The following is a 144,179-nucleotide window of genomic DNA, read 5'->3' as shown; positions in this document are numbered from 1 at the left end:
CTTCCATAGTAGGAAGAGTGCAGTGTGGCACTTTTTTGAACAAAATCCTAATGATCAGGCAAAGGTTATCTGTAAGAAGTGCGCAAAGACCTTTAGCCGAGGGAAAAATCAACAAAAATTTGAATACCAGTTGCATGCTAAGACATTTAACCAGCATGCACTTGCAAGCGTGGATGGACTGCCAAAACTCACGTACCACATGTGCTACTGCTCCCAAAGAAGGTAGTCAGCAATGCTACATTGTTTCCCCCACTGTAAGTCCACCGGTTAGCACACCACCAGCAGCAAATGTTGAGTTGTCGTCGCAAGGGCAAATCAGTCAGGGAATCACACTGTTATTGCAACGAAAGACTGAATCTAGGCCATCAGAAAGAACACCAACTCCATCACCATCATCAACCCTCTCTCAGTCCGCCATGTCCACCACTAGTTCCACCATATTCAGCTCCCAAGTCCAGCTCACTCTACCAGAGACTATGAGTAGAACAAGAAAGTACTCATCCTCTCATCCGCGTACACTGGGTTTGAACGCCCACATTGCCAAACTAATCTCGTTAGAGATGATGCCCTATCAGTTGGTTGAAAGCGCTGCTTTCCGCGAACTCATGGCCTACGCAGTACCACGCTATGACCTACCCAGTCACGACTTCTTTTCTCGCAAAGCCATCCCAGCCCTCCACCTTTATGTGAAAGACCACATTGTCCATGCACTCAAGCAATCAGTGAGTGGAAAGGTGCACCTCACAACTGATGCATAGTCCAGTAGGCATGGCCAGGGCCGTTACGTGTCCATCACTGCGCACTGGGTTAATGTGGTGGATGCAGGGTCCACAGGGGACAGCTGTGATGGCACAGTGCTGCCTAGCCCATGGTATAGGAAACAGTTGGCTGTAGGCGTTCGACCCTCCTCCTCCTCCTCCAGAAGCGAAAGCTTGTCCACAGAGCACAGCTGCAAGAGCACTGCATCTGCAGCTGACAGTGGTACACACGATGTGTCCCACTATTGATCAGCTAGTGAAAAGCGTCAGCAGGCTGTGTTGCAGATGATGTGTTTGGGCGACAGACACACGGCGGAGGTACTGGCCGACTACTTTCAGCGACAAACTGAGTCATGGCTGGGCAGTCTACATCTTGAGGCAGGCAAGGTAGTTAGTGATAACGGCCGGAATTTTGTGGCAGCCATAGCCCTTTCAAATCTCAGACACATACCTTGCTTGGCTCACACCTTGAACCTGGTGGTGCAGTGCTTCCTCACTAATTATCCGGAGTTAACAGGCCTGCTCCATAAGGTTCAAAGACTGTGCTCGCACATCCACCGGTCGCCGGTACACTCCAGTTGTATGCAGAGGCTGCAGCAATTGCTCCACCTTCCCAGGCACTGCCTAATTATCGACGTTGCAACAAGGTGGAACTCCACCCTGCACATGGTTGAGCGGCTGTGCGAACAGAGGCAGGCCGTAATGCATTTGTGGGAGGATACACGGGCAGGCACTTTGAGGGCAGACATGGAGTTGACAAGTGTGCAGTGGTCGAAGATGAAAGACCTCTGTAAAGTCCTTCAATGTTTTGAGGAATGCACACGGCTGGTAAGCGCAGACAACGCCATCATAAGCATGAGCATCCCACTTATGCGTCTGCTCATGCAAACTTTGGCGCACATCAAGGAGCAGGTGTCTGCAGCCGAGGATGATGAGGAAGAGGAGGAGGGAAGCCTTGATGACAGCCATTGTCTGTTCAGGGAATTGTCGTGGACGAGGTGGAGGAAGAAGAGGAGGAGGATGATGATGAGGATGATTATTTAGGGGAGGATGCTTCTCGTGGGGCAACAGAAAATGTTGGCATGGCAAGGTCTGGTACTGGGTTTGTGCGTGACTGGAGGGATGTGGATTTGCCTGAAAGTGCTCCTCCACCCAGCACTCCCAGTGCATCATTGACACTGGGAACATTGGCCCACATGTCAGATTATGCTTTGCAGATCCTAAAAAGGGACCCCCGCATTGCCAAATTGATGAACGATGAAGACTACTGGTTGGCCAGCATCCTGGATCCACGCTATAAAGGCAAATTACAAAACATCATGCCACAGGAGAACCTTGACCTAATATTGGCTAACAAACAAGCAACTCTGGTAAAGTGGTTGTTTGAGGCATTCCCAGCACACAGCAGCGGTGATGGTTGTCACACGAGCCGTAGGGGCCGGGGGCAACTTGGAAGAGGTGTTGGTGGTGCACACATCAGAAGTGGCATTGGAGACAGGGGTTTCATGACCATGTTGTGGACTGATTTTTCAAGTCCCGCTCACACGACTGGTAATACTGCATCAATTGAAAGTGACAGGAGACAGCACTTGTCAACTATGGTTACAAACTTCTTTTCCTCCCATATCGATGTTCTTCCTCATAGGTCATTCCCATTTGACTATTGGGCAGCTAAACTGGACACCTGGCCTGAATTGGCACAATATGCCTTACAGGAGCTCGCTTGCCCAGCTGCAAGTGTGCTATCGGAAAGAGTCTTCAGTGCTGCTGGATCAATCCTGACAGAAAAAAGGACCTGTCTGTCGACCCAAAATGTGGATGATCTAACCTTCATTAAAATGAACCATGCATGGGTTTCCAAGGATTTTGTCACACCTTACCCTGATGACACATAGGTTGACAGAAAAATGGCTTTCTAGGAGGAAACCACTATGGCTAAATAGAGCTGTAAGGGGTGCAATAAGAGATAAAAATAAAGCATTTAAAGAATTAAAGCAAGTAGGTAGTGATGAGGCATTAACTAAATACAGAAGATTAAATAAATTCTGTAAAAAGCAAATCAAAACAGCAAAGATTGAGACAGAGAGACTCATTGCCAGAGAAAGTAAAAATAATCTCAAAATATTATTTAACTACATAAATAGTAAGAAGCTAAAAAATGATAATGTTGGCCCCCTTAAAAATAGTCTGGGTGAAATGGTGGAGGAGGATGAGGAAAAAGCCAATATGCTAAATGACTTTTTTTCGACAGTGTTTACACAAGAAAATCCCATGACAGATAACATGATCAGGGATAAAAATTGTCCATTAAATGTCACCTGCTTAACCCAGCAGGAAGTACGGCGGCGTCTAAAAATCACTAAAATTGACAAATCCCCGGGCCCGGATGGGATACACCCCCGAGTACTGCAGGAATTAAGCACAGTCATAGATAGACCATTATTTTTAATCTTTAAAGATTCCATAATAACAGGGTCTGTACCACAGGACTGGCGTATAGCAAATGTGGTGCCAATATTCAAAAAGGGGACAAAAACTGAACTTGGAAATTATAGGCCAGTGAGTTTAACTTCAACTGTGGGTAAAATCCTGGAGGGTTTTCTAAGAGATACTATACTGGAGTATCTGGAGAAGAATAAACTTATGACCCAATATCAACATGGGTTTACAAGGGACCATTCCTGTCAGACTAATCTGATAAGCTTATATGAAGAGGTAAGTTCCGGACTGGACCAAGGGAATGCAGTGGACGTGGTGTACATGGACTTTTCAAAAGCTTTTGATACGGTGCCACACAAAAGGTTGATACATAAAATGAGAACAATGGGGATAGGGGAAAATATGTGTAGGTGGGTTAAGAGCTGGCTCAGGGATAGGAAACAAAGGGTGGTTATTAATGGAGCACACTCGGACTGGGTCACAGTTAGCAGTGGGGTACCACAGGGGTCAGTTTTGGGCCCGATTCTTTTTAACATATTTATTAATGACCTTGTAAGGGGCATAGAGAGTAGAATTTCAATATTTGCAGATGACACTAAACTCTGCAGGGTAATCAATACAGAGGAGGAGAATTTTATATTACAGGAGGATTTATGTAAACTAGAAGCTTGTGCTGATAAATGGCAAATGAGCTTTAATGGGGATAAATGTAAGGTCATGCACTTGGGTAGAACGAACAAGATGTATAATTATGTGCTTAATTGTAAAACACTGGGCAAAACAGTCACTGAAAAAGACCTGGGTGTATGGGTGGACGACAAACTCACATTTAGTGGCCAGTGTCAGGCAGCTGCTGCAAAGGCAAATAAAATAATGGGATGCATTAAAAGAGGCATAGATGCTCATGAGGAGAACATAATTTTACCTCTAAATAAGTCACTAGTGCGACCACACTTAGAATACTGTGTACAGTTCTGGTCTCCGGTGTATAAGAAAGACATAGCTGAACTGGAGCGGGTGCAGAGAAGAGCGACCAAGGTTATTAGGGAACTGGGTGGTCTGGAATACCAAGACAGGTTATTACACTTGGGGTTATTTAGTTTGGAGAATCGAAGGCTTAGGGGTGATCTTATTACAATGTATAAATATATGCGGGGACAATACCAAGACCTTTCTAATGATCTTTTTACTCTTAGACCTGTGACGGGGACAAGGGGGCATCCTCTACGTCTGGAGGAAAGAAGGTTTAAGCATAATCACAGACGCGGATTCTTTACTGTACGAGCAGTGAGACTATGGAACTCTCTGCCATATGATGTTGTAATGAGTGATTCCCTACTAAAATTTAAGAGGGGACTGGATGCCTTTCTTGAAAAGTATAATATTACAGGGTATATACACTAGTTTCCTTAGTGTTGCGTTGATCCAGGGAGCTAGTCTGATTGCCATATGTGGAGTCGGGAAGGAATTTTTTTCCCCAATGTGAAGCATACTGTTTGCCACATGGGTTTTTTTTGCCTTCCTCTGGATCAACATGTTAGGGCAAGTTAGGATAGGATATGGGTTGAACTAGATGGACTTAAAGTCCCCCTTCAACCTTAATTACTATGTTACTATGTTTGGTCCGCCTCTTCCTGGGACTTGACCAATTTCGCCTTTAGCAGCAGATGAATGTCCTACATCAACATATGCCATTTTGTAAACCTCCCTAACTGGGCTGCCTCCTCCCCCCATGGCCGGGGTCACCACCTAGCGCACGCAACCGTGCGAGTGCTGTTGCCCTGGACAGGTGGGTGGGCCGGCTCTTGGGCGCGGGCACTGGCACAGGGTCCCTCATAGTGCAATCAAGTATCTCTGATGGTGGGGGTGCACACCCGCTGTCAGACACACCGCCGTACTATGAAGGGCCCAGTGCCAGTACCGACGCCCACGAGTGGGCCCCCCTTGCTTGGGCAGGGCCCCAGCATCTGCAATGTTTACCTCTCCCTGCTCCTCCACTGTGTAGTCTGGGCTGTCAATTCCTTCACTGGGACTGCCACTACAAATTTGGTGAACTGATAGAAGATGATGGTTAAGACGTAGCTATGCCCTGTCCCTCTGGCCGGGATGTAGCTCCAGATGATCAATGGCTTCCATTTCTTATGGACGTCGACTCACAATGAGATGCAGTGGTGGTTTCTCATCAGCTTTCACAGTTTTCCTACCCACAGACGTGTGACATTCCAGCGCACATTTTTAAATGTGTCCTCTCATGCCAATCCAAATGTATCGCCTACGGCCTGTGGCTTCTGTCTTTTGCACTCCAAAGTTACGTGACAGAGCAAGATAGGCAGTGAGCACCATGTTTACATCTCTCCCTGTGATCAAAATTATATGGATATGAGTAATGGTGATGGGATCAATGGTACTGCGATACAGCAACACTTTCTTCACAAAGAAAGGTTTTCACTGTCTCCACACACTAATTAATTGAGGGTCTGCATCGCCTCTGAGAATTGTGATGGAAGTTTATCCCATGAATAGGAATTCCTAGATTTCTGCAATCACTAGAATTTATGTCAGTAATTGTATGCATCTCATTTCCTATTGCGGAGCGTCTGGACTGTCTTACTGAGACAGAAATATATATGAAGATTTAAAAATACCACCAAAAGTGTATACTGGTGTACGCTTCAAATACATTTCCTTTTTTCTACTTTTTAGATTGTTGTCTAATCCATACTGAGAACATGGAGATTTTATATATTTAAACTATGCTATATATACCTGCTATCCAGTGATAATGTACCCTTTCTCAACTTTGTACAAGCTGGTCAAATCCATACTGGGCCTGAGACCGTCTGAGCCTGCCTCCTGATCTATAGACAGGTTTTTAATGTGTAAACTATGCTATACATACCTGTAATCCGGTGATACATTACCCTTTCTCACCCTTGTCCAATCACGTCTAATCCATACTGGGCCTGAGACCGTCTGAGCCTGCCTCCTGATATATAGACCTACGTTTTTAATGTGTAAACTATGCTATACATACCTGTTATCCAGTGATACGGTACTCTTTCTCACCTTTGTCCAATCACGTCTAATTAGAGTTGAGCGACTTTTGGTTTTTTAGGGTCGAGTTTCGTTTCGTGAAACCAGACTTTTCCAAAAGTCGGGTCGAGCAAGATCGGCCGATTATAGGGAAAAGTCAGGGTCGTCCCGAAACACGAAACCCAATGTAAGTCAATGGGGAATAAAAGTCGGCAGTGAGAGGAGGACAGGAAACACACCTACAGTGCTCATTTGAATGCCAAAAGCATCAATTCTTCTTACTTAAGCTTGTCAACCTTAATTAACTTCATAATACAAGTTACGCACTGAAAAATGGGGGTTATTTGGCTAAAGTTGTGGGGGGGTAGGGCTGGCTCCAGGTTTTCATGTGCCCTGGGCGAAAGAGCGCCCCTTTAACACATACCACAACTCATCATGCTCCGATACGGCAGAGAAATAGCGGTATAGTACAATGAAAAATACTTCACTTTTTACATCTCATGACGAGGCCCATCTATTTCTCCATACAGAATAATTGGTCCCATATAATGTTTGAAACAGTATATGATGAGCTCCACATAATGCTACAGTATATGTTGGTCCCCATGGATGAAGCTCCACTGTCTTATGGGCCCAAATAATGCTCCAAACATAATGGGCCCCATTTCTAATGCTCTAGTGTATAATGGGCCCTGTAAATGCTGCTCCAGTGTCTGATGTCCACCTTTGGAATGTTCCAGTGTATGGTGGGCCCCATCTATCATTCTCCAGAGTATAGTGCTCCCCAAAAATTGCTGTCCTAACATTGAAAACAATCAAATAAGTCTCCTCGCTAGGGAATCCCTGTACTAGTCTGGACTCCTCGTCGTCCCCATCTTCCATCTCACTGCACAGTATTTCAACCTTGCAAGTGCAGTGATCCTGAGCAAGCAGGGGGGGCCCACTCGTTGGCGACGGCACTGGCACAGGGCCCCTGATAGTACGGTGGTGTGTCTGATGGCGGGTGGGCCGAACCTGCACTTTCATCTGCAGCTTCCTCTTTGTCACCGTGTAAGATGGAACTGTATATTGGAAGGGTAACCTGAGTTTCATCAGGGTCAGATTCAGGCCGTGTAGCGTGCGAGGGGAATGTAGTGGTCTGGGTCAATGTACCAGCAGATTCATCGAGCAGTGGCTGGGCATCAGTGCACTTGTGTCGCCCCCAGGAGTACGGTCGCCACAGTGGCATTACCTTCCTCCTAGGGAGTGTGATGTCATGCTTGGGAGCAACAAAGGATCTCTCTAGCAGGTTAACTGATTGGGCGGCGTTATTCCCACGAGTCATGACCCTCCAAACAGCGTTCATGAAGGCAAAGTAATTGTTTTACGTGGGCAGCATGGTTGCAAAGCTGAACCTTAAAGGAATGTCCAGAAGGGCACCACCAGGAGTGGAGCCTACGGTTAAATTCGACTCCACCTGGGAAACCTCAACCATGCCAGCTACAGAAAAGATGCAGACATTGCAAGCTTAATTCCGTTAACGAACGAGACTCCGTCATGCCCCGCGGTCCGAGTCCGGCTTACTAGAGGGACACGTGAGGCTCTGGCACATGAGATTGGCCAATAACTGGTGTGTCATGCCCTTACATGTCTGTGGCTGCATGTGCGCTACACTGAAAAGGCCAGCGTTTGTAGCTTACAGGTGCAGATAACCTGCTGAACAACGTTAGTGATGGGGATCACTGATTACAATTATTACCCGCGAACGATGATTTCCCAGTAAGTGCAGGTCAACCGTAGTTCCGGAATTAGGCCTAACCGTCACTCCTGAAAAAATTAAAAACTTACGTGTGCAAACCACAGGTGCTGTAGCTCGCCAGCCATTCTCACGCCCAGTATGGATTACACGTGATTGCACAAAGGTGAGAAAGGGTACTGTATCCCCGGATAACATGTATGGATAGCGTACACATTAAAAATATATGTCTATACATCAGGAGGCAGGCTCAGACGGTGTTAGGCCCAGTATGGATTACACGTGATTGCACAAAGGTGAGAAAGGGTAACGTATCCCCGGATAACATGTATGGATAGCGTACACATTCAAAATATATGTCTATACATCAGGAGGCAGGCTCAGACGGTGTTAGGCCCAGTATGGCTTGCACGTGATTGCACAAAGGTGAGAAAGGGTACCGTATCCCCGGATAACATGTATGGATAGCGTACACATTCAAAAGATATGTCTATACATCAGGAGGCAGGCTCAGATGGTGTTAGGCTCAGTATGGCTTGCACGTGATTGCACAAAGGTGAGAAAGGGTACCGTATCCCTGGATAACATGTAAGGATAGCGTACACATTCAAAAGATATGTCTATGCATCAGGAGGCAGGCTCAGACGGTGTCAGGCCCAGTATGGATTGCACGTGATTGCACAAAGGTGAGAAAGGGTACCGTATCCCCGGATAACATGTATGGATAGCGTACACATTCAAAAGATATGTCTATACATCAGGAGGCAGGCTCAAACGGTGTTAGGCCCAGTATGGCTTGCACGTGATTGCACAAAGGTGAGAAAGGGTACCGTATCCCCGGATAACATGTATGGATAGCGTACACATTCAAAATATATGTCTATACATCAGGAGGCAGGCTCAGACGGTGTCAGGCACAGTATGGATTTGATGGCCCAGACTACACAGCGGAGGAGCAGGGAGAGGTAAAGATTGCAAATGCTGGGGCCCTGCCCAAGCAAGGGGGGCCCACTCGTGGGCGTCGGTACTGGCACTGGGCCCCCCATAGTACGGCGGTGTGTCTGATGGCGGGTGTGCACCACCACCGTCAGAGACACTTGATTGCACTATGAGGGACCCTGTGCCAGAGCCCGCGCCCAAGAGTCGGCCTACCCACCTGTCCAGGGCAACGGCACTCGCACGGTGTCGTGCGCTAGGTGGTGACCCCGGCCATGGGGGGGGAGGCAGCACAGTTAGGGAGTTTTAGAAAGTGGCATATGTTGATGTTGGACATTCAGCTGATGCAAAAGGCGAAATAGGTCAAGTCCCAGGAGAGGTGGACCAAAGCAAGCCATTTTTCTGTCACCCTATGTGTCATCAGGGGAAGGTGGGACAAAATCCTTGGAAACCCATGCATGGTTCATTTTAATGAAGGTTAGATCATCCACATTTTGGGTTGACAGACGGGTCCTTTTTTCTGTCAGGATTGATCCAGCTGCACTGAAGACTCTTTCCGATAGCACACTTGCAGCTGGGCAAGTGAGCTCCTGTAAGGCATATTGTGCCAATTCAGGCCAGGTGTCCAGTTTAGCGGCCCAATAGTCAAAGGGGAATGACCTGTGTGGGAGAACATCGATATGGGAGGAAAAGTAGTTTGTAACCATAGTTGACAACTGCTGTCTCCTGTCACTTTCCATCGATGCTGTCTTACCAGTTGTGTGAGCGGTACTTGAAAAATCAGTCCACAACATTGTCATGAAACCCCTGTCTCCAACGCCACTTCTGCTGTGTGCACCATGAACACCTCTTCCAAGCTGCCCCTGGCCCGTACGGCTCGTGTGAGAACCATCACCGCTGCTGTGTGCTGGGAATACCTCAAGCAACCGATTTACCAGAGTTGCTTGTTTATTAGCCAATATTAGGTCAAGGTTCTCCTGTGGCATGATGTTTTGTAATTTGCCTTTATAGCGTGGATCCAGGATGCTGGCCAACCAGTAGTCGTCATCGTTCATCATTTTGGCAATGCGGGGGTCCCTTTTTAGGATCCGCAAGGCATAATCTGACATGCGGGCCAATGTTCCCGGTGTCAATGATGGACTGCTGGTTGGAGGAGCACTTTCTGGCAAATCCACATCCCTCCAGTCACGCACAAACCCTGTACCAGACCTTGCCACGCCAACATTTTCACTTGCCCCACGAGATGCATCCTCCTCCCCTAAGTAATCATCCCCATCATGATCCACCTCCTCCTCTTCTTCCTCCAACTCGTCCAGGAGAGGTCCCTGAGCAGACAATGGCTGAATGTCATCAAGGCTTCCCTCCACCTCTTCCTCCTCGTCAACATTTGCTGCAGACGCCTGCTCCTTAAGGTGCATCAAAGTTTGCATTAGCAGACGCATAAGTGGAATGCTCATGCTTAGGATGGCGTCGTCTGCGCTTACCAGCCGTGTGCATTCCTCAAAACACTGAAGGACTTTACAGAGGTCTTTCAGCTTCGACCACTGCACACCTGTCAACTCCATGTCTGCTCTCAAAGTGCCTGGCCGTGTATCCTCCCACAAATGCATTATGGCCTGCCTCTGCTCACACAGCCGCTCCACCATGTGCAGGGTGGAGTTCCACCTTGTTGCAATGTCGATAATGAGGCGGTGGTTGGGAAGGTGGAGCAATCGCTGCAGCTTCTGCATACGAACGGAGTGTACAGGCGACCGGCGGATGTGCGCGCACAGTCTTCGCACCTTATGGAGCAGGGCTGTTAACTCCGGATAATTTTTGAGGAAGCACTGCACCACCAGGTTCAAGGTGTGAGCCAAGCAAGGTATGTGGCTGAGTTTTGAAAGGGCTATGGCTGCCACAAAATTACGGCCGTTATCACTAACTACCTTGCCTGCCTCAAGATGTACACTGCCCAGCCATGACTCAGTTTGTCGCTTCAAGTACTCGGCCAGCACCTCGGCGGTGTGTCTGTCGCCCAAACACATCATCTGCAACACAGCCTGCTGACGCTTTCCACTAGCTGCTCGATAGGGGGACACCTCGTGTGCAACAGTGGCAGCTGCAGATGGAGTGCTCGTACGACTGCGCTCTGTGGACGAGCTTTCGCTTCTGGATGAGGAGGAGGAGGAGGGTCGAACGCCTACAGCCAACTGTTTCCTATACCGTGGGCTAGGCAGCACTGTCCCACTGCTGTCCCCTGTGGACCCTGCATCCACCACATTAACCCAGTGCGCAGTGATGGACACGTAACGGCCCTGGCCATGCCGACTGGACCATGCATCAGTTGTGAGGTGCACCTTTCCACTCACTGACTGCTTGAGTGCATGGACAATGCGGTCTTTTACATGATGGTGGAGGGCTGGGATGGCTTTGCGAGAGAAGAAATGGCGACTGGGTAGGTCATAGCGTGGTACTGCATAGGCCATGAGTTCGCGGAAAGCTGCGCTTTCCACCAACCGATAGGGCATCATCTCAAACGAGACTTGAGAGCTTTATATGGTAAAAGTAGCGGTGGACAGGGCGGACTGAGAGAGGGTTGATGATGGTGATGGAGTTGGTGTTCTTTCTGATGGCCTAGATTCAGTCTTTCGTTGATATAACAGTGGGATTCCCTGACTGCTGTGGCCTTGCAACGACACCTCAACATTTGATGCTGTGCTAACCGGTGGGCTTACAGTGGGGGAAACAATGTAGCGTTGCTGACTACCTTCGTTGTGATCAGTTGCACATGTGGCACTTGAGGTTTGGTGTTGTGTCCACGCTTGCAAGTGCATGCTGGTTAAATGTCTAAGCATGCAACTGGTATTCAAATTTTTCAGATTTTTCCCTCGGCTAAAGGTCTTTGCGCACTTCTTACAGATAACCTTGGCCTGATCATGAGGATTTTGTTCAAAAAAGTGCCACACTGCACTCTTCCTACTTTGGCAGACATTTTGCGGCCTAGCACGCTGTGATGTTTTGACCCTCTGGACAAGCTGTCCAGCAACTCTTTTGATTTTTGGAACCTGTCTTTGGAGTGCTCCGGGCCTGCCAGATAACAGCTGTTGCGATATCGATGTCTGCTGTGGATGCTCCTCATCTGAGCTATTGGAAGCAGCACCCTCTTCCCCCAATGGATGCCAATCTGGGTCAACAACTAGGTCATCCATCACCTCCTCTTCAATGTCATGTGCACCTTCCTCTGTGTCACCGTGTATGGTGGTATAGTGTGCGGGAAGGGGCACCTGAGTCTCATCAGGGTCAGAATCTGGCTCTGTACACTGCGAGGACAATGTAGTGCTCTGAGTGAATGTACCAGCAGAATCATCTATCAGCGGCTGTGCATCAGTGCACTCCATGTCAGATTCATCTTGGCCTGGGTAATTCACCATTTCACTTGATAATCCAGGCATGGCATGTGAAAACAGCTCCATGGAGTAATCAGTAGTATGGCCTGCGTCATCCTTCAATCTTGGTTGGGGTGAAGGACACAAGGAAAGGTGTGGTTCATGAACATGAGCCTCCAATGACGACTCAGTGCTTTTACTTTTTACAACTGAAGAAGAGGAGGCGATAGAGCTGGAGGCTGAGTCAGCAATGTAAGACAAAACTTTTTCCTGATGCTCTGGCTTTAAAAGCGGTTTGCCAACTCCTAGAAAACTAAGCCTTCGAAGCCTTATGGAGCCAGATGATGACGCAGGCTCAACACCTCCTGCATTCGGTCCTATTTTGCTTTTGCCACTACCATCAGATCCACCACCAACACCATCATTACCAGCTGCCAACCCCCGCCCAATTCCACGGCCTCTTCCACCAGCCTTCCTCATTTTTGGTAGAAATGTAGACAAAATCCAACAAACTATATAGTAATGTAAAACAAGGTACAAGGTGTCTATAGGACAGGGGAGATTTAGATTTTCTGCACACACTATTGGACACTGGACACTTTTGGATTGTGTGAGGCCCACTGAATATCAGAGTGCTATGTCACAGGCTCGATGCAACAGGTGTGAAAAAAGTGACTACAGGATAAGGGAGATTTTGAATTTCTGTAGACACTTGTGGACACTGGACACTTTTGGATTGTGTGAGGCCCACTGAATATCAGAGCGCTATGTCACAGGCTCGATGCAACAGGTGTGAAAAAAGTGACTACAGGATAAGGGAGATTTTGAATTTCGGCAGACACTTGTGGACACTGGACACTTGGATTGTGTGAGGCCCAGTGAATGTCAGAGCGCTATGTCACAGGCTCGATGCAACAGGTGTGAAAAAAGTGACTACAGGATAAGGGAGATTTTGAATTTCTGCAGACACTTGTGGACACTGGACACTTGGATTGTGTGAGGCCCACTGAATATCAGAGCGCTATGTCACAGGCTCGATGGCACAGGTGTGAAAAAAGTGACTACAGGATAAGGGAGATTTTGAATTTCTGCAGACACTTGTGGACACTGGACACTTGGATTGTGTGAGGCCCACTGAATATCAGAGCGCTATGTCACAGGCTCGATGGCACAGGTGTTAAAAAAGTGACTACAGGATAAGGGAGATTTTGAATTTCTGCAGACACTTGTGGACACTGGACACTTGGATTGTGTGAGGCCCACTGAATATCAGAGCGCTATGTCACAGGCTCGATGCAACAGGTGTGAAAAAAGTGACTACAGGATAAGGGAGATTTTGAATTTCTGCAGACACTTGTGGACACTGGACACTTGGATTGTGTGAGGCCCACTGAATATCAGAGCGCTATGTCACAGGCTCGATGGCACAGGTGTGAAAAAAGTGACTACAGGATAAGGGAGATTTTGAATTTCTGCAGACACTTGTGGACACTGGACACTTGGATTGTGTGAGGCCCACTGAATATCAGAGCGCTATGTCACAGGCTCGATGCAACAGTTGTGAAAAAAGTGACTACAGGATAAGGGAGATTTTGAATTTCTGCAGACACTTGTGGACACTGGACACTTGGATTGTGTGAGGCCCACTGAATATCAGAGCGCTATGTCACAGGCTCGATGCAACAGGTGTGAAAAAAGTGACTACAGGATAAGGGAGATTTTGAATTTCTGTAGACACTTGTGGACACTGGACACTTTTGGATTGTGTGAGGCCCACTGAATATCACAGCGCTATGTCACAGGCTCGATGCAACAGGTGTGAAAAAAGTGACTACAGGATAAGGGAGATTTTGAATTTCTGCAGACACTTGTGGACACTGGACACTTGGATTGTGTGAGGCCCACTGAATATCAGAGCGCTATGTCACAGGCTCGATGCAACAGGTGTGAAAAAAGTGACTACAGGATAAGGGAGATTTTGAATTTCTGCAGACACTTGTGGACACTGGACACTTGGATTGTGTGAGGCCCACTGAATGTCAGAGCGCTATGTCACAGGCTCGATGCAACAGGTGTGAAAAAAGTGACTACAGGATAAGGGAGATTTTGAATTTCTGCAGACATTTGTGGACACTGGACACTTGGATTGTGTGAGGCCCACTGAATATCAGAGCGCTATGTCACAGGCTCGATGGCACAGGTGTGAAAAAAGTGACTACAGGATAAGGGAGATTTTGAATTTCTGCAGACACTTGTGGACACTGGACACTTGGATTGTGTGAGGCCCACTGAATATCAGAGCGCTATGTCACAGGCTCGATGGCACAGGTGTGAAAAAAGTGACTACAGGATAAGGGAGATTTTGAATTTCTGCAGACACTTGTGGACACTGGACACTTGGATTGTGTGAGGCCCACTGAATATCAGAGCGCTATGTCACAGGCTCGATGCAACAGTTGTGAAAAAAGTGACTACAGGATAAGGGAGATTTTGAATTTCTGCAGACACTTGTGGACACTGGACACTTGGATTGTGTGAGGCCCACTGAATATCAGAGCGCTATGTCACAGGCTCAATGCAACAGGTGTGAAAAAAGTGACTACAGGATAAGGGAGATTTTGAATTTCTGTAGACACTTGTGGACACTGGACACTTTTGGATTGTGTGAGGCCCACTGAATATCACAGCGCTATGTCACAGGCTCGATGCAACAGGTGTGAAAAAAGTGACTACAGGATAAGGGAGATTTTGAATTTCTGCAGACACTTGTGGACACTGGACACTTGGATTGTGTGAGGCCCACTGAATATCAGAGCGCTATGTCACAGGCTCGATGCAACAGGTGTGAAAAAAGTGACTACAGGATAAGGGAGATTTTGAATTTCTGCAGACACTTGTGGACACTGGACACTTGGATTGTGTGAGGCCCACTGAATGTCAGAGCGCTATGTCACAGGCTCGATGCAACAGGTGTGAAAAAAGTGACTACAGGATAAGGGAGATTTTGAATTTCTGCAGACACTTGTGGACACTGGACACTTGGATTGTGTGAGGCCCACTGAATATCAGAGCGCTATGTCACAGGCTCGATGGCACAGGTGTGAAAAAAGTGACTACAGGATAAGGGAGATTTTGAATTTCTGCAGACACTTGTGGACACTGGACACTTGGATTGTGTGAGGCCCACTGAATATCAGAGCGCTATGTCACAGGCTCGATGCAACAGGTGTGAAAAAAGTGACTACAGGATAAGGGAGATTTTGAATTTCTGCAGACACTTGTGGACGCTGGACACTTTTGGATTGTGTGAGGCCCACTGAATATCAGAGCGCTATGTCACAGGCTCGATGGCACAGGTGTGAAAAAAGTGACTACAGGATAAGGGAGATTTTGAATTTCTGCAGACACTTGTGGACACTGGACACTTGGATTGTGTGAGGCCCACTGAATATCAGAGCGCTATGTCACAGGCTCGATGCAACAGGTGTGAAAAAAGTGACTACAGGGTAAGGGAGATTTTGAATTTCTGCAGACACTTGTGGACACTGGACACTTGGATTGTGTGAGGCCCACTGAATATCAGAGCGCTATGTCACAGGCTCGATGGCACAGGTGTGAAAAAAGTGACTACAGGATAAGGGAGATTTTGAATTTCTGCAGACACTTGTGGACACTGGACACTTGGATTGTGTGAGGCCCACTGAATATCAGAGCGCTATGTCACAGGCTCGATGCAACAGTTGTGAAAAAAGTGACTACAGGATAAGGGAGATTTTGAATTTCTGCAGACACTTGTGGACACTGGACACTTGGATTGTGTGAGGCCCACTGAATATCACAGCGCTATGTCACAGGCTCGATGGCACAGGTGTGAAAAAAGTGACTACAGGATAAGGGAGATTTTGAATTTCTGCAGACACTTGTGGACACTGGACACTTGGATTGTGTGAGGCCCACTGAATATCAGAGTGCTATGTCACAGGCTCGATGGCACAGGTGTGAAAAAAGTGACTACAGGATAAGGGAGATTTTGAATTTCTGCAGACACTTGTGGACACTGGACACTTGGATTGTGTGAGGCCCACTGAATATCAGAGCGCTATGACACAGGCTCGATGCAACAGGTGTGAAAAAAGTGACTACAGGATAAGGGAGATTTTGAATTTCTGTAGACACTTGTGGACACTGGACACTTTTGGATTGTGTGAGGCCCACTGAATATCACAGCGCTATGTCACAGGCTCGATGCAACAGGTGTGAAAAAAGTGACTACAGGATAAGGGAGATTTTGAATTTCTGCAGACACTTGTGGACACTGGACACTTGGATTGTGTGAGGCCCACTGAATATCAGAGCGCTATGTCACAGGCTCGATGCAACAGGTGTGAAAAAAGTGACTACAGGATAAGGGAGATTTTGAATTTCTGCAGACACTTGTGGACACTGGACACTTGGATTGTGTGAGGCCCACTGAATATCAGAGCGCTATGTCACAGGCTCGATGGCACAGGTGTGAAAAAAGTGACTACAGGATAAGGGAGATTTTGAATTTCTGCAGACACTTGTGGACACTGGACACTTGGATTGTGTGAGGCCCACTGAATATCAGAGCGCTATGTCACAGGCTCGATGGCACAGGTGTGAAAAAAGTGACTACAGGATAAGGGAGATTTTGAATTTCTGCAGACACTTGTGGACACTGGACACTTGGATTGTGTGAGGCCCACTGAATATCAGAGCGCTATGTCACAGGCTCGATGCAACAGTTGTGAAAAAAGTGACTACAGGATAAGGGAGATTTTGAATTTCTGCAGACACTTGTGGACACTGGACACTTGGATTGTGTGAGGCCCACTGAATATCAGAGCGCTATGTCACAGGCTCGATGCAACAGGTGTGAAAAAAGTGACTACAGGATAAGGGAGATTTTGAATTTCTGTAGACACTTGTGGACACTGGACACTTTTGGATTGTGTGAGGCCCACTGAATATCACAGCGCTATGTCACAGGCTCGATGCAACAGGTGTGAAAAAAGTGACTACAGGATAAGGGAGATTTTGAATTTCTGCAGACACTTGTGGACACTGGACACTTGGATTGTGTGAGGCCCACTGAATATCAGAGCGCTATGTCACAGGCTCGATGCAACAGGTGTGAAAAAAGTGACTACAGGATAAGGGAGATTTTGAATTTCTGCAGACACTTGTGGACACTGGACACTTGGATTGTGTGAGGCCCACTGAATGTCAGAGCGCTATGTCACAGGCTCGATGCAACAGGTGTGAAAAAAGTGACTACAGGATAAGGGAGATTTTGAATTTCTGCAGACACTTGTGGACACTGGACACTTGGATTGTGTGAGGCCCACTGAATATCAGAGCGCTATGTCACAGGCTCGATGGCACAGGTGTGAAAAAAGTGACTACAGGATAAGGGAGATTTTGAATTTCTGCAGACACTTGTGGACACTGGACACTTGGATTGTGTGAGGCCCACTGAATATCAGAGCGCTATGTCACAGGCTCGATGGCACAGGTGTGAAAAAAGTGACTACAGGATAAGGGAGATTTTGAATTTCTGCAGACACTTGTGGACACTGGACACTTGGATTGTGTGAGGCCCACTGAATATCAGAGCGCTATGTCACAGGCTCGATGCAACAGGTGTGAAAAAAGTGACTACAGGATAAGGGAGATTTTGAATTTCTGCAGACACTTGTGGACGCTGGACACTTTTGGATTGTGTGAGGCCCACTGAATATCAGAGCGCTATGTCACAGGCTCGATGGCACAGGTGTGAAAAAAGTGACTACAGGATAAGGGAGATTTTGAATTTCTGCAGACACTTGTGGACACTGGACACTTGGATTGTGTGAGGCCCACTGAATATCAGAGCGCTATGTCACAGGCTCGATGCAACAGGTGTGAAAAAAGTGACTACAGGATAAGGGAGATTTTGAATTTCTGCAGACACTTGTGGACACTGGACACTTGGATTGTGTGAGGCCCACTGAATATCAGAGCGCTATGTCACAGGCTCGATGGCACAGGTGTGAAAAAAGTGACTACAGGATAAGGGAGATTTTGAATTTCTGCAGACACTTGTGGACACTGGACACTTGGATTGTGTGAGGCCCACTGAATATCAGAGTGCTATGTCACAGGCTCGATGCAACAGTTGTGAAAAAAGTGACTACAGGATAAGGGAGATTTTGAATTTCTGCAGACACTTGTGGACACTGGACACTTGGATTGTGTGAGGCCCACTGAATATCACAGCGCTATGTCACAGGCTCGATGGCACAGGTGTGAAAAAAGTGACTACAGGATAAGGGAGATTTTGAATTTCTGCAGACACTTGTGGACACTGGACACTTGGATTGTGTGAGGCCCACTGAATATCAGAGTGCTATGTCACAGGCTCGATGGCACAGGTGTGAAAAAAGTGACTACAGGATAAGGGAGATTTTGAATTTCTGCAGACACTTGTGGACACTGGACACTTGGATTGTCTGAGGCCCACTGAATATCAGAGCGCTATGTCACAGGCAGAAATTGGCTAGTGTATCACAAACTACAAGATGTATGTAGAATTGGGCAGAATAGGAATCTCCCTAGAGTGTAGGTCTGTAAGAACGGAACAAGTCCTCCACTTATCCTTCCACAGTGACACACAGATAGCTTCACTGTGGCTGTGATAACAGCCGTTACACGGTACTGTGTGTGGAGCGTACACCGCTGTATGGTGTGAAAAAATGCACGCTCAGTACCTCAGCAGGACAAAAAAAAAATTGGGATTGCTTTTAAAAAAGCAGTTTGCAGAGCAGTGGGGAAACAGCAATGCAGCTGTCAGGAAGCCTTAGAAGGCAGTCTAACAACCAACACCGCTGATCCACCACAATATAGCCTCCCCTTGCACTGCACACACAGTGACTGGTGTGTTGTACAGGCAAAATCGCTAGCAGCAGAAGCAGTTTTTTTTTCTTCTTCCCTGCCTAACGCTCTCCCTACAGAATCAGCAACCTCTCCCTATGCTAAGATCGGCAGAAGTAAGATGGCGGTCGGCGTGCACGCCCTTTTATAACCCCTGTGACGCCCACCAAAGCAAGCCAATCACTTGCATGCCCTTCTGAAAGATGGTGGTGACCCCTGCCTATGTCATCACATTTCCCATAGTGTCCGTGGATCCTGATTGGCTGAAAAAGAGCGCAAAACAAACTTTTGAAACGTGACTTTGGCACGTAAGTCGCCGACCTCGTGGCCGACCTCATCCTAGGGTCGGGTTTCGTTTCATGAAACCCGACTTTGCCAAAAGTCGGCGACTTTTGAAATTTTTCGACCCGTTTCGCTCAACTCTACATCTAATCCATACTGGGCCTGAGACCGTCTGAGCCTGCCTCCTGATATATAGACAGGTTTTTAATGTGTTATCTATGCTACATATATACTTGTTACCCGGTGAAACTGTACCCTTTATCAACTTTCTAGAATCTTGTCGAATTCATACTGGGCCTTAGAACGGCTGCCGAGCTGTTAAGCAAGCTACAGCAACTGTGGTTTGGACACGTAATTTTTTGCATTTTTTCAGGAATGCCGGTTAGGCCTAATTCAGGAATTGCGGTTGACCTGCCCTTACTGGGAAATCATCGTTTGCGGGGAATAATTGGAATCACAGATCCCCATCACTAACGGTGTTCTGCTGGTCATCTGCACCTGTAAGCGACAAAAGCTGGTCCTTTCAGTGTAGCGCGCATGCAGCCCCGGACATGTAACGCCATGATAGACCATGATAGTGCCAGAGCCTCGCGAATCCCTCTATTAAGCTTGACGCGTACCGTGAGGGCATTCCGGAGTCTCGTTTGTTACTGAAATAAAGCTGGCAAATTGCTAGCACAAATACAAACGGACATACCACACCACACACACAATCGACAAAGCTTTCAATATGTGCATCTTTTCTTGAGGTGGCATGGTTGTGGTTTCCCGGGTGGAGTCCAATTAAGCCCCAGGCTTCACTCCTGGTGGTGCCCTTTTGGACATTCCTTTAAGGTTCAGCTTTGCAATCATACTGCCCCCGGAAAGCAAACACTTTGCCTTCATGGACGCTGTTTGGAGGTTCGTGGGAATAACGCCGCCTGATCGCCAGTTGGTATAATTTATTGGTGGGAAGTCCGACTGTGTATGATCATGTTCGACTTCAGAAATTTTTTTTTGGTTGGTATTTTACATTTTTATTCCAGCCTTTCTTGACTTCATAAGGGAATGACAAGCCTATATCTGTGTCTCCTCCACCTCCTCCTTTTACTCCTCCACCTCTTTTCTAAATGTAGTTGCCCTTTTCCATATGTAATTTTTGTCTTCTGAGCATTTTCTCTGCTTTGGGACACCTTTTAAGGTGTTTTGTAATTGTTTTCTATGTGTTTGTATGTGTTTGTGTTTGCCTGCCATTGTTTTCAATGGGGTTCGACGAATATTCGACGAACTTGCCTCCTGTGTGACGAACCAAAACACTAGCGTGGTGGCTCAACACTACTCCTGATATATAGACGTACATTGTTAATGTTTAAACTATTCTATATATACCTGCTATCTGATGATACTGTACACTTTGTCTACTTTTTATATTCTTGTCTAATCCATACTGAGCCTGTGAGTGTCTCTGTGTGACTGATGGAATATATATGGAGATTGACAATTATCCTTTGACTGAATAGAGCTGTACATTTCTGATACAGTGCCATATATCTGATGTTATTTTGTGTCTATTTTGTGCAAAATTTTGAAGTTTGGTGGAAGAGGCCGCGGACGTGGGCGCGGGGAGGGGACCAGCTGGTGATGATGGTGGTGGTGCATCTGCTGGTAGTGGCAAAAGCACAATAGAAGCTAAGGCAGGAGGTGTTGAGCCTGCATCAAGGTCTGGCTCCGGAATGCCTGGAATGATACCTTTTCTGGGAGTAGGTTAACGGCTTTTAAAGGCGGAGCATGAGGAACTGGTTTTGGCTTACATTGCCGAAACAGACTCCATCAAATATGCCCGCCTCTTCTGAAGTTTCAAAAAATGCATGCACTGAGTGGTCAAGTGCTGGCTCCTGGTCAGGAAGAACCCCTTTCCTTAATCATAGAATCATAGAATCATAGAATCGTAGAGTTGGAAGGGACCTCCTGGGCCATCTGGTCCAACCCCCTGCTCAAAGCAGGATTCGCTAAATCATCCCAGTCAGATGTCTGTCCAGCCTCTGTTTGAAGACTTCCATTGAAGGAGAACTCACCACTTCTCGTGGCAGCCTGTTCCACTCATTGATCACTCTAACTGTCAAAAATTTTTTTCTAATATCTAATCTGTGTCTCCTCCCATTCAGTTTCATCCCATTGCTTCTAGTCTTTCCTTGTGCAAATGAGAATAAAGTTGATCCTTCTACAATGTGACAGCCCTTGAGATATTTGTAGACAGCTATTAAGTCTCCTCTCAGTCTTCTCTTTTGCAAACTAAACATTCCCAAATCCTGCAACCTTTCCTCATAAGACAGGGTTTGCAGACCGGTCACCATTCTGGTCGCTCTTTTCTGAACTTGCTCCAGTTTGTTGATGTCTTTTTTAAAATGTGGTGCCCAAAACTGGACACAATATTCCAGATGAGGTCTGACCAAAGAGGAGTAGAGGGAAATAATGACTTCACGTGATCTAGACTGTATGCTTCTGTTAATACATCCTAGAATTGCATTTGCCTTTTTTGCTGCTGCATCACACTGTTGACTCATATTCAGTCTGTGATCTATTAGTATACCCAAGTCTTTTTCACATGTGCTGTCACTTAGCCCTATTCCTCCCATTCTATATGTGCTTTTTTCATTTTTATTGCCCAGATGTAGTACTTTGCATTTCTCCCTGTTAAAAACCATTCTGTTAGTTGCTGCCCACTTCTCCAGTTTATTTAAATCTTTTTGAATCCTCTCTCTCTCTTCTCTAGTATTAGCTATCCCTCCTAGCTTTGTGTCATCAGCAAATTTAATCAGTTTACCCTCAATTCCTTCATCTAAATCGTTGATAAAGATGTTGAACAATACAGGGCCCAGGACAGAGCCCTGTGGTACCCCACTTGAGACATTCTTCCAACTGGATGTGCAGCCATTTACGACCACTCTTTGGGTCCGATCACTAAGCCAGTTATGAATCCACCTAACAGTCCTGCACCCCCACCCAAACTGAATGAGGCAGCAGGCCACACTTCACATTAGTCCATGTTGCTCTTTCTATCATACCATGCTTGGGTTATCAAGTCAAATCGTGAATTCCCCAGTCCAAGATGAATCTGACATGGAGTGTGGGTGGCCAGCCAGGGCAGTGGGGTTAATCGGTACCTGGCCGGTGTCTTACAGGGATGTGTCACGGTGGTGGTGACCCGTTCCGTGGCCCTGGGCATTCATGCAAAGGGGTGAATTACGTTTATAGGTGAATGATATGTGACGCCACCTCTGGCTTCTTATTAGATTGACCAGCGCTGCAGTGTCGCTTCTGTGGGACAGATCTTGTGGTGCAACTAAGATGTAGAAGACCTGCACAGGTAGGGCCGTAGTCGCGGGGCAGATGAAAGAGTTGGGAGATGGTGTGCAGTGCAGGATGTAGCTGAGCTGTGCGCCAGGCGCAGGAGAAAGATGACAGACACAGTCATGCAGTTCCTTTACCTGTACTTGGTAGGTGCTGTCCAGGACCCAGAGCACAGATGGAGAAGGAGTTGGTCAGCCTGGAAGCCAATTTGGATTTCTCTCTCTGCAGATAGGTAGTGTGGCCTCCTTCTAGCGCTTATCTGAGGTACTCGCAGTGCTGAGTTCAATGAAGTTTCCCCTGTTGACTCTGTTTTGGAATTTTCTTGTATGGCTGGCAGCCGTAGCCTTTTCCTTCTGGCTCACACACGTCGATGCTAGGGCCTCCGAGCCTCAGTTGGGTACAGAGCATTTACAGCTGCTACTTCCTCCGGATTCTGCTGCAGGAACGTCAGTGTCCCTACAAACTCGGAGACCGGAATCCGGACCATGCGCTCCAGCTAAGAGTTGTCAGAGACACCACACTGAACTTGCTCACTGAGCCAGTGTGCGGGTCCTGAGTAAAGCGAAAGCGTGCTCAAAGCTACCTGTGGAGCGGGCAGCAACCGATTAGATGCGTACTTCAGAGCCGCAGGACCTGAAGCACGTGACTGCTAGAGGCGTGGCCTAAACTCCACAGAGCTAGGAGCTGCAAGACAATTCCTAGCAGAGTAACTGCGAGACAAAGTTACCCAGGGGCATAGACAGTGAGAATAGTCAGGACATAGCCAATGAGTCACACACAGAGATAGCTGCAAGGTTCCAAAGGGGGCGAGCAGAGAGTAGTCAGGTCACAGGCAATGAGTCATACACAGATAATAACGCAGTACAAAATCAACAGGCAAACTTGCAACGGGAAACAGAACCGGGTCAGAACCATATAAACAAGCTATAGCAACAAGCAGGCACACGGGGGTCAGCACACTAGGCCAAAGGCAAAAGTATAACTGGCAGGGATTGAAGCTTCCCAGGGGTTTAAGAAGCTCTCCCAGAACCAGAAAGAGGCCACAATCATTAACCCCAAGTGTGCAGGTAAAAACCTGCACAGAGCTCCAGACATTAACCCCCGGTGTGCAGCTCAAAAACCTGCACTGGGATCATGACAGGAGTGAGCCTTAACTCTGCTCATCCTCCAGCTCCCCTTCTCACGTCCACACACTTCCCCTTCCCTGCACAGAATGGCCTAACTTACCTCCTCCCAACCACAGGGAGCAGCTCCTCAGCAGTCATGTTCAGAGGTCTCCCTGCTGGCGTGGAGTGGGAAATGTGTTGTGTGTTGGTTGAACTGCTAGAGAGATTCTTCGTTGCTCCCAAGCATGACATCACACTCCCTAGGAGGAAGGTAATGCCACTGTGGCGACCATACTCCTGGGGACACCACAAGTGCACTGATGCCCTGCCACTGCTAGATGATTCTGCTGGTACATTGACCCAGACCACTACATTCCCCTCACATTCTACACAACCAGAATCTGACCCAGAGGAAACTCAGGTTCCCCTTCCCACATACTATACCACCTTACACGGTGACAAAGAGGAAGGTGCAGATGAAAGCGCAGGTTCCTTGAGCTGGTGGGGGGGCATACTGATGGGCGACGGCACTGGCACAGGGCCTCTCATAGTATGCAAAAGTGTCTCTGCCGGTGGGAGGCCCCACCTGCCGTCAGACACACCGCCACACACCGCCGTACTATTAGAGGGGCCCTGTGCCACTGCCATCGCCAACGAGTGGCCCCCCCGATTGCTCAGGATCACAGCACTTGCAAAGTTGAAATACTTACCTCTCTCTGCTCCAGCGCCATGACGTCTTCCGCATTTCCTGACAGTGATAGTCTGCTCAGAGAGCACAATGACATCATGTCTGTACGCCCTCTGCCTAAACAGCCAAGTGCAGTGAGATGGAAGATGGGGACGACGAGGAGTCCAGACTAGTACAGGGATTCCATAGCGAGGAGACTTATTCAATTGTTTTCAATGTTGGGACAGCAATTTTTGGGGAGCACTATACTCTGGAGAATGATATATGGGGCCCACCATACACTGGAGCATTCCAAAGGTGGACATCAGACACTGGAGCAGCATTTACAGGGCACATTATACACTAGAGCATTAGAAATGGGGCCCATTATGAATGGAGCATTATTTGGGCCCATAAAACAGTGGAGCTTCATCCATGGGGACCAATATATACTGTAGCATTATGTGGAGCTCATCATATACTGTTTCAAACATTATATGGGACCAATGATTCTGTATGGAGAAATATATGGGCCTCATTACTCTGTATAGCGCAGTATGCGGTGGCCATAATACTGTATGGAGTAATATACTGTCTGTTTTTGGAGCTATTAAAAATGGATATCAGTCATGAGATGTAAAAAGTGAAGTATTTTTCATTGTACTATGCCGCTATTTCTCTGTGGTATCGGAGCATCATGAGTTGTGGTATGTGTTAAAGGGGCGCTCTTTGGCCCAGGGCACATGAAAACCTGGAGCCAGCCCTACCCCCCCACAAATTTAGCCAAATAACCCCCATTTTTCAGTGCGTAACTAGTATTATGAAGTAAATTAAGGTTGAAAAGCTTCAGTAATCAGAATTGATGTTTTTGGCATTCAAAAGGGCACTGTAGGTATGTTTCCTGTCCTCCACTCCCTGCCAACTTTGCTTTCCCATTGACTTGCATTGGGTTTCGTGTTTCAGTCGGCCTTCGACTTTTCACGATAAGCGGCCGATTTCGTTCGACCCAACTTTTGTGAAAGTCGGGTTTCATGAAACCCGACTCGACCAGAAAAAAGGCAGAGTCGCTCATCTCTAGTGGTGAGCACTTTGAACCCCCCAGTGCTTCACAGAAGTTTATAACGCCCGGGCATGAAAACAAAAAATCATATTTTTTCCACGAACATGATCTTCTAGTCCCCAATTTTTTTATTTTCCCAAGGGTAACAGGAGAAATTGGACCCCAAAAGTTGTTGTCCAATTTGTCCTGAGTATGCTGATACCCCATATGTGAGAGAAAACTACTGTATGGGCACACGTCGGGGCTCGGAAGGGAAGTAGTGACGTTTTGGAATGCAGACTTTGCTGGAATGGTGTGCGGGTGTCATGTCGCGTTTGGAGAGCGTCTGATGTGCCTAAACTGTTGAAAATCCCCACAAATGACCCCATTTTGTTAACTAGACCCCCCACAGAACTTATCTAGATGTGTGGTGATCATTTTGAACCCCCAAGTGCTTCACAGAAGTTTATAATGCCCAGGTGTGAACATAAAAAATCATATTTTTTTCCACAAAAATGATATTTTTGCCCCAATTTTTTATTTTCCTAAGGGTAACAGGAGAAATTGGACCGCAAATGTTTTTTTGCAATTTGTCCTCCCGAGTAGGCTGATTCCCCATATGTGGGGGTAAAACAGTGTTTGGGCGCATGGCAGAGCTTGGAAGGGAAGGAGCACCATTTGACTTTTTCAACGCAGAATTGGCTGGAATTGAGATCTGACATCATGTTGCATTTGGAGAGCACCTGATGTGCCCAAACAGTGGAAACCCCCCCCAATTCTAACTCCAACCCTAACCCCAACACACCCCTAACCCTAATCTCAGCCCTAACCCTAGCCCTAATGCTAGCCCTAATCCTAGCCCTAATACTAGCCCTAACTCTAGCCCTAGCCCTAACCCTAGTCCTAACCCTAACCCTAACAGGAAAATGGAAATAAATGTTTTTTTTTAATTTTATTATTTTTCCCTAACTAAAGGGGTGATAAAGAGGGGTTTGATTTACTATTTATAGCAGGTTTTTATGTTTGGAAGCTGTCGCACGCTAAAAGACGCTTTTTATTGTAAAAATAGTTTTTTCATCACCACATTTTGAGAGCTATAATGTTTCCATATTTTATTACATTGTCCCAGGGGGGACATCACTGTCATGTGACAGATCGTTGATCTGACACATCACATAGCGCTGTGACAGATCAGCGATCTGACACAGGCACTGCAGTAGGCTTCCTCATGCCTGCGCTCTGTAGGCAGTGAGGAAGCCGGCTCCCTGTAGGCCCCTGAAGGTCCCCGCCGCCATATTGGATCCGGGGACCTGCAGAGAAGAAGGCCCCCCGCAGCAGCACAGTACATGGGGCTACTGCGGGGGTCTCAGGGAAGCACAGAGGGAGCCCCCTCCCTGCCCATGCTTCCCTAAACCCCTGGTACACTGCGATCATGTTTGATCGCAGTGTTCCAGGAGTTAACGTGCCAGGGCGTTCCTTCACCGCCCCAGACACAAAGTGTCGGGTGTCAGCTGACTCAAATCTTAACGCCTCATAAGTTTGCTCCTCCCAATAACATGTGACTTTCCGAGAAGCAGTCATTGGTTGACTGCACTGTCAACACTCCTTCCCATAAAACTCACTAAAACCTTTACTGATGTTGTCCCTGTAAGAAAATTCACAATTAAGTAAGACAAGCAAATAAATGGGAATAACATAGGAAAAATCACATACATTGAAAACGCAGAAATAACGCAATAACAAAAATAATTTCTGTAAAGCGCTGTGGAATTAATGGCACTATTTAAATGAGTAAAATAAATAAAAAATAAACACTTCTAGCTCAGAAACTTTATGTGATAGAGCAAAACTAAGCATATTTTTGGAATCAGCACATCAAAATCCATAAAACAGACATATTGCCTTTGTTGATGATTTTTTTTCTTCTGTTGACCAGTGTAATGCTTATTGAAGTTCAATGTGGATAAAACTGTGGTTTGATTGCTTTAGCGCTCTTTGAACAAAACCACTAAGTACCTTCACATTTTTATTGTTTGCAGCAATATTAGAGCACATGTATCCATTAATGACAGTGTGCTAAAGCACCATGTGTATATATATGTTCATATATTGACCACATGGCATATTTTGCACCTATGATTTCACTGAATTTTTTGTGTAGTACATATCTAGGGGTGTGGCACCCTCCACAAGACTCGGCACCCTTATCCACTCATCTTTCCCACGTAAGGTTTTAATTGCAAGCTATGCCTTGTTTCCTTTTCTCTCCCCATTCACATGAGGCTAGTGTGGCACATAGAAAGGTAAGACATTTAGTGATTATGGTGTATCCATATTAAAAGGTCATCTTGACGTGGTTGAATCGCTTTTGCGTTCTATAATCAAAAACCCTAACTAAGTACCTTCACGTTTTTAATGTTTCCAGCAATATTGGAGGTCATGCATTTATTAGTTTCAGTGTACTGACACACCATGTACAGTTGCGGCCAAAAGTATTGACACCCCTGCAATTCTGTCAGATAATACTCAGTTTCTTCCTGAAAATGATTGCAAACACAAATTCTTATTATTATTATGTTCATTTAATTTGTCTTAAATGAAAAAACACAAAAAGAATTGTCCTAAAGCCAAATTGGATATAATTCCACACCAAACATAAAAAAGAGGGTGGACAAAAGTATTGGCACTGTTCGAAAAATCCTGTGATGCTTCTCTAATTTGTGTAATTAACAGCACCTGTAACTTACCTGTGGCACCTAACAGGTGTTGACAATAACTAAATCACACTTGCAGCCAGTTGACATGGATTAAAGTTGACTCAACTTCTGTCCTGTGATCTTGTGTGTACCACATTGAGCATGGAGAAAAGAAAGAAGACCAAAGAACTGTCTGAGGCCTTGATAAACCAAATTGTGGGGAAGCATGAGCAATCTCAAGGCTTCAAGTCCATCTCCAAAGACCTGAATGTTCCTGTGTCTACCGTGCGCAGTGTCATCAAGAAGTTTAAAGCCCATGGCACTGTGGCTAACCTCCCTAGATGTGGACGGAAAAGAAAAATTGACAAGAGATTTCAGCGCAAGATTGTGCGGATGTTGGATAAAGAACCTCGACTAACATCCAAACAAGTTCAAGCTGCCCTGCAGTCCGAGGGTACAACAGTGTCAACCCGTACTATCTGTCGGCGTCTGAATGAAAAGGGACTGTATGGTAGCAGCAGTGGGCTTTTCAGATCATTGTCTAATTCATTTAATTCCAGCCTACAGGCAAAGGTTGAAAACATCCAAACCTACAGTTTATACAAAGAAGACATGGTCTGAGGAGGCAAAATTGCAACTGCAAGCATGCTTTGAATGCACGGACTGGGAGGTATTCCAGGAAACATGCTCGGGTCTGGATGAATGGGTTGATGCAGTGTCCTCATATATCCGTTTTTGTGAAGACACGTTTATTCCATCCAAATCTGTCCACTTTCGGGGAAACAACAAGCCGTGGTTTACAAATAAAGTCAGGTTGATCCGTAAGAGAAAAGAGGAGGCTTATAAAGCAGGCGATATTACTGAATTCAAGAAACTTAGGAACTCGCTATCTAAAGAGATCAAGTTAGCCAAACACGAGTATGCAAAGATTCTGGAGGAAAGGTTCTCATCAAAAGATACTAGATCTGCATGGAGAGGATTAAGAGAGGTCACCAATTATAAAAGCCACCCCACTATAGTGAACCCCAGCAGAAGTCTGGCAGCAGAGTTAAATGAATTCTACTGCAGATTTGAGGCAAGCTCTACACACAGTGGCTATTCATCTCTAAGCTCCTCAGTCTGTTCATATAAAGATCATTCATTGTGCAACACCCAAGTAGTGATCTCCGAGGCAGAGGTGATACGCATCCTGAAGGGACTTAAGGTCAAAAAGGCACCTGGCCCTGATGGTGTATCTCCAATGTGTCTGAAAGTATGTGCTACCCAGCTTGCCCTATACTGACAAATATATACAATGTGTCACTGAAAGAGTGCGTTGTACCTCAGTGTTGGAAAAATTCCACAATTATCCCTGTCCCCAAGAAAGTGGGATCCTCTGAGTTGAACGACTATAGACCAGTAGCACTCACATCTGTAGCTATGAAAGTCTTCGAAAGAATTATGATGTCCCACCTGATAAAATTCACGCAGAAGCTATGGGACCCGCTTCAGTTTGCCTATAAGGAGAATCGTTCGGCAAACGACACTGTCAATCTGGCACTGAAGTACATTTTGGATCATACAGATGAACGGCACTCATATGTCCGGATTCTTTTCATGGACTTTAGCTCAGCGTTCAATACCATTGATCCGAATTTACTTCATAAGAAAATGGTAGCTCTTGGAGTCCCTCTCAACTTATGCTTGTGGATTTATAACTTCCTGACAGCCAGGATACAGAGTGTAAAAGTTGGACCATTCACTTCGGACACCTTGGTCACAAACATCGGGGCACCTCAGGGGTGTGTTTTGTCCCCGTTACTGTTTTCTCTCTATACGAATGATTGCATTTCTTCAGCAGACTCAGTAAAAATCTTGAAATTTGCCGATGATATGACACTGATTGGTCTCATCAGGGGAAATGCTGAAGACTTGTATCGGAGTGAGGTGGAAAGAATATGTGACTGGTGTAAAGCCAATAATCTTGTACTCAACACTAAAAAAACTGCTGAGATGGTTGTGGATTTTAGGAAAGATCAACATGAGATACTTCCAATCTACATCCATGACGAAGTGGTTCTTAGGGTCACAGAGACCAAATTCCTTGGTGTTATCATCTCTCATGATCTTAAATGGGGGAAAAACGTGGATGCTGTTATAAGAAAAGCACAACAGAGGATGTTCTTCCTGCGTCAGCTGAAAAGATATGGTTTGTCTAAGAATCTGCTGATCTTATTCTTTAATGCTGTCATCAGATCTGTGATTTGTTCCTCTCTGATAGTCTGGTATGGGGGAGCCACTGCGCATGACAAACTCCGCTTACAAAGGACTTTCAGAACAGCAGAGAGAATTATAGGCTCCCCCCTGCCTAAAATCCAGGATCTTTATGATAAGAGTATTCGATCCCACGCATTGAAAATTTCATCCGATCCCTCTCACCCGGGACACTCCTCATTCCAACTACTCCCTTCAGGACGTCGCTTCAGAGTCCCCAAATGCAGTACCAACCGCCATATGAACAGCTTCTATCCACTCTCTGTTCAACAATTAAATCGTCATGTGTAGACTATATACTGTATCTGTCTTGTTAGATGTTACATGTTGTATCTGTTGTTATATATTATGTTGCCTCTTTGCCACAAAGAATTCCTTGTATATATGTAATATGTACTTGGCGATAATAAATTTGATTGATTGATTGATGGTAGGAGACCCAGGAAGACCCCACTTCTTACCCCGAGACATAAAAAAGCCAGGCTGGAGTTTGCCAAAACTTACCTGAAAAAGCCTAAAACGTTTTGGAAGAATGTTCTCTGGTCAGATGAGACAAAAGTAGAGCTTTTTGGGCAAAGGCATCAACATAGAGTTTACATGAGAAAAAAAGAGGCATTCAAAGAAAAGAACACGGTCCCTACAGTCAAACATGGTGGAGGTTCCCTGATGTTTTGTGGTTGCTTTGCTGCCTCTGGCACTGGACTGCTTGACCGTGTGCAAGGCATTATGAAGTCAGAAAACTACCAACAAATTTTGCAGTATAATGTAGGGCCCAGTGTGAGAAAGCTGGGTCTCCCTCAGAGGTCATGGGTCTTGCAGCAGGACAATGACCCAAACCACACTTCAAAACGCACTAGAAAATGGTTTGAGAGAAAGCACTGGAGACTTCTAAGGTGGCCAGCAATGAGTCCAGACCTGAATCCCATAGAACACCTGTAGAGAGATCTAAAAATGGCAGTTTGGAGAAGGCACCCTTCAAATATCAGGGACCTGGAGCAGTTTGCCAAAGAAGAATGGTCTAAAATTCCAGCAGAGCATTATAAGAAACATTGATGGTTACCGGAAGCGATTGGTCGCAGTTATTTTGGCTAAAGGTTGTGCAACCAAGTATTAGGCTGAGGGTGCCAATACTTTTGTCTGGCCCATTTTTGGAGTTTTGTGTGAAATGATCAATGTTTTGCTTTTTGCTTCATTCTCTTTTGTGTTTTTTCATTTAAGACAAATTAAATGAAGATAATAATACCAAAGAATTTGTGTTTGCAATCACTTTCAGGAAGAAACTGAGTATTATCTGACAGAATTGCAGGGGTGTCAATACTTTTGGCCACAACTGTATGTATAAGTTCGTATAATGGACATATAGCTTATTTGTGTACCTGTGCATTAATTCAATACTAAAGGTATGTGAAGGCTTATTTTTTTATTTTTTCATGTAAAACGTAGCTCATCATCCTTCCTCCATCTAACCGAAGTACCCTACCTGATCTATCCCAATAAATTACATCACTCTCTCTCCTGTGCCAGATGTCTGCTGCCTAGAACTAACCTTTGACTCTGCCCTGTCCTTCTAAACTGCATACCCAAGCTCTTACCACCTTCTGAAGCCTCCAACTCAAAATATTTCCATAATCCGTCCTTTCCTCAACCCTGAATCTACTAAAATGTTAGTGAATACCCCCATCATCTCCCACCTCGACTACTGCAAAATCATCCTCTGTAGCCTGCTAACACTCTCGCACCAACCTATCTTATCGCTACTCCTCCTCTCCTCCCCTGTGCAAATCCCTTCATTGGTTCCAAAGTCCCCAACATATCCAGTTCAAACTATTAACATTGACCCACAAAGCCGTCCATAGGCTGTCTCTTCCGTTTATCTCCAAACTAATCTCCGGATATCTTCCAACACATAATCTTCGGTCCTCCCAAGACCTCCTTCTTTCCTTCACACTTATATGTTCTTCACCAAATAACCTCCAAAAACTTCCCTTGAGTATTCTCCATCCTCTGGTATTCTGTGCCCCAACACATCTGATTATCCACAACACTAGGAACTTTCAGTAGGGACTTGAAAATGCATCTCTTCAAGAAAGCTTACAGCCTGCAATAACCCACCTCACCAACAGATCTACCAACACCCCCCAATTTACTGTCTTTTTCCCCATTACCTTGGGGAAGCCAGTAATGGTAAGGCCCTCTTCCCTCTGGATCAGTCTGTCATTGCTAGTTTATTCCCTGTAAATGATATTTATGTCTTTTATGTAACCTTGTCTCATGTACATCAATTGTGCTCTTAAAATAAATAATAATAATTAGAGTAATGGTTGTATGAGGAATGTTCTGCCCTAAATGCACTTTTGAGATGCAAATCATCAAGATCCTAAATTATGCATTCATGTTTTTGCACACTTATTTTACTAGTCCAATTTAACAATCATGCATGCCTCACCAATGCTGTGGCCTGCTGTCACATTTGGTTTCTGTCCATGTACCTATTGTACCCTTCTAAAGGTTTTTCATGCACCCTGTTTGGTAAGGACTGAATAATTGGGTTAGAAAAGATTAAAAAAAATTAAATGTATTGTAAAAAAATGGACTAGTGACAGTGATAACGTCAGTTTGAGTCAGTGTTTTGAAAATAATAGTCTGACTGATTACAGATGACCAGTAGGGATAATTTCTGGAATATTTTTTCATTTTTAGAAAACGTGAAAAGCCTGTCAATGCACTGTGGTACTAAATTGGCTGTTGGTTACTACTGAGGTACCATCCATTTCTATGGTGAAAATATTACCAAGGCTGTTGTGCATTAAAGAACTTGAAAGAGGATGGTTACAATTCTAGGAGACACACATCTTTTTAGGGCAATTGAGTCTTTGCAGTAAAGCATTACATGGCAAATTGATTCAATGCAAAACACATTTCTTTGGAAAAGTTAGTTGAACCTGGTGATTTCAAATTACAAAAAATATGATATCTCTAGCGTATATCAGATATAAAAGAAGAAAATATATAACTGGTATCTCAAGTCAATGTATCAATACCCATATAAATATTCTCCCTTTGGAATGGCACCAACCTCGACTCAGTTTCTACTAAAATATGTGTTGTGGTTTTCACTTTTCCAGAGGGAGAGTATTGAATTATCTTGGTGTATATGTATCTACTCAGTGCATATATGTTATTTTTCTCTTTTTAATAGCACTTTTTGTTACATGAATTTCCCTCAATTGTGATCATGTTTTCAACTATATTTGCTAAATTTAAAGTATTGATATTTGAACCATGCTATGGGTTTCCTTAACATTACACTTTTCTACCTAGTGGCTCATTCTTAATCCTATATTTTAAAGGAGTTGTCCACTATTTGGACTACCACTGTCATAAAAGAGGGTCAGGGTTGTCTGGTCTTAAGCTACAAGTGTGCAGTCACGCTATGTGACTGAAGCCTTGTGAATCCTCACATTGTGTGAACTGCACGCTCTGAGTATTCTCCGATGCTGGCGCTGGGCGTGAGAAGTCATGTGACGGCAAGTATGTCATTTGCATTCTAACTAGACTTGTTCAGCTTCACGCAATAGATTTGAATTGAGAGAGACCACGTCCATCTAGATGGCATGTGACCGCATATGTGCAAATCTCATACTTGCAGTCACGCGGCTCCCACTCCCAGGCTAGAAAACTAATAGAATCGCTTTCCTTGGCTGGGGTATTAAACATATTTAATACATGCCACTTTAAAACAGTTGAAAGAAAGTTTGTACCTGTCCTGGACTTTTAATGGTTTAAAGTTCAAAATCTCTTTGGATGGTTCCAACATGACTTTATGATCTTTGTTACTGTCCAAGTATAATTAAAAGGGCTATGTTTTCTCTATTTGACCAATCAAGAGGGGGATTTCTCACTCCAGACATTTTCTGGTGAGGCAGAGCGCAAAGCCTATAACAGTCATAAGCCCTTGCTCTTAAGCAATCTGTACAATACATCTATGCTCATTAATTTATGGGCAAATATCTAGTAATATGTATCCTGAAATAAGAACAGCTGTTTGCACTGACATCTACTAAACCTAGGAATAAATAATTAAATTAATCAAGAAATATGGTTGCCCTCACTGTTTTAGCCAGGAGCATTTTCTACACGATCCTAAAATAGTTAGTCTTGTAGAAATCCAGCAGAGAACAGAAAGAATAATCTCCTCCTAATCAACTTAGTCTTTGTCTAAATGACAACTGAAGCCCCACCTCTTTGACCAAAGGATGAGGCTTTGAAATCTTGTCCTACTGCAAATCGTTGTCCAACCAGTTGTCCAACATGGACATTTTGAATAGTGAGGATGAGGTCATGGCTAAGCTCCTGAGGCACAGAGATGATATCTTCATATATTTCTTTATTTTACTGTATTATTGTAGCATATGAAAAGACTGGATGAAATAAAAGAAGATTAAGGGAAGTACTGGTATTTTATCCGCTCTTCCTTTAAGAGTATAACTATGTGTAAAGAAACATTGATATAAGACATATTGCATTTATTGATGATATGGTTTATATTAAAAGGACAATAATATTACTGATGTCACTGAATATATGGATACCCTACTTGATTCCAGTTGATGGAAGTTATGCTTCGCCTTGTTGGCTGGTTATCAGTGTTACATCACCTGATTAAAGAAAATCAAGTGCCATGCAATGTGGCCTTGGGAAAGAGTATCTCTTGATTACTAACCTTGAAAAAGTAACTACATTTTACATTGGAAGAACAAAAATCTGAGCCACAGCTGAAGTTTATACTGTGATGTTAGGAAAAAATGTTCTAATTTCCTGTTCTGCCACAGACCCTCTCAATCAATGCAAATGCAGCAATAGGATCAAGACCAAAATTCCTGATTTATCTTCAACCATAGCTAAAACTTTGGCCCCGAGATATGGTTCATTGCTAATGTGTGTTATACAAATGCTGAGTTATCTGCTTTTGAAGTGAACCAGTAAATAAATAGATCTATGGTGTTTTACAGACTTTTTGTCTTTTCCTCCCACTTTTCATATTGTCATTGATTTTATGATTGCTTTATGATGAATTCCATCCTTTTTTAATATGGCAATTGGGTTACTGCTTTTAAATGCTTACCAAGAAGAAAGAAAGGAGATTAAACACTATTACATTTTATTATAAATAAAAACTATAAAACAGCAGGAATATCCTTATGGTAACACTAGAGTTAGATTAGAGAAGGGAGCTCTTTTTGCAGATGAAACTTAACTCTGGTTTATAATCTACCTAGTACTGAAGCTTAAACACAAATTTGCTTGAATAAATATGAGCTGTAGCGATGCGAGAATATATTCATAGGACTCCAGTCCATCGGCCATCAGTAATCTGTGACCACTATACATGAGGCCTGAGAGTCTTCTCTTACTTCCCGAAATTATCGGATCTTCGTTTGATTAGACAGACGAGTGCAATGTCGAGTGTGCATCACACCCCAAGTGATGACTTCACGACAGCCTGGCTAATCAAAAGAAGAGCAATGAATGTCAGGAGATAAAAGGAAAATTGGAGGACTCCCATCCAGTGGTCACAGATAGCTCATCTGCTCGATGGGAAAAAGTCCTGCGAATTCATTCTTCCATCTCAAATGAGTTGCAGTACCAAACACAGACAATAGACAAGAGTAAGTTTTGAAACCTTCAACAACCAATTTAAAAGGAACCTGTCATGTAAAAAAAACGCTATCAAATGTCATTTACTGGGTTAATCTGCAGATTTATAGCGTTTTGACACTGTTCGGCCACCACACCAATAGTCCCACTGCTGGGGGGAAATGAACATCATTCTAATTGGAAGCTTAGGGCTTTCAGTCGTAGAGGTGGCACTGACATGGTTTCACTTACAACTCGGCATAGAGCGTGGTGATTGTAAACATGCCTCTGCACTGAATTACATCCGGCATTATTACTGAGCCAGCTGTCAGTCAGTGCCGGGGGTGTGATTACAGCTACCTCTTTCTATGCAGTGAGTGGTGATCGACACTGAACCAGCGCCTACCCTGTGACTGAAAGCCTTAGAATGCTGTAGGGAATAAAGTTATTTTCCTCCTGACAGCAGTGTGACTGCTACACGTTGTCAAAATGCTATTAATCTGCGGATTAACCAAATATATGCAGGTTGACAGCATTTTTTTGCATGGCAGGTTCCTTTTAAAATACATTCCCCACAAAGCCACCTGTATATTGGTGCCACGGTAAACATGCCAAGCCACATGCATGTCCTGAGCTGAAGTGCATCATCTTACAGGTCTTTCTCCTCCCAAAAATTAGTTAGACCAAACAGTACGTGTGTGTGGTGTGTCACATAGTCTTCCTAGTACTCCAGCTCTTGTAAGGAAAGACAGAACGTAGCTAACACTGTAACATCCCTCAGTCTTAAAGTGTGCCATTTGTCTTCTTATGTTGCAGAGGGACCTTTTAGTGTGACTTCTACCTCTGCTTCATGATAGGAATGTTACCAAAAGCTCAAACACTGAATATTTATTGAGAAACTACAAATGCTTTCTCTTGCATTTTGAAATGTTTATACTGAAAGTTTCACTTTTTTGTATGAATTTTAATAAAATGCACTATGTGACTACCATTTTTTCCTCAAGAAAAAAGAGGGGGAGAAGCCAGCGCTGCTTGTGGTCAGAACGTAATACATAAAGTGTGAAAACACACATTGGTTTCTATCTGTATTCAAAAATGAGACATTTAGCAAAAAATTGATCAATTGTTTGAGCTACCCCACCACGTCAAGGCAGTCTCGTATGGGGAGTCCTACTCTACGTTTTTTATGTTCGCTGTGCCATTGCGGCCTCCTAAATGTATAAAAGCAAGACCTCATTACATGCACACTGTACCTCAAGCATTTCAAAATCGCTCCTATGGCACCAGAGAGGACAAGCGCAGATAAAGGTTAGCCAGGTCCATGCAGACATTTCAGGTCCAACCTCCACACTGCCTGACCAGCACCACAGATAAAGGACGATCCAGGCCCAGATACAGGTGCGTAATCAAATAAAGCCTAGGGTAGGGCAGGGCCGCTGTTAATGTGAACAGCAGCCTAGATCAATCACTAAGAAAACAGAAAGAATAGCGTACATGACCCAGCGCGCACGGCTACAGTGGTGGTCAGCCACAAAACCAATATCAAGAAAAAAGAGGGGGAGAAGCCAGCGCTGCTTGTGGTCAGAACGTAATACATAAAGTGTGAAAACACACATTGGTTTCTATCTGTATTCAAAAATGAGACATTTAGCAAAAAATTGATCAATTGTTTGAGCTACCCCGCCACGTCAATGCAGTCTCGTATGGGGAGTCCTACTCTACGTTTTTTATGTTCGCTGTGCCATTGCGGCCTCCTAAATGTATAAAAACAAGACCTCATTACATGCACACTGTACCTCAAGCATTTCAAAATCGCTCCTATGGCACCAGAGAGGACAAGCGCAGATAAAGGTTAGCCAGGTCCATGCAGACATTTCAGGTCCAACCTCCACACTGCCTGACCAGCACCACAGATAAAGGACGATCCAGGCCCAGATACAGGTGCGTAATCAAATAAAGCCTAGGGTAGGGCAGGGCCGCTGTTAATGTGAACAGCAGCCTAGATCAATCACTAAGAAAACAGAAAGAATAGCGTACATGACCCAGCGTGCACGGCTACAGTGGTGGTCAGCCACAAAACCAATATCAAGAAAAAAGAGGGGGAGAAGCCAGCACTGCTTGTGGTCAGAACGTAATACATAAAGTGTGAAAACACACATTGGTTTCTATCTGTATTCAAAAATGAGACATTTAGCAAAAAATTGATCAATTGTTTGAGCTACCCCGCCACGTCAAGGCAGTCTCGTATGGGGAGTCCTACTCTACATTTTTTATGTTCGCTGTGCCATTGCGGCCTCCTAAATGTATAAAAGCAAGACCTCATTACATGCACACTGTACCTCAAGCATTTCAAAATCGCTCCTATGGCACCAGAGAGGACAAGCGCAGGTAAAGGTTAGCCAGGTCCATGAAGACATTTCAGGTCCAACCTCCACACTGCCTGACCAGCACCACAAAGGACGATCCAGGCCCAGATACAGGTGCGTAATCAAATAAAGCCTAGGGCAGGGCAGGGCCGCTGTTAATGTGAACAGCAGCCTAGATCAATCACTAAGAAAACAGAAAGAATAGCGTACATGACGCAGCGCGCACGGCTACAGTGGTGGTCAGCCACAAAACCAATATCAAGAAAAAAGAGGGGGAGAAGCCAGCGCTGCTTGTGTTCAGAACGTAATACATAAAGTGTGAAAACACACATTGGTTTCTATCTGTATTCAAAAATGAGACATTTAGCAAAAAATTGATCAATTGTTTGAGCTACCCCGCCACGTCAAGGCAGTCTCGTATGGGGAGTCCTACTCTACGTTTTTTATGTTCGCTGTGCAATTACGGCCTCCTAAATGTATAAAAGCAAGACCTCATTACATGCACACTGTACCTCAAGCATTTCAGAATCGCTCCTATGGCACCAGAGAGGACAAGCGCAGGTAAAGGTTAGCCAGGTCCATGCAGACATTTCAGGTCCAACCTCCACACTGCCTGACCAGCACCACAGATAAAGGACGATCCAGGCCCAGATACAGGTGCGTAATCAAATAAAGCCTAGGGCAGGGCAGGGCTGCCGTTAATGTGAACAGCAGCCTAGATCAATCACTAAGAAAACAGAAAGAATGGCGTACATGACCCAGCGCGCACGGCTACAGTGGTGGTCAGCCACAAAACCAATATCAAGAAAAAAGAGGGGGAGAAGCCAGCGCTGCTTGTGGTCAGAACGTAATACATAAAGTGTGAAAACACACATTGGTTTCTATCTGTATTCAAAAATGAGACATTTAGCAAAAAATTGATCAATTGTTTGAGCTACCCCGCCACGTCAAGGCAGTCCCGTATGGGGAGTCCTACTCTACGTTTTTTATGTTCGCTGTGCCATTGCGGCCTCCTAAATGTATAAAAGCAACTGCTGGTCAGGCAGTGTGGAGGTTGGACCTGAAATGTCTGCATGGACCTGGCTAACCTTTATCTGCGCTTGTCCTCTCTGGTGCCATAGGAGCGATTCTGAAATGCTTGAGGTACAGTGTGCATGTAATGAGGTCTGTCAGGTTTCCGTCAGGGCAGTAATTTTGCAGACAACGAATCTGAACAGACTAGATAATGCCTTTCCCGAGTCTGCAAAGATTTTATTCCAATTAATAGATTTTAATTATACGGAAGTATCTTTCGTTACTGACTAAGACCAAGCAAGATAAGAATGATTCACTGACCTGTGCTCTGAATCATCTTATAACCAAACTCATTAAAATGAATTTAGAAAGGATGAGGACTATTGCACATTTTGTTTCAACCTATAGAACTCTAGTAAAAGCAGATCCAAACAGGATAATATTTTAATATAATTCTGAGCCACAAAGTACTGTAATATTCCATAGCTAAGCTTGGACACAAGTGCTTTACATTCTTTCCAAGTCGTTTTGATGAATGCCTGTTGATGAATGACCACATGAAATACAGGGCCAAAAATGACGCTCGTGAAGATTTAGCATGCACAACTGTAAAGCAGTCACACACATGTTTAAGCAATTTCTACATGAAATCTCTCCCATGTCTATATTGCCCTGCAAATTCTCTGTGCAGAAGCATGGATGCTAGGAATACATAAATCTCTTAAGGTTCAACTCTACTTTGTCCCTCTGAAACCGAAAATGAAGCATGATTTTCCATTTTCCTTCAGCTATAATGACTATTGGAAAAACATTCGGAAATTCCACAGTGGATTGATACCAAACTGTACTTGCAACGAAAACAAATCTACAAGTTCAACACTAAATTAACTATTGGGTTTTATCAACTGTTTATTCCCAGATCACTTCCTTCTTACTTTTTTTTCTTTCCTGGCAGCAGCGAAAGAGACGTGGATATATAATTAAGTACATGATTCTTCTGCTTTTCCATTCTATTACATACAAAATAGTTTATTCATCTGTTTATTTATTATTTAACCTCTTTACACCCAAGGGTGGGTTGCACGTTCATGACCGGGCCAATTTTTACAATTCTGACCACTGTCCCTTTATGAGGTAATAACTCTGAAATGCTTCCATGGATCGCACTGATTCTGACACTGTTTTCTCATGACATATTGTACTTCATGATAGTGGTAAAATTTCATTGATATAACTTGCGTCTATTTGTGAAAAAAATGGAAATTTTGTGAAAATTTTGAAAATTTACAATTTTCCATCTTTGAATTTTTATGCCCTTAAATCGCAGAGATACAGCACACAAAAAAAACTTGATAAGTAACATTTCACATATGTTTACTTTACATCAGCACAATTTTGGAACCAAAATTTTTTTTTGTTAGGAAGTTATAAGGGTTAAAATTTGACCAGCGATTTCTCATTTTTGCAACACCATTTTATTTTTACGGACCACATCACATTTGAAGTCACTTTGAGGAGTCTATATGATAGAAAAAACCCAAAAGTGACACCATTTAAAAAACTGCACCCCTCAAGGTGCTCAAAACCACATTCAAGAAGTTTATTAACCCTTCAGGTGCTTCACAAGAATTTTTTTTAAAAAAATGAACATTTAACTTTTTTTCACAAAAAAATTACTTCAGGTCCAATTTATTTTATTTTACCAAGGGTAACAGGGGAAATTGTACTGCAAAAGTTATTGTGCAATTTGTCCTGAGTACGCTGATACCTGATATGTTGGGGGGAACCACTGTTTCGGCGCGTGGCAGAGTTCAAAAGGGAAGGAGCGCCGTTTGACTTTTTCAATGCAAAATTGGCTGGAATTCAGATCGGACGCCATGTAATGTTTGAAGAGCCCCTGATGTGCCTAAACAGTGGAAACCCCCCACAAGTGACCAGATTTTGGAAACTAGACCCCCCAAGGAACTTATCTAGATATGTGGTGAGAACTTTGAACCCACAAGGGCTTCACAGAAGTTTATAATGTACAGCCGTACAATTAAAAAATCTTATTTTTTCCACAAAAATGATCTTTTCACCACCAATTTTTATTTTCCCATGGGTAACAGGACCCAAAAAGTTATTGTGCAATTTGTCCTGAGTATGCTGATACCCCATATGTGGGTGTAAATGACTATTTGGGCGCATGGCAGAGCTCGGAAGGGAAGCAGTGCCATTTGACTTTTTTGGCTGGAATTGAGATCGAGCGCCATGTCGCATTTGGAAAGCCCCTGATGTGCCAAAACAGTGGAAACCCCCCACAAATGACACCATTTTGGAAAATTGACCCCCCAGGAACTTATCTTGGTATGTGGTGAGAACTTTGTACCCTCAAGGGCTTCACTAAAGTTTATAACGTACAGTGATACAATTAAAAGAAAACATTTTTCCACAAAAATGATCTTTTCACCCTCAATTTTTATTTCTCCAAGGGTAACAGGACCCCACAAGTTATTGTGCAATTTGTCCTGAGTACGCTGATACCCCATACGTGGGGGTAAACCACTATTTGGGCGCATGGCAGAGCTTGGAAGGGAAGCAGCGCCATTTGACTTTTATGGCTGGAATTGAGATCGGACGCCATGTTGTGTTTGGAAAGCCCCTGATGTGCCAAAACAATGGAAACCCCCCACAAATGACACCATTTTGGAAACTAGACCCCATTGAACTTATCTAGATGTGTGGAGAGAACTTTGAGCCTCCCAGGGCTTCACGGAAGTACCCTGATACCCCATATCTGGGAGAAAACTACTGTATGGGCACACGTCGGGGCTTGGAAGGGAAATAGTGATGTTTTGGAATGCAGACTTTGATGGAATGGTCTGCGGGTGTCATGTTGCCTTTGGAGAGCCCCTGATGTACCTACACAGTGGAAAACCCCCACAAGTGAGCCCATTTTGGAAACTAGACCCCCCCAAGGAACTTATCTAGATGTGTGTTGAGCACTTTGAACCCCCCATTGCTTCACAGGAGTTTGTAATGCCTGGGCGCGAAAATAAAAAAATCATATTTTTTCCACAAACATGATCTTTTAGTCCCCAATATTTTAATTTTCCCAAGAGTAACAGGAGAAATTGGACCCCAAAACTTGTTGTCCAATTTGTCCTGAGTACGGTGATACCCCATATATGGGAGAAAACTACTGAATGGGCACATGTTGGGGCTCGGAAGGGAAGTAGTGATGTTTTGGAATGCAGACTTTGATGGAATGGTCTGCGAGTGTCATGTTGCCTTTGGAGAGCCCCTTTTGTACCTAAACTGTGGAAATCCCCCACAAGTGACCCCACTTTGGAAACTAGACCCCCTAAGGAACTTGTCTAGATGTGTGGTGAGCACTTTTTGAACCCCTCAGTGCTATACAGAAGTTTATAACACCCGGGCGTGAAAAGAACAAAATCATATTTTTTCCACAAACATGATCTTTTAGTCTCCAATTTTTTTATTTTCCGAAGGGTAACAGGAGAAATTGGACCACAAAAGTTGTTTTGCAATTTGTCCTGAGTAAGCTGATACCCCAAATATGGGAGAAAACTACTGTATGGGCACACGTCGGGGCTCAGAAAGGAAGTAGTGATGTTTTGGAATGCAGACTTGAATGGTCTGCGGGTGTCATGTTGCTTTTGGAGAGCCCCTGGATGTACCTAAACTGTGGAAACCCCCCACAAGTGACCCAATTTGGAAACTAGACCCCCTAAGGAACTTATCTAGATGTGTGCTGAGCACTTTAAACCCCCCAGTGCATCACAGAAGTTTATAACACCCGGGCGTGAAATTAAAAAAATCATATTTTTTCCACAAATATGATCTTTTAGTCACCAATATTTTTATTCTCCCAAGGGTAACAGGAGAAATTGGACCCCAAAAGATGTTGTCCAATTTATCCTGAGTACGTTGATACCCCATATATGAGAGAATACTACTGGATAGGCACACGTCAGGGCTCGGAAGGGAAGTAGTGATGTTTTGGAGTGTAGACTTTGATGGAATGGTCTGCAGGTGTCATGTTGCATTTGGAGAGTCCCTGATGTACCTTATCTGTGGAAAACCCCCACAAGTGACCCCATTTTGGAAACTAGACCCCCCAAGGAACTTATCTAGATGTGTGGTGAGCACTTTGAACCCCCCATTGCTTCACAGGCGTTTATAATGCCCGGGCGTGAAAATAAAAAAATCATATTTTTTCACAAACATGATCTTTTAGTCCCCAATATTTTTATTTTCCCAAGAGTAACAGGAGAAATTGGACCCCAAAAGTTGTTGTCCAATTTGTCCTGAGTACGCTGATACCCCATATGTAGGGGTAAAACACTGTTTGGACGCATGGCAGAGCTTGGAAGGGAAGGAGCACCATTTGACTTTTTCAATGCAGAATTGGCTGGAATTGAGATCAGACGCCATGTTACATTTGGAGAGCACCTGATGTGCCCAAACAGTAGAAACCCTCCAATTCTAACTCCAACCCTAACCCCAACACACCCCTAACCCTAATCTCAGACCTAATCCTAGCCCTAGCCCTAAATCTAATCCTAGCCCTAACCCTAACCCTAATGGGAAAATGGAAATAAATACATTTTTTTTTATTTTAACATTTTTCCCTAACTAAGGGGGTGAAAACGGGGGGTTTGATTTACTATTTATAGCGGGTTTTTATATTTGGCAGCTGTCACACGCTAAAAGACGCTTTTTATTGTAAAAATAGTTTTTGCATCACCACATTTTGAGAGCTATAATTTTTCCATATTTTGACCCACCAAGTCATATGAGGTCTTATTTTTTGCAGGACAAGTTAACATTTTTATTGGTACCATTTTCGGGCACGTGACATTTTTTGATCGCTTTTTATTCTGATTTTAGGGATGCAGAATGAACAAAAACCAGCATTTCAAGAAATTCTTTTGGGTGGTGCGTTTACACCATTCCGCGTGCGGTAAAATTGATAAAGCAGTTTTATTCTTCGGGTCAGTACGGTTACAGCGATACCTCATTTATGTCTTTTTTTATGCTTTGGCGCTTTTATACAATGAAAACAATTTTATACATTAAATAATTATTTTTGCATTGCTTTATTCTGCGAGCTATAACTTTTTTATTTTTTCGCTGATGATGCTGTGTCATGGCTCGTTTTTTGAGGAACAAGATGACGTTTTAAACGGTACCATGTATATTTATATCCATCTTTTTGATCGCGCGTTATTGCAATTTTTGTTCCGCAGTATGATAATAAAGCATTATTTTTTGCTTTATTTTTTATTTTTATTTTTTAAGGAGTTCGCTGAAGGGGTTAACTAATGGGATAGTTTCATAGGGCGGGTCGTTATGGATGCGGCGATACTAAATATGTGTACCTTTATTGTTGTTTTTTTATTATTTCCAAAAAATGAATTTATTAGGGAATATTTTTTTTTTTTTAATTTATTTAGCTATATTTTATAAATTATTTGTCCACTTTTCTTTTTAACTTTATTACATTGTCTCAGGGGGGACATCACTGTCATGTGTCAGATCGCTGATCTGACACATCACACAGCGCTGTGACAGATCAGCGACCTGACACAGGCGCCCCACAAGGCTTCCTCATGCCTGCACTCTGCAGGCAGTGAGGAAGCCGCCTCCCTGCAGGCCCCCGAAGGTCCCCGCCGCCATAATGGATCCGGGGACCTGTAGGGAAAGAAGCCCCTGCAGCAGCACTGCGCATCGCACTGCTGCGGGGGTCTCAGAGAAGTACGGAGGGAGGCCCCTCCCTGCCGATTCTTCTCTAAACCCCCAGTACACTGCCATCGTGTTTGATCGCAGTGTGCCAGGGTTTAACGTGCTGACACATAGTGCCGGGTGTCAGCTGTGATAATCAGATGACACCTGGCCCTGATCAGCGGCGCTCCCCCCGTGAGCGCCGCTGATCGCTATGACGTACTATCCCGTCCATAGGCATAGGGGTCCGGGTCCCATGAACGGGTAGTATGTCAGATGTCAGGAAGGGGTTAATACTCCGTGGCTCCTGCAAAATTTCCTCTCCCACCCTGTTTAGAGTGTTCTATGCATAAACCTCCCTCTAAAAGTAGTAGTGGAAAACTGTACTGAATAAACTATAAAAGAGACTGGACAATTAAAAAAAAGACTTTGTGAAAGTTTTAAAGTAGAGTTGACACAAATGAGCATTTCTTCTTATTTTTGACACTTGTCAATTTGCCAAATGTGACAAAAGGAATGTCTTCCTCTAGGATAGGAGGAAAGGAAAAGTAATTCAAGTTCTATTTAGGCTGGTTTCACATTAGCGTTTCTTTGCGCAGGGCATCATGCGCATCTGTGCGCATGCGTCATGCATACCTATGTTTAACATGGAGTACGCATGGTTTTGCGTTTGCATGCATTCGTCTGCGTTTTCGTGCGCATGCGTTTTTTCAAGGTGTGCGTCTAGACGTGCCAGATACAACCTGTTGCATTTTTGGGTCCGTCCAAAGGTGTAAAAAAAACGCATGCGCTCACTTGCGCACGGAATGTGTCATAGCAACACATTACAGTCTATGGGAGCGCAGGAGTGCGCATGGACATACGCACGCCTGCATTTGCGTACGCAGGCGTTTTACAACTAAACATGTGTAGACACTGGTTTTACACCTAGAGAACGAATGCGCATAAAAAACGCAAACGCATGCAAAATGCATGATGCGTTTTTGCATGCGTTTCTACTTGCGCATGATGCGTAGCGCACAAAGACGCTAATGTGAAAATAGCCTTATTTAGTCAAAGTAGTAGAAAAAGGTGAACATTGCTCTTCAAAAAAGACATGTGGGCAAATTTCTCAAAACTGTTTACAAGAAATAGTGGCTTTGCCTGGAATAACATTTTGCTAGAACAATTTAAAAAATAAAACTAAGCTCTGTTTGGTTTTTGCGAGTAATAATCACTGATTATCTTTTAGATGGTTTTGATACTGTAAATGAGGCCCAAAAATTTTAATTTTCTTGGTGATTTTTATCCAAATATATTAAAAAAGCACTCCCATCAAAGTTTTTGTCCTCTTGATATACTGCAGTCATCATAATATATAGCACTGTGTACTTACAATTTGCTCATTTTACCTTTCTACCAAGCTAGTTGTTCTCTTTTCTCTGCTCTATGTAGAAACAGCAAGTGTTTTGTCCATGCATTTATTATTCCCCTCTACAATTCCTGACCCATCTGCTCTCTCTTCCCCCTGCCAGGGTCTTTTGCAGTGACTCATACAGGGAAAATTGACCTTCTGTTTCTACATAGAGATTAGGATTAATTTAGTCACTTTTAATGATGTGACATCATAGACCAAATGGAAAAAAGAGTCAAGTAGAAAGGCAAAATGAGCAACTGTAAGTGCACAGTGTTATATATATACACTGCAATATACAGTATTAAGAGAATAACAACTTTAATGGGAGTGCTTCTTTAAGAGTTGTGCACTTTTTAAGAAATTTGGCACAAATCACTCTATGAATTACTCCATGTCTATTAGTATTTTTATGCTAGTTTACATAATAATAATATTTTTTATTTCTATAGTGCCCACATGTTCTGCAGCATTTTATAATCCTAGGGGAAATTTACAAATAAGATAGGACATTACAAGGTAAACACATAATTCAACAGCTACCGGAGGAGTGAGGGCCCTGCACACAATTTTACTATCTATGAGAAAATAGGGGAGACAAAAAAAGTAATAATAATAGATCTTGCCATGAATGTTCTAGCCAGCAATGCAATAAATAGAGGCATTCAAATAATGGTGCATTATCCGGTCACCAGCCACTATCTATACAAGTACAGATACAAAGTGCTACTGAGTGCATGGAACATGGAGGTGATAGACCAATCAAAAGAAATGTGTTTTAGTGCATGGTTAAAACTGTGGATACTAGAAAATAACCAGAATGTCTAAGGTGGTGCATCCCAGAAAACTAGTGCAGTACAAGAGAAGTCCAGGAGCGTGAGGTTCAGATTATAGAGGAGTTTAGTCTTAGGTAGTGTTGAGCATTCTGCAATATCGGGTATCGGACGATATTCACGGTATCGGAATTCCGATACTGAGTTCCGATACTTTTAGTATATCGAATACCGGAATCGGAAGCTCCCATAATGCAATGAGCCAGTTTGATTTTATTCAGCCAATGAGGATCCTTAGAAGTGTGAGCACATCCTGTTATGCATGTTAGGCATGTAACTACTGGCATGGCTGTGATTGGCTGCTGAAATGATGTCATGATGCACTATAAAAGCCGCCGCCATTTTGGGTTCACTCTGCTGTGAATTCAGTTAGGGATAGGATGCTGCTGTTCTGAGGGACAGTGTGACCTAGCGATTTGCTATATTGTGCTTTACCCAGGCTACTTTATCAACCGCTGTAGCTTTCTTTTGCCTTGTAGCTCTGTTCAGGACTGTCTGCGAGGTCTCTGTGTGTGAGTGCAGCTCACGCTGTAGTGTGTTCTGCAGCCAGCCACCTTCGGTTGTAGTCCACTCAGCGTGCATTACTGCCTCATACATTGTCCTTTTTGCATTAGTGCTGCTCATTTTTCCTGATTTCTCCTATTAGTGTGGTTCCATCCGTATCCAGCTAGATTGCTTGAAAACACTATATATGAGTAAATAAAGGAGCTTTTCTGCAGCCTTGCAGCGCTGTTCATGGCTGTCTGTGAGGTCTCTGTGTGAGAGCAGCTCACGCTGTAGTGTGTTCTGCACCACCTCCGGTTGTAGTCCGCTGAGCGTGCGTCACTGCCTCATACATTGTCCTTTTTTGCATTAGTGCAGCTCATTTTTCCTGATTTCTCCTATTACTGTGGTTCTATCCGTATCCAGTTAGATTGCTTGAAAACACTGTATAGGAGTAGATAGAGGAGCTTTTCTGCAGCCTTGCAGCGCTGTTCATGGCTGTCTGCGAGGTCTCTTGGTGTGAGTGCAGCTCACGCTGTAGTGTGTTCTGCAGCCAGCCACCTCCGGTTGTAGTCTGCTCAGCGTGCGTCACTGCCTCATACATTGTCCTTTTTTGCATTAGTGCTGCTCATTTTTCCAGATTTCTCCTATTAGTGTGGTTCCATCCGTATTCAGCTAGAATATTTGCAAACACTATATAGGAGTAGATAGCGGAGCCTTTCTGCTGGCTTGTGCCCTGCAGCCCCAGCCAGATTAGTATTAGCCTATTTTTTGGAGCCTCATCTATTGCATTGTAGGTTACCTTCCTGCATTGTAATAGCTACAAAAAGTTTGTGATACTATCGGTTTTACATCTTTGGGCACATCCAGTCTCTTTTTGTGAAAAAAAAGTTAATAAAGTTCACCAAACACTCCACTTTATAGTTATGCAGGCCACATTAGCTCATATTAAAGTCTAGTCCACACTCACTTTATAAAATTAGTGTTTCTTATACCTGTTAGCAGCTGTTCAGGAATAAGCCCTTAGTACTTTTCTGCCTGTCTTTATCAGTCTACCAAGATGAAGAAGGCAGGGAGTAAGGCACATGGTCGTGGCCGCGGAGTTTCTGCAGGGAGAGGACATGGGGATTCTGTGCCTGCTGCGGACACCAGTGACTCAGCATCCCCCAGTTTTCCCAGGGAACAGTTCTTTATGCGCAGCTTTGTAGGAGCTTGCCGTACCCCACTGCTGGGGGACGAACAAATTGAAGCCATTGTCAGATGGATGACAGCTAACGCATCGACTTCAATTAGTTCCAGATCCTTTCAGGTCCAGAGCACTGAAGAGCACCCATCTGTCTCTTCACCACCTGCCAAATTGCCCAGGCAGTCAGAGAGCCCTGGACAGGAGCCATCTCTACTTCTGTTCTCTGAATCTGTTGGCTTGGAAAGAGGGGGCCAGCCAAGCAGCATTCAAGAATTTGAAGAAGAGGTAGTGCAGTGATGCGCAACAGCTTTGTATCTCTGAATCTGAAGAGGCAGGTGGGCCAGTGCCTATGGTCAGCACACCTCAGTACGCATCTGATGATGAGACTCAGGTGCCACTTGCTGGTGCATACTGTGCTGTCGAGACTACCCAGGAGAAGCAGTCGTTTGAAGAGGGTAGTGTAGATTATGAGGTCCATGACCCATCATGGCGTGAGGTACAGGAAGGTGGTGGGAGCAGCTCTGAGGAAGAGATTGCCCAAACGGCCAAAAAAGGAGGGAGAGGGAGGGGGCAGACTCGTTTGCCTGTAGCCTCCACTTCGGCACCCATTAGGAGCATGCCTCTTCCAAGACCCAAAACGGGCGCTCCCAAGACTTGTAGTGCCTGGTCCTTTTTTGACACAGTTGCAGATGACATTTGCTTTGTCAAATGCAAGCTGTGTAATCAGAAAGTGAAAAGAGGGAAAAGTGTCAGCAACCTCAATACCACAAATATGTGGAAACATGTGCGGACCAAGCACGTGGTGGAGCTACAAAGACACACTGAAGACCTAGGCCAACCTACAGCGCCACCTACCACCTCTTCAGCTCGTGTTGTAGCCTCTTCCTCCAGCTCACACACAGCTGGTTCGGCTTCCTCATAGGATCGCCATGGAAGAACCTCTGGCACTGTTGTACGGAGACACAGTGTCATTCCACCCACAGCACCACGTTCCCTGTCATCCTCACACTCCCAGGCCAGTCTACAATCCTCGGTAGCATAGGCATGGGAGAAAAGGCGCCCATACTCGGCAAACCACCCCCAAGCATAGGCTCTGAATGCTGGCATTGTAAAACTACTGTCCCTTGAAATGCTCTCATTCAGGCTGGTGGAGACTGACACCTTCCGTAACTTCATGGCATTGGCAGTCCCACAATACAATGTGTACAGCCGCTTTTATTTCAGCAGGCAAGCCGTCCCTGCCCTGCAAAAGCATGTGGAGGGAAAAATTAAACATGCGCTACTAAACGCCGTCAGTAGCAAGGTCCACCTGACCACCGATGCATGGACCAGTAACCATGGACAGGGACAATATCTTTCCCTCACTGCCCATTGGGTAAATGTTGTGGAGCCGGGTACAGATCTTGAGAGTGGCGCTGTACGTGTTCTGCCAACTCCAAGGATTGCAGGAATCCAGTCTGTACACAATGACTCCTCCTCATACTCCAGTTCCTCTGAATCAGCGCTGCAGGAGCCGTCACATTCTACCTCCAAATGGACCCGTGTTACCTGTTACGACCGATATGAGCACAGCCATGGCCAAACGTCAACAGGCCGTATTGAAATTAATTTCTTTGGGGAATCGAGGCCACACAGTGCAGGAGCTCTGGAATGCCATCAAGCAGGAGAGCGACGTGTGGTTTGTTCCAGCGAATCTCCAGCCAGGCATGGTAGTGTGTGACAATGGCCGAAATCTGGTGGCAGCTCTGGGCCTAGGCAACCTCACTCACATCCCATGTCTGTCACATGTGCTCAACTTGGTCATGCAGAGTTTTTTGAGGGACTATCCGGATCTTGATGCACTGCTGCACATGGTCCGCATAGAGTGTGCTCACTTGCGGTGTTCCAGCATGGCAAGATCGCGCATTGAAGCTCTACAGCGCTGATTCCTCCTTCTGGAACATCGCATCATATGTGACCTACCCACCAGGTGGAATTCAACGTTACATATGTTGGAGAGATTGTGTGAGCAGCAGGCAGCAGTAATGGAGTACCAGCTGCATCAGGCGCAAACAAGTCGCACTGCGCGCCGTTCACACTTCACCACCACTGAGTGGGCCTCTATGAAGGACATCTGCCATGTTTTGCGTGCCTTCAATGATTCCACGTGGATGGCGAGTGCAGATGATGCACTAGTCAGCATGACTTTCCCCCTTATCTGCCTGCTTGAAAAAACACTGCAAGCACTAAGGGAGGAGGTTGTGGAAGAGGTGCAGGATGAGGAGTCACAAATGCCATCTGCTTCTAAACAGTCTGCGCAACGTGCTTCCTCACAAAGGCCTAGGCAGGGGACACTTTGTGAGGAGGATGAGGAGGAGTCAATGGAGGAGGAAGACATCTGTCCAGAGGAGGGAGGTACACAATGCTCTAGTAGTCAGTATGTAGAGCGAGGGTGGGGTGATGCAGAGCAGGCAGAGATGACACCTCAAGCAGGGGACAGCGTTTCTTGGCCAGATGGCAGTCTGCAGCACATGGTTGATTTCATGCTGCAGTGCCTGAGAAGCGACTGCTGCATCGCCCACATTCTCAACACGGCTGATCATTGGGTGTACACCCTCCTAGATCCTCGCTACCGGGACAACTTACAAAGCCTCATAACACCGTTGAACCGGGAGCGTAAAATGCGGGAGTACCAAGACACACTTGTGCATTCCATCATGTTCTCCATTCCACCAGAGAGAAGTGCTGCTAGTGCTTTACAAAGCATCTCAGTGCGTCGAGGCAGTGGAGGAAGCTCTGCACAAAGAGGGAGCAGAAGCAGCGCCTTGACACAAGGCAAGACCAGTATGGCCCAAATGTGGCAAAGTTTTGTGTCCCCACCACAAATGTCTACACCATCACAGACGGCTCCAGTCAGCAGGAGGCAACGTTTCCGCCAGGTGGTGACAGACTACATGTCTTGCCCTCTCAGTGTTCACCAACACGGCTCTTCCCATTTCAAGTTTTGGGTCTCTAAGCTGGATACATGGCCAGAGCTTAGCCAGTATGCATTGGAGATGCTGGCTTGCCCTGCTGCTAGTGTATTATCAGAACGCATCTTTGGTGCCACAGGTGGTGGACTAACAGACCGTCGCATGCGACTATCCTCCGATAACGTTGACCGGCTTACTTTTCTGAAAATGAACAAGGCTTGGATCTTGCAGGAGTTTGCCAGTCCTCTTCCAGATTAAATAATTAGTTGGCAACAGTATCCAGGTCTCCTGTTGTGTTCATGTTTCTACCACCTGAACTGTAATCCCTGGGCTCCAACACCTCCAGTTGTTGCTCAGAAGTGCCGTCTGTACAGTCAACACTTGCTCCTGTGTTATTGGGGTTCAGTAACGTCAGCTGATCCCCTGCTGTGTGTCCGGCAATTTCTCCTGCTCCGACCACACTCACACTACTACAGATATTAAACTTGCTCCAATTAGGCCTCTGGCTACACTCTGTTTCTCCTGTAATCCCTGGGCTCCAGCACCGCCAGTTGCTGCTCAGAAGTGCCGTCTGCACAGTCAATACATGCTCCAGTGTTATTGGAATTCAGTAACGTCAACTGATCCCCTGCTTTGTGTCCGGCAATTTCTCCTGCTCTGTCCACATTCACACTACTACAGATATTAAACTTGCTCCAATTAGGCCTCTTGCTACACTCTGTTTCTACTGTAATCCCTGGGCTCCAACACCGCCAGTTGCTGCTCAGAAGTGTCTTTGGCACGGGTACTCCCTCCTGCCCAGCCTGGTTACAGCACGCCAGCTGTTTCCGGGTAGTGTCAACATCACTTTGCCTCCAATACGTTGTACTATCGTGTTGCGGTCGGGTTAGCCGACTCTATGGTGCCTGCAGTTTAGGTGCTTCCTATGTGGGCTGCGGGATCTGGCAATGAAGGCTGGTTCCATAGTGCCAATAGGACAAGCTCCCCCTGTAGGACTGTGGTTTTCGGTAACTCTGGCCGGCTTGCGGCCTTGCAACTTTTTTTTCATGTGTACCTTCTGCTGCCTATCTTAGTTCCAGTACCATTAGCTGGTTCTTTGGAAGTCAATCTTGTATATGTCCCCCTGGGTTCCAGTAACGTCAGCTGGTTCCAGGCAGAGCCTTTGGCTTAGGTGCCTCCTTCTCGGTATCCGAGTTCCACCAATGTCTGCTGGTCCTTGGTAGTGCTTTCTGGCACAGGTACCTCCTGCTTAGTAACCGGGTTCCAGTACCATCAGCTGGTCCTCGGTAGTTCCATTGGCTCTTGTACGTTCTGCTACCCATCCAAGTTCCAGTACCGTCAGCAGGCTCTCAGCAGTTCCTCAGCCTTCTTGTACCTTCTGCTACATTTTCAAGTTCAAGCTTTTTGAAATGGTTTTTGATAATCACTCTGGATGTCCCTGACGACGACCCTAAAGACGACGACCCTGAAGACCACCCCGAAGAAGACGACGACCACGAAAACGACGACCCTGGAGACGACGACCCTGAAGACCACCCCGAAGAAGACCAAGAAGATGACCCTGAAGAGGATGATGAAGGAGAAAGTGTGGGAGAAGTAAAAAAAGAAGGTGAAGAGCATGGAAGTAGTGAAACATAAATATCTGACAAAATATAAAAAAGCTTAACATAGTCAATATTTTTGTAACTCCGAATGTCTTAAAAAAAAATGAATTCCTGCTATTCCATTTGAGGTTTACTCTATGCCTTTAATGTCTCCTCCACCTCCCCCAATACATTCTACATTATTCTTAGTTGTTTTCCTTCATGTAGAATTAACCGTGCAAGGAAAGTAAGGGTTTATTTTCATTCCGATATTTGTGTCCCATTGACTTGCATTGGTTTCCAGTATCGGAATCGGCGATATCCGATATTTTTGGAGTATCGGTCCGATCCAATCTGATCCGATATTTCCCGATATCGGAAGGTATCGCTCAACACTAGTCTTAGGTCATTAATGGAGTGGACTGCTCGGGTTGTAGGCAGAGATGAGGGCAAGAGATGTATGGTGATGCAGAACTGATTCAGCATTATTCTTGAGAATTTTCTTTCTTTGATTCATAAACCTCTTTACTGTGGCTCCATTAGTGTGACAAAAATTTTTTGAATATATATTCTTTTTTTCTAAATGCCTGACTGATCTAGATTTTATTTAATTACTTTTATTTTATTTTATTAGCAAGGGGACATCTGTAGCTATTGGTCTATTGTAGGATGAGTGCATTGTGTTTATACAACATCATTTTTAGGTATTTTCAATTATATGTGGCTGACAAAAATGCATTAATACTTTTATGACCTATAATGCCTTTTTTCTAACTACCATGATGTTAATCACTATCCTATTTTGTGCCTTGGACCCCACATGCTTTTAGTAGGGCCATATGTCCTTTTCTTATTTCTTTCAACTATGATTGTATCACTATTTAATAAAGATTTTTTTATATATATATTTTACAATTTGTGTATGAACTCCAAGTTTTTTGTTTCTATCGCTATGACGATTCTCTGGAGCCAACGGTCATGTGACCACAAATAAGTGATTTGCATACTTCCAGACACATTCTGGCTAGATGCATTTGGCCTTGCACAATACACTTGCATTTAGTGAAGCCATGCACATCTAGTTGCTCACAGCGCCGGCACCGTAAAATTCTTACATCACTCAATGCACTTGATGTGAAGATTCACAAGTCTGCAGTAATACAGAGTGACTGCAGACCTGGTCCCTAAGGCCGGACATCCACTTAAATGATAGCAATGAATCATACTGTATACAAAAAAAGGGCGCAGAGACTCCAGAAACACGTCAGTGAATATTATGACAATGTCCTAGGGACAATGTCCTTTGTCTATTCCCTATGGATTGCCAATAGAGAAGCAACATGGGTATGCCATTTTCCTCCAATTTGAAAGAGTATATCAAGGTGAAATCCCCGAGAGGAGTGACACATACAGATGTGAAAAAGAAATACTTGCTAACTATAGATGTGGTAAGCTCAGGGCTGGTGTTAGGTGCAGCTGCCTAGGGCACCAGATCCTCCAGGGGCCCCCAGCCAGTGGCGTGCCGCTAATTGCCCCCCTCATTGTGCATTCAACTTGTTGAAAGCAGTGATGGAGTAAAGAGCGTTAGATGACACTCCCTCTCCCATCACTCTCCCTCTGCTTGTGACTCAGTGGCCGCACGTTGATGTCACTCATCGTGCACCATGCTATGCCAGCAGTGGAACGGATGAGACCAGAGCAGAGCCTGAAGCAACATGGGAATGAGGAGAGGTAAATAGTGTGTGTTTGTTTTTGCATTAATGTGTGTATTATACTGTTAGTGTGTATGCATTATAGTGTATGTGGGGGCTGCACTATACTGTGTGAGGGGGGGGCTGCATTATACTGTGGGTGGGGGGCTGCACTATACTGTGTGTGGGGGGCTGCATTATACTCTGATTGGGGAAGGCTGTACTATACTGTGAGTGTGGGGACTGCACTATACTGTGTGCAGGGGGCTGCATTACACTGTAAGTGGGAGGCTGCACTATACTGTTTGTGTGTGGAGGCTGCATTATACTGTGAGTGGGGGAGGCAGCACTATACTGTGTGTGTAGAGGGCTGCATGACACTGTGTGTGGGAGGCTTCACTATACTGTTTGTGTGTGGGGAGCTGCACTATACTGTGTGGGGGGCTGTACTATACTGTACTATGAGCTGGGGAGGCTGCACTATATTGTGTGTAGGAACTGCACTATGCTGTGTGTGGTGGAGGCTGCACTATACTGTGTGTGGGGGGCTGTATTATACAGTGGATGGGGTCTGCACTATACTGTTTGTGTGTGGGGGGCTGCACTATACTGTGAGTGAGGGGATGGATTATACTGTGAGTAGGGGAGGCTGCACTATACTGTGTGTGTGGGAACTGCACTGTACAGTGTTTGTGGGGGCTGCAATATAATTTGAGGGGGCTGCATTATATTCTGAGGGGGCTGCATTGTACTCTGAGGGGGCTGCATTATACTCTGGGGGCTGCATTATACTGTTTGTGTGTGGGACTGCACTATACTCTGGGGGCTGTGTCATACTGTGTGTGGGGCTCCATTACACTGTGAGGGGGCTGCATTGTGCTCTGAGGGGGCTGTATTATACTCTGGGGGCTGCATTATACTTTGGAGGACTGCATTATACTATGTGTGTGGGACTCCATTGTACTCTGAGGGGGCTGCATTGTACTCTGAGAGGTCTGCATTATACTCTGGGAGGGCTTCATTATACTCTACGAGGCTGCATTATACTTTGGGGGGCTACATTATACTGTGTGTGGGACTGCATTATACTCTGAGGGGTTGCATTATCCTATGGGGGCTGTGAAATATTGTGTGTGTGGCACTCCATTATACTCTGAGGAGGCTGCATCGTACTCTGAGGGGGCTACATTGTACTCTGAGGGGGCTGCTTTATACTCTGGGGGCTGCATTACACTCTGGGGGCTGCGTTAAACTTAGGGGAGGCTGCATTATACTCTGGGGGGCTGTATTATACTCTAGGGGGCTGCATTATACTCTGATTGGGCTGAATTGTACTCTGAAGGGGCTGCATTATGCTCTATAAGGGGGCAGCATTGTGGTATATTAGGGGGCTGCAGTATACTATGAGGGGGGGCTGCAGTATACTTCATGAGGGGGCTGCAGTATAGTCTATGTGGGGGACTTCAGTATACTCTATGAGGGGGGCTTGTCAATCATACTCATTTAATGGCCTGAACTCAGCCCAACTGTAATGTTTCTGTGTGATCGTGCAATATGTGAGCATTTGGGACCCCACTTTAAACTTTTGCCCAGGGCCCCACTTTACCTCACTGGGTAAGCTCATACATGACTTGTTTTAAACCACCAAACATACTTCTCCGCTACATATAATAAAACCTAAATAAAGTTGTTGTTAGGAGTCAGATTTCTGCCTCTTCTTTGCTGAAATCTAGATCCTCACATTCTGCAATCTCCTGCGCTTTTCCTGCTGCAGAGGAGATTGCAGAGGAGATTGCCCTGCGGCAACTCTTTCCTGAGGCTAAGTCCTTTGTTCCCTCATCTGAGCATGCTCAGGGGATGAACTCCCATTGGAGTTCGGGAGTCAGGTGCTCAGGTCCTGTGTCGAATCCCATTGGCTCTTCCTGGAGCCTTGGAGATTTCCGGAAGGTCCCGTTCATTTTAAAAAGCGCGCATGGTTGTTCCGCCCTGCGCTAGTATATTCATACTTTCTGTTGTATGTTTGTTGATGGATGCTTGGACTGGTGAATGACTCATTTGAAACCCCCATTCCTCTGATACTACGTCTGTGTGAGTGTTTGAGTTCTGCCAGTAGCAGCGCTAGCGCCAACGCGCATTTGCTCCATCTATCTCAGCAGCTTAGCGTCTGCATTGCGCCAGCGTGATAGCGACGTTTTGCCAGCGGCGCAATTATCGCCGCACTGCGATTGCAGTCCCGCCGGGCGTTCCCAGTTGCGACGCCACGCACACGTGTCTCTACGGTAGGTCTAGACGGAGTAGTCCTGCTGTCTAAGGCTACTCCTGTGCCCAAAAATACCGCGTGTGCATCGCTGAGATTCTGTGACCTTAAACAGACTCAGCGTTTCTGTGTTCGGTTTTTGCTTGCAGCCTCTGTGATTGTAACAGAGCTTGTTTAGTGCAATAGGGTGCAGTTTAACCCTTTGCACACTGCCGCCAGATTGCTTTGCCTTCACTTAGCTGCGGTTTTTCCAGCTTCCGCACGGTGGACCCCGAGTGGCGAAGGCACTTTGATTATATTTTTATTTAGGGCCTTCCGCCACTCCTAACAGTTGTATTGTGTACATTACACAAAAATAACAATGATTTACAATACAGCCACCATAATTAATAAATGAAAATTTGTTTAAACTGTGGGAATTCTTGCTGAACAGACGGGCATTTCAAACTTTGTCCTACATAACATTGTTAGGGTCTAATTACTCCATATTTACTTCTTTGGAAACATCAACCAGAGAACTTGATTCAATTATCTGTCTAAATTGCATTCTGGAAGAAATTAACACATCATGTATAAAAAATAATTTAATATCCTTTTTTATGAATTGCTTCTTAGACTTAAGAATACGTTTGATCTAATAATCATTCCTGACAGAGTGTGTGTAAACCTATCAAGATGCTGATAAAATGTGATACATCTGAGAAGTCATGACCCCTCTTTAATAGACACAATATCAATGAAGTAGTTAAAGTACTTAAGTATTTTGTATTTTAAATGAGCCTATTTTGCAACCAACCATTCAATGAAAAACAATCACTTTGACAAATGAGGTAGGGAATGAGTGGGGAATATTCCATTACCGAGCTTACAAAAATGATTATGTGTAAATTGACACAGAATTAATATGATTAAGATATGCAAGACATTTCAAAAATGTGCAAGTCTGTAATATTTAACAGTGTGCATTCCTGGAGACTGGGACTTTAAGGAGCCATGGGAGAGGAGAGACATATATATGCCATTTACTAAGGTTGGCAGTGTTCTGGAGCACTGACACATATCTCTATGAAACACTATTGCTGGTATAGTTGTGGAACATTGTAGGGGCACTGTCATTGAGCACTGTAATTGACATACTGTTTTCACTGAGAGCCAGCCATTTTGGTTTTCTTGCTCTAGTTGCACCAAGGGTGATGAGAATGGCTTTATAAAAGGAGATCTGGAAACTTTGCAAAAACATTGTTATTTTTGAAAATGTTGTGGAAGATTATACATATATATATATATATATATATATATACATACTGTATATATACTGTATATATACTAAGTGTATCTATATGCAGTCTCTAAAGATTCCAGAAAACATGTAAAAACACATTTGCAATTTGATTGCTTTTATACTTGTCGTTGACTTTACTGAGCTCAGAGGGGGTAATTTGATAATAGTTTACGAACCATGTTTGGAGACAAATGATATGGCAAGGGTATATTGTCTAAATAGAAGAAAACTAGGGGGCAGAGCCCACCAGAAACGTTCGTTCTTCATATTTGAAGATGGTCATGACATCAGGGCTTAGAGGAGGATCAGTGGCTGTAGGTTCAGAGTTGACTGATGAGGCCAATCCTGGCCCTGAAGGCTCACCCACATACATGACATAAGTAACTAGATGTGGTCAGGACATTAAATACCTCTTGTGCCATGCTCACAGCTTGCTTTCTTTCTGCCTTAAAGATTCTCCTATCTTTAGCTGCCAATACTTCTGAGGTGATCCTGCCTGGGCAAGCTTCTCCCATTGGTTAATGTGTCCAAGGTTTTTAAGAGATGCTTTAAGGCAGTCTTTATAACATTTTTTTGCTTTTTCACCATAATACAAGGCTGCTGGTATGATTTTCCTGGAACAAGTTGGCATATAAGTTCAGTCTTTTAAGTATTGATGATGAGACCAAAGTTGTCACAATTAATACATTATGTAATGGGGTATTATTAGAAATATTGTCCTTAGTTTTCCCTCTATAGTTAAGTTATTACACTTATCTATGCAAGTTAATGCTTGGAAAGTTTCTAAAAGATAGCATCCGAGGGTACTATCATTTCATTGGCAAATCTAGGACACATAAAATATTCCAGCACATGTCCCCCTAACATGTTTCACCAAAAAAACTGTGTCATCAGTGGATGGGACAATAACATGAAAGTCTTCTGATATAATTAATAATTTATAGAAACACTTTATTCTTCAATATATAGTCTGTGGGTAGTTTTTTACGTATGTTTTGCTATACTTATGTCCTTAGAAAAGCTTCTGGAAACTGGAGATTACTTTATATCTTAACCACAGGAGGTCATGTCATGTACAGCACACAGGCACTATTAGACATGCTAGTCACTCCCAGCATCTCAGACTTCATCTAACTTCACTTTCACCCATGTGATATATTCATTCACAGCCAATTTACTAGTAAAATGCCTACAATGTATAAATCTGTAAGCTAGTAATATTATAATTTTAAACAATTATAACTTGAGATAAAGCTACATGCAGCATCGGCCGTATATGGCATGAACCACAAAAACATGGTTGACCAGCCAGACAATTTTGAATGTAACACATCAATTTTACCCACAAGATCATGTACCCATTGGCAACTACTTGTGGGCATGAATTTTGGCATATGTGGCTGTCACAGTTAATTTGTCCCTATGTTAGCTGGAACTAGTTAGTAAAGATGAGCAAATCGATGAGATACTAATTGAAATTGTGCAGAATTTTTAGGAATGTTTAGCTGAACTGGTTTAAATTGCCTAAAATGGTTGCCCCCATTTTACATGTTGCAGATAGTGTTGAGCATTCCGATACCGCAAGTATCGGGTATCGGCCGATACTTGCTGTATCGGAATTCCGATACCGACTTCCGATATTTTTTCAATATCGGAAGTCGGCATCGGAATCGGAAGTTCAAAGTTGATTGACAGCCTGACGTCATCATGATGCGCGGTGTGTGCGCATCATAATGCGCCGTCATTTCGGGCCTTCCGGGGGTCTCTGCCGGCCTGCCGGGGGGCTGTGTGGACTGCCCGGGGTCTGTACCGGCCTGCCGGGGGGATGTGCCGGCCTGCCGGGGGGCTGTGTGGACTGCCCGGGGTCTGTACCGGCCTGCCGGGGGGCTGTGCCGGCCTGCCGGTGGTCTGTGCACCCTGTGGGGGTCTGTACCGGCCTGCCGGGGGGCTGTGCCGGCCTGCCGGGGGGCTGTGCTGATGTCCGGGGGTCTGTGCAAGCATCGTCCGATGGGACTATAAGTCCCATCTGGCGATGCCTGCTACCATGACAGTGATTGACACATTAGCCAATGATGGGACAGTAGTAGTCCCATCATCCGGCTAATGTGTTAAATGTTAAAAAAAAAAAAATACTACATACATACTACATATATACTACATGCATGCTACATACATACTACATGCTACATACATACTACATACATACTACATGCATGCTACATACATAACACATATATACTACATGCATGCTACATACATACTACATGCTACATACATACTGCATGCTACATACATACTACATACATACCACATATATACTACATACATACTACATGCATGCTACATACATACTACATACATACTACATACATACTACATGCATGCTACATACATAACACATATATACTACATACATGCTACATACATACTACATGCTACATACATACCACATACATACTACATACATACTACATACATACTACATGCATGCTACATACATACTACATGCATGCTACATACATACTACATATATACTACATGCATGCTACATACATACTACATGCTACATACATACTACATATATACTACATGCATGCTACATACATACTGCATGCTACATGCATGCTACATACATACTACATACATACTACATGCTACATACATACCACATATATACTACATACATACTACATACAATACATTCATACAATACATACATAGACATACAGTACATATAACATAGAGTAACATACTTACCAATACTTGTCACATTGTTCCCCGAAGCCATTGTCTTTTACGGAATAAATATTAACATAACAAACCACAAAAATACTCACCCACGATCCGAAGCAGTCCACGAGTGTGTCCCACGACGATCTTGGGTAGAGAACTGCAGCATCAGCTGATGCCGCCGTTCTCTACGGGCTGCAGGAATCCAATGACGGAAGGTAGGTATCCTTCCGCACTGTATTCCTCCGCCACTTAAAAAAAAAAAGTCCCTAGTCTCACTTTATGCCATTGCTGCATGGGAAATTCCTACACAGCAATGGCATAAAGTGAGACTAGGGACTTTTTTTTTTTAAGTGGCGGAGGAATACAGTGCGGAAGGATACCTACCTTCCGTCATTGGATTCCTGCAGCCCGTAGAGAACGGCGGCATCAGCTGATGCTGCAGTTCTCTACCCAAGATCATCGTGGGACACACTCGTGGACTGCTTCGGATCGTGGGTGAGTATTTTTGTGGTTTGTTATGTTAATATTTATTCCGTAAAAGACAATGGCTTCGGGGAACAATGTGACAAGTATTGGTAAGTATGTTACTCTATGTTATATGTACTGTATGTCTATGTATGTATTGTATGAATGCATTGTATGTAGTATGTATGTAGTATATATGTGGTATGTATGTAGCATGTAGTATGTATGTAGTATGTATGTAGCATGCATGTAGCATGCAGTATGTATGTAGCATGCATGTAGTATATATGTAGTATGTATGTGGTATGTATGTAGCATGTAGTATGTATGTAGCATGCATGTAGTATGTATGTAGTATGTATGTAGCATGCATGTAGTATATATGTAGCATGCATGTAGTATATATGTAGTATGTATGTAGCATGTAGTATGTATGTAGCATGCATGTAGTATGTATGTAGTATGTATGTAGTATGTATGTGGTATGTATGTAGCATGTAGCATGCATGTAGTATATATGTAGTATATATGTAGTATGTATGTAGCATGCAGTATGTATGTAGCATGCATGTAGTATATATGTAGTATGTATGTAGCATGTAGTATGTATGTAGCATGCATGTAGTATATATGTAGTATGTATGTAGCATGTAGTATGTATGTAGCATGCATGTAGTATGTATGTAGTATGTATGTAGTATGTATGTGGTATGTATGTAGCATGTAGCATGCATGTAGTATGTATGTAGTATATATGTGGTATGTATGTAGTATGTATGTAGCATGCAGTATGTATGTAGCATGCATGTAGTATATATGTAGTATGTATGTAGCATATATGTAGTATGTATGTAGCATGTAGTATGTATGTAGCATGCAGTATGTATGTAGCATGCAGTATGTATGTAGCATGCATGTAGTATATATGTAGCATATATGTAGTATGTATGTAGCATGTAGTATATATGTAGTATGCATGTTGCATGCATGTAGTATATATGTAGTATGTATGTAGTATATATGTAGTATGTATGTTGCATGTAGTATATATGTAGTATGCATGTTGCATGCATGTAGTATATATGTAGTATGTATGTAGTATATATGTAGTATGTATGTTGCATGTAGTATATATGTAGTATGCATGTTGCATGCATGTAGTATATATGTAGTATGTATGTTGCATGTAGTATATATGTAGTATGAATGTAGCATGTATGTAGTATGTAGTATGAATGTGGCATGTATGTAGCATGTATGTAGTATATATGTAGCATATATGTAGTATATATGTAGCATGTAGTATATATGTAGTATGCATGTTGCATGCATGTAGTATATATGTAGTATGTATGTTGCATGTAGTATATATGTAGTATGAATGTAGCATGTATGTAGTATGTAGTATGAATGTAGCATGTATGTAGCATGTATGTAGTATATATGTAGCATATATGTAGTATGTATGTAGCATGTAGTATATATGTAGTATGCATGTTGCATGCATGTAGTATATATGTAGTATGTATGTAGTATATATGTAGTATGTATGTAGCATGTAGTATATATGTAGTATGCATGCATGTAGTATATATGTAGTATGCATGTAGTATATATGTAGTACGTATGTTGCATGTAGTATATATGTAGTATGCGTGTTGCATGCATGTAGTATATATGTAGTATGTATGTTGCATGTAGTATATATGTAGTATGAATGTAGCATGTATGTAGTATGTAGTATGAATGTAGCATGTATGTAGCATGTAATTTTTTTTTTTTTTTTTTTTTTTTTTACATTCAACACATTAGCCGGATGATGGGACTACTACTGTCCCATCATTGGCTAATGTGTCAATCACTGTCATGGTAGCAGGCATCGCCCGATGGGACTTGTAGTCCCATCGGACGATGCCTGCACAGACCCCCGAAGCCTGCACAGCCCCCCGGCAGGCCGGCACAGCCCCCCGGCAGGCCGGCACAGCCCACCGGAGCCTGCACAGACCACCGGCAGGCCGGCACAGCCCCCCGGCAGGCCGGCACAGCCCACCGGAGCCTGCACAGCCCCCCGGCAGGCCGGCACAGCCCACCGGAGCCTGCACAGCCCCCCCAGCAGGCCGGCACAGCCCCCCGGCAGGCCGGCACAGACTACCGGAGCCTGCACAGACCCCCTGGCAGGCCGGCACAGCCCCCCGAAAGGCCCGTACAGACCCCAGAGAGGCTGTACAAGGCAAAAACAGGGTTTTTCTTATTCCGATACCGGAAGTCCCATAGACTTGAATGGGACTTCCGGTATCGGAATCGGCGATACCGATACTTTTTTTTAAGATCGGCCGATCCATTCCGATCCGATACTTTGAAGTATCGGACGGTATCGCTCAACTCTAGTTGCAGAAGATTGTATCAGTCAGACCTTAAAACCAATGGGTGCAGCCAGGGGAGCTTGCAGCTATCACATCACATGACATAACACAGTCAATCAGGAGAGTCTATCGCAGAATTGGAAAATCCAGCAGCCATTTTGTCGGTGATTCTGGATAGTGAGAGGACATCACAGCCCACAGCTTAGTTTTGAAGAACAATCTTAAGAAACTGTCCAGAATTTGTGTAAAGAACATTGTGTGTGAGGAAAAGAGAATAATATAGATTGTTTGGGAAAGAGATAGGAGAGTACATCAAATCAGTAAGGCAGGGTCAGAGGAGGGGCCAAAATGTTGGCAGCTGCTGCAGTGCTTACACAATCAATGCATTTATGTTACTGCTGCTAATATACTATGATTTACTATAATTAGTGATGGGCAAACCCCTGGATGTTCGAGTACACTGTGTGACAACTCTGGTCTAATACGTCCAAGAGTGGACCCTCTGGGTCGTGGATCAGGAGCCCCTGGGCCGAGCGCACCTGGTGAAGACCGACCCCTGTACAGGGATCGTTAGGGGCAGGACCGCAGGGGGCAGAACCGCGACAGCCGGTGCCAGGAGGGACGACTCGATGGACAGGCAGGCAGAAGAAGGATGGCGGGATGGGATAGCGGAAAATACTGGCCAGGAGTCCACAGGGGAGGGTTCAGAGAGGGAGCACAGGGCAGAGACAGACAGACGGAAGTGGAGCAGGCCACAGAGCACACAGGGACAACAGCAAAAGGATATGCAGGATACACTAGAATAGGTATGGGCCGATGGGTGCAAGAAGTCACACAATCACCAGGCGCCCTCAGAATAGAGCGGACGCCTGATATAGCCAGAACCCGGAAGTACGTCCTACAGACCCTCCCCTAAGCGACGCCCCCTACTAGCAGAAGAGAGCGGGGGAACGCGCGTGCGCGGCCTAAGGCCGGCGCGGTTACCCGCAGCAGAGCGGGGAGCAGAGCGGAAGCGCGCGTGGACAGGAGGGCGCAGGTGAGGGGACGCTGCGGCGGGCACCGCCGCTGAAGGGGCATCGGCGGGCACGGCCGCCGATGTCACAGTACCCCCCCATATGTCCTCCCCTTCTGAGGTTGGTCAGAAATCTTTTCATGATAAGGGGGGCATCGACATTCTCTCGGGGCTCCCAGGACCTCTCCTCTGGACCAAAACCCTTCCAGTCGATAAGAAAAAGAGTTTTACCCTTGACCCTTTTCATGGCCAAAATGTCCTTTACTTCAAAGACATCGTTCGAACAAATTGGCGAAGGAGGGGACATGGAGGTTGGTTGGAACCGATTCAAAACTACAGGTTTAAGGAGCGAGATATGGAAGGCGTTAGGGACCCGGAGCGATGCCGGCAACCTCAATTTGTAGGCTACTTCGTTAATGCGCCCAAGTACTTCAAAAGGCCCGATGTATCGAGGACTTAATTTGTAAGCAGGGACTTTTAGGCGGATATGTTTGGTAGAAAGCCAGACTTTGTCCCCGGGATGGTACGGGGGTAGATCCCTTCGTCTCTTGTCTGCGTGTTTCTTAATTCGGATGCTGGCTACCTCGAGCGCCTCCCTGGTCTCCTTCCAAATTTGCGAAAATTCCTTGGCGAGGGTATCTGCTGCAGGGACTCCAGACGATGCGGAAAAGGGCAACGGAACCCCAGGATTTAGCCCAGTTACCACAAAGAACGGCGTCTTGGACGTTGATTCGCTGGGATGATTATTATGAGCGAATTCCGCCCAAGGTAGGAGTGAGACCCAATTATCCTGATGGGCGTTAGAAAAGTGGCGTAAGTAGGTGGTCAGAATTTGGTTAATCCGTTCCACTTGGCCATTGGTTTGTGGATGATACGCTGAGGAGAAGTCGAGAGACGTGCCCAGGAGCCGACAGAGAGCCCTCCAGAATCGGGAGGTAAACTGGACCCCTCGATCGGTCACGATTCGTAGAGGAAGACCATGCAGCCTGAAAACCTGGTGGATAAAGATCTCGGCCAACTTCGGAGCAGATGGCAGTCCGGACAAGGGAATAAAGTGGGCCATCTTGGAGAAGCGGTCTGTGACGACTAAGATGGTAGTACATCCAGCAGAGCGAGGCAGATCAGTCACGAAATCCATGGCGATTTGCTGCCAAGGAGCCTCTGGCACAGGCAACGGATGAAGGAGACCGGGGGGCAGAGTCCTTGGAACCTTGTTCTGAGCACAGGTCCTGCAGGAGGCTACAAAGTCCTTTGCGTCCTGGTGGAGAGAGGGCCACCAGCAATACCGGGAGAGAAGCAAAAGGGTCTTCTTAATCCCAACGTGCCCAGCAACCTTGGAGGAATGTCCCCAGCGCAGCACTTCCAGACGTTTGTTTGAAGGAACGAAGGTCTTGCCAGGCGGAAGAGTAGAGAATCTCACAGGGGCCACGGAGATAACTTTAGCCGGCTCGATAATATATGATGGATCCTCCTCCTTTTCAGGTGGCTGCAAAGACCTGGAAAGCGCATCAGCTTTGATGTTCTTACTGCCGGGCCGGAAGTGGAGCTTAAACTCAAAACGGGAAAAATACAGGGCCCACCTGGCTTGTCTGGAGTTGAGTCTCTGGGCAGATTGCAGGTAGGCCAAGTTCTTGTGGTCCGTGAAGATAGTAAAGGGATGCACTTCCCCTTCGAGCAGATATCGCCATTCCTCCAGCGCCATCTTAATGGCCAACAATTCCCGGTCCCCAATGGAGTAGTTGCACTCCGCAGGAGAAAAGGATTTGGAGAAGAACCCGCAGGGGACTAGACGTCCGGATGGAGCCTGTTGGGAAAGGACCGCCCCAGCTCCAGTGGAGGAGGCATCAACTTCCAGGATGAAGGGCCTACTAGCCACTGGGCGGTGTAGGATCGGAGCAGAGGCAAACGAGCGTTTCAGGGCAAGAAAGGCGTCCTCGGCTTCGGAAGACCAGTCGTTAGACTTCGTCCCCTTACGGGTCAGGACCGTGATGGGCTTGGTGACTGTAGAAAAGTGGGGTACAAACTGTCGGTAATAGTTAGCGAAGCCGAGGAAACGCTGGATGGCCTTTATGCCAACTGGACGAGGCCACTGGAGTACCGCGGACAGCTTCTCCGGATCCATCTTAAGGCCGGAGTCCGTGATGATATATCCCAAGAAAGGTAACGCTGTTTGCTCGAAGAGGCACTTCTCAATCTTGGCGTAAAGACGATTTTCTCGAAGGCGCTGCAGGCCATGCGTACACTTCTCCGATGGGAGGAGAGATCGGCCGAGAAAACGAGGATATCGTCCAAATACACCACCACGCAGGAATAGAGTAGGTCCCGGAATACCTCATTTACGAATTCCTGAAACACCGCCGGAGCATTGCAGAGACCGAACGGCATGACCAAGTATTCATAATGGCCGTCCCGAGTATTGAAGGCCGTCTTCCACTCGTCCCCCGCTCGGATTCGGATTAAGTTGTAAGCTCCCCGCAGATCCAACTTCGTGAAGATTCTGGCCCCCTCAGCCGGTCGAAGAGTTCTGGAATCAGCGGGAGCGGGTACCTGTTTTTAACAGTGATGTTGTTCAGGCCCCGGTAATCAATACAGGGTCGCAGGGACCCATCTTTCTTCCGGACGAAGAAGAAACCTGTGCCCGCAGGGGACGAGGATTTCCGGATGAACCCCTTGGCCAGATTCTCCTGTATGTATTCCGTCATAGCCGTGGTCTCTGCTGGGGATAGAGGATAGGTTCTCCCTCTGGGAGGGGTGGCTCCGGGGACCAGGTCGATAGGGCAGTCATAGGAGCGATGAGGTGGTAAAGAGTCCGCCTCCTTTTTGCTGAACACATCAGCAAACATGTGATAGGGTGCGGGTAGACCCGGAAGGTCGGCAGGCCTCGAGCATGGACGGGGACGAGTGAGAGCCCGTAGGCAGTGCTCCTGGCAGGAGTGCCCCCAACGGAGAACTTCCCCAGAGCGCCAGTCAATCACCGGCTCGTGCCGTCTGAGCCAGGGTAGCCCTAGAAGAACAGCATGGGCTAGTTGTGGCAGGACATAAAAGGCTATCCTCTCGAGGTGGAGTGCTCCGATTTGAAGGTCTACTTCGACGGTAACCGTGGTGATGAGTCCGGGTAAAGGTTTACCATCAACGGAGGAAATAGCACGAGGGTTCCTCAATACAATCACCGGAATCCGGAGTTTATCAACCTCCTCCTGGCGGATGAAATTACCAGCAGCACCCGAGTCCACATACGCCTCCACAGATCCACGCTCCCGACCTGCAATTATCAAAGCTGAAAGGGTAAGGGGGAGAGAGGAATTTTGATCACCTAGGGGGTCCTCTCTTACCTGACCTAGGTGGAGGCATTTCCCGACCTCTCTGGCTTCTCCGGACAAGAACGCACAAAATGGTTTGCACCTCCGCAGTACAGGCAGAGTCCCTTGGTCATCCTCTCCCTGCGCCGTTGCTCGGACAGTCTGACACGATCAATCTGCATTGGCTCAGGAGCGGTACTAACAGGAGATGCAGGGAAACGAGGGACAGGAGCCTGGTACAGCCTAAAGGACCTTCTCTCTCCGACCGCCTCTCGAGCGCGCTCCTGAAAGCGTAAATCAATCCGAGTGGCCAGCGAAATAAGGTCCTCCAGAGTGGTGGGGGTGTCTCGCCCGGCAAGCTCATCCTTGATCTTACTGGAGAGGCCTCTCCAAAAGGCTCCCACAAGAGCCTCATTGTTCCACCCCAACTCTGAAGAGAGGGTCCGAAAGCGGATGGCGTATTGCCCCACTGTGAGGGAACCCTGGCGGAGGTTAAAAAGGGCCTCCGTGGTGGATGCTAAGCGACCCGGTTCATCGAATACCTTGCGAAAGGTTTCCAAGAAGGTCTGAATGCTTGACACTACGGGGTCATCCCTCTCCCACAAGGGGTTCACCCAGGACAGGGCCTCACCCTCGAGATGGGACACAATGAACGCCACCTTGGCGCGGTCAGTAGGATACTGAAGGGGGGCAAGCTCAAAATGTAGCCTGCATTGATTCAGAAAACCCCGGCATAACTTAGGGTCTCCGCTGTACCTGGGGGGTTTACCCAGACGGGGAGACGGGGCAGAGACTACGTCACGGGGGGAGGTTGCTGCGGCAGCAGAGGATTGCAGAGCAAGCAATCGATCATCCACGGATGCCATGTAACCTAAGATATGGGATTGAGCATCGCGCTGCTGCGCGAGCTCCTGCGCGAGCTCCTGCTGGAGGCTGACCAGGAGGGGAGCGTGTCCGGGGTCAGAGGTCTGCAGGGCGGATAGCCGGGTGTCCATAGACTTCATAAAGGACATTATCCGGGTCTGATTTTCACGAAGGAAAAGTAATTCCTTTTGTGTGGCGGCTGCGGCACCGGCGGGATCCATGGCCTGGTTATACTGTGACAACTCTGGTCTAATACGTCCAAGAGTGGACCCTCTGGGTCATGGATCAGGAGCCCCTGGGCCGAGCGCACCTGGTGAAGACCGACCCCTGTACAGGGATCGTTAGGGGCAGGACCGCAGGGGGCAGAACCGCGACAGCCGGTGCCAGGAGGGACGACTCGATGGACAGGCAGGCAGAAGAAGGATGGCGGGATGGGATAGCGGAAAATACTGGCCAGGAGTCCACAGGGGAGGGTTCAGAGAGGGAGCACAGGGCAGAGACAGACAGACGGAAGTGGAGCAGGCCACAGAGCACACAGGGACAACAGCAAAAGGATAGGCAGGATACACTAGAATAGGTATGGGCCGATGGGTGCAAGAAGTCACACAATCACCAGGCGCCCTCAGAATAGAGCGGACGCCTGATATAGCCAGAACCCGGAAGTACGTCCTACAGACCCTCCCCTAAGCGACGCCCCCTACTAGCAGAAGAGAGCGGGGGAACGCGCGTGCGCGGCCTAAGGCCGGCGCGGTTACCCGCAGCAGAGCGGGGAGCAGAGCGGAAGCGCGCGTGGACAGGAGGGCGCAGGTGAGGGGACGCTGCGGCGGGCACCGCCGCTGAAGGGGCATCGGCGGGCACGGCCGCCGATGTCACACACTGGGTTAGGCCAAACAGTTAGAAAATTTGATACAGGTACCAGAACAATAAGCAAAAAGCACAAATATCATGAACTAAAAAGTAAAAAATATACGGCAAATAATGCATAAAGGTAGTAATAATAATAAGGGTATTTAGTAAACATAATTTTGATCAAAATAATGTACAAGCCATCCCGCCACGTCACGGCAACCCTTATGGGACAGTCCCTACTCTAGTATTTAAAACCTTTTCACTTGCCAAGTGACGTGAATGTGAATAAGGATCGAGCGGCTGAACCACTAGTAACAGCTTAGGCCAGACTGGATGGCTTTCCCAGCTCAGAAAAAGGGCGGTCACACCCAAATATGCACTGAATGCACAATGAAATGAATAAAAAACAAATCTGAACTGAGAAAAGTAAGTTAATGTGTATGCACAATGTAAGTGCATATTAACACATGACCATTAACCAGAGAAAACAAAAAGCAAAAAGCACAAATATCCTGAACTAAAAAGTAAAAAATATACGGCAAATAATGCATAAAGGTAGTAATAATAATAAGGGTATTTAGTAAACATAATTTTGATCAAAATAATGTACAAGCCATCCCGCCACGTCACGGCAACCCTTATGGGACAGTCCCTACTCTAGTATTTAAAACCTTTTCACTTGCCAAGTGACGTGAATGTGAATAAGGATCGAGCGGCTGAACCAATAGTAACAGCTTAGGCCAGACTGGATGGCTTTCCCAGCTCAGAAAAAGGGCGGTCACACCCAAATATGCACTGAATGCACAATGAAATGAATAAAAAACAAATCTGAACTGAGAAAAGTAAGTTAATGTGTATGCACAATGTAAGTGCATATTAACACATGACCATTAACCAGAGAAAACAAAAAGTAAAAAGCACAAATATCCTGAACTAAAAAGTAAAAAATATACGGCAAATAATGCATAAAGGTAGTAATAATAATAAGGGTATTTAGTAAACATAATTTTGATCAAAATAATGTAAAAGTCATCCCGCCATGTCACGGCAACCCTTATGGGACAGTCCCTACTCTAGTATTTAAAACCTTTTCACTTGCCAAGTGACGTGAATGTGAATAAGGATCGAGCGGCTGAACCACTAGTAACAGCTTAGGCCAGACTGGATGGCTTTCCCAGCTCAGAAAAAGGGCGGTCACACCCAAATATGCACTGAATGCACAATGAAATGAATAAAAAACAAATCTGAACTGAGAAAAGTAAGTTAATGTGTATGCACAATGTAAGTGCATATTAACATATGACCATTAACCAGAGAAAACAAAAAGCAAAAAGCACAAATATCCTGAACTAAAAAGTAAAAAATATACGGCAAATAATGCATAAAGGTAGTAATAATAATAAGGGTATTTAGTAAACATAATTTTGATCAAAATAATTTTTTTTTTTTTTTTAGGTACCAGAACAATACCTGAACCCAGACCCCATTCACTTGAATGGGGGTCCCAAACATTCAGCATTTGTAATGCTTGTCATGTGCATGACAGCGCAGCAAACACTGCCTCTGATCGGCGGTAAAATCATTACCGTTGGTCAGAAAATTGTGCTGATATAAAGTAGACATGTGGGAAATGTTATTTATGAACTATTTTGTGTGACATAAAACTTTGATTTAAGGGCATGAAAATTTAGTTTGAAAATTGAAAACTTCTCAAAACTTTTGCCAAATTTCCATTTATTTCATAAAGAAATGCAAGTTATATAGAAGAAATGTTACAACTGACTTGAAGTACAATATGTCACAAAAAATCTCAGAATCAGTGGGATCCATTAAAGTGTTCCAGAGTTATAACTTCCAAAAGTAACAGTGGTCAGAATTGTAAAATTTGGCTTGGTCATAAAAAGATTGGCGAACCCAAACAATAGAGTTCGGTGTCCGTACTGAACAACTACTATTCGAGTACTCACCAGAGACATTCATACATGCACACAACACTCACTCCACATGGTCTATAATCTTTTTATATATTAGCGCATGGCCGGGCGGCCATGCGAACCTTTTATAGTTGCAGCCTTCCGGGACCTTCCTGGTGGTCCAATCGGAGCAGCAACAGGACCTGAGCAATTGACCTCCGACCTCCAATAAGAGGTCGTCCCACGGGCATGCTCAGTAGGAGAAAGGCAGGACTTAGTCACGGGAGCGTCTGCTCACCACTGACTCATGCATGGAGGAGCAACCAGACTCCTAGCATTAGCCTGGGCCAGGCGCTGGCACTGACATCTCTGCTGAGCAGGAACCTCTGCGGCCACAGAAGAATGGGAGATGGCAGAGGACATGGCTTGAGATTCCCCCTGTGCAGTGAGGGAAACTCGACGCCTAACATTTGGTTTCTGAAAGCTGATGGCTGCAAAGTTCCCCAGTACCAGTTTCCCAGTCACCATTACTTCTCTAAGAAAGATGTGCCTGCGCTACACCAGCATGTTGCAAACAACATCACCTGTTCCCTGAAAAAAATTTATGTCTGTCAGGGTTAATTTCAACACTGATACCAGGACGAGAAAATATGGACAGGGACATTACATCTTGCTGACTTGGCACTGGGTAACTGGTGGCTGTGGGCGCTGTGGGGGCAGTCAGGGAAGGGGCTGCTCCACAAGTCTTGTAATCCCCAAGGCTTGCAGGGTGCTTGGGGATGGAAAACTAATTAAATCACTACACACCATAAGATGGATATCTAAACTAGTAGACAACAGAGGTTGGAGAACTAAACTACTAAACAGTTAGGGTTGGAAAGCGCCACTACACACCATAACATGGATAATTAAACTAATACACAACCAAAAATCAAAAGCGCAGAACAAACTGAGCCAAAGCAATATATATATAATATATAATAATAAAGACATTACAGCATACCAATGAACACATAGTTAAAAACAGATACCAAGAGGAAAGAGGGGTCTGCTTGCAAGCTTACAATCTACAAGAGGTGAAAGATAAAACACCTTTACTAAAGCAAATGGTGAAATAGTGGCACAACTAACTGGAGGTGCCTGCACATACAAAAAATAAATTAATTAATGGAAAATAGGCACAGTAGAGGTACAGCTCGAATACACAAGCGCAAATTATAAATTACAGAGATCAATGGATGAGACCACAAGAAGTAAAGTAAGGAACATACCACTAATCAAATTATCGGTATATATATCAAGGTAGAGAGTAGTTAGACTCAATGCAAAAAAGAAATATATGTCAATAGTGAGATATATACCAATAGTAGGTGTTCATCAAGTACCATGATTACATGTGAATTACACCTCCATTAGTTGTTCCACCATTTATTTCATCATTTGCAGTACTAAAGGTGTTTTATCTTTCACCTCCTTTTCATTGTGTCTTGATCGGCCTTCTTCTATTGGTTCTAATAGACAACCAAGTCTTGTAACCCCCAGGGCAAAACTCTGTATCTAACACTTGCCCCAGTGCTTCTGTCTCCTCCACCTTTTCTAGGGTCTCCAATTGCACCCTCAACCTCTACCTTAGTGAGACACACATTCCAACACTGCAGAAAGAATCCCCCCCATCTCCGTACTGCATAGCCAGGACTCACTGCAATCAGGCAGTGTTTAAAATAATATACCTTGGAGATCGCAGTCATAAAGATCAAGAGTTGTGGATAGCTATCCATGCTGAGTTTGAGCAATGGCTGTCTACACTCAATCTGGAGCCAGGGAAGGTCATGTGCGATAAAGGTGCAAACCTGGTGGCGACCCTATGCTGGGGCAACCTCACACATGTGCCTTGCATGGCTCGTATCCTCAACCTGATGGTACAGCAATTCCTCTGCCACTGTCCCAGCCTAGATGCGCTGCTGCAGAAATCACTGTTGCTGTGTGCTCACTTCCACCATTCCATTTAAGTTGGTATAGAGATCTTTTGGACTGCCGGTTAACCAGTTGACATGCAATGTGACCACACTGTGGAGTTCAACTCTGTAAACATTGCAGCGACGGTGGCAGCAGCACCAAGTCCTGGTGCAGTATGACATTTTGCATCGCCTGGCACAACACAGTATGGATGTGGTGCAATTCACACTTACAGAGTGGACTGTTGTGAATTCTCTTGATCTGACTTCTGAGTCGGGGCTCCCTCTGGTGGTTACTGCGGGTAGTGGAGCTGGCCGGGATGAGAGAAGTCTGCCACCTGATGACGATGATTGGAAATCAGGGGTTACTGACAGGGAGGATATAACTGAGCAGGCTTCCCTCAGTTGCTGCTGGTAATTAGTTTCTTCCTGTGCATTTTGAGGTCTGCTGTCTTCAGCCTGATCCTGCATTTTTCAGTTAAGTTGTTCATTTGCTAATCCTTTGAATCTGATCTGGTTTTGCCTCTTTCTGCTTTGCTGTGAGGGTTCAGCGTGCTCCCTGCTAGGGCAGTGCTGGATCCCGCTCTATATGTTACAGCTTGTGTCAGTTTATTCAGTCCCCTGTTATATTAGTCTCTTTTGCTTTGCTGCCAGTTCACACCAGAATGCTGATATAGTTGGGGAGAGGTTGTGAGACCTCAGTGTTTTTTGTACATCAGACATGTTGGATTCTTTAGGGTTTTTACGTGATTGCAGACAGTGTCTTTCCTTTCCTATCCTATCTAGACAGTTTGGGCCCCATCATTTACCCAAAAGTGACACCATTCTAAAAACTAAACCCCTCAAAGAAGTAAAGCAATGTGGAAGGAAAAAATTAACATTTAACTTTTTTTTGCAAAAAATTTAATTCAGAGCCAATTTTTTTTTTTCACAAGTGTTAAAAGAGAAAATGAACCACAAAATTTGTTGTGCAATTTCTCCTGAATACGCTGATACCCCATGTGTGGGGGTAAACCACTTTTTCAGCACACGGCAGAGCTCGCAAGGGAAGGCGCGCCGTTTGACTTTTTCAATGCAGAATTGGCTGGAATTGAGATCGGATGCCATGTTGCGTTCGGAGAGCCCCTAATGTTCCTAAACAGTGGAAACCCCCAACAAGTGACCCCATTTTGGAAGCTAGACCCCTTAAGGAACTTATCTAGATGTGTGGTGAGCACTTTGAACCATCAAGTGCTTCACAGAAGTTTTTAACATAGAGCCGTGAAAATTAAAAATAATTTTTTTTCCTCAAAAATGATTTTTTTAGCCTGCTATTTTTTTATTTTCCTAAGGGCAACAGGAGAAATTGGACCAGAAAGTTGTTGTGCAACTTGTCCTGAGTACGCTGACACCCCATATGTGGGGGGAACCACTGTTTGGGCGCATGGAAGAGCTTGGAAGGGAAGGAGTGCCATTTTGGAATGCAGACTTTGATGGAATGGTCTGCGGGCGTCATGTTGCGTTTGCAGAGCCCCCGATGTGCCTAAACAGCATAAACCCCCACAAGTGACCCCATTTTGGAAACTAGACCCCGAAGGAGCTTATCTAGATGTGTGGTGAGCACTTTGAACCCCAAGTGCTTCACAGAAGTTTATAACGCAGAACCGTGAAAATAAAAAAGTCTTTTTTATTTCCACAAAAGTGATTTTTTTAGCCCCCAATTTTTAGACCCCCAGAGTTGGTAAATAGCGGAAACCACTCAATTCTTGCTCCAACCCTAACCCCAACATACCCCCTAACCCTAATCCCAACCCTAATTCCTAATTCTAACCCTAATCCTAATTCGCCTTAACCCTAATTCTAACCCTAATTCTAACACTAGCTCTAACCCTAGCCCTAACCTTAATTCCAACCCTAACCCTAATTTTAACCCTAACCCTAATTCTAACCCTAATTCTAACCCTAACCCTAGCCCTAACCCTAGTTCAAACTGAGATCTACCCTACTGTATGATGTTAGTAACAGAAGACATTTCTTTTTGGGTGTGGATGACTCCTGTATAACATAGACTAGATGTCCAAACAATTTCAAAATGTGATCTCCTCTACTTTATCACGTTAGTAACAGAAAAAAAATTGTATTTTGTGTGGATGAGGCCTGTGTAGTCTAGAAGATAGGCTGAAAACAATTACAAAATCAGATCTCGGCTGCTGTATCACGTTTGTAAAAAAAATCATTTAATGTGAAACAGCTCTGCACACAGAACAATTTCAACTAGATAACAAGGTGAGATAAGGCAAGCTGTATCACATTTAGTAACAGAAACATTATTTTTTTTAATGTGCATGAGCTTTACAGACAGCTTTTTTCACCGTTACAAAATTACAACATACGGCGGACTGTATCACGTTTAGCAACACAAAAAATATATTTTTTTACGGTGCATGAGGTCTGCAGACAGCTTCATATCACAGCCACAAAATTACAATATGGGATATGGCGGGCTGTATCATATTTGCCACAAAAAAACATTTTTTAATGAGAGTGATGTCTGCAGACAGCTTCATATCACCACCACAAAATTACAACGTGGGATAGAGCTGGCTGTATCATGTTTAGCAATGGAAAAAATATTTCTTTTAATGTGCTTGAGGTCAGCAGACTGCTTCATATCACCACCACAAAATTGCAACGTGGGATATGGCGGGTGGGGATGAGCGGATACGTCAATGTTCAGTTCGGATTGTGGATTTGCAATATTCGCCAATTAACTCATCGAATATTCGCCAGACATAACCGAACGCCATTCACCTTAATGGGAGACAAAAATAAATACATGCACAACAACTTATAGCGGCTCCAAATGCTGACAAAACACATCAAATGAGGGGCAAACACCAGGAAAGGGGCCTCAATTCATCCACAGTACTAATTGTACCATGGCATTGCAGTAATCAGCCAGGCATGAGGTGTCTGGGACAGCATTTACATCTTTCAATTGAACGCCACAGTAAGACGAAGTAAGTGAGGAATGGGTGTAGGCCTACTGTGCTGGGTGCTCTGAAAATGCAACACTTCTACCTGCTTTCATGCTGAGCCACACTCAGGTGGCACAAATATCAGTTTTGTAGACTACCATTGTCAGAAAAATTTAAGGATAGTAACACAGGTAGTTGAGTCCAAGGAAGTGGAGGCCTGACGGTCTCGGAGGCCTACTGCTACAGCCAACATGGTTGAAGGAGACCCAACCAGGAGTCTACACATTTACAAAAATTAGTGGCAGACACCAACAAAGTGGCATCAACTGCAATAAAATGCAAATGGAGACTATAACGGGTGAAGTGCTGAAATCACTGTTTCATATCCCTCTGAAAGCCTGGAAGGGGCGTAACTAGGTGGCCTACCAAATCCATACTTGAACAAGTGGCAGCAGGTGAGAACTGCGACCCAAGGAAGGACAAAGAGGTGACACCAGGTGCTACTCCATGGATGACCTACAGAATGTGATCCCCTACAGTAGGTAAGCTGCTACATCCCAAAGGAGGGATGGAAAATGCAGGCAGGCACTGTAGGGATTCTGGAACCATGAGTGCAGATGGGACCGGCTGAGGAACAGAAAAGCACTGGCAGGTGCAGACTGGACTGGGCGTTTTCCAGATGGGTGCTGGCAGGTGCAATCTGAACCGGCTGATGGACAGAAGAGTGCAGACAGGTATGAGAAGATGGGCACAGACAGGTAAGAGCAGATGGGTACAGGGCAGACAAGCAGACAGGCAGACCAGGGGAACCTGACAACTATCAAGCATACAAGGCAAACTAAAAAAGTAGCTCAGGCACCTCCATTGGAAGAGAAGCCTTAAATAGAAGGTGTCGCCCAGGTATAGGTTATTAATACCTTAGGTTGATGTGGGCGGTCCCTTTAAGAGGGCGGGACTATGCACGTGCACTCACTAAGCATAGTTCCTGGTCCTACAACTGAACCTTGGTGGACACCAACACATAGTGGGCGAGATGAGGAGGTGGTGTGTGAGTGGGAGACACTGAAAGTCCTGTCTGCTAGGTATGAGGAGATTCAATGAAAGGCAAAGTCTATAATGTCAACAGATCAGAAAGTCTATATCCAACACGACAAAAGAAGTTATGCCATAAAATCAATAACCTCTATTATTCCACAATCATATACACATAAAAAACACTTAAAAGGAGATATGTGTCCAATAACACCCAATAAGGAAAATGTATGTATTGCCTCATGGCAAGCAGACACCACAGAGGAGCATACAACGTATAAGTATAAACAGAGTATAACAGTATAATAACTGCAAATGTATATAGATGCTCCACTAAGTGTCTGTCATAGAGGCACTCTTCATATAAAAAGAGATACCCAAGTATCCACACAAATGTGCACTAATATAACCTAAATGGAGAATATCTCATACAGTCATGGCCAAAAGTATTGACACCCCTGCAATTCTGTCAGATAATATTCAGTTTCTTCCTGAAAATGATTGCAAACACAAATTCTTTGGTATTATTATCTTCATTTAATTTGTCTTAAATGAAAAAACACAAAAGAGAATGAAGCAAAAAGCAAAACATTGATCATTTCACACAAAACTCCAAAAATGGGCCGGACAAAAGTATTGGCACCCTCAGCCTAATACTTGGTTGCACAACCTTTAGCCAAAATAACTGCGACCAACTGCTTCCGGTAACCATCAATGAGTTTCTTACAATGCTCTGCTGGAAGTTTAGACCATTCTTCTTTGGCAAACTACTCCAGGTCCCTGATATTTGAAGGGTGCCTTCTCCAAACTGCCATTTTTAGATCTCTCCACAGGTGTTCTATGAGATTCAGGTCTGGACTCATTGCTGGCCACCTTAGAAGTCTCCAGTGCTTTCTCTCAAACCATTTTCTAGTGCTTTTTGAAGTGTGTTTTGGGTTATTGTCCTGCTGGAAGACCTATGACCTCTGAGGTAGACCCAGCTTTCTCACACTGGGCCCTATATTATGCTGCAAACTTTGTTGGTAGTCTTCTGACTTCATAATGCCAAGCACACAGTCAAGCAGTCCAGTGCCAGAGGCAGCAAAGCAACCCCAAAACATCAGGGAACCTCCGCCATGTTTGACTGTAGGGACCGTGTACTTTTCTTTGAATGCCTCTTTTTTCTCCTGTAAACTCTATGTTGATGCTTTTGCCCTAAAAGCTCTACTTTTGTCTCATCTGACCAGAGAACATTCTTCCAAAATGTTTTAGGCTTTTTCAGGTAAGTTTTGGCAAACTCCAGCCTGGCTTTTTTATGTCTCGGGGTAAGAAGTGGAGTCTTCCTGGGTCCCCTACCATACAGTCCCTTTTCATTCAGATGCCGACGGATAGTACGGGTTGACACCGTTGTACCCTCGGACTGCAGGGCAGCTTGAACTTGTTTGGATGTTAGTGGAGGTTCTTTATTCAACATCCGTACAATCTTGCATTGAAATCTCTTGTCAATTTTTCTTTTCCGGCCACATCTAGAGAGGTTAGCCACAGTGCCATGGGCTTTGAACTTCTTGATGACACTGCGCACAGTAGACAGAGGAACATTCAGGTCTTTGGAGATGGACTTGTAGCCTTGAGATTGCTCATGCTTCCTCACAATTTGGTTTCTCAAGTCCTCAGACAGTTCTTTGGTCTTCTTTCTTTTCTCCATGCTCAATGTGGTACACACAAGGACACAGGACAGAGGTTGAGTCAACTTTAATCCATGTCAACTGGCTGCAAGTGTGATTTAGTTATTGCCAACACCTGTTAGGTGCCACAGGTAAGTTATAGGTGCTGTTAATTACACAAATTAGAGAAGCATCACATGATTTTTCGAACAGTGCCAATACTTTTGTCCACCCTCTTTGTTATGTTTGGTGTGGAATTATATCCAATTTGGCTTTAGGACAATTCTTTTTGTATTTTTTCATTTAAGACAAATTAAATGAAGATAATAATACCAAACAATTTGTGTTTGCAATCATTTTCAGGAAGAAACTGAGTATTATCTAACAGAATTGCAGGGGTGTCAATACTTTTGGCCATGACTTTATAATAACTAGCGCACATACGGGTTCTAATGCTAATCACAGCACCACACATATGAATAGATATATTGTAGCACTCAATGCATATGAATGGACATTACATAGCTCTCAATGAAAAGAAGACCAAAACAGTATGTAAATCTTACAAAGTGCAACAGTGCTAACATAAGGTCTAACATAAAGAATATGTAATGAGTGACATAATGTCAAAGATCAAAGCATATGCAAGGTGAGCTGCTGAATATTTGTAGTACCACCGAGCCAGGTCTGCCTATAGGTAATAAAGTGCAGAGTGCATATTAAGAACATACAACCTTAGTGGGCGCAGGTCCCCGACGCGCGTTTCGCTCTAGCTTCGTCCCAGGGGGTGAGTAGTATGGCCGAGAATCCTGTGTGCCCTTAAATAACCCCAAGGTTTGAGATAATTACCTCCCAGGTCTGCAGTATCTGGCATGTGACGCCGCCATGAGGCACGCCCGCCCACAGCTCCGTCACTCCCCCGTCTGACACGTCAGAACGGGGAGGAAGCAGGAAACTGCTCAGGCATCTCCATAGCGACGCACCTCACCACATGATCTCACCGCAGGCCACTTGGCCACACCTCCATCCACCGTGTCCTGGATAGAGGGGCCGCACAAGCGAACCAAGCAGACGATATCTCATAGCGATAGCCAGAAGACAGCGCATAAGTGTGCATGCTGTGCTAAGTGCACAAAGAATACATAGTGCACAATATATTCACTATTCCGCAGTGATACGCAGATCATATCATAAGATATCTTAGGGCAGTTTCAGTGGAATGGTGAGGTCTGAAGTCAGATTGTAAGCGGTCAAAGAGGGAGCAAGAGGAAAGGTGGGAGGACAGTTCAAAATGGACATGTTGTTCCAGTAGTTTGGAGGCAAAGGGGTGAAATGATATGAGGGGATAGATAGACACAGAGGATGGGGGAAGGGTGGGCTTTTTGAGGATGGGTGTGATCGAGGTATGTTTCAATCAGGATGGAAGACACCAGTTGTTAGTGACAGGTTGAAGAGGTGGATTATGCTTGTGATGAAGACTGTGGTAAGTTTGGAATGAGGTGGAATGGTATTGTGTCAAGTTCACAGGTGGTGAGGCAACGTATTCAGAGGAGAGGAGAGGGAGGGAACTTGTGGATGCAGGAAAGAATTGAAAGTACTGAATAGCTGTTTAAGGTTGTGAGACAGTTATGATATGAGGATAAAAAGTCGGTTTGTTTTAACGCAGGCAAGATTTACGCAGCATTTTTATAACTCCTGTTACTGGATGGGCAACTCCACTCCTTTTCCTTGGCAGCCATACAAGGGTACACTTTGTAGATGAGGGACAAAAAGAACATGTGCTCCAGTAGATGGCAAGCACTGCATTAAGTGACCTCTGCTCCTTTTCCTCCACCTTACACCATACAGAAGATTAAATAAATTCTGTAAAAAGCAAATCAAGACAGCAAAGATTGAGACAGAGAGACTCATTGCCAGAGAAAGTAAAAATAATCCCAAAATATTCTTTAACTACATAAATAGTAAGAAACTAAAAAATGATAGTGTTGGCCCCCTTAAAAATAGTCTGGGTGAAATGGTGGATGAGGATGAGGAAAAAGCCAATATGCTAAATGACTTTTTTTCGACAGTGTTTACACAAGAAAATCCCATGACGGATAACATGATCAGGGATAAAAATTCTCTGTTAAATGTCACCTGCTTAACCCAGCAGGAAGTACGGCGGCATCTAAAAATCACTAAAATTGACAAATCCCCGGGCCCGGATGGGATACACCCCCGAGTACTGCAGGAATTAAGCACAGTTATAGATAGACCATTATTTTTAATCTTTAAAGATTCCATAATAACAGGGTCTGTACCACAGGACTGGCGTATAGCAAATGTGGTGCCAATATTCAAAAAGGGGACAAAAACTGAACTTGGAAATTATAGGCCAGTAAGTTTAACCTCAACTGTGGGTAAAATCCTGGAGGGTTTTCTAAGAGATACTATACTGGAGTATCTGGAGAAGAATAACCTCATGACCCAATATCAACATGGGTTTACAAGGGACCGTTCCTGTCAGACTTATCTGATAAGCTTTTATGAAGAGGTAAGTTCCGGACTGGACCAAGGGAATGCAGTGGATGTGGTGTACATGGACTTTTCAAAAGCTTTTGATACGGTGCCACACAAAAGGTTGATACATAAAATGAGAACAATGGGGATAGGGGAAAATATGTGTAGGTGGGTTAAGAGCTGGCTCAGGGATAGGAAACAAAGGGTGGTTATTAATGGAGCACACTCAGACTGGGTCACGGTTAGCAGTGGGGTACCACAGGGGTCAGTTTTGGGCCCGCTTCTTTTTAACATATTTATTAATGACCTTGTAGGGGGCATAGAGAGTAGAATTTCAATATTTGCAGATGACACTAAACTCTGCAGGGTAATCAATACAGAGGAGGACAATTTTATATTACAGGAGGATTTATGTAAACTAGAAGCTTGGGCTGATAAATGGCAAATGAGCTTTAATGGGGATAAATGTAAGGTCATGCACTTGGGTAGAACGAACAAGATGTATAATTATGTGCTTAATTGTAAAACAATGGGCAAAACAGTCACTGAAAATGACCTGGGTGTATGGGTGGACGACAAACTCACATTTAGCGGCCAGTGTCAGGCAGCTGCTGCAAAGGCAAATAAAATAATGGGATGCATTAAAAGAGGCATAGATGCTCATGAGGAGAACATAATTTTACCTCTATATAAGTCACTAGTGCGACCACACTTAGAATACTGTGTACAGTTCTGGTCTCCGGTGTATAAGAAAGACATAGCTGAACTGGAGCGGGTGCAGAGAAGAGCGACCAAGGTTATTAGGGAACTAGGGGGTCTGCAATACCAAGACAGGTTATTACATTTGGGGTTATTTAGTTTGGAGAATCGAAGGCTTAGGGGTGATCTTATTACAATGTATAAATATATGCGGGGACAATACCAAGAGCTTTCTAATGATCTTTTTACTCTTAGACCTGTGACGGGGACAAGGGGGCATCCTCTACGTCTGGAGGAAAGAAGGTTTAAGCATACTCACAGACGTGGATTCTTTACTGTAAGAGCAGTGAGACTATGGAACTCTCTGCCATATGATGTTGTAATGAGTGATTCCCTACTAAAATTTAAGAAGGGACTGGATGCCTTTCTTGAAAAGTATAATATTACAGGGTATATACACTAGTTTCCTTAATATTGCGTTGATCCAGGGAGCAAGTCTGATTGCCGTATGTGGAGTCAGGAAGGAATTTTTTTCCCCAATGTGAAGCTTACTTGTTGCCACATGGGTTTTTTTTGCCTTCCTCTGGATCAACATGTTAGGGCAAGTTAGGATAGGATATGGGTTGAACTAGATGGACTTAAAGTCTCCCTTCAACCTTAATAACTATGTTACTATGTTACCATCACACACAGTATAGTCCTCAGTGGTGGCACCCCAATTAACCTTTTTTCCTCACATCACAGCTCTCCAAGCATCCATCTGACTGTTGGGAACCACAGATGACTGAGTCTGCAGTCCTTTTTACACACTGTATGCCATGAGCATAGGAAGTTTCTGACTTAGATCTATGGCCGGATGAAGTTTTGTCTGAGCATAAAGATCTATGGCCGGATGAAGTTTTGTCTGAGCATAAAACAAACCCTCGTGAACAGATGTTAAACCCATTGGGTGAAGTTGATCCATTTGAGACAAGACTGGAATATTTGAGGTGCCCGCAGACTGTGTTGTGTTGTCAAGGCAGGAAGAGGAGGAGGGTCACTCTCAGGTCGAGAAGTGGAGAACAGAGAGGATAACAATGAGGTAGTAGATCACGCTTGATGTTAACACAGAGGCATGCAGCTGAGTAGCTCAGCAGAGGAGGAGGAAGAAGAAGACGAGGAGGTTACTTAGACACAGAGCTATGCAACCACGACAACGAATGCATCCTGAGGCCCAAATCTGGCAGTGGGCAGCAGCATTTGGAGTTCTGCAGTTGCCTAGTTTGAGAATTTTTTTCAGACCTGCAAAATTCTAAAAAATCATGTTGTCTGTCAACTTTTTTTAAAAACAACCTAGTAGAGTAAAAAAATGAAATCATTTCAGTACTACATGTGTTAGGCGTCAGGTTCCTGTCACTGCAAGCAGGAATCTCAATCCTTGCATTCGGCAGTCTCCCATTCCTATCCGGCCACAGAGGAGGCTGATCAGCAGCCTCGTCGATCCTGGTGCTCTGCTCAGACCAGCTCTGTGGGTTTGGTTGCTGCTGCCACCTCTGGTCCAGCTATAGCAATGCATGCTGTGAGCTACTCCAGGAACTAAGTCCTCCTTTCGGTCCACTGAGCATGCCCGTGGGACGATCTCTCATTGGAGATCGGAGGTCACATGCTCAGGTCCTTCTCCAGCTCGGATTGGGCCATCAGGAAGGTCCTGGAAGGATGCTGCTATAAAAGGTTTGCATGGCCGCTCGGCCATGCACTAGTATAGACTGCATTACCAGACTATGAGGAGTGAGTGTTGTATGCATGTATGAATATCTCTGGTGAATGACTCATTAAGAAACCCCTACCCTTGGTACGCATGTGTTATGCAGCCTAGCCTGTTAAGCGCCCAGGCTTAGGTGTAGGTAGAGGCAGAGTCTGAGACTGGCATCAGTGTCCACCAGTGGCTCTGCATGCCAAGGTGCACGTGCTCGACACTCCACCATAGTCAGCGTCTATAGTGGCGTCCGCAGGTGCGACGCCGTGCACTCAGAAGGTCTAGAGGGACTCTGACCCCGTGTCCATGGGGCAGAGTTCTGTGACCGCATTCTGTGCGCTCCATTGCCGAGCTCTGTGAGCTAAACAGGCTCCAGGATTTATGTTCTGCGGTAGTGAGGCTCTGTGAGGTAACAGAGTTCGCCCTGTTCACACTGGGTGACGTTAACTCACGTGTGACCTTTTGTATACCGCTTTATACTTCCGCCATTACTAAGCAGCAGTTTACCTCCCCTGCACGGTGGACCCCGGGCTGCGAACACACCTCACTATTATTTTATTATTTGGCGTGTTCAGCCAGCCCTAACATTATACTGGTGCTAGGGTCTGGCTAGTAATGGCAGACGAACAGCAACTGCTGCAGCACATCCGGCAGCTGGGAGGCAGGTTGGCGGCTCTCGAGCGTTCAGCCTCAGCTGCGGATGTTACTGTGGTCGCTGTTCAGGCAGCCACGGAGGCCGTCTCCTGTGTGACCACTGCCATTCCTGCTCCGACATTGTCCCGCCTCCCTCTGCCGAGAAGTTCTCGGGTGATAGTGCCTCATGTAGGAGTTTTGTCAGCCAGTGCGCTATACAGCTAGAGCTGCTGGTGGCACGATTCCCCTCAGAGCGAGCTATGGTGGGATTTATCATCTCCCTCCTGTCGGGCAGGACTCTAAAGTGGGCCACTCCGCTGTGGGAGTGCGGTGACCCCGTGCTACAGAGTGTCTCTCAGTTTCTGGTCACTCTGAAGCAAGTCTTTTTGGGGCCTAGGGTCACACATGACACTGTGCTCCAGCTCATGGCTTTAATACAGGGTTCGTCCTTGGTCAGTCAATATGCCATCTACTTCCCGACTCTGGTCTCAGAGCTGGAGTGGCCTGATAAGGTCCTCATTCCCATCTTCTGGAGAGGCCAGGCTGATGAGGTCAAGGACTCCCTGGCCACTAGGGAGGTTCCCGCAATGCTGGAGGAGCTCATTACTGTCTCCACCTGCATTAATCTTCGTTTTACCGATTGAGGGTTGGAGCGGGCCCAGTCCACCCAGAGGTTTAGATTGGCCCCAACCTTCACTAAACCTCCGGAACTCCCTAATCAGGTGTCTGAGCTCCCAGAACCCATGGAGGTTTTGTACGGGTTCCAAGACCCGGTCCGCACGAGCATCCCTAGTCTGTTCCCTTTGTCGGCAGCCTGGTCACCATGCCAACAGGTGCCCACAGCAGTCGGCATGCTCGCGTCTAGTGGCTGTCAGAGGGGATCTATTAGACACAGCGACATTTTCATCCAAGTTGTCCTTTAAGGGGACACTTGAGTTCGGCTCTTGCACTCTGGAGGTGCAGGTTTGTATGGATTCCGGAGCAGAGGGCAATTTTATGTCCTCCTCCTTCGCCCAACGGCATGCAATCCCCTTGGCCTTGCTACCTCAGCCTGTCACTATCAGAGTGGTGAATGGAGCGACTGTACCCTCCCAGATTATCCACCAGACTGCTCCACTGAGTCTCTCCCTGTCTCCATCCCATCATGAGATGTTATCCCTCCTTGCTATGCCAGAGGGCATCAATCAAGTCATCCTAGGGGTTCCCTGGTTGCATTTCCACTCTTCTCATATACAGTGGTCCTCGGGAAAAATTCTCAGTTGGAGTAAGTCCTGTCAGGGTAGATGCCAGAGGGACTACATACAGGTCACTACCACAGAGGTTCCCGCAGATCTTTCCTCGCTCCCCAAGCACGATGACCAGTATGCGGACGTTTTCTCCAAGAAAGAGGCGGAGAGTCTTCCACCACACCGTCCCTATGACTGTCCTATTGACCTCTTGCCCGGTGCTGAGCCTCCTCGGGGTCGTGTCTATCCCCTATTTCTCCTGGAGACCAAGGCCATGTCTCAATACATCAGGGAGAATCTGGCAAGGGGATTCATTAGGAAGTCAGTGTTACCAGTCGGGGCGGGATTTCTTCTTTCTCCAAAAGAAGAATGGAGAATTACGTCCCTGCATTGATTACAGGGGTCTTAACGCCATCACCGTTAGGAATAAGTATCCTCTGCCCCTGATATAAGAACTGTTTGATAGATTACGAGGAGCGAGGGTTTTTTCCAAGCTGGATCTGCGGGGGGGCCTATAACCTGATACGCATCCGTGAGGGGGATGAGTGGAAGACGGCCTTTAACACCAGGGATGGCCATTACGAGTATCTAGTCATGCCCTTTGGGCTCTGTAATGCTCCTGCCATCTTCCAGGACTTTGTGAATGATCTTTTGAGATATGCTCTCAACCTTGGTGGTTGTCTATCTGGATGATATTCTCATCTTCTCTCCAGATTTGGACTCCCACCGGAGAGAGGTTTGCAAGGTCTTCGACCGTTTATGGGCAAATTCCCTCTATGCCAATTTGGAGAAGTGCATGTTTGAGCAGGAGTCCTTGCCTTTCCTGGGCTATATCATCTCTGCCCAGGGTTTTGCTATGGATCCTGCCAAGTTGCAGGCGGTAATGGACTGGCAGGAACCCCACTCTCTCAAAGCGGTGCAGCGCTTTTTGAAGTTCATAAACTATTATCACCAGTTCATTCCCCACTTTGCCACCTTGGTAGCTCCCTTGGTTGCCCTCACCAAAAAGGGAGCTAACCCCAAGTTATGTTCGGAACAGGTCTCCAAGGCCTTTTCCTCCATCAAGTCCCACTTTGCTAGCACTCCCATTCTACATCGTCCCGATGTAACATACATAGTAACATAGTTTTGAAGGCTGAAGGAAGACCTTATGTCCATCTAGTTCAGCCTATTTTTAGTGCAGCTGTTCTGCATTGTTGATCCTGGGGAAGGCAAAAAACCCTTAGAGTAGAAGCCATTTTCTCCATAGGGAAAAAAATTCCTTCCCCTAAGCTGGGTCAACCATCTACCTATAATATTCTGTTATTCGTAACCTTCTATACTGTTACTCACAAGAAAAGCATCCATTCCTTTCTTAAATTCATTCAGTGAGTTGGCCATCACCACTTCCTCAGGAAGAGAATTCCAGAGCCTCACTGCTCTTACCGTGAAGAACCCTCTTCTATGGTGGTGTAGAAATTGTCTTTCCTCCAAACGAAGAGAATGCCCCCTTGTTCTTGTCACAGTCCTTGGTACAAATAGTTCATTGGAGAGATCTCTGTATTGCCCTCTGATATACTTGTACATACAGTATATATTAAGTCTCCCCTAAGTCTTCTCTTTTCTAGAGTAAATAGACCTAATTTTGATAACCTTTCTGGGTATTGTAGTGAATCAACTCCATTTATCATTTTAGTAGCCCGCCTTTGAACCCTTTCAAGTTCAGTAATGTCTTTCTTGAGCACCGGCGTCCGAAATTGCACACAATACTCCAAGTGTAGTCTGACGAGTGATTTGTACACAGGGAGAATTATGTCTTCATCTCGTGTCCCCAGACCTATTCTAATGCATCCCATGACCCTATTTGCTTTGGTGGCAGCTGCCTAACACTGGGCACTCCAATTTAGCTTGTTATTGACTAAGATGTCTAAGTCTTTTTCCATGTCTGATTTCCCCAGCAGTTTCCTATTTAGAAAGTAATTATAAGCATCTGCTTCTCCTTCCCATGTGCATAACCTTACACTTATCTGTGTTAAACCTCATTTGCCATTTTTCAGCCCAATTCTCCAATTTGCTCAAAACTGTCTGTAGTTGCAAACTGTCCTCCTTTGTGTTAACTACCTTACATAGTTTTGTATCATCTGCAAATACTGATATTTTACTGTGTAAGCCATCCACTAGATCATTAATAAATATATTAAATAGTAGGGGGCCCAATACAGAACCCTGTGGTACCCCACTAGTAACCCTGGCCCAATCTGAGTATGCACAATTAATAACCACTCTTTGTTTTCTATCACTAAGCCAGCTACCTACCCATCTACCCACATTTTCCCCTAGCCCAAGCTTTCTCATCTTACTTACCAATCTTTTATGTGGGACAGTGTCAAATGCTTTAGGGAAGTCGAGATAAATGACATCCAATGATTCTCCTTGGTCCATTTGAGAGCTTACATCCTCATAGAAGCTGATCAGGTTAGTTTGACAGGAGCGATCCTTCATAAAACCATGTTGATATGGAGTTAAACATTTATTAACACTGAGATATTCCATAATGGTATCTCTTAGAAACCCTTCAAAAATTTTACCCACAACAGATGTTAAGCTTACCGGCCTATAGTTTCCAGGTTCCCTTTTACACCCCTTTTTGAATATTGGTACCACATTTGCTTGCCGCCAATCAAAAGGAACAGACCCTGTTTCTATAGAGTCTTTAAATATAAGGAATAGAGGCCTGTCTATCACATTACTTAACTCCCTTAACCCCTTCCTGACATCAGACGTACTATCCCGTCCATGGGACCCGGGCCCCTATGCCCATGGACGGCATAGTACGTCTACGCGATCAGCGGCGCCCACGTGGTAGGCGCCGCTGATCGCAGCCGGGTGTCAGCTGATTATCACAGCTGACACCCGGCACAATGTGTCAGGGGCGGTCACGGACCGCCCCCGACACGTTAACCCCTTGCACACCGCGATCAAACATGATCGTGGTGTACCGGGGGTTAAAGGGAAGCATCGGCAGGGAGGGGGTTCCCTCCGTGCTTCCCTGAGCTCCCCACGGCAGCGCAATGTGCAGCGCTGCTGCCGGGGGCTCCTTTCCTGCAGGCCCCCGAATCCAAGTTGGCGACGGGGGCCTTCGGGGGCCTGCAGGAAGCTGGCTTCCTCAGTGCCTGCAAAGCGCAGGCATGAGGAAGCCTTGTGCACTGCCTGTGACAGATCGCTGATCTGTCACAGTGATCTGTGATGTGACAGATCAGCGATCTGTCACAGAACAGTGATGTCCCACCTTGGACTATTTAATAAAGTAAAAAAAATAAAAAAAAGTGTTAAAATAATTAAAAAAAAAATCGCCAAATAAATTACAAAAAAAAAAAAATTCCCCCAAATAAATCCATTTTTTGAAAATAAATTAAAAAAAAACAATAAAAGTACACATATTAGGTATCGCCGCGTCCGTAACGACCCGCCCTACAAAACTGTCCCATTAGTTAACCCCATTAGGGAACCCCTTAAAAAGTAAAAATAAAAAACGAAGCAAAAAATAATGATTTATTATCATACCGCCAAACAAAAAGTGCAATAACACACGATCAAAAAGACGCATATAAATATCCATGGTACCGCTGAAAACAACATCTTGTCCCGCAAAAAACGAGCCACCACACAGCATCATCAGCGAAAAAATAAAAAAGTTATAGCTCGCAGAATAAAGCGATGCAAAAATAATTATTTTTTATATAAAATAGTTTTCATTGCATAAAACCGACAAAACATAAAAAAACGACCTAAATGAGGTATTGCTGTAACCGTACTGACCCGAAGAATAAAACCGCTTTATCAATTTTACCGCACGCGGAACGGTGTAAACGCACCCCCCCAAAAGAAATTCATGAAACGCTGGTTTTTGTTCATTCTGCGTCCCAAAAATTGGAATAAAAAGCGATCAAAAAAGTCACGTGCCCGAAAATGGTACCAATAAAAACGTCAACTCGTCCAGCAAAAAATAAGACCTCACATGACTCAGTGGGTCAAAATACGGAAAATTATAGCTCTCAATATGTGGTGATGCAAAAACTATTTTTACAATGAAAAGTGTCTTTTAGCGTGCGACAGCCGCCAAACATAAAAACCGCCATAAATAGTAAATCAAACCCCCCGTTATCACCCCCTTAGTTAGGGAAAAATAATAAAATAAAAAAAATGTATTTATTTCCATTTTTCCATTACGGTTAGGGTTAGGGCTAGGGTTAGGGTTAGGGTAGGGTTAGGGTTAGGGTTAGGGCTAGGGCTAGGGTTAGGGCTAGGGTTAGGGCTAGGGTTAGGGTTAGGGCTGAGATTAGGGTTAGGGGTGTGTTGGGGTTCGGGTTGGAGTTAGAATTGGGAGTTTCCACTGTTTGGGCACATCAGGGGCTCTCCAAATGCAACATGGCGTCTGATTTCAATTCCAGCCAATTCTGAGTTGAAAAAGTCAAATGGTGCTCCTTCCCTTCCAAGCTCTGACATGCGCCCAAACAGTGTTTTACCCCCACATGTAGGGTATCAGCCTACTCAGGACAAATTGCAAAACAATTTTTGGGGTCCAATTTCTCCTGTTACCCTTAGGAAAATAAAAAATTGGGGGCAAAATTATCATTTTTGTGGAAAAAAATGATTTTTTTATTTTCACGTCCGAGCGTTATAAACTTCTGTGAAGCACTTGGGGGTTCAAAGTGCTCACCACACATCTAGATAAGTTCCGTGGGGGGTCTAGTGTCCAAAATGGGGTCATTTGTGGGGAGTTTCAATAGTTTAGGTACATCAGGGGCTCTCCAAACGCACATGACAGCCGCAGACCATTCCATCAAAGTCTGCATTCCAAAACGTCACTGCTTCCCTTCCGAGCCCCGACGTGTGTCCATACAGTAGTTTTCTCCCACATATGGGGTGTCAGCGTACTCATGACAAATTGGACAACAACTTTTGGGGTCCAATTTCTCCTGTTACCCTTGGGAAAATGAAAAAATTGGGGAGTAATTGATCATGTTTGTGGAAAAAATACAATTTTTTTATTTTCATGCCCGGGCATTATAAACTTCTGTGAAGCCCTTGAGGGTTCAAAGTGCTCACCACACATCTAGATAAGTTCCTTAGGGGGTCTCGTTTCCAAAATGGGGTCATTTGTGGGGGGTTTCCACTGTTTAGGTACATTAGGGGCCATCCAAAGGCAACATGACACCCGCAGAACATTCCCTCAAAGTCTGCAATCCAAAACGTCACTACTTCCCTTCCGAGCCCCGACATGTGTCCATACAGTAGTTTTCTCCCACATATGGGGCGTCAGCATACTCAGGACAAATTGGACAACAACTTTTGGGGTTCAATTTCTCCTGTTACCCTTGGGAAAATAAAAAAATTGGGGACTAATTGATCATGTTTGTGGAAAAAATACGATTTTTTTATTTTCATGCCCGGCATTATAAACTTCTGTGAAGCCCTTGGGGGTTCAATGTGCTCACCACACATCTAGATAAGTTCCTTAGGGGGTATAGTTTTCAAAATGGGGTCATTTGTGTGGGGTTTCCACTGTTTAGGTACATTAGGGGCTCTCCAAAGGCAACATGACACCCGCAGACCATTCCATCAAAGTCTGCATTCCAAATCTTCACTACTTCCCTTCCGAGCCCCGACGTGTGCCCAAACAGTAGTTTTCTCCCACATATGGGGAATCAGCATACTCAGAACAAATTGGACAACAACTTTTGGGGTCCAATTTCTCCTGTTACCCTTGGGAAAATAAAAAAATGGTGACTAAAAGATCATGCTTGTGGAAAAAATACAATTTTTTTATTTTCACGCCCGGGCGTTATAAACTTCTGTGAAGCACTGGGGGGTTCAAAGTGCTCACCACACATCTAGATAAGTTCCTTGGGGGGTCTAGTTTACAAAATGGTGTCATTTGTGGGGGCTTTCCACTGTTTAGGTACATCAGGGGGTTTCCAATCGCGACATGGTGTCCGATCTCAATTCCAGCCAAAAAAGTCAAATGGCGCTGCTTCCCTTCCGAGCTCTGCCATGTGCCCAAATAGTGGTTTACCCCCACATGTGGGGTATCAGCGTACTCAGGACAAATTGCACAATAACTTTTAGGGTCCTGTTACCCTTGGAAAAATAAGAATTGAGGGTGAAAAGATCATTTTTGTGGAAAAAATATGATTTTTTTAATTGTACGGCTTTATGTTATAAACTTCTGTGAAGCCCTTGGGGGTTCAAAGTTCTCACCACACATCTAGATAAGTTCCTTAAGGGGTCTAGTTTCCAAAATGGTGTCATTTGTGGGGGGTTTCCACTGTCTTGGTACATCAAGGGTTTTCCAATCGCGACATGGTGTCAGATCTCAATTCCAGCCAAAAACGTCAAATGGCGCTGCTTCCCTTCCGAGCTCTGCCATGCGCCCAAATAGTGGTTTACCCCCACATGTGGGGTATCAGTGTACTCAGGACAAATTGCACAATAACTTTTAGGGTCCTGTTACCCTTGGAAAAATAAGAATTGAGGGTGAAATGATCATTTTTGTGGAAAAAATATGATTTTTTAATTGTACGGCTTTATGTTATAAACTTCTGTGAAGCCCTTGTGGGTTCAAAGTTCTCACCACACATCTAGATAAGTTCCTTAGGGGGTCTAGCTTCCAAAATGGTGTCATTTGTGGGGGGTTTCCACTGTTTTGGTACATCAGGGGTTTTCCAATCGCGACATGATGTCCGATCTCAATTCCAGCCAAAAATGTCAAATGGAGCTGCTTCCCTTCCGAGCTCTGCCATGCGCCCAAATAGTGGTTTACCCCCACATGTGGGGTATCAGCGTACTCAGGGCAAATTGCACAATAACTTTTAGGGTCCTGTTACCCTTGGGAAAATAAAAATTGGGGTGAAAAGATCATTTTTGTGGAAAAATATGATTTTTTAATTGTACCGCTGTACGTTATAAACTTCTGTAAAGCCCTTGTGGGTTTAAAGTTCTCACCACATATCTAGATAAGTTCTTTGGGGGGTGTAGTTTCCAAAATGGGGTCACTTGTAGGGGGTTTACACTGTTTAGGTACATCAGGGACTCTCCAAACGTGACATGGCGTCCGATCTGAATTCCAGACAATTTTGCATGGAAAAAGTCAAACGGCGCTCCTTCCATTCTGAGCTCTGCCATGCGCCGAAACAGTTGTTCCCCCCCACATATCAGGTATCAGCGTACTCAGGACAAATTGCACAATAACTTTTGCCGTCCAATTTCTCCTTTTACCCTTGGTAAAATAAAAAAAAATTGAAAATGAAGTATTTTTTTGTGAAAAAAAGTTAGATGCTCATTTTTTTTTAAATATTCAAAAAAATTCCTGTGACGCACCTAAAGGGTTAATAAACTCCTTGAATGTGGTTTTGAGCACCTTAAGGGGTGCAGTTTTTAGAATGGTGTCACTTTTGGGTATTTTCTATCATATAGACCCCTCAAAGTGGCTTCAAATGTGATGTGGTCCGTAAAAATAAAATGGTGTTGTAAAAATGAGAAATCACTTGTCAACTTTTAACCCTTATAACTTCCTAACAAAAAAAAATTTTGGTTCCAAAATTGTGCTGATGTAAAGTAAACATGTGGGAAATGTTAGTTATCAAGTTTTTTGGGTGCCATATCTCTGTGATTTAAGGGCAGAAAAATTCAAAGTTGGAAAATTGCGAAATTTTCAAAATTTTCGCCAATTTTCCGTTTTTCTCACAAATGAACGCAAGTTATTTGAATGAAATTTTACCACTAACATGAAGTACAATATGTCACGAGAAAACAATGTCAGAATCACCAGGATCCATGGAAGCGTTCCAGAGTTATGACCTCATAAAGGTACAGTGGTCAGAATTGTAAAAATTGGCCCGGTCATGAACGTTCAAACCACCCTTGGGGGTGAAGGGGTTAATACCCGAGGGTGAATGCTATCAGGGTATTCTTGGAGGTAGATGCCTCTTCCGTCAGTGCCAGAGCGGTCCTCTTTCACAAGGACGCTCAGGGTTGGAAGAACCCCTGCTTCATCTTCTCTAAAACTTTTTAACCGGCGGAGAGGAACTATTCCATCAGGGAGTTGCTAGCGATGAAATTGGCCTTCTCGGAGTGGAGACATCTCCTGGAGTTTGCTTGGTACCCTTTCCAGGTGTTCACGACCATAAAAACTTGGTCTATCTCCAAACCGTCCAGCGGTTAAATTCTCGCCAAGCCCGATGGTCTCTTTTCTTCTCCCGGTTCCACTTCACCCTACATTTCCTTTCCGGCAAGAAGAATGTCCAGGCCAATGCATTCTCTCTCCATGGTGTCTGCGGAGGAGGAGGAGCCTCGGTTAATTGTACCATCTGAGAGCCTGAGGACAGTGGCTCCGTTCACCCTTCAGTCTGTACCCACGGGCAAGACTTTTGACCCTGCCCATTTGCGTCCGGAGGTCCTCTCTTGGGCTCACGTCTCCAGGGTATGTGGACACTTTGGTACTAAGCGGACAGTTGAGCTTTTGGCGAGGATGTAATGGTAGCCGCATATGGCCCGTGACGTCAGAGACTATATTCAGGCGTGCGTCTCCTGCGCCAAGAATAAGTCTTCCCGGCAGCGACCCGCTGGGTTAATTTACCCTTTACCAGTGGTGGGCAGGCCCTGGGAGCTGGTTGACATGGACTTTGTGGTGGGTCTACCCAAGTCCAGTGGCAGCACAGTTATTTGGGTCGTCACCGACCATTTTTCTAGAATGGTGCACTTGGTGCCTCTCGCTCGGCTACCTTCCGCACGGGGCCTAGCAGTGTTGTTCATTAAACACGTTTTCCAGGTACACGGTCTTACAGACAAGATTGTCAGTGACCGGGGTCCCCAGTTGGCGTCTCGGTTCTGGAGAGAGCTCTGTCGCTTGCTCAGTATTGAGCTGAATCACTCCTCAGCCTATCATCCCGAGACAAACGGGTTGGTAGAGAGGGCCAACCAGACCCTGGTCACATATCTCCGACATTTTGTCTTGGCCAGGCAGGATGACTGGGCATCCTTGTTGCCGTGGGCAGAGTTCTCCTTGAACAACACTGTGGCCGACTCCACTGGCCAGACCCCATTCCTCATTAACTACGACCAACATCCTTGTGTCCCTGTGCCCATGCCTGTGTCATCCACCCACTCTAGGGTGGCAGACTGGGCGATGGAGGCACGTGATATTTCGGACAGCACCCAGGATGCTATTTGGGCCTCTAAGGTGAGAATTAGGGTCTCCACGGATGCACACTGGCATCCTGCTCCAACCTTCTCCCCTGGCGACTTAGTGTGACTCTCCGCCCGTAATATCAGGCTGCGAGTCGAGTCCAATAAGTTCGCTCCTCGCTACATTGGTCCCTTTAAGGTCCTCAAGCAGATCAGCTCTGTGGTCTATCGTCTGGCCCTTCCACCACACTTGGCTATCTTTGACACATTCCACGTGTCCCTCCTTAAGCCGGTCCACATGTCCCGGTTCTCCGAGTCATCTGCCGGAACATCAGACCTGTCCTCAGATGAGTTTGAGGTTAATGCCATCGTGGGATGCAGGGTGGTATGTGGAAAAAAGTTTTATTTGGTGGACTGGAAGGGTCATGGTCCAGAAGCTCGGACCTGGGAGCCAGTGGAGAACATCCGTGCTCCGCTTCTCATTGCGGCATTTGAGCATAGCAAGGCTCCGAGGGGAGGGAGCCCTAGGAGGGGGGTAATGTTAGGCGTCGGGTTCCTGTTGCTGCACAGCAGGAATCCCGAGCCTTGCATTCGGCAGTCTCCCATTCCTCTCCGGGCACAGAAGAGGCTGCTCAGCAAACTCGTCGATCCCGGCACTCTGCTCAGACCAGCTCGGTGGGTTTGGTTGCTGCCGCCATCTCTGGTCCAGCTATAGCAACGCATGCTGGCCAGCAGCGAGCTACTCCAGGTAGTAAGCCCTTTCGGTCCACTGAGCATGCCCGTGGGACAATCTCTCATTGGACATCGGAGGTCACATGCTTGTGTCCTTCTCCAGCTCGGATTGGACCATCAGGAAGGTCCTGGAAGGATGCTGCTATAAAAGGTTTGCATTTCCGCTCGGTCATGCGCTAGTATAGACTGCATTACCAGACTATGAGGAGTGAGTGTTGTATGCATGTATGAATGTCTCTGGTGAATGACTCATTAACTTATCGATGATTTAGATGAAGAAATTGAGGGTTAACTGATTAAATTTGCTGATGACACAAAGCTAGGAGGGATAGCTAATACTAGAGAAGAGAGAGAGATTCAAAAAGATATAAATAAACTGGAGCAGTGGGCAACAACTAACAGAATGTTTTTTAACAGGGAAAAATTCAAAGTACTACATCTGGGCAATAAAAATGAAAAAAGCATATACAGAATGGGAGGAATAGAGCTAAGTGAAAAAGACTTGGGTATACTAATAGATCACAGACTGAATATGAGTCAACAGTGTGATGCAGCAGCAAAAAAGGCAAATGCAATTCTAGGATGTATTAACAGAAGCATACAGTCTAGATCACGTGAAGTCATTATTTCCCTCTACTCCTCTTTGGTCAGACCTCATCTGGAATATTGTGTCCAGTTTTGGGCACCACATGTTAAAAAAGACATCAACAAACTGGAGCAAGTTCAGAAAAGAGTGACCAGAATGGTGACCGGTCTGCAAACCCTGTCTTATGAGGAAAGGTTGCAGGATTTGGGAATGTTTAGTTTGCAAAAGAGAAGACTGAGAGGAGACTTAATAGCTGTCTACAAATATCTAAAGGGCTGTCACATTGTAGAAGGATCATCTTTATTCTCATTTGCACAAGGAAAGACTAGATGCAATGGGATGAAACTGAATGGGAGGAGACACAGATTAGATATTATAAAAAACTTTTTGACAGTTAGAGTGATCAATGAGTGGAACAGGCTGCCATGAGACGTGGTGAGTTCTCCTTCGATGGAAGTCTTCAAGCAGAGGCTGGACAGACATCTGACTGGGATGACTTAGCGAATCCTGCTTTGAGCAGGGGGTTGGACCAGATGGCACAGGAGGTCCCTTCCAACTCTACGATTCTATGATTCTATGATTAAGAAACCTCTACTCTTGGTATGCATGTGTTGTGCAGCCTAGCCTGTTAAGTGCCCAGGCTTAGGTGTAGGTAGAGGTAGAGTCTGAGATTGGCATCAGTGTCCACTGGTGGCTTTGCACGCCATGGTGCACGTGCTCGACACTTCACCGTAGTCAGCGTCCATAGTAGCAGGAGCGACGCCACGTGCTCAGAAGGTCTAGAGGGACTCTGACCCCGTGTCCTTGGGGCAGAGTTCTGTGAATGCATTCTGTGCACTCCGTTGCCGAGCTCTGTGAGCTAAACAGGCTCTTGCATTTATGTTCTGCGGTAGTGCGGCTCTGTGAGGTAAAAGAGTTCGCCCTGTTCACACTGGGTGATGTTAACCCACTTGAGACCTTTTGTATACCGCTTCATACTTCCACCATTACTAAGCAGCAGTTTACCACCCCTGCACGGTGGACTCCGGGCTGCGAACACACATCACTATTATTTTATCAATTGGCGCGTTCCGCCAGCCCTAAGAACATGCATGACCTGGCACATGCGTGATCAACATGCGTTAATCTGGGAATGTCATTATGATAAAATGCAGACTAGTGGGTCTCACCAACCACCGTCCACCCCACCAACCACATCTTCTGATCCTTCCTCCTCCCTCACCGAGGCAAGTGTTGTCACACAGGTCTTCAGCTGAAAAACTTCCACTTGTTTACCCCCTACAGTTGGGGTGATTGAGAGCCTGTCAGCTGATACAGAATTGGACATTGCTGCTGTTTTTGACTGATCTTACATACCAAGCACACCCCATATTTCTCAATCCACCATAACATCCCCACCTGCACCTCTCTCACAGTCCAGCAGCTTGTCGTGTTCACCCTATTCCACCCTGTGTCAACACAGAAGCAAATCCTCGTTTGTGCAGTTGTGCTCATGTTAAGGATTCTTCACTCCTACACATCGCACAGTTAACTGCTTGAATTTCACCATCTTCAATCTACCAATAATAATAAACTTTATTTATATATCACAAACACATTACGCATAGCTTTACGATTCAACAGTTCATATAAAACAGTCAAAAGTTACCAAGTTTAAGATAATCAAACAATTAAAGCAAAAATAATGATGACCCTGCTCTTCAGAGCTTACAATCTACAATGAGGTGGGGGTGACACCAATTACAGGTGCTTATTTACAATGCGTATGGAAAATATTCAGACCCCTTTAAATTTCTCACTCTGTTTCACTGCAGTCATTTGGTATATTCAAAAAAGTTCATTTTTTTCTCATTAATGTACACTCCGCACCCCATCTTGACTGAAAAAAATACAGAAATGTAGAATTTTTTGCAAATTTATTGCAAATATATTAAAAAAGAAAAACAGAAATATCACATGGTCATAAGTATTCAGACCCTTTGCCCAGTATTGAGTAGAAGCACCTTTTTAAGCTAGTACAGCCATAAGACTTCTTGGGAATGATGCAACAAGTTTTTCACAACAGGAATTCAGACATCAGCCTTAGGACTAATACTCACTTGCGAGAGACTTGCACGATTCTCGTGCGAGTCTCTCACATGAACACCCGGCACTGCCACCGGCATTGGGACTGGAGCGTGCGGCTGCATAGAAATACATGTAGCCACAAGCTCCGGTCTCAGTGCGGCAGCTGTGCCAGGTTTTCATGCGAGAGACTCGCACGAGAATCGGTGTTCACACACATAGGGACCCATCAGTTTATGAGGCCACCTTGACGATGTTTGATAGGCAGATATAATTTGGCCAAATTTTATGCTAAGCGTCTCAAATTGTTTTCCTAATATTCAAAAGCCGTTTTGCTATTTATATTTCATATATTTCACATTGACATGCTTTAGCATGATAGAGTGCAACTTTTTTTGTATATTGTATATGGAGGTAGCTCCTCCTGGTATACACCTATTCACACTAGTCTGGATGTGCCATTAAGTTTTTTGTCATAGGTCTGCAGTTTGGTTCATATCAACGTCACAACATGACAATGTGAGATACGGCGGGCTGTATCTCATTCAGCATTATAATATTTTTAATGCGCATTAGGGTCTGCACACAGGTTCATATCAAAACCACAACATAACAATGTGGGATACGGCAGGCTGTATCACATTCAGCAACATAAATTATTATACATTTTTTTTAATGCGCATTAGGTCTGCAGACAGGTTCATATCACCGCCACAACATGACAACGTGAGATACAGCAGGCTGTTTCACATTTAGCTAGTGAAAAAGTATTAATGAAAATGCTATACTCGTGCATGGAGCACAATAGAAGCAGTGCACAACACATGTGTAGGACATGTTCCCTGCTGGCTTTGTCGGTGGACCTCAATAATGGGAAAAAACAATTGCTGGAAGATAAATTTAGCAGCCACACTGGACACGAGCTAGCTACACTATCTGACTGATATACATCCACCTAACTAGCTAGCTATAATGTGGGATACAGCAGACTGAAAAAATATTAATTAGAATGCTACACTTGTGCATGGAGCACAACAGAAGCAGTGCACAACACATGTGTAGGACATGTTCCCTGCTGGCTTTGTCGGTGGACCTCAATAATGGGAAAAAACAATTGCTGGAAGATAAATTTAGCAGCCACACTGGACACGAGCTAGCTACACTATCTGACTGATATACATCCACCTAACTAGCTAGCTATAATGTGGGATACAGCAGACTGAAAAAATATTAATTAGAATGCTACACTTGTGCATGGAGCACAACAGAAGCAGTGCACAACACGTGCCCTGCTGGCTTTCTTTGTGGACCTCAGTAATGTCCAAAAAAGAAAAAAAAAGTGCTGGAAGATAAATTTAACAACCACCTAACTAACTAGCTAAAATCTTGCTGTTAACAGTGCCAGCATCAGGAGCAGCCTCTCTGCACTGTTACAGTGTCAAAATGGCGCTAAAACAAGATGTCTGCTATTTATATAGAGAGGGACATATGACTTGAACAGCCAATGAGACAAGTCGTTGTGCCAGGACATTGTGGGTGTTTCCTGCACACTGACTGGCTATGGAGTGTTGACCTTCCTTTAACCCTTTAGTGACCAAGCCAATTTTGACCTTAATGACCGAGCAAATTTTTACAATTCTAACCAGTGTCACTTTATGAGGTTATATCTCTGGAAAGCTTCAACCAATTCTGAGAGTGTTTTTTCATGACATATTGTACTTCATGTTAGTTGTAAAATTTCTTCAACATGACTTGCATTTACAGTATCACCAACAGGAAACACTAGTAGGGTAAGGTATTTAAAGCTGATAGGACAGATAAACAGAGTAAATAAAAAAAACTTGCTACCCAAAACCAACAGAAGCTAAGATAACAGAACTAAAACACCCCCAAAAATATGTATCAATTATGGCTCAGAGGATAGACACCGACTGCAGAACACAGAATCAAGGGTTTGAAACCAGAAGCATGACAAGTGTGTGCAAGGTAGTCCAACTCTTTCCCATCTTGTGATTTCTACTTCACTGTCTATAGCTATGTACACTGAGAGCCTGATGTGGGCGGGATTAGCTTTCTCAGCTCTGCTGCATTAGTAAATCAATATGCTTTGATTTTGTCACAACTGCTGCTGCATCTACTAAACTAAGTGATACATCATTGGATTCAGGGTGTCTTTTTCTATATTATGCTGCTCTAAGATGAGGAAAAAATGAAAAAAGAAACACAATAATGTGTAATAAAAGAATATTATACAACAAGATATAAATTAATAAATAACCAATGTGTTTCTTTCAAAGATGGATGGCAGACCATCCGGTATGCATAAAAACAAAACAAACTAGTGATGTAAATGAGAGAATCAGAATAATGAAGATGTATAAAAATAAAATAAAACATACATAATAAAATAAGCCATTATTGTAAATTTGGCCAGACAACAACAACGGCAATAAAAATATATGTGTATAAAAAAAGGCAAGAAAAACCGCTCATTGAATTAATCAACAAGTATCTATGCTTATAATAATATCACCACTGTATAGCAAAAATAGTTCAGATAAAGCATATGTAACGTTCCCCATGTTGAACAGCAAAGAGACATATATAATAAGTGTAACAAATGGTGAAGTGATAATAATGACAATAAACAATAAACATCATAAAAATATAAATATAAATGTATGTGTATATATAAATCAATATTAATAAATAGTGCAAAAAATGCTATGAGAAAATTGTGTATATATATATATACCAAAAGTGAAAGCAGTGATGGTAAAAGCAATAATAATAACGACAAGGCTCTTTGCTGAACAACCACAAAAGACGCTAAGCAATAATAAAAATAGCGCTGACGAAGGAGATTTTCCGAAACGCGCTTCGGGGCGCGTTCTTTAGGCACACCGCTCTCACCACTGTCTGCCTTATTGCTTTTCAGGTAATACAATATGTTGCATTGCGCTGTATATCTTATTGTATAGACATTGTATTAGGGTATGTCCCATTAGTATATCGGTCCCATCATTGCATGGTCAATTGCCTTGTGGGCAGCACACTGCGCTGTATTGTGCTGGATTATTCGGGCCGGTTCTTCTTTTCTCCGGTTTCTAACAGGCGCCTTATTACCTTTTGCGCTTTTTTGTGCTGGGTCTGTATTTGATTCGGCCCTTTTCAATTGTGCAGCGTTGTCCAGCGTGTGTGCTGCCTGATTCCTGTCTTTGGCCCATTTCTACTACATAGCGCTTTGCATGATTTCTTTCAGTGACCTTTTTGTATAGTCATTATATGGTGCACATTTACTATCTATTTTTTTAGTGCACCATTATTTTAAGAATATTGGATTTATCTCTATATTCAGCTTATTGTCTACAGCGCTATTTTTATTATTGTTTAGCGTCTTTTGTGGTTGTTCAGCAAAGAGCCTTGTCGTTATTATTATTGCTTTTACCATCACTGCTTTCACTTTTGGTATATATATATATACACAATTTTCTCACAGTATTTTTTGCACTATTTATTAATATTGATTTATATATACACATACATTTATATTTATATTTTTATGATGTTTATTGTTTATTGTCATTATTATCACTTCACCATTTGTTACACTTATTATATATGTCTCTTTGCTGTTCAACATGGGGAACGTTACATATGCTTTATCTGAACTATTTTTGCTATACAGTGGTGATATTATTATAAGCATAGATACTTGTTGATTAATTCAATGAGCGGTTTTTCTTGCCTTTTTTTATACAAATATATTTTTATTGCCGTTGTTGTTGTCTGGCCAAATTTACAATAAAGGCTTATTTTATTATGTATGTTTTATTTTATTTTTATACATCTTCATTATTTTGATTCTCTCATTTACATCACTAGTTTGTTTTGTTTTTATGCTCTAAGATGAGGTAGCAAAAACCTGGTAACAGATTTCCTTTAAAGGTGTTAGTAGAGCTCTAGTATTGATGACCAATCCTTAAAATAGTCCATCTATGATTGATTATTGAGGTCTGACCTTCAGTAGATGAATTGGACTGGATGAGGGATAAAGTAGGTTCCCTTGTCTTGATATGCCTGTGTAAACAATGAATATGGATGCCAGTTTGGTGGTCACCTCATTCTACTCACTGTGGAAGAGGGGGCCCTCCACTGATAAACACTAATGTCCTTTCAAGGACAGCATTTTCTTCCAACAGGGAGTAAATTTTAACTTCTATGAAACATGAGATGATATGGCTATCAGACTCTTCTAACAGTGCTTTACTTGTGGGAGGATGCAAAATATTATGCAAAATGTCACAATGACATTTTGTTTTATTTATTCCTCCTTAAAGCAGGTGCTTTGAGAATTAACCGAACCATACAAATGAAGATATCTGTTGGGGCTAGCGGAACGTGCCAAATAATAAAAGATGGTATCAAGGTGCGTTCACAGCCCAGGGTCTACCGTGCAGAGATGTTACCTGCTGCTCGGTAATGGCGGATGCTATATGGCAATATAATAACTGGACACAGGCGGGTTAGCGTCACCTGGTGTGTACAAAGGTGAATTCTTTTACTGCACAGAACTGCTCATGCTCACAGAGCTCGGCAAAGTGAGCGCTAGTGTACAGTCACAAGACTCTGCCCCAAGGACACAGGGTTAGAGTCCCTCTAGACCACTAGCAACTGCGGAGCCAGCAGGAGAGTACATTAAAGATATAGCACACAAGTGTGCACAGTACCGATCTGGTGAACGCCACTAACCACCCTGACTTGAGCTAGGAAAGCGCACAACTTGCGCACGGCGCCACGCTGGCGGTTGCTGCTACTTTAGGCGGTACGATAGTGCCTTGTACTGAATGGCACAAACTGGCGCTAAGTATGTGCTGATAACTGTGAGAACGATGCCACTAGTAGGCGCTGACTTTAACTCCAATTCCCTATACACAAGCACAACCATAGGGAGGGAATCATAATGAGTCATTCACCAAAACACATGCATCTGTTAGCACACACACAAGAGTACAAAATACTGACTATACTAGCGGCCATGGGAACCTTTTATAGCAGCGTCCTTCTGAGACCTTCCCCATGTACCAATCGGGGAAGCAACAGGACCTGAGCATGTGACTCCTGACCTCTAATGAGAGGTCGACCCATGGGCATGCTTAGTAGCCTGAAAGAAGGACTTAGTCCCAGGAGCTGCCTAGTGCAGGTTGCTATAGCTGACCCCGGGATGGCAGCAGCAACCAAACCGACAGCACTAGCCTGGGCAAGACGCTGGGATCGACGTCTTTGCTGATGAGCCTCCTCTGCGGTCGGGACTGAATGGGAGACCGCAGAAGGTAAGGCTCGAGATTCCTCCTGTGCAGAGGCAGGAACCTGACACCTAACAATATCAATGGATCAATGAAGAAAAACTACACGATCCACTGTTGTCAATCTAATGTACCTAAGCAGTGTCATTATATTCTTTACTATTATTGTGGAGGTCTCCGCAAAATTAATTTTACTTTAATCCTATCTATTTCTAATAGTGAAGGGCCATTTTATTGTTTTATTTAACATCATAGAATTAAAGAAATATACACTATCCCATATTATTAAGTTGCATAATAAAAAAACAACACTAAAACACCATTGTATATGCTTGAGATCCTCTATAGAACACTAGCAATGATCAAGGCTGCTGATTGTTCAAAGGAGATGAATACATTTATTGTACATTGCTTCTTTCTTGGAAGCTTCATTGTGCATCATTTCTTAAATCTCTCCAAACCTTAGGAAATATTAGCAGAGCTTGACTGTGCATTTGTCACTTGATACCTATATGGGTTTTCCTTTTATGTACATTAATCTATAACTATTCATTAATTTTATGACATAAATAGAATATTGTAAATTTATTAGTAAGCAATATCATTTAGACAGGTAGACATTTACCTCTTGTATGTTAGCAACAAATAAGGGTAGTTATAATTAATTCTACTTCATCTGCAATTTTAAAGGATTCACAGTGACTATCCTGACTCCATGTTAAATCTGTGCTACATCGAGTAAGCTAGGGATAAATTGTAAAATATTATTTGAATCATGATCAAAGCACTTGGTCTTGAAATAATTCTTCCAGAATATAATTATAAGTAATTTTCGAAGTGACATCACAAAGGAAAGGTCTTGCCATACCAACCAAATTATCTCTGCAAGGGAGAAGGGTTATTTGACATCAAGGGAAATCACTTTCTATGATCTGGCTGCACAATATCCAGCATGGTGCCACCGAATTGCAACTTTTCACTAGTTAATGAGAAACTGTCACTTTCTAACCATCAAATGAAAAGGGTTTCTTCCACTATTATGTAAATAAAGCTTAAATATTATCGCCTTTTTCCCTAAATGTATGCCCCTTCCTTTCAGATGTATACAATAATCTATGCCTATGCTTGTAGACCATCAGTGGTCTATATATTGTATGTTAATGTTCTTGGTTTTATTGGTCAGAAAAGTACAATAACGTGCCTTGTAATACCGCAGATAAGAAATTGGGAACTAGACAGATGGATAGAAAAATAGATCGATCAATTGATAGATACATATGAGATAGACAGATAATAGATAGATATTAGATAGATAGATATGGGATAAATAGATAATAGATAGATAGATATGAGATAAATAGATAATAGATAGATAGATATGGGAGAGATAGATAGATAGATAGATAAATAGATATGGGATAGATAGATAGATATGGGATAGATAGCTAGAGATAGATAGGGGATATATAGATATTAGATAGATAGATAGATGGATAGATAGATACTGTAGATAGATATGGGATAGATAGATATGGGAGAGATAGATATGAGATAGATAGATAGATAGATAGATATGGGAGAGATAAATAGATAGATAGATAGATAGATAGACAGACAAATAGATAAATAGATAGATAGATGTGAGATAGATAGATAGATACTGTAGATAGATAGATAGATGATAGATAGATAGATAGATAGATATGGGAGAGATAGATAGATAGCTATTAGATACTGTAGATAGATAGATAGATAGATAGATAGATGATAGATAGATAGATAGATAGATAGATAGATAGATTTGGGAGAGATAGATAGATAGTTATTAGATACTGTAGATAGATAGATAGATAGATAGATAGATAGATAGATAGATAGATTTTTATCAATCATGCACAGTGAAATTATTAGATTTTTCATTCTCATTTCACAGATAAAATCTGTCTTCAGTGAACACAGCTTCCCGTTAGGCCTCTTTCACACTTCAGTTTTTTGCATCAGTCAAAATCCGCCAAAAGGACGGATGCCGAATCCGTTTTAGAACTGATGACAACGGATGCCACCCGTCCGTTTTTTTGACGGATCCGACAAATGAAGAATTTTAAAGGAATCGCAGCCTGGAAAAGGAGAGAGAGAGAGAGAGAGAGAGAGAGAGAGAGAGAATTTTTTTTTTTTGGTGTCCGGTAACCAGAAAGAACTTCGGGTTAAATCAGTGTCTGGAGGATCCGCCAGATAAAAAAACGTTGCAAGCTCCGTTTTGAAATCTTTGAGGATGGTGACGGACAGCAACTTTTGGCGGATCCGCAAAAAAAACGGATGCAACGGACGGCAATCCGTCACAATCCGCCTATAATGAAAGTCAATAGGGAAAAAAACGGATCCTCAAAAGAAAATTGCGGATCCGTTTTTTTCAAAACCTGGCGGATTGTGACTGATTGTAAAAAACTGAAGTGTGAAAGAGGCCTTACGGAGGTAGGAGATGTCAGTTGTCACTCATAAAGTTCTGTAGGAACTGTACCTGTTATTTCCGGATAACTTGTAGTAATATCAGTAAGTAATGGGAAAATCTGTCTGCACTGAATAACGATTGTACAGATTTTATGCATGAAATGAGAGTGCAATCAAGGAGCAGATAGAAGTACATTTCTCTGATAAGATATATTTTTATATGTACTATTAAGTTATGAAACAAAAATGGAAATGACGATTAATTTTTAAGTGTTTCAATAACTTTGTTAAAACTTTTTTTTGCATGGTCCACACACCCAGTTTATTTATTTGTATTGTTAAAGTACTTTCTGACAATGTAACATTCACAATGCTTGTGTGGTCTTCTAAGTACTGAACTACTTTGCTTTTAATGAGAACAATTCCACAGTGAAGCACAAATACAAAGCTGGAGTGTTTGATGGCAGGAAACTCCATCATAACATCCCATTTGATAATGAGAAACAGATGGGACAGGAAAGCCACAAATAAGGGCACACACAGCAAAGGGTCAGTCCTGTGTCTATTCCAAACTGTAATATGCGATATATATATATTTTTTTTTTTGTTATATGGGCGTTATAATTGGATGGCTTACAGACTGTGCTTTATTCATATAAATGACATATGAAACATGAAAGCTCTGAGTCCCTACTGTAAATCTAACTTGTTTGTATTGTCAGTGCTCATCACATGTTTATCCTTTACCTGTGTACATAGATGCCCCATAAAGACATATCAAAAAATTTTCGGACAATTTTGGAGGAAAATGGGGGTGCATCTTATAATTCGAATGTAGCTTACCAGCTACAGTGGAGCAGGAGTGGGGCAATGCTGCCAGCTCCAGGCTGTTAGGAAGGGGTGTTTGGCGGTGCAAGAGATCCACCGACATCTTCTGAAAAACCGGAGCCCCAGTACTTTCCAAAGTTTTCAATGCGATGGACTTAGGGAAAATGCACATGCGCAGATTGAGATCTCGGGAGACCATGGAAAGTTCAGGGACTTCGGGCTTTCACAAGATATGGGCTTAGCCCCCACACCACCAAACACCCCATTCTACCAGTCTGAAGCCTGCAGCATTGCTGCACTCATGCCTCCACTCAGCACCCCCTCATACCATCCTAGGGCCTGCAGTATTGCCCCCCACTCCTGCCTCCGCTGCCACCAGCTTCCTGCAGCAGTGACCCTGCCTCATGGGAACCCACTCAACTGCTGTTGCCATCCCCCGAGAAAGCTACCATTCAAGCAGACTATAAGACACACCACCGTTTTATTAAAAAAAAATTCAGGGCATGAATATTGTAGCTGTGCCTGTATGCCTTTATGACAGAAGGCTGGAAGCTCCTGAGAGGAATAAAGTACATTTTTTCACAGGAGCCATGCTTTCAGTAAGGCAGCCAGGCACCTGCATAACACTAATAACCTGCAGATTAATCCTATATCTGCAGGTTAATAGCACTTTCCAACCTGACAGGCTCCCTTTAACAATTCTAATAAAATGTTATTTTATTATCATGTTATATTTAGTGAGAGCGAGCATGCTCACAATAGCTCAATACTCGACAGAGCATCGGGTGCTCAGGCACGCTTTTTACTCTATCGAGTCCCTGCCCCACATATTTGGCACCTGTTAGAAAGCCATATGCTGTCACGACTCTGTTGTCAGATTACATGGGGCCAGGGGCTCCTTCCCTGTCCCTAATGCTAGGGGCATCCTAGCTATCCCTGCTCTCCGTAAGATGCTGGGACTACCCAGGTACCTGGCTGAACTCCTGAAACAGTCCTATATCTGTCCCCCTCCCTCACCCAGGAAGTGGGGAGTAATAGTGTATGAATATACACAAACTAGACAAACAATGAAGGATGAACACCAGGGAGAAAAGGAATGTAAACCAAATAAGAAAGGAAGAGGATTTGTAAACAGTCAAAAAGTCCAAGCAACAGTCACAGAACAATACTTCAAATGCCTCTACCAACAACTGACATCTCCACTCCACACCACAACAGGCATTACAAGACTTAACATTGGCAATTCAGATTGCCAAAGGGCATATATATAGTAAAGGGGAGTAACCAATACTTCACAGACATGCTTCTAATCAGTGCAGGATCAGATGCTGCAGTCTTCAGGCCCCTCTATGTTGTGGTAAAACCATGACAATAACACCCCCATTTTAAGAGGAACCTCTGAAACCTCAGGGCCAGGTTTATTAGGGTGTACCTCGTGAAAGGCCTAGATCAACCTGACCGCATGGTCATGAGATGGTGGTAGCCACATCCTCTCTTCAGGACCGTAGCCTTTCCAGTGTACCAGGTACTAGAGAGACTGACGAACCAAGCAAGAATTCATAATCTTAGATATTTGAAATTCCAAATTGCCAACAACAATGACCAGAGATAGAGGTGGTGTTTATGGTTCAGAGGATTGTTATGAACGAGTCACCGTAGGAGGCAAAAACAGAAATGCTAGCTAAGTCCAGAAAACCAGAGAAGTTGGCAGCTATTGGATTGCAGACCCCTGAACCTATCAACAACAACTAGCAGTAGCCGTGGGGGGTTCCTACGGTGCCCTAGACCCCTCAATCACAGCCGGAGAACTACATAGCCTAAAGACAGAAAGGGAAATCTAAACTGCCCCAGAGCAGACCCCAAAGCAATAGGCAGCCCCCAACATATAATGACGGTGAAGCAAGAAGAAAGAACACTAACACAGATAGAAAGATAGACTGAGCAAATGATGGGGCCCAAGCTAACTAGATAGGACAGGATAGAAAAGCTGCTGTCTGCAATCCACCAAAAACCGTATCAAAACAAGAGCCAACAGACTGACAGGGAAAAAGGCCCTGAAGACGCTAGGCTTCAAAAAGACTATGTCAGTACTCAGGTATTTTCTGAAGACAGAGCAAAAAGACACAAAGGAATTCAGCTCACCCCAGCAGGGAATGGCAGAATCCAGAAAAGCAAGGCAAAATAAAACCAAAACACAAATGCAAAAAGCAAGGCAGAAAACTTAGCTTTTGAGGAGCAGGAATCAGACTGGTCTCCTAGAATCCCTCAGAGAAATCACCAGCGAGGCAGAAGGGCGTCGGCTGCCTTATATCCAGTCAGCAATTCCCGTCACCCAGTCATCCTCTACCAGCTCAGGTGTTTGGTAATCAGCCTCACTACCTTCCTTCACCAGAAGAGGGAGTTCATCAGACCTCAATGGTGAAGGGGAAAATGAACACATAACAGAGGATGCAATGTATTTTAGAACTAAGACCAATAAAACACATTATGAATCCTAAAACTGGGTGGCAAGGCAAAGTAGAATGTCACTGGATTGACGACGGCAACAATCTTATAAGAACTGATGAACCTGGGACCCAGTTTCCAAGCAGGAACTTTTAACTTAACATTCCTCAACCACACCAAATCATCAACACACAGGTCCAGACCCAATAAAAGTCTCTGATCAGCCACATATTTGGACCCCATCAAATTATTAAGAACCTCTTGCCACACAGATGTACTACTATATGAGATGAAAACCATTCCTATTCATGTTTTCCTGAGGAATGATTCCTATTTAAAGATTTGAACTGAGGATGAAATCTGGAGCCCTGAAGAACAGGGACTTGCAACAGAAATTGGCTGCAAATTCAGTTCGAGGTAAGTAAGTAACACAATCCTCTTGATTCTCTGACACAAAACACCTAAAATAAGTGTCAAGATTCTGGTAAAGGCATTCAGTATGCCAAATAGACTATGGATGAAAGGCTGAGGAAAATGACAGATGGATCCCCAACCAAGCGCTAAACGCTTTCCAAAATTTAGAAATAAATTGCACTCCAAGTCAGAAACAATACTGATAAATGAGTCCTTGGTCTACTGGGAATTGACAATGATTGGAAAGAACCAGATGGATGAATATGAAGGTTCTTGGAATGTGCACACACACTAAGGGCAGCTACACACTCTTAAACATCCTGATGCATCTCAGACCAACAAAAATGTCAGGTAAGATCTGTGGCGGCTTTACTACCAGGGAATCCGGCTAAAACCGAATCATGATGTCCACTTGTAACTTTAAGATGCAGGTAAGAACAGTTTACCTAAAGGACAGGCAGCAATGGCATCCCCTTGAGACTCTACAACCTAATTCTCAACGTCAGAACTTATAGCAACAAAAACTGCTGTTTCTGAAGTATAGGAACCACTTCACATTTATCTACACCCCCAGAAAATCAATGGAATAAGGCATCCACCTTGACATTCTTATTCCCTGGCTTATAGGTAACAAAAAAATTCAATCTGGTGAAGAATAAAGACCACCTTGCCTGTCTAGGCATCAAATACTTAGCAGATTCTAAATATAACAGATTTTTTTGATAAGTAATGATCAGTAATTACCCTGACTGCCCCTTCCAGAAAATGATGCCACTCTTCAAAAGCCCATTTAATTGCCAAGAGTTCGCTGTTACCAATGTCATAGTTTTTCTCAGCAGTTGATGGCTTCTTAGATAAGTATGCACACAGACTCCATTTACAAGGAGATTCACACTGCAATGATACAGCCCCGCCCCCACTCCCACTTCAGATGCATACATTTCTATATTAAACGACTAACTGACATCAGGCTGTATGCAAAACACCATTTGGAAAAGTCTGTTCTTTTCATGGTCATACTAACCAGAGGTTTGGTCACTACCAAAAAGTTTTTGATGAACTTCTGGTAGTAGTTCGCGAAACCCAAAATCTTTGTAATGCTTTTAGGTTCTCAGGACAATCTCAATCAAGTACAGCTTAGACTTTCACTGGATCCATGCAAAAACCTGTGGATGAAAAAAAATAACCTAGAAAAGGGATCTCCTAAACTTAGAACATGCATTTCTCTGGTGTGACAAATAATTTATTGTCTCTGAGTATCTGAGGGACCTACCTGACATATACCCAATTTGACTCGCGCTCGGGAAAATAATTGAAATGTCATCAAGGTAGATGACAGTAAACTTACCTGTCAAGGGACTAAAAATGCCATTAACAAAGGGGGAAAGATGATGGGAGCACTAGTAAATCCAATTGGCATCACATGGTTTTCATAGTGTACCCTCAGGTGTATTGAAGGCTGTCTTCCACTCATCCCCCTCCTTGATGCGAATGCAATTATAAGCCCCCCTGAGATCCAGTTTGGAAAACCATTTGGCTCCCACAATCTGATTTTGGCGGTCTGGGATGAGAGGCAGAGGATATGGATCCCAAGCAATGATCCGACTGAGTTTGAAAAAGTCTAGGCAAGGGCATAACCCTCCAGTAGAGTTGAGCGAAACAGGTCGGTCAGATTCAAAAATCGCTGACTTTCGCCAAAGTCGAGTTTCGCCGATCAAAACCTGACCATAGCATGAGGTCGGCCATAAGGTCGCCGATCAGCGCGCCAAGGTCACGTTTCAAATGATGCTTTCAGCGCCTTTTCTCAGCCAATGATGGAGGACGCACACTGTGGGCAACGCGATGACATGCGCAGCGGCCAGCACCATCTTAGAGAAGGGCATTGGAGTGATTGGCTGGCTTTGTGTGGTGTCACAGTGGGTATAAAAGGCTGTGACCGCCGACCGCCATCTTACTTCTGCCGATCTTACAATAGGGAGAGGTGCTGCTGCTGATTCTGAATAGGGAGAGCATTAGGCAGGGAAGAAGAAAAAAACTGATAGCGCTTTTCACTGTACAGTTAGTGTGCAGTGAAAGGGGAGGATTTTTGCTCTGTGCAGCAGCGCTGGTGGTGATTATGCTGCCTTTTAACGCTACTTGCTAGCTGCATTGCTGTGTGCACACTGCTGTTCAAACTGCTTTTTTCAAAGCACTCCAACTTTTATTATTTTGTCCTGGTGAGTTACTGAGCGTTCATTTTTTCACACACCATATAGCGCTGTACGCTCCTAACACACTACCGTGTACCGGCTGGTATCACGGACAAATAGAAGCTATCTGGATGTGACTCTGGAAGAACAAGCCGAGGAGTTTTTCCTTTTTTCCAGACCTACACCTTAGAGTCCTGTCCGTTTTTCAAATAGTTTCGTATATCTGCTGTTTGGTGACGGTCAAAACTAGACAGAGACAGCGTGTGTCAGGCCGTATACAAATACACGGAGCTTGACAATTTTCCATACACACACCGTATAGAGCTGTCCAATTGTCAAACAGTATTGTATATCTGCCGTTCGCATTACAGTCACATTTATACAGAGTCAGCGTGTGTGTGTGACACTCCTTAAATACATATACGGAGATTGTTAGTTACACAAAAAACGTATACAGCTGTACCCTTCTGGTACAGTTCCGTATATCTGCTTGTTGGATTACAGTCCAATACATACTGTAAGAGCGTCTGTGAATAACATAATCTATATGTTGATTTAATTTTTTTAATACACCTTACACAGCTGGATGTTCCTCATCTCTCTGCTGGTATTTTTGGTACATTTTCCCAAACATGAGGAAGTATGGTGGAAGAGGCCGCGGACGTGGGCAGGGGGGCGCATCTGGTACTGAGGGTGGTGGTGCATCGGCTGGTTCTGGCAAAAGCACAATAGCAGCTAAGGCAGGAGGTGTTGAGCCTGCGTCATCCTCTGGCCCAGGAAGGCCAGTAAGGTTGCCTTTTCTTGGAGTAGGAAAACCGATTTTAAAGCCGGAGCATCAGGAACAGGTTTTTGCGTACATTACCGAAACAGCCACCAGCTCTATTGCCTCCTCTTCTGAACGTTCGAAACCTGCAAGCACGGAATCATCAGTGCAGGGTTCTGGTCAGAGAAAACACCTTTCCTTGTGTCCTTCAACCCCACCAAAAGTTAAGGATGCGGCAGCCAACACTTCAGATTCCTCTATGGAGCTCTTTTCACATACCATGCCTGGGTTATCCAGTCAAATCCTGAATTCCCCAGTCCAAGATGAATCTGACATGGAGTGCACTGATGCAAAGCCACTGCTAGATGATTCTGCTGGTACATTGACCTATAGCACTACATTGCCCTCGCAGTCTATTGAGCCAGAATCTGACCCTGATGAAACTCAGGTTCCCCTTCCTGCATACTATACCACCTTACACGGTGACATAGAGGAATGTAAAGAGGAAGGTGCAGATGACTTTGAAGAGGAGATGATGGATGACCCAGTTCTGGACCCGGATTGGCATCCATTGGGGGAGGAGGGTGGCGCTGGCAATAGTTCAGATAAGGAAAAGGATCCGCAGCAGCCATTGACATCGCAGCAGCAGTTATCTGGCAGGCCCGTAGCTGTTCTAAAACGTGGAACAAAAACTAAAACAGTTGCAGGACAGCTTGACCAGACGGCCAACTTAGCACAGCATGCAAGGCCAGAAAATGTTTACCATAGTAGGAAGAGTGCAGTGTGGCACTTCTTTGTCCAAAATCCTACTGATGAGGCAAAGGTTACCTGTAAGAAGCGCGGAAGGACCTTTAGCCGAGGTAAACAACTCAGAAATTTGAATACCAGTTGCATGCTTAGACATTTAATCAACATGCATTTGCAAGCGTGGACGGACTACAAAACCTCAGGTAGTACATGTGCACCTGCTCCGACTGAAGGTAGACAACAACGCTCCATCGCTTCCCCCACTGTAAGACCACCGCCACCATTAAGCACACCACCAGCACTAAATGTGGAGGTGTCATCGCAAGGCCAATGCACTCAGGGAATCACAATGGTTTTGCAACACAACACTGAATCTAGGTCATCACCACCAATACCATCACAAACCCTCTCTCACTCCAATCGTTCCACCGCTATTTCCCCCATATGCAGCTCTCCAGTCCAGCTCACCCTACCAGACACTCTGAGTAGGACAAGAAAGTACTCATCCTCTCATCCGCGTACACTTTGAACGCCTACATTGCCAAACTAATCTCATTAGAGATGATGCCCTACCGTTTGGTTGAAAGCGAAGCTTTCCGCAACCTCATGGCCTACGCTGTCCCATGCTATGACCTACCCAGTCAGCACTTCTTTTCTCGAAAAGCCATCCCTGCCCTCCACCGGCATGTGAAAGACCGCATTGTCCATGCACTAAAACAGTCAGTGAGTGGAAAGGTGCACCTCACAACAGATGCATGGACCAGTAGGCATGGCCAGGGCCGTTACGTGTCCATCACTGCGCACTGGGTTAATGTGGAGGATGCAGGCCCCACTGGGGACAGCGGCGGTGGACCAGTGCTGCCTAGCCCACGGTATAGGAAACAGTTGGCTGTAGGCTTTCGCTCCTCCTCTATCAGCGAAAGCTCGTCAACAGAGCGCAGTCGCACGAGCACTCCATCCGCAGCTGGCAGTGTTGCACACGAGGTGTCCCACTATCGAACAGCTAGTGGTAAGCGTCAGCAGGCTGTGTTAAAGATGATGTCTTTGGGCGACAACAGACACACCGCGGAGGTACTGGCCAACTACTTGCAGCGACAAGTGGGCAGTCTACATCTTGAGGCAGGCAAGATAGTCAATGATAACATTGGAGAAAAAAGGATTTAGTTCAGCTCACCCCTCATTGATGCTGCAGCAAGGTCCGAGTAAGGACACGTCTCCACTTGGGCGTCTTGGAATACTTCATAGAAAAAGGAAAAATACCAAAGAAAACAACCAAGAGTATAGTCCAAAAAATGTCATAATTTATTCAAAAATATTTTATATTTAAAAATTACATAACATTAAATGACAGATGCCACTGAGCCACAATAATATAACATTGCCACTGGTATATACAATTCACCATGTATCAAAATATTGCACAATTCCCCTGTAAACACATATGTGCAAAATCCGCAATAATAATGGGATATAAGTGCAAGAAAAATTATTTTTATAAAAAAAACCATGGAAGATGGAAATACAAGTTGTAAGACCCGATACAAATGTTCAATAAAAAAACTTTTTGTGATGCCTCATGATGACAAGTGCATATAGTAAAAAAGATAAATGCATGTGGCGTCCTCTGTGGCTCTTCCACTGGGGCTGCCCTATGCCCATCCACCACAAGCAGAAAAGAATAGGCCACAAATCGGGGATCACCCTGAATAGGAATTTAGCAAAAATATTACAATTTTTATTTATTTAAATTAAGCACAGCAAACAACAACAACACATTAAAAACATTAAAAAATGGTCACACATGTGACACATTCAAAAGATATACATATCTCATAATAGAGAACCAAACCTGATAACCACTACCACTTTTGGTGGAGAAAGTGTCTTATACCCAAGGTCCATGTAAACTAATACCCAATTAGAAGGTTTTGAAAGCACACTAATACACTGTTAGCTTGCTTTACATGCCCATCCACCACAGCGCTTCACCAGTCTGAGCACACCGTCCGTATGATAGCCCCAGGCCGTCTATGTCTGCGGCTACCGTCCTCTGGGCCACCCCCCCATGACCGCCTCATCTGTCAGTCCTCTCTGGAGCCTTTACACTGTCTCTATTTCCTCAACAGAACTTCCTTTTTACTGTGCTCCCTTCGCTGACTGACTCTTCCAGAACCTTCCCTCAGCCTTTTATACTTCCAGTTCTGGTAAGTCCGCTCAACATCACCTGACAGTTTCTCTGACCAATGGCAGTTATTCAGTCCTACTCCTACACTTTCCACTGCCCTCCAATGGGCAAGCTAAAACACTGCACCCTTTCTCTTTATCTTAGCGGTTTCACACCTACACTGTGCTACACCTCTGCTTCTCACTGTTAGTCCACCTTCCCTACATCATCCATAGTGAGTGAGCATGTGTGGGTTACGCCTTCTATATATACGGTGAATCGGAGATACCAATTTTTACACTATACTCGATACAGCTTGTATCTTGTTATACAGTACCTTTGTTCGACATTTAGCATTACGGTAAAATCCATACTGAGTAAGCGTCTGAGAGTGACTACGGGACTATTTATACGGAGATTTCAATTGTACCCTAAAATATATACACTTGCTATCTTGTTATCCAGTACCTTTTTTACAACATTTTTTATTATGGTCAAACCCAAACTTGAGTGAGCGTCTGAGGGTGACTCCTGAAATATATACCGAGATTTTCAATTTGGCCAACACTGTATACAGCTGTTCGCTTCTGATACAGTACCATATATCTGCTGGTATTTTGGGTCCATTTTCCAAAACATGCGGAAGTATGGTGGAAGAGGACTTGGACGTGGGCGTGGGGGGCCACCTGGTACTGATGGTGGTGGTGGTGCATTTGCTGGTAGTGCCAAAAACACAATAGCAGCTAAGGTAGGAAGTGTTGAGCCTGCATCATGGTGTAGCTCTGGAAGGCCTGTAAGGCTCCCTTTTCTGGGAGTAGGTAGACTGCTTTTAAAGCCGGAGCATCAGGAACTGTTTGTGGCTTACATTGCTGAAACAGCCTCCAACTCTATCGCCTCCTCTTCTGAAGTTGTAAAAAATGCAATGCAAGCACTGAGTCGTAACTGCAGGCTTCTGGTCAGGACCAACCCCTTTCCTTGTGTCCTTCACCCACACCAAAAGTGAAGGATGTGGCAGCACACACTTCAGATTACTCCATGGAGCTCTTTTCACATACCGTGCCTGGGTTAATTAAAAATAGGGCCCATCAGATACTGGAGCATTATAAATGGGGCAGATCAGACACTGGAGCAGCATCTAAGGGGCCCATTATACACTGGAGCATTACAAATGGGGTCCATTATATATGGAGCATTATTACAACATATCAGACTCTCACCTACCATCGAAACCTTCAAAAAGAGCCTGAAGACCCACCTCTTCCGACAAGCCTATAACCTGCAGTAACCACCGATCGACCAAACCGCTGCACGACCAGCTCTACCCTCGCCTACTGTATTATCACCCATCCCTTGAAGATTGTGAGCCCTCGCGGGCAGGGTCCTCTCTCCTCCTGTACCAGTTATGACTTGTATTGTTTAAGATTATTGTACTTGTTTTTATGTATACCCCTCCTCACATGTAAAGCGCCATGGAATAAATGGCGCTATAACAATAAATAATAATAATAATAATAATAATAATAATAATAATTAGAGCCCATCATACACTGGATCATCATCCATGAGGCCCATCATGTACTGGAACATTGTAAAGGGGCAGATCAGACACTGGAGCAGCATCTAAGGGGCCCATTATACACTGGAGCATTAGAAATGGAGCCCATTATATATGGAGCATTATTTGGGCCCATAACACACTGGAGCATCGTCCATAGGGACCATCATATACTGTAGCATTATGTGGAGCTCATCATATACGGTTTGAAACATTATATGGGATCAATGATTCCATATGGAGAAATATATGGGCCTCATTACTCTGTATGGAACATTATACAGTATGGGACTAATTATTCTGTATGGAGAAATATTTGGGGCTCATTATTCTGTATGGCGCACAATGTGGTGGCCATAACACTGTATGTAGTAATATACTGTCCTGTTTTTGAGCTATTGTACAATTTAAAATAGATCAGTCATGTCATGTAAGCAGTGAAGTATTTGTCATTGTACTATACCTATATTTCTGTGGCGTATCGGAGCACCATGAGTTGTGGTATGTGTTAAAGGGGCGCACTGACACTCTTTGGCCCAGGGCACACAAAAACCATGAGCCAGCCCAACCCCCCCACAACTTTAGCCAAATAACCCCCAGTTTTCAATGCGTAACTATTATTATGAAGTAAATTAAGGATGACAAGCTTCAGTAATAAGAATTGATGTTTTTGGCATTGAAATGGGCACTGTAGGAGTGTTTACTGTCCTCCACTCCCTGCCGACTTTGCTTCCCCATTGACTTGGATTGGGTTTCGTGTTTCAGTCGGTCTCCAACTTTTCCCTATAGTCGGCCGATTTCGTTCTACCCGACTATTAAGAAAGTTGGGTTTCATGAAACCCGACTCGACCCGAAAAAAGGCAAAGACGCTCATCTGTACCCTCCAGTCTTTTTTCTTAAAGTAAAACCCTGCAGCAATGGGAGATGAATAAGGTCTGATATGACCCTTTTCCAAACTTTCAGCGATAAAGTCCTTCATGGCCTGCCTCTCTGCATCAGAGATATTGTATAACCTGCTCTTTGGCAGCTCAGCCCCTGGAATAAGATTAATGATGCAACCATGAGGATGATGAGGATGACGAAGAGGAAGTTCCTGACACCCCATTTCTGAAAACACATTCCCGAAGTCAAACAGGTATTTAGGCAGAGATTGGGTACCCACCATGGCCAGACAAGTGCCCAAGCAGTGTTTTCAGCAATACTTGATCCATTTAACCACCTCCCAAGTCTCCCAGTGTACAGCAGGGTTGTGACGTGTAAGCCAAGGTAGTGCAAGAACCACATGACAGGGCAAGCCCTCTAGCACATGACAGTCTATAAGTTCAGTGTGCATGGCTCCTACCAATAGATACAACATATGAACAATCTGAGGCTCCAGGGTGCAGAGTCAATAGCAATAATGGGTATCAATCTATTCTAGACAATACATGTGGTTTGAGGCAAAAGGACTAGACAAACCTAGTGTTGATCAAATTAATCCCCGCTCCACTGTCCAGAAAAGCAGAAATGACTACCTTATCTTTGCCAAGATGGATCTCAGATGGTAGTAAAAAATTAGATCTACCAATGGAGGAAATAAGTACACCAAGGTTGCCTTCCTCCCCGCAACCTGAGCTCCTTAGATTTCCAGCGGCTGATTACAGGGGGATATGAAAGACAAACAACCGCAAAATGAACCTTTCCTCCACAGAAAAAGCACACTTCCCTTTAAGCCAAATTACTATTGGACCAACAGAACGTGGTGAACCACCAAACTACATGAGTTCCTCGATAGACTCAGACCCAAGTTCACCTGACTCTGAGCCCCTCCACAATTTGGAGTGTCTCCTTATGTCTCTGATGAAGAGGGCGATCAACACGGATGGCCAGATACATGGCCACCCAAGGGAGACTGGAGTCTCATGCAGGGTAAAAGCATCCTTTACCCTTACAAAAAACCTATGATAGAACAGGCTATGGAGTGCGGGGTCTATCCAATTAGTATTGGTAGACCACCTCCAAAACTCAGATTAATATATCTTCACCAACCAGTGTCCCTGCCAAAGCTGATGTTGTGTAGGCTTGGCCAGGGAGATTTGGTCAGGGTCATCGGATATGTGACCGAGTGCCTCAAAAAATTCCTCAACCGTCCTTAGCGACAGAGTTGTCAGGAAGAGAAAATGCCCAGGCTTGTGGGTAACCCTGAAGGAGCGAAATTACGATACCACTGATCCTCACTTTCAAAGGAGTGATGATGCAATTTAAAGTACAGCTCACAGGCCTCCCTGAAAGCAACAAACTTGTCACCCCCCCCAGAGAACCTGTCAGGCAAACCGACCTTTGACTCCACCAGGTGTTGTCTGAGAGTTGCAGTTCCCCAAATCAGATGTCTTTGGGTGCTGCAAAACAAGAAAGCGAAGATCTGCCACCTCCATATTGAGCTGCTGCAGTTGCCCAGCCAGAGCAGTAATGGGATCCATGATGGATCAAAAAATAATATTTGCCAGTGTTACTGTCACAACTCTGTTGTAAGATTATCCAGGGTCAGGGAGTTCTTCCCTGTCCCTAACACTAGCGGTGCCCTACCTATCCCTGCTCCTCAGATTACTTACTGATTATTACTTACTGATCGTCAAGACGTCTGGGCCATGTACCTTGCTAAATTCATGAGTCAGCCCTATATATGTGTCTCCCTCCCCCACCCTGGGAAGTGGGGAGTAATAGTGTATGAATGTACACAAACCACACAAACAAGGAAGGACATACAGTGATTAATGAAATATATCAATCATACAAAAATGCACTCACAGACTGTTGTTGAGGGGAACAGAGGAAAGAAAAGTAATGAGTCACAAAACAATACTCCAAAATGTCTCTACCAACTACTGACTCCTTCATTCCACATCAGGTAGTGCAAAACTTAACATTGGCAATCCAGATTGCCAGCGGTGAGTATATATAGCAGAAGAGAGTGGTCAATACTGCACAACTGAAATCATCCATGCAGGGAGGCTTTAGTGACTCTAAGGTGAACAGTTTAACCCCTGCACTGCTAACTGAATCTTGCAGAGTTTAATATGAAGAAGACCTGCTTCTAATCAGTGCAGGAGTTCATGATGGATGGAGTTCGTGGATGCCTCCCTCACTGCACTTGTTGCACATTCGCAAGCACTATCAGCAACCATGTCCAAATCCTTGTTGTAGGGCAACGTTAAGCTGTCCCTACCCCATGAATTGGAATGCAAGCGAAAATACTCAGCCACCCACTCACAGGCCCAAACAATAAATGGGCATATTTCTGAATTGGAAATGTTGACATTTAAGATTATAGACACTGAGGCTTTCTGCAACCTCTTAGCGGCTGCCATTCCTTGGTACTAGGTATCTAGCCTCCACTATTTTTCTTGTTGTGCTGTATCTGCCTTACACCAGCACGTATCCCATAACATCCCTCATACCCTGAACAATGCAGTTACTGGAAAGGTCCAGCATGTGCTTGTGTCCAGGGACACGGCATTTCCCTGACGGCACACTGGGTGAACGTTGTGGAGAGGATTTTGGGCCCTAGTTCCATCAGAGTTTCTTCCACCTCTTACACCAGTTGCTGCATCTCTCCTCATCCTTCATCTTTGAATTGTCATCTTGGATGATGTTGTCAATATCAATAGCAAGCTGGAACCACTACAACACTGCCTCGCTGAAGCAGCAACAGGCTCTGCTGAAACTAATTTGTTTAGGTGACAAACAGCACACTGCTGCAGATTTGTGGAAAGGTATAGCAGACCAGACATATCTTTGGTTCTCACCATAGCAGCTATGCAATATGGTTGAAAAGAAGAAAAGCACGGGCACAGTCAGTCAGGTGCTGGATAAGATCGGAGCACCCGAGGAAATTGCAGTTTATGACAGCAGCAGGAACGGAAAGGAAGAAGTGGTCCAAAAGTCGTGCAGGGCACAGAGTATTCACCATGTGGCAGATCTTAAATAGAGCTGAAGCCTGCAAGTCTGAGGCGAAGCGGATGAACGGGATCTCCTATATCTTGAGGTCCTACAGGAGTGATGCTGCGGTACTGCCAAGGGCACTACTACCCCGTAATGTGCGTGAGGATGCAGAAAGTAAGAAAGGGAAGAAAGGGAAAGTGCAGGAGGAATGCTGTGCGGACTGTAATGTAACTGATGTGTCCGGGAAAGTTGAAGAACAAAGCAAAATCGTTGAGTTGACTTCTGAACCGGCATCTGTGTCTGTTATTTCAACCTTAAGCACTGAAACCAAGTGTACTGAAGCTGGGTTGCACCACAGTGGAATCCCTGTCTGTGGACCAGCACCCCAAACAGGTACGCCGGTAGAAGTTGGAAGTTTTCCTGTGGGAGGAGGCCAGGACACCAGAGCCCCGGTGTCCTCGGCTGCGACTACCGTCCTGGCCACCTCTTACATTGTCCTGTAGAATGTAGGGTCTCATGATCAACAGGGTCTCGCTCTCCTGTAGATTGTAAGCTCTTATGATCGGTGAAGTTCTCTCTCTCCTGAAGAGTGAAAGCTCTTGTCATCAGAGGAGTTCTCTCTGTCTTTCCTAAGGAGCATAAGCTCTTATGATCAGCGATGTCCTCTCTCTGCTGTAGAGTGTATGCTCTTATAATCAGAGGGGTCCTGCTTCTCTCCTGGTGAGCCACTGCTGCCGTATGGTCAATATTACTGGAACTACTGTGTGATACTGTGTGCCCTCTAATTTTACTCCTACTGGAGTCCTAGACCCCCTTTCATTGCACACATTGCACTCAAAGTATGATGTCAAGAAAAGTGCCCCACAAACAATGTAAGATACCCCAAAGTGAATTCCTCCACAGTGCCCTGCATATGCACAGTATGATGACCCTATTGTAGCCCATCCGTCAACTCCCCCAGAAAAGTATGGTGACCTCAACACTGTATGATCCTCTAACTGTGACCCACACACAGCTCTCCCTGCAGTATAATGGCTCCAACACAGCCCTCCACACACTATGATGGATTCCACACAGCCCTTCACACAGTGTGAAGGACCCCACACAATCCTTCACACTGTAATATACTGTTTTCATACAGTATAATGCACCCCATAGTCCTCAATACAGTGTAATGCACCCTATAGTCCACCGTAAAGTATAATATACAGCCCATAGTCCTTTGTACAATATAATGCAAAGTCCATATAGTACAATGCACTTCATAGTCCATACAGAAGAATGCCCTTCATAGTCTATACAGTATAATGCACCCCATAGTTCATACAGTATAATGAATGACGTCCTCTGTATAGTGGAATGCAACACATAGTCCATACAGTATAAAGCACCCCAGAGTCCATACAGTATAATGTATTTCATAGTATAATGCACCATATAATCCTGTGTATAGAATAATGTACCCCATAGTCCTCTGTAGACCTGCGCAATAATGCACCCGCAAGTCCATATAGTATAATGCACCTTATAGCCCTCTGTATAGTATAATGCACCCCATAGTCCAAGCAATATATTGCATCCCACAGTTTGCTGTACAGTATAATGGACCCCATTGTTAGGGGTCAGGTTCTCCCTCTGCACAAGAGGAATCCCAAGTCTTGCCTTCTGCGGTCTCCCATTCAGTCCTGAACGCAGAGGAGCCTGCTCAGCAAAGACATTGTTCCCGACACCTTGCTCAGGCTAGTGCTGTCAGGTTGGTTGCTGCTGCCATCCCTGGTTCAGCTATAGCATCCTGCACTAGACAGTGGTGAGCAGCTTCTGGGACTAAGTCCCTTTTTCCCTCTACTGAGCAGTGGCTCGACCTCCCATTGGAGTTGAGGAGTCACATGCGCAGGTCTCGTCCATGTTCCGATTGGACCATCAGGAAGGTCCCGGAAGGACGCTGCTATAAAAGGTTTGCTTGGCCATGTGCTAGTATAGACTAATATTGTCAGTGGTATGTGTGATGACGGAAGCATGAGACGGGTGACTGACTCCTTATGACTCCCTTCCTCTGGTTGTTATAGGGTTTAGCGTTAGTGTCAGTGCCAATGGGTGGCTATGCTCTCGCCACCATGATCCTAGTGTCAGCACACACTAGCGTCTGGTGGTGTCGTCCTGTACAAGGCACTACCATACCGTGCCAAGTCACAGCACCCGCCAGTGCAGCGCCATGCACAGGTTGTGCGCTGGTTAGCCCAACCCTGGGTGATTAGTGGTGCATGCCAGAGTGGCGCCGTGCACACTTGCACATTACTTGTATATTCATATTGCTTCCTTGCTGGTACCGCAGCTGGGGCGCCGAGCGTTGGTGGTCTAGAGGGACCCTTTCTCTTGTCTCTGGAGCTGGGTCCTGTGACCGTTTAGCAGCGCTCCCCCTGCCGAGTCCTGTGAGGTTAACAGGTTCCGGCATTAGTTCCAGTGGCTCTGTGAAGTAACAGAGTTCGCTCCTGTACACACTGGGTCAGTGGTTAATCCACCGGTGTTCAGGTAGGACTCCGCCATTACCGAGCAGCAGTTTACCATCTCTGCACGGTGGACCCCGGGTTGCGATTGCACTCTCTTATATTTTATATTTAGTGCGATCCACAACCCTAACACCCATAGTCCTCTTTGTAGTAGAATGCATCCCCATTTGCCTCTGTATAGTATAATGAGCCCCACAGTCTATACAGTATAATGTACCCCATAGTCCTCTGTATAGTACAATGCACAACTCATAGTCCTATGTATAGTATAAAGCACCCCAAAGCCCATACAGTATAATGAACTCCATAGTCCCTACAGTGTAATTCTCCCCATAGTCTCCACAGTATAATGCACCTCATAGTCCTCTGTATAGCATAATGCACCCAATAGTCCTCTGGCTTGTTTAACCTATTTTTTCTCTCTACAGGGTTAATCTCTTATTTTACTATCTGTGTTTTTAAGGGTTAACTATATTGCATTTAAATCTTGAGGTGTAACTATATTCACAAGGGGTTAATTAAGGGTGGGGGTTCATACAGTAATTAAGGGTTTATAAGGGGCAGCTGGTTGGGGTTCAACTCCTTTTGGAAGTGCATTGAGCAGCAAGGTGGTGTGCTGGTAAAAGGGGGGGAAAAAAAAACTCTTTTAAATCTTCTGCCTGAGCGAGTGTGAACGAGCTGAGTGTGACCTGAGCGTAAGTGCGACCTGTGGTAAGTGTGTGACTTGAGATTCAGTGAAGAGGTATTTGGAAAACCTATAATAAATACCTGTGTGAGTTGCTGAATTGTAGGTTTCTGAGTGCTTTCTACCTGTTCAGTTTTTGGGGGGCTTGGGGGCTTATTTAACCAATTTTTTCTCTCTACAGGGTTAATCTCTTATTTTACTATCTGTGTTTTTAAGGGTTAACTATATTGCATTTAAATCTCGAGGTGTAACTATATTCACAAGGGGTTAATTTAGGGTGGGAGTTCATACAGTAATTAAGGGTTTATAAGGGGCAGCTGGTTGGGGCTCAACTCCTTTTGGAAGTGCATTGAGCAGCAAGGTGGTGTGCTGGTAAAAGGGAAAAAAAAACAAAAAAAAACCTCTTTTAAATCTTCTGCCTGAGCGAGTGTGACCTTAGCGTAAGTGCGAACTGTGGTGTGTGACTTGAGATTCAGTGACTTTGGATTCAGGGTGTTTCCAAGGGAGGTGTTACTGAATTGCTGTTATATTTTATTAATACTTTTTATTTATTTTTGCTTATCTTATTGACTGGTGCAATCCCCATTAGGATGTGCTCCACTATTGCCAATGCCATCCAGTGCACGTCTTGCCGCATGTATGAAATTCTTGAACAACCAGTCGAGGGTGCATACTGCTGTGTGAGATGTGAGCACGTTGTGCATTTGGAAGCCCTGATACTGGATCTAAATGTGCAGCTGGCAACACTGAGATCCATAGACAATATGGAAAGGAGTCTTCTGCTCACTGAGCAGACGCTCAATGGGATAGATGAGGGGGGGATGCAAGGTTGGAGCTGCAGGACAATTAAGCAGCTAGCTGGGTGACAGTTAGAAGGTGGGGTAGAGGGAAGAGCACCAGGGAGGCTAGTCCTGATCTGGCACACCCCAATAAGTTTTCCTAAGTTGGCAGATGAGGGGAGTGTTAGTGCAGGAGTAGCACTGCTGCAGCAAGGCATGTCCTCTGAAAGCTGGAGGAGTGTCTGCTTCAGTAAGGGGGGAAATAGGAGAGCAGGGCAGGCCAGACAGGTTCTGGTAGTGGGAGACTCAATTATTAGGGGAACAGATAGGGCAATATGTCACAAAGACAGGGATCGTCGAACGGTGTGCTGCCTACCTGGCGCTCGAGTCCGACACATTGCTGATCGGGTTGACAGATTACTGGGAGGGGCTGGTGAGGATCCAGCTGTCATGGTGCACATTGGCACAAATGACAAAGTTAGAGGTAGGTGGAAGGTCCTTAAAGATGATTTCAGGGAATTAGGCTGTAAGTTTAAAGCAAGGACCTCCAAGGTGGTATTTTCGGAAATACTTCCTGTACCACGTGCCACGCCAGAGAGGCATCGGGAGATTAGGGAGGTTAATAAGTGGCTCAGGAATTGGTGTAGGAAGAAGGGGTTTGGGTTCCTGCAGAACTGGGCCGACTTCTCAGTTGGCTACAGGTTCTACGCTAGGGACGGGCTGCACCTCAATGGGGAGGGTGCAGCTGTGCTGGGGAGAAAATGGCTAGAAGGTTGGAGGAGTGTTTAAACTAGGGACAGGGGGGAGAGTATTCCTTTTATAGGAGGGGAAGACAGTGCAGCTAGAGACCTGGGCACAAATAATGACATTGGGGGTGGGGGTGGGGGTGGCATGGGGGGTGGGGTTAGAACAGTTAATAATTTAAGAAAGAATAGAGGTACAGAGAGATGCATAAAGTGCATGTATACTAATGCCAGAAGCCTCGCCAACAAAATGGAGGAATTGGAGTTAATGTTGTTGGAACATAATTATGACATGGTGGGGATATCTGAGACAAGGCTGGACGAGAGCCATGACTGGGCGGTTAATTTACAGGGCTATAGTCTGTTCAGAAATGACCGTACAAATAAGCGAGGGGGAGGCGTGTGTTTATATGTAAAATCATCCTTAAAACCCATCCTTCGTGATAATATATGTGAATCTAATGAAAATGTAGAGTCCCTGTAGGTAGAGATAAGAGGGGGAAAAAATAATAAATTACTGATAGGGGTTTGTTATAAGTCTCCAAAAATAATGGAAGCAACAGAGAATATCCTCATAAAGCAAATAGATGAAGCAGCGACTCAAGGAGAAGTCATTATTATGGGGGACTTCAACTACCCTGAAATACATTGGGGAACTGAAACCTGCACTTCCAGCAAAGGTAATAGGTTTTTGACAACTATGAGAGACAATTACCTTTCACAACTGGTTCAGGACCCAACAAAAGGGGGGACACTGCTAGACCTAATATTAACCAACTGGCCAGACCGCATATCAAATGTAAGGGTTGAGGGTCACTTGGGTAATAGTGATCACAAATTAATAAGTTTTCATGTATCCTTTAATAAGATGTGTAGTAGAGGGGTTACAAGGACACTAAACTTCAGGAAGGCAAATTTCCAACGAATGAGAGATGATCTTGGTGCAATTAACTGGGACGATATCCTGAGACATAAAAATACACAAAGAAAATGGGAGACGTTTATTAGCATCCTGAATAGGACCTGTGCACAATATATACCATATGGGAATAAACATGCTAGAAATAGGAGGAAACCACTATGGTTAAATAGAGCTGTAAGGGGTGCAATAAGAGATAAAAATAAAGCATTTAGAGAATTAAAGCAAGTAGGTAGTGATGAGGCATTAAATAAATACAGAAAATTAAATAAATTCTGTAAAAAGCAAATCAAAACAGCAAAGATTGAGACAGAGAGACTCATTGCCAGAGAAAGTAAAAATAATCCCAAAATATTCTTTAACTACATAAATAGTAAGAAGCTAAAAAATGATAGTGTTGGCCCCCTTAAAAATAGTCTGGGTGAAATGGTGGATGAGGATGAGGAAAAAGCCAATATGCTAAATGACTTTTTTTCAACAGTATTTACACAAGAAAATCCCATGACAGATAACATGATCAGAGATAAAAATTCTCCATTAAATGTCACCTGCTTAACCCAGCAGGGAGTACGGCGGTGACTAAAAATCACTAAAATTGACAAATCCCCGGGCCTGGATGGGATACACCCCCGAGTACTGCAGGAATTAAGCACAGTCATAGATAGACCATTATTTTCAATCTTTAAAGATTCCATAATAACAGGGTCTGTACCACAGGACTGGCGTATAGCAAATGTGGTGCCAATATTCAAAAAGGGGACAAAAACTGAACTTGGAAATTATAGGCAAGTAAGTTTAACCTCAACTGTGGGTAAAATCCTGGAGGGTTTTCTAAGAGATACTATACTGGAGGATCTGGAGAAGAATAACCTTATGACCCAATATTAATATGGGTTTACAAGGGACCGTTCCTGTCAGACTAATCTGATAAGCTTTTATGAAGAGGTAAGTTCCGGACTGGACCAAGGGAATGCAGTGGACGTGGTGTACATGGACTTTTCAAAAGCTTTTGATACGGTGCCACACAAAAGGTTGATACATAAAATGAGAACAATGGGGATAGGGGAAAATATGTGTAGGTGGGTTAAGAGCTGGCTCAGGGATAGGAAACAAAGGGTGGTTATTAATGGAGCACACTCGGACTGGGTCACGGTTAGCAGTGGGGTACCACAGGGGTCAGTTTTGGGCCCGCTTCTTTTTAACATATTTATTAATGACCTTGTAGGGGGCATAGAGAGTAGAATTTCAATATTTGCAGATGGCACTAAACTCTGCAGGGTAATCAATACAGAGGAGGACAATTTTATATTACAGGAGGATTTATGTAAACTAGAAGCTTGGGCTGATAAATGGCAAATGAGCTTTAATGGGGATAAATGTAAGGTCATGCACTTGGGTAGAATGAACAAGATGTATAATTATGTGCTTAATTGTAAAACACTGGGCAAAACAGTCACTGAAAAAGACCTGGGTGTATGGGTAGACGACAAACTCACATTTAGTGGCCAGTGTCAGGCAGCTGCTGCAAAGGCAAATAAAATAATGGGATGCATTAAAAGAGGCATAGATGCTCATGAGGAGAACATAATTTTACCTCTATATAAGTCACTATTGCGACCACACTTAGAATACTGTGTACAGTTCTGGTCTCCGGTGTATAAGAAAGACATAGCTTAACTGGAGCGGGTGTAGAGAAGAGCAACCAAGGTTATTAGGGAACTAGGGGGTCTGCAATAACAAGACAGGTTATTACATTTGGGGTTATTTAGTTTGGAGAATCGAAGGCTTAGGGGTTATCTTATTACAATGTATAAATATATGCGGGGACAATACCAAGACCGTTCTAATGATCTTTTAACTCTTAGACCTGTGACGGGGACAAGGGGGCAACCTTTACGTCTGGAGGAAAGAAGGTTTAAGCATACTCACAGATGCGGATTCTGTACTGTAAGAGCAGTGAGACTATGGAACTCTCTGCCATATGATGTTGTAATGAGTGATTCCCTACTAAAATTTAAGAAAGGACTGGATGCCTTTCTTTAAAAGTATAATATTACAGGGTATATACACTAGTTTCCTTAATATTGCGTTGATCCAGGGAGCTAGTCTGATTGCCGTATGTGGAGTCGGGAAGGAATTTCTTTCCCCAATGTGAAGCTTACTGTTTGCCACATGGTTTTTTTTTGCCTTCCTCTGGATCAACATGTTAGGGCAAGTTAGGATTGGATATGGGTTGAACTAGTTGGGCTTAAAGTCTCCCTTCAACCTTAATAGCTATGTTACTATGTTACTATGTATGCCTGTGGTGTAATGCACCCATAGTCCATACAGTATAATGCATCTCATAGTTCAAACAGTATATTGCACCCCATAGACTTCTGTGTAGTTTAATGTATCCCATTTGCCTCTGTATAGTATAATGCACCCTACAGTCCATACAGTATAATGTACTCCATAGTCCTATGTATAGTATAATGCACCCCATAGTCCATACAGTATAATGCATGCAATACTCCTCTGTATAGCATAATGTACCCCATAATCCTCTGTATAGTATAATGCACCCCATAGTTCATATAGTATAATGTACCTCTAAGTCCATACAGCATAATGCACCTCATGGTCCGGTGTAAGTATAATGCACCCCATAGTCCATACAGTATAACGCATGGCATAGTCCTGTGTATAGTATAATGGACTCCATAGTCCACATAGTATAATGCATCCCATACAGTATAATGCTCCACATAGTCCATTCAGCATACGTAATGCACCCGAAGGTCCACTGTGTAGTATAATGCACCCCATTTACCTCCTATGGAGCGTAAGCTCTTATAGTAAGTGGGGTCCTCTCTCTCTGTAATGTAGAGTTTAAGCTTTTTTGGTCAGTAGGGTTTTCTCTCTCTCCTTTCCCCATTTTTATTTTCTGAATAATTACAAGGTTTCCAGTATTAAGATCTGCACAAATTGCACAAATTGCAAATTTGTAGCATTTCAAATCAGTTGGGAAAATTCTCCAATGACAGGCCCTGTATTATCCAAGAAGAATTCTATATCATAAAAATGAACATCTTATCATTTCTCACCCATGAGCTTATATATTGTTCGGTAAATATGATCTTGTTAGGTGCAAATGGATAACCTGACTGCAGTGATTTGCATATTTTGTACATTAATACTTTTGCTTTAATCCTGATTTTATCTAGGCTTACTCGGATTATTCATTTACTAATCTTTTCATTGGCAGAGCTATGTAAAATATATAACGTGCTTAAAAATGTATTAATTTGACAATTATTTTTGTTGTCATAGTGAATGACATTTTCATTATAAAAAGAAGAGTTTTAGAAATATTTATCCTTCACACATTTTTGTGGTGCTGCAGAATATACTGAGCTAAAAAGGGAAAGAAATCAAGTGTACATAGAGAAAACACAATCACACCAACACAAAAAAATTATTAAATGGGGTGATGCAGGGAATTGTTTTTAAATATCTCTGACTTGGTTAACATAATAAGCCTAAAACAAAAATAGAGCTATAACAGGCCACTATATAGAACACTAATATTTATTATTACAAAATCATAATTAATACAATATGCAAACAATAGCAAAAGAGAGAGAAAGGAGGTGCGCTAACAAGATCAAGGGAGGTCTATCACAACACAATGTACATGATGTACATAAACGCAAACCTCACAAGTCAGGACCAATTATAATAGGGAGTGACCCAATAGCCATAGCAACCAATAGTATATCAAAAATTAATTGGAAACAAATATGATGTCTGAAGACAAAACTGTTAATATCAATATATCCCACATCAGATATAAAAAGAATGCTAGCAAGCAAAACAATACTAAATTTATATTTTAAATACCAGTGCCATACATCAATACACAGATAATAAAGTTTAAGAAAAATAATTTTAGGTATCCATGATTTGCATGTGGGGCAATATCTACCCTAACGCATGTTTCACTACTGTACATTGGCTTCATCAAAAGGTATATACCCATTGCAAGATGGTGTTTTCATATCAAGCACAATTATTAAGAATCTCTTTCAGATGATTGTGAGGGCATGGTTATCATGTTGCCGTGATGCAGAGAGGACGGTGAAGAGTACTTGGATCACCGGGACACATAACCCTGTAAGGTTCGGCCAGAACCGTAGTCGTGGCCGTGGACTCCGGGGCAACAATGTCCTGGCCTCCCCTCACATAGACATGACAGCTTCTGTCAGCATACCTGCAGCTCCATTCTTCTTCGATGTGAAACAAACAGAGTCACATTCCCGTTCAACTTTAACAATAACAGCTTTACTCATTTATTTATGCAGCGCATCCATTTTCTTTCCAGCGGTTACCTTAGATTCCACAGTGCACAATTGTTTCACTTTCCCTATGCTCTCACTGTCTTCCTTCAGCATATCTCCAGGACGTCTCTTCCCGTTCACATCACAGCATCCTCTCTGACCTGCTTCACCATGTTTGGGAGTTCCCCTGTCTGTTTCACCCCAGACAAAAGGGTGTCTGCCCACATAACAAGCTGCCTCATAATGAGCGATCTGTGCTGCCGTACAAAAAAACCCCATCAACATTCACTTGAGGCCATCCGGCCATACTGCACCTGGATATGGGGGTGCATTGGGGCTCCATCGTCACCGGTCCCGGATAACAAGAGGGTTCCGTAAAGCGGTTTCCACAGGTCACTTCCGGTCCCCACCTGTTTCTGGGTTAGGTCAACTTCATCCACTTCATCCATTTTGCAGCATTCAAAAGTGGAGGGCATGGTACTCTTTCCTTTAGCCACACCCACCATGGTCAGGTCGGCGATGACTGGCAAGTATACTTTTGCGCTCTTTCAAGGACACGCCCACGAAGGACGGAGTCACAGTTGTTGTTTTCTCTCACCGCCATCTTTTTAACTGCCAGCTTAGTCACTGAGGCGTTTTCAATCCCACATAAAGATTTAGGCATATCCAATAAAGTGGTGACTTTCAGAATTTCAGTCTCTACTCTCTTTGCTGCATCTCTGCATGACAGTATGACAATTCACATCAAATCCTCCAGTTTCCATAGCATCTGAGGCACTTGTCACTTCTCTCACATCTCCAGTCTCATCTTTTCCTGTCACATCAGTTTAATCTCTTCTTATCACATCAGTTTCATCTTTTCTTGTCACATCAATATCATCTTTTCCTGTCATATCAGTGTCATCTTTTCCTGTCACATCAGTGTCATCTTTTCCTGTCACATCGACTTCATCTTCTACAGCACTCCCACGATGCATGACTTCGGCATCCTGCTGACTGCTCTAAGTGTATGGGTCTGCCAGGACTGTAGACGTGGCCAAGGACTCTGGGGAAACGGTGTCCTGGCCTCCCCTCACATAGACATTTCCCTCAGACGATGTGGAACAAACAGAGTCACAGTCCCGTTCAACTTTAACAATAACAGCTTAACTCATTTTTGTACGCAGCACATCCATTTTCTTTACAGCGGTTATCTCAGATTCCACAGTGCACAATTCTGTCACTTTCCCTATGCTCTCACTGTCTTCCTTCAACATATCTCCAGGACATCCTGTTCCGTTCAGCATCACAGCATCCTCTCTGTCCAGCTTCTCCATTTTAGGGAGTTCCTCTGTCTGTTTTGCTCCAGACAAAAGCGTATCTGCCCACGTAACAAGCTGCCTCATAATGAGCGATCTGTGCTGCCGTACCACTGCCAACTGTCTCACTACAATCTGTAGTGTAGTGATCTGCACTGATATGTTCTGCGCTGCTGTGATCTGTGTGCCTATGATCTGCGCTTCTGTGTTCTGCAGTGTTCTCATCTGTGGCCTTCAGGCCCTGGATGGCGTGGCCCTTGTCTTTAACTTTACAGAGCTGCCTGCCCTGTCAGAGTGCTCCCGCCCAACTAATTCAAATCTCAGCTGTTCCCCAGCTTAACGGCCATTAGCTCCTCCTACTTTAACTATTTACAGGCTAAGTATGCGCTCCACCCCCATCTAGTGGCTGGACTAGAGTACTACGCGTTCCCTACAACTATAACAGTAGTTATACATAGCCCTTAGATTTGTGAAAATATGCAGGAGTAAAAAGTATGATAATAATAATAATAATAATAGAGGCACTAATTTGCACAGAAAAGGGACCTACAGTAGAGGCCAATACCTATTAGTGGTGGTAGCGCTAAATGGTGTCAGGGGTATTCAATGTGTTCAAATGCAAAAAGAGAGATTACTGAGGCTGGTTAAAACTAATTAACGTTGCCCCATAGCAGTGCTGAAAGTGCTCAAGATGCTGCACTATTGGCGGACAATGCCAGATACCTGCGCTCTTGAAAGTTACTGCTTAATCCACCAGTAAATAGAAGTGTACTTAGCTCATGTTCTGATTCTGAAGGCTCTCCAGAGTAGCGGTGAGTCCTGGAGCGTTGTCCCGGCCGGTGACAAGCTCACTGGGTGTGCTCGCTGGAGCGCTGATGACTGCGATGAACGCTGGCAGGGCCTGCGTGCTGATAGGACCTGCGTGATGTATTCATATACATTACACTTTTATCCCGTAAGGTAATACACAGAATAGTGTAGCAGTACCTATGTGACACACATATAATGGTAATACACATGAACGTGTAGCAGTACCAGTAAAATACGAGAAAGAGGTAAGAGATAGACCAATAACATTTTCTATTCCCTTACAACCCCACGAGTGATCATGAGATCAGTGGCCCTAAAGGTGCCCCACATGAGAGGCTATTCCTCAATGCAGTGAAGCAGCACATGCTCAGTGTACATTCCCATTCAGGATGATAAATAGTAAGTATAAACAATGGTAAAAATATACAGTTATGTCCAAAAATATTTGGCGGTGACTGAATCTTTGAGTAGACTTTCAAATTTAATTAAAGAGGGTGAACAAAAATATACTGTTAGTGAATAGTGATGAGAAAATTTGTTTGGAAAACGATTGCCAAACAGAAATTCGGCATGAATTGCCATATTTGGGTTCGTGATCAGAATCACAAGCAAAATTTTATTAAAAATTGGTAAAATTCGGTAAAAAGTGCGGTAAAATATTTGCGTTGCCACAAGAGTAGTGTTGAGCATTCCGATACTGCAAATATCGGGTATCGGCCGATATTCGCTGTATCGGAGTTCCGATACCAAGTTCCGATATTTTTACAATATCGAATACCGGAATCGGAAGTTCCCGTAATGCAATGAGCCAGTTGGGTTAGCCATGTTAACTAATGGCATGGCTGTGAATGGCTGCTGAAATGATGTCATCATGATGCGCGGTCTGTGCGGGCCTGCCGGGGGTCTGCGCGGGCCTGCCGAGGGTCTGCACGGGCCTGCCGGGGGTCTGTGCGGGCTGCCGGGGGTCTGTGCGGGCCTACCGGGGGTCTGTGCGGGCTGCCGGGGGTCTGTACGGGCCTGCCGGGGGTCTGTGCGGGCTGCCGGGGGTCTGTGCGGGCCTGCCGGGGGTCTGTGCGGGCTGCCGGGGGTCTGTGCGGGCCTGCCGGGGGTCTGTGCGGGCTACCGGGAGTCTATACGGGCCTTCCGGGGGTCTGTGCGGGCCAGCTGGGGGTCTGTACGGGCCTGCCGGGGGTCTGTGCGGGCTGCCAGGGGTCTGTGCGGGCTGCCGGGTTGTTGTGTGTGTGTGCAGGCATCGTCTGATGGGACTACAAGTCCCATCGGGCTATGCCTGCTACAATGACAGTGATTGACACATTAGTAGTGTTGAGCGATACCGTTCGATACCCAAAAATATCGTATCGGATGGTATCGCCCGATACGAAAAAAATATCGGGTATCGCCGATTCCGATACCGGAAGTCCCATTCAAGTCAATGGGACTTCCGGTATCAGAATTAAAAAAAGCCCTTTATTTCCTTGTTGGCTAATTCTACATAATTGAAAACAAATAAGAATCATGTAGAATGTATTGTGGGAGGTGGAGGAGACATTAAAGGCATAGTGGTTTATTCAAATCACATGACATAGCATTAATTCCAATTTTTTTTTCAAGACGTTCGGAGTTAAAAAGATATTGACTATGTTAACTTTTTTATATTTTGTCAGATATGTATGTTTCACAACTTCCATGCTCTTCACCTTCTTTTGTACTTCTCCCACACTTTCTCCTTCATGATCCGCAGCAGTAGCATTTTTTTTATCAACTTTTTCTTCACCTTATTCATCTTCTTCTTCTTCACCTTCTTCCATTATTTTTTTTTTCCATTCTTCATATTCTTCTTATTCAGCTATTATTAATTTTCATGTGCTATTTCTTCATCTTCTTCCTATTCTTCTTTTTCTTCATTTTCTTATGGTGACAGGCATTCCTGTAGTACTTATCTATAAAAGTTATAAGATTACACCTTACGTTCTGCCTGTCACAAAAGATTTACAACAGGATTTGTCCGCGTTCAGTTTGGCCTGCAGCAGCAGGCATTTTCCAGGGGCACCACGAGGAGGAACGGACTCACCCCCATTTACTGCTTAGTCTTCTTCTGCTTATAATTTTGATATCTTCTATGCTGATTTTTAGTCTTATGCTTAATGTTCTTCTGCTTTCTGTTCTTCTGCTTTTGCTTCTTCTGCTTCTTGTTCTTCTGTCTTTTGTTCTGTATCTTGGTGGTTGTCTTCATGTTCTTTGTCCTCTTGGTCATATTATTTAGGGTCATATTTCTGGTCTTCTTTGGTGTGGTCTTCAGGGTCATCGTCATCAGGGTCGTCGTCATGGAGATCAATAAGGATTACCAAAGACAATTTCAAAAAGCTTGATCTTGGAAATGTAGCAGAAGGTACAAGAAGGCTGAGAAACTGGCGAGAACCAGCTGACAGTACTGGAACCCGAAGTGGCAGCAGAAGGAACAAGAGCCAATGGCACTACCGAGGACCAACTGACGGTGCTGCACCACGGTTACTAAGCAGAAGGTACCTGTGCTAAAAAGCACTACCAAGGACCAGCTGACGGTGCTGGACCTCAGATACCGAGATGGAGGCACCTAGGCCAAAGGCTGTGGCGAGAACCAGCAGACAGTGCTGGCACCCGGATGGGTACCAGAAGGAACAAGAGCCAATGGCACTACCGAGGACCAACTGACGGTGCTGGACCACGGTTACTAAGCAGAAGGTACCTGTGCTAAAAAGCACTACCAAGGACCAGCTGACGGTGCTGGACCTCGGATACCGAGATGGAGGCACCTAGGCCAAAGGCTGTGGCGAGAACCAGCAGACAGTGCTGGCACCCAGATGGGTAGCAGAATGAACAAGAGCCAATGGCACTACCGAGGACCAACTGACGGTGCTGGACCACGTTTACTAAGCAGAAGGTACCTGTGCTAAAAAGCACTACCAAGGAACAGCTGACGGTGCTGGACCTCGGATACCGAGATGGAGGCACCTAGGCCAAAGGCTGTGGCGAGAACCAGCAGACAGTGCTGGCACCCAGATGGGTAGCAGAAGGAACAAGAGCCAATGGCACAACCGAGGACCAACTGACGGTGCTGGACCACGGTTACTAAGCAGAAGGTACCTGTGCTAAAAAGCACTACCAAGGACCAGCTGACGGTGCTGGACCTCGGATACCGAGATGGAGGCACCTAGGCCAAAGGCTGTGGCGAGAACCAGCAGACAGTGCTGGCACCCGGATGGGTAGCAGAAGGAACAAGAGCCAATGGCACTACCGAGGACCAACTGACGGTGCTGGACCACGGTTACTAAGCAGAAGGTACCTGTGCTAAAAAGCACTACCAAGGACCAGCAGACGGTGCTGGACCTCAGATACCGAGATGGAGGCACCTAGGCCAAAGGCTCTGGCGAGAACCAGCAGATAGTGCTGGAACCCGGGTGGGTAGCAGAAGGTACCCATTTAAAGCAAAGTAGCCAGGCCGCAAGCCGGCCGCAGTTACCGAAACCCACAGTCCTACAGGGGGTCCATGTCCCATTGGCACTACGAATCCAGCCTTCAGTGCCAGTTCCCGCAGCCCACATATGAGTCACCTAAACTGCGGGCACCGTAGAGTCGGCTAACCCGGCCGCAAGACGACAGGACAACGGATTGGTGGCATAGTGACCTTGACACTACCCGGAAACAGCAAGCGTGCTGAAAACAGGCTGGGCAACAGGGAGTACCTGTGCCAAAGACACTGCCGAGAACCAGCTGACGGTGCTGGAACCCAGATGGGTAGCAAAAGCTACAAGAGCCAATGGCACTACCGAGGAACAGCTGACGTTGCTGGACCACGGTTACTAGGCAGGAGGTACCTGTGCTAGAAAGCACTACCAAGGACCAGCTGACGGTGCTGGACTTCGGATACCGAGATGGAGGCACCTAGGCCAAAGGCTCTGGCGAGAACCAGCAGACAGTGCTGGAACCCGGGTGGGTAGCAGAAGGTACCCATTCAAAGCAAAGTAGCCAGGCCGCAAGCCGGCCGCAGTTACCAAAATCCACAGTCCTACAGGGGGTCCATGTCCCATTGGCACTACGGATCCAGCCTTCAGTGCCAGTTCCCGCAGCCCACATAGGAGTCACCTAAACTGCAGGCACCGTAGAGTCGGCTAACCCGGCCGCAAGACGACAGGACAACGGATTGGTGGCATAGTGACCTTGACACTACCCGGAAACAGCAGGCGTGCTGGAAACAGGCTGGGCAACAGGGAGTACCCGTGCCAAAGACACTGCCGAGAACCAGCTGACGGTGCTGGAACCCAGATGGGTAGCAAAAGCTACAAGAGCCAATGGCACTACCGAGGAACAGCTGACGGTGCTGGACCACGGTTACTAGGCAGGAGGTACCTGTGCTAGAAAGCACTACCAAGGACCAGCTGACGGTGCTGGACTTTGGATACCGAGATGGAGGCACCTAGGCGAAAGGCTCTGGCGAGAACCAGCAGACAGTGCTGGAACCCGGGTGGGTAGCAGAAGGTACCCATTCAAAGCAAAGTAGCCAAGCCGCAAGCCGGCCGCAGTTACCGAAACCCACATTCCTACAGGGGGTCCATGTCCCATTGGCACTACGGATCCAGCCTTCAGTGCCAGTTCCCGCAGCCCACATAGGAGTCACCTAAACTGCAGGCACCGTAGAGTCGGCTAACCCGGCCGCAAGATGACAGAACAACGGATTGGTGGCATAGTGACCTTGACACTACCCGGAAACAGCTGGCGTGCTGGAACCAGGCTGGGCAACAGGGAGTACCCATGCCAAAGACACTGCCGAGCACCAACTGGCATTGTTGGAGCCCAGGGACAATCATGGTGCAGGCCGAGGCCTACTTGGTGGCAGTTTTAGATTGTTTGTAGGCTACAACAGACTGTCAACGTGCTCCAATTAGGCATCTGTCTCCACTCTGTTTCCAGGATTTCACGTGACCACCAACACCGCCAGTTTATGCGTACAGCAGCCGTCTGCCCAATCCACACGTGTTCCTGGGTTACTGGGGTTCTGTAATGTCAGCAGATCCCCTGATGAGTGTCTGCCACTGTCTCCTGCTCTGTCCACATTCCCACCGCTTGCAGGGAGCAGGACACTTTGCCCTCCACACTGCAGGGGATCAGCTGACGTTACTGACCCCCACTTTCACATGAACAAGTGTGTTTTTCTGTGTGGACAGCACTTCCGAGCACCAACTAGCGTTGTTGGAAGCCAGGGACAATCAGGGTGCAGGCCGAGGCCTACTAGGAGCCAGGTGTAAAGCTGAGGTATTTTGACTTTGGAGGGAGCAGGACACTTTGCCCTCCACACAGCAGGGGATCAGCTGACGTTACTGACCCCCACTTTCACATGAACAAGTGTGTTTTTCTGTGTGGACAGCACTTCCGAGCACCAACTAGCGTTGCTGGAAGCCAGGGACAATCAGGGTGCAGGCCGAGGCCTACTAGGAGCCAGGTGTAAAGCTGAGGTATTTTGACTTTGGAGGGAGCAGGACACTTTGCCCTCCACACAGCAGGGGATCAGCTGACGTTACTGACCCCCACTTTCACATGAACAAGTGTGTTTTTCTGTGTGGACAGCACTTCCGAGCACCAACTAGCGTTGTTGGAAGCCAGGGACAATCAGGGTGCAGGCCGAGGCCTACTAGGAGCCAGGTGTAAAGCTGAGGTATTTTGACTTTGGAGGGTGCAGGACACTTTGCCCTCCACACAGCAGGGGATCAGCTGATGTTACTGACCCCCACTTTCACATGAACAAGTGGGTTTTTCTGTGTGGACAGCACTTCCGTGCACCAACTAGCGTTGTTGGAAGCCAGGGACAATCAGGGTGCAGGCCGAGGCCTACTAGGAGCCAGGTGTAAAGCTGAGGTATTTTGACTTTGGAGGGTGCAGGACACTTTGCCCTCCACACAGCAGGGGATCAGCTGACGTTACTGACCCCCACTTTCACATGAACAAGTGTTTTTCTGTGTGGACAGCACTTCCGAGCACCAACTAGCATTGTTGGAAGCCAGGGACAATCAGGGTGCAGGCCGAGGCCTACTAGAAGCCAGGTGTAAAGCTGAGGTATTTTGACTTTGGAGGGAGCAGGACACTTTGCCATACACACAGCAGGGGATCAGCTGACGTTACCGAACCCCACTTACACATGAGCGAGTGTTTTGTCTGTGCGGACAGCACTTCTGAGCACCAACTGGCGGTGTCGGAGCCCAGGGAAAATCAGGTAGTAGGCCGAGGCCTACTTGCAGCCAGGTGTAAATCTGAGGTTGTTTGACTGTGGAGGGAGCAGGACACTTTGCCATACACACAGCAGGGGATCAGCTGACATTACCGAACCCCACTTACACAAGAGCGAGTGTTTTGACTGTGCGGACAGCACTTCTGAGCACCAACTGGCGGTGTCGGAGCCCAGGGAAAATAAGGTAGTAGGCCGAGGCCTACTTGGTGGCAGTTTGCGATTGTTTCTAGACTACTCCTAACTGTCAACGTACTCCAATTAGGCCTCTGTCTTCACTCTGTTTCGAGTATTTCCTCTGGCTTCCAACCATGCCAGTTGCTGCTCTGAAATGCCATCTGCACAACCCACACTTGTTCCTGTGTTACTGGGGTTCTGTAACAGCAGCTTCTCCCTAGAGGTGAGTCAGGCAATGTCTCCTGCTCTGTCCACATTTCCACTACAAGTAGTGGGAATGTAGACAAAGCAGAAGACATTGCCGTGCTCACCTCTGGAGATGAGCAGATGTTACAGGACCCAGCTAACACAGGAACAAGTGTGGATTGTGCAGACGGCACTTGAGAGCAGAAACAGGCGGTGTTGTAGGCCGGAGGAAATACTCAAAACAGAGTGGAGACAGAGGGCAAATCAGAGAACATATTAAATCAGAGGTAGTCAGAAGTTGTAGGCAGCTGGAGAGTTTGCCGTACACACAGCAGGGGATCAGCTGACGTTACCGAACCCCACTTACACATGAGCGAGTGTTTTGTCTGTGTGGACAGCACTTCTGAGCATCAACGGGCGTTGCTGTAGCCCAGGAAATAAAGTTCAGGTCATAGAAACATGAACACAACAGGAGACCTGGATCCTGTTGCCAGCCAATTATTTATTCTGGAAGAGGACTGGCAAATTCAGGTGAGATCCAGGCCTTGTTCATTTTCAGAAAAGTAAGCCGGTCAACATTATCGGCGGATAGTCGCGTGCGACGGTCTGTTGCCACACCACCTGCAGCACTAAAGACGCGTTCCGATAATACACTGGCAGCAGGGCAAGCCAGCACCTCCAATGCATACTGGCTAAGCTCTGGCCATGTATCCAGCTTAGAGACCCAATACTTGAACGGGGAAGAGCCGTCTGGGAGAACACTAACAGGGCAAGACAAGTAGTCTGTCACCATCTGACGGAAACGTTGCCTCCTGCTGACTGGAGCCGTCTGTGATGGTGTAGCCGTTTGTGGCGGTCCCACAAAACTTTTCCACATTTGGGCCATACTGGCCTTGCCTTGTCCTGCGGCACTGCCTCTGCTACCTCTTTGTGCAGAGCTTCCTCCACTGCCTCTACCCACATGGCTGCTTTGAAAAGCACTATCAGCAACACTTGCGGGGGGAATGGAGAACATGATGGCCTGAACAAGTGTTTCTTGGTACTCTCGCATTTTTCGCTCCCGGTTCAACTGTGGTATGAGGCTTTGTAAGTTGTCCCGGTAGCGAGGATCTAGGAGGGTGTATACCCAATAATCAGCCGTGTGGAGAATGTTGGCGATGCGGCGGTCATTTATCAAGCACTGCAGCATGAAATCAACCATGTGCTGCAGACTGCCAACTGGACCGGAAACGCTGTCCCCAGCTTGAGGCAGCATCTCTGCCTGCTCAGCATCACTCCACCCTCGCTGTACACACTGACTACTAGAGCCTTGTGCACCTCCCTCCTCTGGAGAGATGTGTTCCTCCTCCTCCATTGACTCCTCGTCATCCTCCTCACTAAGTGTCCCCTGCCTGGGCCTTTGTGTGGAAGCACGTTGCGCAGACTTGCCAGAAGCAGATGGCATTTCTGACTGCTCATCCTCGACCTCTTCAAAAACCTCCTCACTTAGTGCTTGTAAGGTTTTTTGAAGCAGACAGATGAGGGGGACAGTCATGCTGATTAGTGCATCATCTGCACTGGCCATCCGCGTGGAGTCATCGAAGGCCCGCAAAACTTGGCAGATGTCCCTCATAGTGGCCCACTCAGTGGTGGTGAAGTGTGTCCGGCGCACAGTGCGACTTGTTTGCGCCTGATGCAGCTGGTACTCCATTACTGCTGCCTGCTGCTCACACAACCGCTCCAACATATGTAACGTTGAATTCCACCTGGTGGGGAGGTCACATATGATGCGATGTTCTGGCAGGCGGAATCGGCATTGCAGAGATGCAATGCGCGATCTTGCCATGCTGGAACGCCGCAAGTGAGCACACTCTAGGCGAACCTTGTGCAGCAGTGCATCAAGATCCGGATAGTCCCTCAGAAAGCTCTGCACGACCAAATTGAGCACGTGTGCCAGACATGGTATGTGAGTGAGGTTGCCTAGGCCCAGAGCTGACACTAGATTTCGGCCATTGTCACTCACTACCAATCCTGGCTGGAGATTCGCTGGCACAAACCACACATCGCTCTCCTGCTTGATGGCATTCCAGAGCTCCTGTGCTGTGTAGCTCCGATTCCCCAAAGAAATTAATTTAAGGACGGCCTGTTGACGTTTGGCCACACCTGTGCTCATATCTGGCCTAACAGGCTCACGCAGTGCTGATTCCGAGGAGCTAGAGTAGGAGGAGGACTCAATATGTACAGACTGCATTCCTGCAATCCTTGGAGTTGGCAGAATACGTACAGAGCCACTCTCCAGATCTGTACCCGGCTCCACAACATTGACCCAATTGGCAGTGAGGGAAAGGTATCGTCCCTGTCCATGGCTACTGGTCCACGCATCGGTGGTCAGGTGGACCTTGCTACTGACGGCATTTAGTAGCGCATTTTTAATTTTTCCCTCCACATGCTTTTGCAGGGCAGGGACGGCTTGCCTGCTGAAATAAAAGCAGCTGGGCACATTGTATTGTGGAACTGCCAATGACATAAAGTTCCGGAAGGTGTCAGTCTCCACCAGCCTGAATGACAGCATCTCAAGGGCCAGTAGTTTGGCAATGCCGGCATTCAGAGCCAGTGCTCGGGGATGGTTTGCCGAGTATGGCCGCTTTATCTCCCATACCTGTGCTACCGATTGCTGGTGAGTGGCCTGGGAGTGTGATGATGACTGCGAACGTGGTTCAGTGGGTGGAATTTCACTGGGTCTCTGGACAACAGTGGCAGTGGTTCTTCCATGGCGTTCCAGTGAGGAAGGCGAACCAGCTGTGTGTGAGCTGGAGGAAGAGGCCCCAACACGAGCTGAAGAGGTGGTAGGTGCTGCTGAAGGTTGGCCTACATCTTCAGTGTGTCTGTGTAACTCCACCTCGTGCTTGGTACGCACATGTTTCCACATATTTGTGGTATTGAGGTTGCTCACATTTTTCCCTCGTTTCACTTTCTGATGACACAGCTTGCATTTGACAAAGCAAATGTCATCTGCAACTGTGTCAAAAAAAGACCACGCACTGCAAGTCCTGGGAGCGCCCGTTTTGTGTTTTGGAAGAGGATTGCTCCTCACGGGTGCCAAAGTGGAGGCTACAGGCAACCAAGTCTGCCCCCGCCCTCTCCCTCCTCTTTTGGCCGTTCGGGGAATCTCTTCCTCAGAGCTGCTCCCACCACCTTCCTGTGGCTGACGCCATGATGGGTCAAGGACCTCATCATCTCCACTCCCCTCTTCAAGCACCGGCTGGTCCTGGGTTGTCTCGCCAGCACCGTACGCACCAGAAATTGGCAACTGAGTCTCATCATCATCAGATGAGCACTGAG

Source organism: Dendrobates tinctorius, unplaced genomic scaffold, assembly GCF_039654945.1.
Source record: "Dendrobates tinctorius isolate UK_male_01 unplaced genomic scaffold, ASM3965494v1 ptg000046l, whole genome shotgun sequence".
NCBI classification, from domain to species: Eukaryota; Metazoa; Chordata; class Amphibia; order Anura; family Dendrobatidae; genus Dendrobates; species Dendrobates tinctorius.
This window is presented reverse-complemented; position numbering follows the sequence as displayed.